Source organism: Carcharodon carcharias, chromosome 15 (genome assembly GCF_017639515.1).
Source record: "Carcharodon carcharias isolate sCarCar2 chromosome 15, sCarCar2.pri, whole genome shotgun sequence".
Lineage (NCBI taxonomy): Eukaryota > Metazoa > Chordata > Chondrichthyes > Lamniformes > Lamnidae > Carcharodon > Carcharodon carcharias.
In genome coordinates this window covers 110,097,059-110,229,186 of record NC_054481.1, presented here as the reverse complement: position 1 = coordinate 110,229,186, position 132,128 = coordinate 110,097,059, and the positions used below count along the sequence as shown (strand labels likewise).

At 43.4% G+C, this 132,128-nt stretch overlaps 1 protein-coding gene across 3 annotated transcripts; it reads right to left on the bottom strand.

The window, feature by feature from the left end:
- Window positions 1-11,826: 11,826 nt before the first annotated feature.
- LOC121288228 (matrix remodeling-associated protein 8-like) lies at window positions 11,827-66,283 on the bottom strand. Of its 3 annotated transcripts, none has more exons than XM_041206695.1 (10): window positions 65,893-66,283; window positions 55,841-55,867; window positions 51,393-51,698; window positions 40,770-40,871; window positions 33,980-34,411; window positions 22,591-22,749; window positions 21,601-21,631; window positions 20,320-20,414; window positions 18,092-18,187; window positions 11,827-16,081 (listed from the first exon to the last, which is right to left on the bottom strand). In XM_041206695.1, the coding sequence occupies exons 1-10, from the start codon at window positions 65,939-65,941 to the stop codon at window positions 16,056-16,058; spliced, it is 1,323 nt and encodes a 440-aa protein (XP_041062629.1). In that variant the 5' UTR covers window positions 65,942-66,283; the 3' UTR covers window positions 11,827-16,055. The 3 variants fall into 3 exon arrangements, with proteins under 3 accessions (XP_041062629.1, XP_041062630.1, XP_041062631.1); XM_041206696.1 differs by having other exon boundaries at window positions 20,335-20,414; XM_041206697.1 differs by having other exon boundaries at window positions 18,092-18,184; window positions 20,335-20,414.
- Window positions 66,284-132,128: the final 65,845 nt, after the last annotated feature.

The following is a 132,128-nucleotide window of genomic DNA, read 5'->3' as shown; positions in this document are numbered from 1 at the left end:
TCCTTCCTAATCACTTTCTGTACCTGCATACTAACTTTTTCTGATTCATTTAACAGGACACCCAGATCCTTCTGTACCTCAGAGTTCTGCCATCTATCTGCATTTAAATAATACGCTTCTTTCCTTCCTGCCAAAGTGGACAAGTTCACATTTTCCCACATTATGCTCCACCTGCAAAATTTTTGCCCACTTACTTAACCTATCTATGTCACTTGCAGAATCCTTATGTCCTCTTCACAATTTATTTTCCTAACTACCTTTATGTCATCAGCAAATTTAGCAACCATACATTCAGTACTTTCATCCAAGTAATTGAGATAAATAGTAAATAGTTGTGACCCCAGCACTGATCCCTATGGCACTCCACTCGTCATATCTTGCCAACCTGAAAAAGACTCATTTATTCCTTCTCTCTGCTTCCTGTTAGCTAACCAATCCTCTACCAATTCTAATATGTTACCCCTAAACCATGAGCTCTTATCTTGCATAGTAACCTTTGATGTTGCATCTTGTCAAATGCCTTCTGGGAATCCAAGTACACCAAATCCGCAGGTTCCTCTTTATCCATGTTACTTGTTAGTTCCCCAAAGTACTCCAATAAATTAATCAAACATGATTTTTCTTTCACAAAACCATATTGACTCTGCTTGATAATTGAGATTTTCTAGGTGCCCCACTAAAACCTCCTTCATAAAGATTCCAACACTGTCCCTATGACAGATGTTAAGCTAACTGGCCTGTACTTTTCTGCTTTCTGTTTCTTTCCTTTCTTGAATAGAAGAGTCACATTCACTATTTTCCAATCTACCATCCCAGAATCTAGGGGATTTTGGAAAATCAAAACCAATGTGTCTATTATTTCAGCAGCCACTTCTTTTAAGACCCTAGGGTGAAGTCCATTAGGACCTGGAGACTTGTCAGCTTTTATTTCTAGTAATTTTCTCAGGACCTTTTTTCTGGTTATTGTACTTGTTTTGAGTTCCTTCCTTCCTTTCACCTTCTGATTCACAATTACTTTTGGGATGTTATTTGTATCCTTTACAGTGAAGACAGATGCAAAATATCTGCTCAGTTCATCTGCCATTTCCTTATTTTCCATTATTAATTCCCCATTCTTATTCTCTAGGGGCAACACTCACTATACTTACACTTTTCCTTTATAAATACCTGTAGAAACTCTTACTATCTGTTTTTATATTTCTAGCTAGCTTTGTCTCGTAATCTTAATTTCTTCCTCCTTATTAATCTTTTAGTCATTCTTTGCTGTTCTTTATATTCTGTCCAATCTTCTGATCTGCCACTCATCTTTGCAAAATTGTACGCTTTTTCTTTCAGTTTGATACTATCTAACTTCTTTAGTTAGCCACGGATGGTGATCCTTCCCTTAGAGTCTTTTTTTCTCATTTGAATGTATCTTTTCTGAATATTCCGAAAAATCTCCTTAAATGTCTACCATTGTATCTCTACCGACCCATCATTTAACCTAATTTCTCATTTCAATTTAGCAAGCTTGGTCTTCATACCCTCATAATTGCCCTTTTTTAAGTTTAAAACACTGGTCTTAGATTCACTCCTCTCTCCCTGAAACTGAATGTGAAATTCAATCATATTATGATCACTGCTACCTAGGGGCACCTTCACTATAAGGTCCTGTCTCATTACATATTACCAGGTCTAGTATATCCTGTTCTCTGGTTGGTGCTAAAACTTGCTACTCTAAGAAACTGTCCTGAAAACACTCAATGAACTCATCAACTAGGCTACCTTTACCAATTTGATTTGTCCAATCTATATGTAGATACTCACCCATGAGTATCGCTGTACATTTCTTAGAAGCCCCCACTATTTCTTCCTGTATACGCTGTCCTACAGTGTGGTTATTGTTAGGGGGCCTAGTAATCACTCCCACAAGTGACTCCTTGCCTTTACTATTTCTCATCTCTACCCAAACTTATTCTACGTCTTGATCTCCAGAACTAAGGTCATCACTCTCTCTTGTACCAATGTCACCCTCAGTTAACAAGCTACCCTTCCACATTTTCCTAGCTTCCTGTCCCTCCTAAATGTTATGTACCCTTGAATATTCAAATCCCAGTCTTTGTCATCCTGCAGCCATGCCTCTGTATTGGCTGTCAGATCATACACATTTATTCCTATTTGTGTTATCAATTCATCTGTTTTGTTATTAATACGATGTGCATTCAGATACAGAGCCTATGGATCTGCCTTTTTACTTTTTTTTGTAACTTCTAGCCTTATCTGCTGGTGCAATTTCAGGTTTGTACACCCTGTCCCTACCTGCCATGCTCTGATCGTCATTTCCCTTATACCTACTATGATGTTTGAGTTTAATGTTTATGTTTTTTTGTAAAAGGACATTTTAGTTCAAAAGTAGTGTTATATAAAAAACCTGATAGTAGGGTCTGCTAAAGTCCCAAATGTATTGCCCGCTGGTGTGGAATAAAGGAACCTTCTGTTTCTTTACACAGGAAGCTAGGGGTTCAGAAGCAGATAGCTGTGTGTGTATGTATTCTTAATTGTTAAGAAGTGACAAAACACTTCACCTAACTTGCTCCTTTGCCTTGTCTTCTCTAATTTATCACATCCTCCCAAGCTTGATCCTTTGCCCCCATTATTTTGTTTAAAGTCTTCTCTACCACCCTAGTTATACAACTTGCTAGAACCATCATCCCAGCATTGTTCGAGTGAAGACTGTCCCAACAGTCCAGCTCCCACTTTCCCTAGTACCGGTGCCAGTGCCCCATGAATCGAAACCCATTTCTCCCACACCAATCTTTGAGCCCTGCATTTAACTCTCTAATCTGGTTTACCCTACGTCAATTTGGTTGTGGCTTAGGTAGTAATCCAGAGATCACTACCTTTGAGGTTCTGCCTTTAATTTAGTCCCTAGCTGCTCATACTCCCTCAGCAGAACCTCTTTCCTAATTCTACCTATTTTGGTACCTGCATGGACCATGACTACTGGTTCCTTCCCCTCCTACTGCAAGTTCCTCTTCAACACAGAGCAGATGTCCCAAACCCTGGCACCAGGCATAGAACACAGCCGCCTGGACTCCAGCTCTCAGCTGCAGAGAACTGTATCTATAGCTCTGACTAAACCAGCCCCAATTACCACTGCATTCCTATTAACTTCCCCCCACTTGAATGACTTCCTGTACCATGGTGCCAAGATCAGTTTGCTTCTCCACCCTGCGGCCACCACTTTCACCCATACAGACTGCAAGAACCGTGAACCTGTTGGCCAATTGCAAAGACTGAGGCCCCTCCACTTCTACCTTCTGGGTCCCCATGCTTGCCTCACTCACAGTCACACCCTTCTGTCCCTGACCAAATCAGAAGACCCTATTTTAAGAGGTGTGACTGCCTCCTGGTACAAAGTGTCCAGGTAAATTTCCCCTTCCCGATGCATCGCAGTGTCTGCAGCTTGGCCTCTAGCTCAATCAGTCTGAGCCAAAGCTCCTCAAGCCACAGACATTTACTGTTGACGTGTTTGCCCTGGATCACCCCAGTGTCCAGCAAGTCCCACATTCTGCAGTTGCAACACATCACCTCCCCTGCCATCTTTATTATGTGCTAATGAATTTATTCTTTATTAATTTATAATTAATAAACACTGCTACTCCTAATAACCTTTGCTACTGCTAGTAAACCTTACTAAACTAATTAAGTCCTTCAATTGCTAATAAATTACACAATTTTTGAAGATAAATAAGCAAAATATTCACCAACCTATCACTTATCTGTTTTCCTGTGATGTCACACTTCAATTTCCCTCAGAATTCTGCCGCTCCACTCTGGAGCCACAGGCTGGAATGGATTGGCTAGCTCTTCTAGGTGCTGCTGACTGCCTCTGGCCACTCTTCTCGGCAGTGTTTACTGCTTCTGGGTCCTCCTTTCGACCACTTTTCCTTGCTTCTGCACTCTATGCCTCCATTTATAAAGGCCATTTAAAGAATATTATGTTTTTCTGTTCTTCCCTAATATATCTTTGGAAATTAAGTACACTGCCTATGCTCAAACTCCACAATTCAAATTCAGTTCAAGGAGTCACAACTCTGGGAAAGGATATCAACTCCAAGGTCAAACTTTAGAAAGACGTTGAGACGCATGTGTTATTATTAGCTGCTTTCTCAATCTGTCCTGCCAACTTCAAAGATTTATGCACATATAACTTCAGGTCCTTCTGTTCCTGTACCCACTCTAAAATTGTACCCTTTATTTTAAATTGCCTCTCCTCATTCATCCTACCAAGATGTATCACTTCACACTACCATGCAATAAATTTTGTCCGCCACATGTTCGCTTATTTCAACTATGTGTCTATGTCCTCTTGAAATCTATCACTATCCTTTTCACAGTTCACAATACATCCAATTTTTGTGTCATCTGCAAATTTTGAAATCGTGCCTTGCACACCCAAGTCTCGGTCATTAATATAGATTAAAGAAAGCAGTGGTCCTGGGGAGCACCTTATATACCTTCCACCACAACTCTGTTTGCTGTTACTCAGCCAATTTCATATCTATGCTGCCACTGTCCCTTTTATTCTGTAGGCTTTAAATTTGCTGATAAACCTGTTATCTTGCACTTTATCAAATGCCTTTTGGAAGTTCATATCCACCACATCAACAAATTACCCTCATCAACCTTGTTACCTTGTTAAAAAACTCAATCAAGTTAGTTAACACAATTTGCCTTTCCTTAATTAATCCACATTTGCTCATCAGTGTGATGAATTTATTAGGCAAATCCCATAATGAATGATATATTATGGGCATTTATAATGGGAAATGTTGACTAAAGGATTTTACAAAAACATGACTTCTGGAAGTCAAGTACCATAGGGAAATCTTTTAATATAAGAGGTAGTTATAAAATCCATGTGCAACTTTAAAAACTTTGGATATACACATGTTAGAGGCAAACTGTGAATGGCATATGAAAGCATGATACATAGTTTTAACACAATAAATACAGTTCCAAATTTGTAAAAATAAATGTTTTGTTCAATCTGATTTTCCAACAGTTCACCTTTTTTTCTACTGTCACCATTTTCAATGCTTCCACATAATTAACACAGCATGAACAACCATAACATAAAAACCCATTATGAATTAAAATTTAATTTGCCATTTACAGTTTGCTTCTAACATTTGTCCACCCAGAGTTATTGAAGAACTTCATCAACATTCTGGCCAGAACATTACACTTGTCAGGCGGGCACACGTCCGACCTGAATGAGCGTAAAATGACGTGCGATGATGTCAGGCGAGCATCCTGATGTCATCGCGCGATATTTCAGTAAGCGGGGCACGTTTGGGAGTCGGCAGTGCACCCCCTGACAGTTAACAGGTCTATTAAGGCCATTAAAGTCCCAATTAAATGTTATTTTTCACTGCCGATCCAACCATGGGGTTGGCGGGCAGGCGAAAGGCCAAGCGGTCTTTGCACTTTTTAGGAAACCACGGGTGGGATGAGGTTTCCAACAGCTATTAAAAATTAAATAAAAATTTAAACATTCCATTAATAACGTCCCTACTCACGTAACAGGGTCACATGAGGAGATATGTTTTTTACCAATTTAAAATTGTTTATTTCTAATTCTTAAACTTTTCATCTCCCTGAGATGCAGCACTGCAGCACTGTGTCTCAGTGAGCTTTTCCAGCACACACTCACGTGTATGCACGAAGTCACGTGCTCACCCTCCTCTCCCCCCTCCCCCCACACAAGTAGCACTGTGTTTCACACTGGGTGGGCCTTAATTGGCCAACCAGCATGAAATTGCAGTCCAGCCCCGATTTTGGGTGGCTTCCCGACCGCCCCCACCTATTGAGCCCGCCCGATGAAGGCAAAATTCTGCCCTCTTTGTATTTAATTGCAGCTGGACCATTGGAATTAGGATGTATGTTTTCACACAAAGGATAATAGCGTTCTAGAAGTCTCAAAAGGCCAATGTTTCTATGTCAATTGAAGCATTCAAGACCGAAATAATATATTGTTGTTGGATCAGGATTGCAAGGTATATGGAGCAAAGGTGTGTAAATGGAGTTGAACAACAGATCAGCCCTGATTCACTTCATTGGTAGTACAGGCTGAAGGATAAGTCTTGTGGCGCAGTGGGTAGCATCCCTGCCACTGAACCAAAAGCTCTAATTCCACACCCACCCAGGGCTTGATGGTCAAGGAAGGTGCATGGCCAAGGAAGGTACGTTCATAATATAACATAAATTGTAGAATATAAAGAACAGCAAAGAATGAGAAAAATATTAATAAGGAAGGAAAAATTAGAGTATGAGAGAAAGCTAGCTGGTAATATAAAGACAAATAGTAAAAGTTTCTATAGATATTTAAATAAGAGTTAACAAAGTGAGCGTTGGTCCTATAGAGAGTGTGTCTGGGTAGGGAGATGGCGGAAGAAATAAAGAGGTAGTTTGTTTCGGTCTTCACTGTAGAGGACACAAGTAATATCCCGGAAATACCGGTATATCAGGAAATGGAAGGGAGGGAGGAACTTGGGAAAATTACAATCACCAAAAAGTGGTATTGAGCATATTAAAGCAAAATACTGTGGGTGCTGGAAATCTGAAACAAGAACAAAAAATTGTTGGATAAACTCAGCAGGTCTGACAGCATCTGTGGAGAGGAATCACGCTCCAAGTAGTTGGACTGTGCCATACTACCTGTACCTCGTGGAAAAATTTATGCAGAGAAACACCTTTGACCACAAGTCCATCAGGCAGTGGTCAGCACATGTCTTAGAGGCCCTGCGGGAAAAGGAGAGGGTGGATCCTGTGGGATGGTTCCCTGAGCAGACTGTCAAAGTCATTTGGCAGAATGCCTCATCGCCAGAACTTTCCAACAAGCACCAAGACGTAGCTTGGCTAGTGGTGAGAAAGGCCCTCCCCGTCAGATCCTTCCTACATGCCAGGAGTCTCACACCCTCTGTACGTTGCCCTCGAGATGGCTGTGGTGGGGACAATACCATTGTTCACCTCCTTGTGGATTGTGTCTTTGCACAAAAGGTCTGGGGAGAGATGCAGTGGTTTCTGTCGAGGTTCATCCCAAGCAATTCTGTGACACAGGGCTCTGTGCTCTACAGGCTGTTCCCAGGGACACACACCGAGACAACGTCAACTGCAGCTGGAGGATCATCAACTCGGTGAAAGACACTCTTTTGTCTACCTTAAACTTGTTGGTCTTCCAGCGCAAAGAGTTGTCCCCAACCGAATGTTGCAGACTGGCACATTCCAAAGTCCAGGACTACGTGCTGAGGGACTAAAGCTTGGGGCAGCTGCCGCAAAGGCGCAATGGGGAAGGGTCGCTGTCTAAACCTTTCTGCCACAGTGCACCTAGGGGCTGGGAACTGTTGAGAGCCCCTTGGGCAGTACAGCTCAAAATGAATGTCTGCATTGAATGCTAATTGTATTATAAATGTATTGAAGCACCTCAGAGTGCAACATGATTTATGTTGCCAACTCCAATACCATTGTCTGATTGTCTGCATTGACCATATTGAAATGATTGTAATATTCATTGATTATATTGATGCATCTCGTGATCCATGTGTAAAAGTTGAATCTGATTGTACTTTTGTGAGGGTGAGTTTGAAATGGTTTGGAATGTTCTTCCAGATATTTTATGAATAAAGTATATTTTTCAAAAAAAAATCTGTGGAGAGGAAGACAGAGTTAAAGTTTCGAGTCCGTATGACTCTTCATCAGAACTAAAGAGAAATAGAAATGTGGTGAAATATAAGCTGTTTAAGGGGGAGAGGGGGAGGTGGGACAGGAGGAGCTGGACAGAGGGCCAATGATAGGTGGAGGCAAAGGAGAGATTGCGAAAGATGTCATAAACAAAAGGTCAAAGGGGTGTTGACGGTGGTGATATTAACTAAAGGATGTGCTAATGGTGACATTAAGGGTAGAAAGCAGGATGAGCAAGTGACAGATGGCCCTAGTGGGGGTGGGGGGGAAGGGATCGAAACAGGCTAGAAGGTGGAGATGAAACAATGGATGGAAATAAATTTTAAAAATAATAACCCTTTTTTTCTAATAATTATATTTTTTATAAATTTTTTTCTTTTCCCACCTATTTCTATCATTATTTTTAAAATTTATTTCCATTCATTTTTTTATCTCCATCTTTTAGCCTATTTCGATCCTTTCTCCCCACTGCACCCCCACTAGGGCCATCTGTCACTTGCTCATCCTGCTTTCTACCCTTAATGTCACCATTAGCACATCCTTTGGCTAATATCACCACCATCAACACACCTTTGACCTTTTGTTTATGACATCTTGGCAATCTTTCCTTTGCCTCCACCAATCACTGGCCCTTTATCCAGCTCCACCTGTCCCACCCCCCTTAAACAGCTTATATTTCACCACATTTCTATTTCTCTTTAGTTCTGATGAAGAGTCATACAGGCTCAAAACGTTAACTCTGTCTTCCTCTCCACAGATGCTGTCAGACCTGCTGAGTTTTTCCAGCAATTTTTTGTTTTTGTATTGAGCAAATTGTTGGAGTTGTGGGCTGACAAATCCTCAGGTCCAGATGGACATCACCCTACAGTCTTGAAAGAAGTGGCTAGTGAGATAGTTGATGCACAGATTTTAATATTTCAAAATTCCCTAGATTCGGGGAAGATACCATTAGATTAGAAAATAGCAAATATAACTCTTTCATTCAAAAAGGGGAGGCAGAAAGCAGGAAACTATAGGCCAGTTAGCCTAACATCTATCATAGGGAAAGCATTAGAAGCTATTATGAAAGATGTTATAGCAGATGTTAGAAAAAATTAAGGCAATCAGGCAAAGTCAACATGGTTTTGTAAAAGGGAAATCATATTTAACCAATTTATTGGAGTTCTTTGAAGGAGTCACATGTGCTGTGGATACAGGACAACCAGTGGATATACTACACTTAGATTTCCAGAAGGCATTTGATAAAAAGCCACATCAAAGGTTATTGCAGAAAATAAAAGCTCATGGTGTAGGGTGTAACATATTGGCATGGATAGAAGATTGGTTAGCTAACAGAAAGCAGAGAGTTGGCATAAATGGGTCCTTTTCTGGCTGGCAGGATGTGACAAGTGGTGTGCCACAGGGATCAGTGCTGGGGCCTCAATTTTTTACAATTTATATAAATGACTTGGCTCAAGGGACTGAAGCAACCGTGGCTAAATTTGCTGATGACATAAAGATAGGTAGGAAAGTAAATTGTGAAGAGGATGTAAGGAGGCTACAAAGTGACACAAATAGCTTATGTAAGTGTCAAAGATCTGGCAAGTGGCGTATAATGTGGGCAAATGTGAAATCATTCATTTTGGCAGGAAGAATAAAAAGGAAGCTTATTATCTAAATAGTGAGAGATTGCAGAGCTCAGAGATTCAGAGGGATCTGCGTGTCCTGGTGCATGAATCACAAAAGGTTAGTAAGCAGGTACAGCAGGTAATTAGGCAAACTAATAGAACATTATTGTTTATTGTGAGGGGAATTGATTACAAAAGTAGGGAGATTATGCTTCAATTATACAGGGCACCGGTGAGACCACATCTGGAGTATTTTGTACGGTACTGGTCTCCTTATTTAAAGAAAGATGAAAATGAGTTAGAAGCAGTTCAGAGAAGGTTTACTAGACTAATACCAGGAATGGGTGGCTTGTCTCATGAGGAAAGGCTGGAAAGGTTGGGCTTGAATCCACTGGAATTTAGACGAGTAAGAGGAGACTTAATTGAAACCTTTAAGATCCTGAGGGGTCTTGACATCGTGGATGTGGAGAGGATGTTTCCCTATGTGGGAGAATCTAGAGCGACAGGTCACTGTTTAAAAATAAGGGGTTGCTCATTTAAGACAGAGATGAGGAGAAATTTTTTCTCCCAGAGAGTTGTGAGTCTTTGGAACTCTCTTCCTGAAAAGACAGTGGAAGCAGAATCTTTGAATATTTTTAAGGCAGAGCTAAATAGATTCTTGATTAGCAAAGGATGAAAGGTTATTGGGGTAGGTAAGAATGTGAGGCTGAGGTTACATTCAGATCAGCCATGATCTTATTGAATAACGGAGCAAACTTGAGGGGCTGAGTGGCCTACTCTTAATTTGTATGTAGATTATCAGCCCGCAAACCCTCAACACATACCTATGGTAGGCAGTAAGAGTGGGAAAGATTGCTGGTTAGCCATGTGATGGAAAGAACCTCTCCCATCAGTATCCATAGCTCCAGACCACAGTATGCGTGTAAAAGTGCATGTTGCCACAGCAACTCTGACTCCCTGAGTGAACTATAACACACCACAAGACTCTCAGGGCTGAATGGCCTCCTCCTGTTCCTAAATGTGTTGTGATTTCTGAACAGTTTAATATTGAGTGAAATGCAGGAACCACTTACTGTGCAGTAGACTTGACTGCTGTGGGAACGGTTGATTAATAAATGAGACAAACCAAGGCATGTGTTTTCTTTATTTAAATTCATGAACATTTGCTCATTTAACAGCATACTGTAGAACTGTATCAAGCCAGTATACACAGAGTGTATACTCTATAATACACTTGAGATAAGCATGTAATAACAATAATGTGATTTGATTGGCTAGTGAGCAGGCACTAATCTCCAACATTTTTAAAGTGGCACTACACACACTCTTAATGGGAAGTAACTCCCAATTATTTGCATGGGGCTATTATGTAGGAACACAAGAAATCCTATTGCAGTGACACTTTTTATGTTCATACAGCATAGCCCATGTCACACTAATAGCTGCACCAGTTAGACTGCAAAGCAGAGCTAATGTTTTAATGCGCAATAGGTAAAGTATTGATAACAGAAAGAGCAACACATGTCAGATACAGATATTTATATAAAATAATTTCCTGATGTGCCAAAAAAATAATTTTGGATGAAGTGAGAGAAAAAGGTCGAGGAGTAAGCAACAGCTTGAATCCTCTCCTAAAGACTAGGATCACAGGAACGTACAGGACTAGAACAAATTGCTGTATTCCAATCTGCCCTCAACTGCTTCTTTCTAAAAAAAAACTTTCAACACACTTTTGAGTTTTCCATATTTTCATTGCTTTAGTGGGGAGTAGTTAAATAAAGCCTGTCTGTTCCCCCTCCTCTCTGCAGGTCTCACATGTACATTATAGTTTTAATAATTATACTTTTTAATGCAAGGAAATTTGACCTCGATATTAACAGGCAGGGGAGGATTGTGATCGGGAGGACTGTGATCAGGAGGGCTGTGGCAGGCTGGCAATTGGGGTGGGAGGGGAAACTGCTGATTGGAGCTAGGCAAAGCAAAAGCTTCCTTGAGGGGCCTTGCTGGCCCACAAAGAATGCTTAAAAAGCTTAGTTACCTTGGAGAACATGCAGCTCCGGCTTTGGATCAGTTGTCAGGAATCCCATAGGTCAGGCCTCCCCTTATTATTAAAGTTGTGGGGCTGATGATGTCATCAGGCCATGACTTTGGTACGTTAATTACACCCCCACTTGCCATTTATGGTCCATGGCCCAATATCTGCAATGTAAAATTTAAAGAGGAGGGGATGGTTAGTTGCCCAATCCTGATATTTTAACACCCCACACCCTACCCACCCCCCAGCCCCCCCACCCCCTCACATGCTCATTTGGAGTGGGTGTGAGGTGCTTAGAAATTCAGGCCTTGGTATCTTGTGCCAGATTTTATGAGTGTTTTTGTCAATGTTCCTCCCTTTCCAGGCCAGGTTTGAGCAGTCTAACAAGAATTTTAAAAATTATATACTGGACACTAGAAATGTATTTTTTAAAATAAAAGTTCACTTTCTCATTTACTCCTATGTTTTGCAAAGTGGGGATGTCATTATTAGTAATGTTTTGAGTGAATTTTCATTAAACCCCAATCTCACACCTGCCCAACTCCAACCTCTGCACTGCTGTAATTTCAACTCTTGCTCTGTCCCAACACCTAGACTGTCTTCTTTCAGCCACGGTAACATTGTCCATCTTCACTCACCCATGCCTCAGTTTGTCTATTAATGAAACACTCATCCATGCCTTAGTTACCTCTGGACCCAACTATTCCAACATACTCCTGGCCAGCCACTCTCCTTGCTCCCTTGGTCAAATTCAGCTCATCCAAAAGTTTGCTGACCATATCCTAACTCACATAGCGTCCCAGCAGCACTTGAATTTTGAAATTCTCATCCTTGTTTTCAAATCCCTTCATAGCCTTGCCGCTCCCTATGTTTGTAACCACCTCCATCCACACAACCCTCTGAGGTCTCTTGCAAATCCCTCATTTTAATTGCTCTGCCATTGGTGACCTTCCCTTCGGTTACCTGGGTCCTAAGATTTGCAATTCCCTTCCTAAGCCTACCCCTCTTTCATTTTAAACACTCTTTCAAACCTACCTCTTTGACCAAGATTTTTGTCACCTATTTAATATCTCCTTATGTATCTTGGTGGCAAATTTTATTTTATATCAACTCTGTGAAGTACTTGGATGTTTTACTATGTTGAAAGGTGCTATATAAATGCAAGTTGTTGTTGCCCTGATTCCTGTCCTGCTCCAAACATTGAGTCAATACAAATCCTTGCACTGGGTCAATTTCCAACTATTGCAAGAGCTAATCCCAATCGCTGCACTAGGTCAATCTCAAACCATCCTGCCCCATCTCCTGCATTTGAGCAATTCCAATCTCTGGGTAAGGTCAATTCCAAAGCCTGACCTGTTCTCAACCCTCCCCTTCCCTACCCCCTGAATCTGTCCAATCCCATCCCCTGCACTGGCTTGATCCTACCCAGACAAATCCAAAATTCTGCTCTTCATCCTTAAATTATATGGGTTACTTTGTGCCAATCCCTACGCTACTCCAATGTCACCTTGCATTCTGTTGCTCCTACCTCCTGCACCCCTCCGATTCCACTTTCACCTGTCCCAGTCCCACCCTTCACTCTCCCCAAATCCTGCCTTTTTTTTGATTTTGGAATTGGTATTACAACATTCAACCTCTATAATTACAAATTTGTGGAGATTTGAAAGGGATTTCTGTCACTGAGGATTGAAATTTGCATGTGTGTTATTTAAGACTGTCTTTGTTGGCTCAGAGTAGGAGTTATTACTGGGAGGATTATGATAAATGAAGCTTTAATGTATTATTTCCAATAGTTAGAGTTTACAGAATAATAACACTATATCTTGAAAAGGAATTGGAAACTTGCTGGGTGTGTCTCTAGGTCAGAGATTGAAGAGAGCTCCACTATGGAATCAGGGGAAATGGTGGAGCAGTGGTAATGTCACTGGATTAGTAATTCCAAGTCCCTGACTAATGTTATGGGGACATGGGTTCAAATCCCACCATGGCAGTCTTAGTAATAGTGACCATGAAATTGTTGTTGATTGTTGTAAAAACCCATCTGCACTAAAAATCTGCTGGTTTAGCCTACATGTGACTCCAGACCTACAGTAATGTCATTGACTCTCAATTACCCCCTGAAATGGCCTAGCATGCCACTCAGTTCAAGGACAATTATGTAATAAATGCTGGCCTTGCCAGTGATGCCCACATCCCATGAAAGAATAAATTAAACAAAAAGTCTGTCTGGCAAGTTAGCAAAAGTTATATTTCCACAACATCATGTGTAGACAGTAACCACAGGCCTTTTTGGTGCCAACTCACTACAGATCTTTTCAGACAACACTTTCACATGTACTGGCCTATAAAATACCTGCAATTAATAGGGTCGGGGGGAATGGCACCAGTAGCAATGCTGAAATTTTCTGCTGAACAACAGTGATTTTCTGATTGTATGTTTTTGGAATTTTGGTTTAAATAGTCTAGTATCAAAATATCATCAGATAGAAGACAGTTTAGACAGAGTAATGGACAAGACATGGACAGATGGAGAGCCAATTTTACTCACTAATCCCCCTTCCCATCACTCTCACGATGTTGAAATCAAATCCCATCACACTACTATATCCTACTCAAACTCATTATCACCCAGGCCCTCAAACTGTATAACTCTTTCTTCATCTACCTCATTTTTTCTTCTTCCTACAAACCTCAGTCTATAAGAACCCAAACTTGGTGTCAGCTAAACTCTTCCTCATGTTGCTGATTTTGTCTCCAACTAATCTTGATCTTGGTGGTGTCCTGTCTTGACCTCAATTAAATAAAAGACAATCTGACAAATATGTTCAAAATAAGTTGTAATTGATTTTGGATGGCTACTTTTCTTTTATGAAGTAGTTAATATACAGGGAAGACCAACTCTACCCATTAAATTTACTTATACAAAAATCATTGGGCACTTACAATAAAAAAATGAAAGAGCAGTGTTTTATTTATATGGCACTGGCCGTGGTTATATCTGGACTGGGAATACTCACCCAGTCTCCTCCTTCTACTTTGTATCATTATCAGTTATGTTGCAGTTGAAGCTGCACACCATATATGAATATAGATCCACTGCTGATCCCAGGCCAGCAACAGTTTCCTCAGGCTGATCCCTGGCATCAGTGCTGAACCCCAATGATCCTAAGCAAGTGACAGCTATCCCAGGCTGAACCCTACTGATCACAGGCCAGTGATAAGTCATCTAGATGATATGACAGATATACTCCCATGCAAAGAAAATCAAGTGAGAAACGGAAATGTGGGATGAAACACCTAGATATTATGCTGCCTCGGTAACTGCGTGGACTGAGCAGGTTCAAGAGATACGGCAATGTGTTTTTTGAAATTGCAGCATTTTAAAAATAAGACAAATAAATTGAATAATTGTCATACACTGTTAATCTTGCATAATGTCATTCTTGCTTAGAATAATTAAAAATTGTCGCAGTTTCGGATTACCATGGGATGGTATCTGTTTTATGCAGCACATTTTAGAAATTATTCACAAAATATTTAGTGGAACTTTTCACATCCTGAGACTTATTACTTGAATTATAACCAGAAAAAAAAGAATCTTTAAAAGAAGAGAAAATTCACCTTTTGTAGTGACAAGTTGCTGGTCGGGAAGAAAGAAGCACTCAGAGACTGAAGATGGAGGAATAGGCTCATAGTAATATACTGAGAGGTTGAAAATGGAAGGAGAAACACCCTGAGGGATGGGATGAAAGATAAGCAGATTGCAGGATTGAAGACGTAGTGTTAAACAGATTGAGGGGCTGTACAGGACAGCAAAAGAGACTGGGGAATTAGAGATGCAGGAATAGACCCACCGAGAGAATGGAGATGTAGAGACAGACACACAGAGGGATTGGAAATGGAGGGATAGACACATTGAAGGAATGGAAATGGTGGGGAAACCACAGAGATTGGAGATGGTGGGAGTAGACAATGAATGGCTGGAGGTGGAGGGATACAGACTGAAGAATTGGAGATGGAAGGAGAGACATTGTGAAATTGGAGATGGTGGGAAGGGCAGTCTGATGAATTGCAGATGGGAGGATAGACAGGTTACAGGTCTAGTGATCCACACTGTTGTTAGTTTTAAGCTATTAAATTGCTTGGTCTTCCACTTGGTCATGGCTGGAAAGTAACTGTGTGAGTTGTGTGTTGTACTTACAGCCCCCAAGTTACATATTGTGTACCATTAAACTTTGGTGGTCATTCCTTCAAATAACACCACAGCCAAATACTTTGAAAGGAGCAACATTTACCCTTGCATTCTTATGCTCCCAGAATCTCTACCCTCCCTGCAACTAACATCACGTGGACAGTTAAAGCCAGCCATGAAATCCACCATTCTCCTTCTGATGAATGATGCTAACGTAGAATGCTACTGGTGCCTGTCTCCCTCATCAAGTAAAACCATTGCAGGTTTGGAACGGCAGACATGTCAGATAAATGAAAGGTTCCCAGTCAGGCAGTTTCAGGTCATGGTTCTGCAAAATTTGCTGCACAGTTTTGGGATATGTTCATGACAATACCATTGATATGTATACTTTTATTAAGCGCTGTATTATTGAAGGATATTGATAAAAGGCAACTGATTTCCTCATATAGACCCTTCACTGATCAGCTTCTGGATCCAGCCAGCAGCATCATTCTCTTTATTTCCAGTATTGCTTCTCAAAACCTGAGGAAATAAATCAGAAGAAATTAGTACTGATTCTCATTTAAATTAGTACATTGTTACTAACTGCCCAAGTTTAATAATCAGAGGAACGCTTCCCTCCTTCACCTGTGGGAATGAGCAGACTTGCTTTATGAATGCCTTGGCCTCCAGTCATTGACTGAACGATGTAGATGTTGAGGAGCTGAGATTCAGGGTTGTCCCCTTTCCTTCTCCTGCTCTCTAGCAGAAGGCACCGTATGTTATCAAGAGGCAGGGTTAGAATAGCTTCTGTTCCACATGTAAAACGAACCCATTAAAATGGAACCATTTAGTAGAGCTATAGGGGATGTAGTTTGCTCTTCCTATGGACAAATGCCCAGCCTCCACTTATAGAGTAACCACAGCAACATGACTGAAATCACCCTACAGAAAAAGCATCTCACTATGTGGAATCACAGACAAAGAACCATACCTCATCACTGTGTTGGAATCACAGACAGATGGACATCCCATCAGTGTGTGGAAATCAGATACAGACCCATATCCAATCACTTTGTAGGAGAATCAGACACAGACCATACCTCATCACTCTGGGAAAATCACAGATATAGATCCCCATCCCATCACTCTGGAGGAATCAGACATAAATTCATGTCCCATCACTGTTGCAGAATCACAGACACAGACCTCTGTCCCAACGCTGTGGGGGAAATCACACAGGGTTGGATTTTACGCTTCCCCACCAGTAGGTTTGAAGGTAGGTGGGGCGGCATGTAAAATCCAGGGGTCGCCATCACATTACCTACCTGCCTGCCGCCAACCTGTCTGAAATTTTTATGGAGAGTGGGGAAGGCATCAGGCAGCTCGCCCACCCTTAGGCCTACTAAGGTTATTAAATGGTCAATTAATGACCACTTAAGGGACTCATCCTGCCGCCGCTGGTATTTTACTCACGGTGGAGGAAGGCCGACGCCATGCAGGGAGCCCAGTAGCTTAAGCTGTGCAGGCTGGTGTCAGGCAAGACTGTTGACCTTCTTTGCGGGTCCCTTGGAGGCAGCCTCCCCTCTTTTAACTCTTCTCCTGGCCTCTTAAACCCAGTTCCCCCATCCCCCTCAACCCCTCGCTGAGACCCCGACAGTGAACTTACCTGGCTCCTCGGTGTGGTGGGACTGCCTGTAGCGCCAGCAATCGTCACTGCTCCAGCTGGTGCTGCTGGAACTGCAAAGCTGCTGTCCATCCAATTGGCCAGCAGTTCTCTAAGACGAGACTTCTTCCCAAGATAGTAGAGCAAGTCTTACATTAAAGCTATTAATGCTGCTCCCAGCATTTAAAGGGGAATGGTAAAAGGTAAACTCATTTGGAGACGGGTGTAGGCATGAGGTAATCACAGTCACAGACTTACATTCCATCACTGTGGAAAAACGACATAGATCCACATCCCATTAGCCTGTGGAGGAATCATAGACACAGGGCTATAGGAGTCTCTGTCGCCGGAAGGAAAGCTAGTGAGAGCCTGGTGTCACCTCTTTTAGGAAAGACCCACCGCATCTCGTTCCACTCAGGCACTTGACAGGCCAGTGGCATCTCCCAGGATCAAGAGCCTGTGGGTGGAAGTCCAACCCGAGTGCTGTCAACCGAGGCTGGCAGTTCTATTGAGCAGCAATGACCACTGGGGACGCAGTGGCTGCTGCCAGTACAACAATCCCCTGAGGCCTAGGCGAGAAGTGAGTGAGAGCCTTCCTACTACAGACTTAATTGGGGTGGAGGCAGGATGGTGGCGGGGTCCCCACCCGCATCCTCCCACCTGATTAAATACAATCCTTGCCATCAAACTCAACTTGGCAGAGGACACAAGATTCTGCCCACGGACACATCCCACCACTGAGCTCCTGGCTGATTATTACAGGGTAGCAATAGGATTGTTGATTGTGAGAGATGAAAAGATGGACTTCATAACAAGAATATTTAGAAAAATGTGAAAAACATAAATGAAGACACTGTAAGGATTACGGGGTATAAGCCTCAGCATACCTTTATCTAAGTTCTTTGGGGGGATCTCCCTGAGCAGCTCCACCTTCTCTCTGGACATTGCAGCCTTCTCCTTTAGTATGTTGTTCTTGTAGTCTGCTAAAAATGAGAACTGCAGTATTCTTACTCTGCAATAAGCACAAACGATCAGGCCAACTGCACTCTCCATCCCAAATGCCCTAACCCTCCCATGCACCTGCCCTTCCCATCTCCTGCTTCTCAACTGGTCACTGCTACAGAAAATCACCTACCCTTGCAGTCAGTGATATAACTCCACCCTTAGGCAAGTTACACACATACCTTCAGCGATACAGGATGAAATGGAGCTCCTGTCAGTATAATCTGATGATATAACTCCTGGTTGCTGTGTTAATCAGTGGGGATCTGAATACTGGGATTATGTCAGGGATATTCAAATGAACACCAGTCCAGTAAATGAGAATAATCATTTTACTTAAGGGTATCAGAGTGTCCACTTCCCCTGATGGCTCAGTCTGAAAATGCACCACCTGCTGGAGCACTGATTCATTCAAACTAAGAAGGTCCAATGTTCAATCCATGATCTGTGCTGTTAGCTGATCTAAGCCTGTGCCGGGCTGAGGTTAGGGGACTATCATTTGTTTGAATCATCTGAGCTTGAGTGGGAGAGGGGGAATTAATTACAGTTCCTAATAACAGTGTGGGGCTTGAAAGTAAGAATGTTTAGATGTTCAGTGAGGACAATTTGGGTTTGGTTATCATGGGCAGCATTTTCCCGTTGGCGAGCGGAGGGCAGGGCCCGCTCGCCGACGTATAAAATGACGCATGGTGACATCGGGCTGAACTCCTGATGTCACGGTGCTCCATTTAAATTTTCAGGTAGGCAGGAACGCAGCAAAATCAGCTGTGCGCCTGCCGACCTGCCAATGGCCAATTGAGGCCATTGACAGACTAATTAAACTAATTAATGGACCTGCCTGTCCAACCTTAAGGTTGGCGGACAGGCCAGGAGCCCTAGTGGGCTTTAGAGTAAGCATGAAACCTAATCCACGGGCAGGATGAGGTTTCATGTAGCATTTTTAAAAATTTAATTAAAGTTTAAAAAAAAATTATGGACATGTCCCAACTCCTGTGACAGTGTCACATGAGGGGACATGTCAGGGATTTTTTTTTTTCTATTTTTAATACTTTTGACAGTACAGCTGATCTCCCTGAGGCAGCACTTAGCCTCAGGGAGATGAGTGCGCTCTTTCATGCGCATGCGTGAAAGAGCGCACTCTCAGGTTTACAGACTCCACCCCCACACCCGCCCACACAGGGAGCGCTCAGCACTTCTGTGTGGCCTGCCCATGTAAAATAGCCCATGCCCCCAATCGGAGGTGTGCCTGTGCGCGTCCACACTTCAACTTTGCCCCCGACAGGAGGAAAATCCTGCCCCATGTCCCTTGCATCCAAATGTCATTAAGTTATATAAGTTAAGACAATAAGAGCCTATTTGACCCTTCATGTTTGTGTTGGTAATTAAATACAGTGCCCCATTTTCTTCCCCTTAGCCCCGTGAACCATAAATGCTTGTGGTACACTTTGGTTCATATCTGAAGCATGACCATTGAGTGAAGTACTTATGTCCATGGAACCTATTCCTCAGCATATGTCAAAGACTTCAGAACAGGGATGGGGAGAGAAAAAAACAGAAAAATTGCAGGTATCTGTGATCAGCACATTATAATTGATACATTCATGGTTCAGACTTGTATTCTCTCCTCCAAAGCGCAAGGGGTACACACAATATGACTGTTTTGCTCCTTCATTTGTTTGCCAGCTTGTGAAGTGAGTACTGATTCACCGCATATTTCAAAATGAGAGCTGGACCATTCCTGACTAGGGCAGAGAACACAGCATTCAAATGATGGGTAGATACTAGGCAATATAAATTATGATCATTATCAAGCGCTAGTTTTGATCACCACAGCAGGTTGAAAAGGAATTTTCCTTTTTCCGCCACCCCCCCCCCCCCCCCCCAACACCACCACCAAATTGGCCTTGGGTTGTGTTTCTGTCTCTCCCAAAAGATAACAGGGCTGCTGGGAGTGGGGGATTATTGAAAATCCTGATGATTAATGCATCATGACTCTAGCTGGTCTTTTCCTATCCAGCAATTCTGTATCTTCATAATGATAAGGAGGAGATTAGGACCTGTCTCAGGTGAGCAAAGACAATGAAGTTTGAGTGTACCGTTTAGCAAATCTTACCAATATCACACATACCCAGTTTTATTCCCTCATTTTTGTTCAGTCTCAGGTCAGTTGTGTCAATCACAAAATCGTTGAGGGGAACATCTGTTCTCCTGTTAATTTGAGGAGAAAGCACAGATTGAGAGAGTGACCATTAGCAGTCAATGAAGCTCCTGAGACAAGCGCTTATTTTTATTTATTTTTGGTTTCTTTAAAAATTGCATAATAATTTTGCCTTTGTTCAAGTGTAGACCTCTATATGAATAAAGGTAAAGCAAATATATTTTACTACCAATATACCTGAAATAAAGGGAACACAAATAAAACATCAAACCACCACATCCCCCCACCTCAGGAAAAAAAAAACTGAACAGCTCCTGGTTTGTACCCTTTACTGTATATTTGTAAATAGATCTAAGAGTCAATAAAGTCTTACAGTTAACCTATGTATGACTATGAAGACTTCTTCAAACCTACTGAACTATAATCAACACCCTACAACAGGGAGCAGGAACCTGGGAGCCTGAAAGAGGGGAGCAGGAGAGTGGAAGCCTGAGAGAAGGGAGCAGGAGCATGGGAGCATGAGAAAGGAGAACGGGAGATCTAAAGCCTGAGACAGAGGAGTAGGAAACTGGACGACTGGGAAAGGAGGGCAGGATAGTGAGAGGCTAAGAGAGGGCAGCAGGGGGGAACTGGAGCCTGAGAAAGAGGAGTAGGAGATCAAAAACCGGAGACAGAAAATTAGGAAATTGGGAGCCCAAGAGAGGGGTGCAGGTGACTGGATACCAGATTGATGTTTGGGAGTCCAGAATAAAAAGTGAATGTGACTGACACAGGAGATGAGTGCACTTCCCAAATTTAGCCACTGTGCCATCCAATACAATGCCTTGTAGGCAGAATAACCCCTCATAAAGGGCACCTAAGGATGGGCCTTTCTAGTGATATCAGTGAATATATATAAAACAATTTCCACCACATAGGTTCCTCATGTGGCAGGGTGCTACCTCTGCAGCCAGAACCCTTGAGCTTTTTGGGAGAGGAGCATGTTTGCAGCTCCAGCATTTGGTTTTCCCTCACCTTAGGATGCAAAGAGGAGCTTTAAGAACTGCAAGCCACAGGGTCAAGATCCTTGCATTACGTGGCTACAGACCTCTATCCAAAGGCCTTTGACCTTAATTCAGTGTTTATCTGGCTAGCTGCCCAGGTCATGTGGTAAGTGTATGGTTTGATCACAAGTCTTCCGAAGAGTTTGTTTATGCTGGCAGTGAGAGGTGGTTGAATGATGAAGTCAACACTTACGGCTGAGATGTCTTCACATTGTAATGGAGACCTGAAAAAGGAAAACCCAGTTGTGAGCTAAGGAATTCAAAGGGCAAGTATGCATCCCTCAGCTGCTCTTTGTTTAGTGGGTTGTGCAGGCTTGTGAGACAAAGCTGCATTTTGAACTTAACTATTGAGTTAGGAAAAAGAAACAGGAGGCCTTTCAGCCCTCGAGCCTGCTCTGCCATTCAATTAGATCATGATTGATCTGTACCTCAACTCCAAACCCTTATCTAACAAAAATAAATCAATCTTGAAAATTTGGAAAGCACCAATTGTCCCCCAGCATCTGTGGCCATTTGGGGTACAAAGTTCCAGATTTCTACTATCCTTTTGTGAAAAAGTGCTTTCTGATTTCACTTTTGAATGGTCTAGCTCTAATTTTAAGTCTGTGCCCTTTTGTTCTTGATGTTTTCAAGGGAAGGATTTAATTGTATATTAATTGCATTAAATTTTATGTAGGTGGTGGACATTAATTGAAGATTCACTGGAATCCCTTAAAATAGACACAAATGGAAGCTGTCATTGGTTTGTTAGGAGGTGTATGCTTGTAATGTGTAACTCTGGAAATAAATACCAAATTGTGCAAAGATTGGCTCCAGTCCTGTCCTTCACCAACTGGCTCTCTGCAATATAAGAGGGCAATGATGTGTATACACATGCATGCGCACATACATACACACATGAGGTGAATCTCTGATCTCTTCCACCTTTTTGGGGCAAGGTGGAAAGCACAAGCCAGCAGTTCCCACACAGGAACGGGAGACAGGAGAGAGCAGTAGGAACCTTTCCCACATAGCTCCTAGCAACTGACTAGAGAGCAGCCCAGAAAGTCCCTCCCCAACCCTACCCTTTTACCTGTAAACCATGTCCTCTGACAGAGGTCTTAAGGCGGGGGTAAGGGAAGGGAAAGAGGCAGGGAAATATAAAATACATAACCAGAAAAAATAAGGAAACTACAGACATCACCTCGCTTTCTCTGTCGGTGGGTAATCAGGGCAATGATGGTTATCAGAATGGCCAGCAATAGTAGTGTTGCCAGAATGTATCCGAATTGATGAAGGAAATGTGAAGAACGTTCCGGAATAAAAACATTGACGACTTTCGGGACTTCAACTGATGTAGATGCTAAAAACATAAACAAATAAATAAATTCCTCAAAAATAAAGTCACACATTCAAGATTTGGAATCCACACGTTGTCAATTTCTTTGGCCTCTTGTGGCATTGTTAGTAGCATTGGGCACTCTGGTGCTTGGTTGTGAAGTTCAGCTCCTAGTGTGGTCTTCACCTTTAAGGACTATGCTCTAGGCAGGATCTGGATTAGTTATACTGTAGCGCTGTTTCAACACTGGCTGAATCTCACAACTCCCCCGTTTCAGCAAACACCAGCCTGTCAGTATTTCCTGTACCTCAGATTCTCTACCAGTAAGCAAACAGAATTGAGGAAATAACCCACTCTATAACAACCAAATCCTGCAATTTAACTGAATGGATGGGATTTGAATAATGCAGTAATCCAGCAGATCTCCATTAAGGATATTCAGTTCCAGCAAGTTGGTTCTTTAAGGTGGATATTTCACTTTTCCTTGCACTGTTTGTCCGGTGTTTAGACATATTACTGCTGGCAATTAATGATTGGGTAAACTAATGTTCAGTAATTATAGCCTCACCTTTTATACAAACACACACAATGGTGCAAAAATAAATTCCTGCAGATGCTTGAAGTCTGAAACTAAATCAAAGTGCTGGAAATACTCAGCTGGTCTAGTAGCACCTGTGAAGAGAGAAACAGAGTTAATGTTTCAGGACAATAACCTTTCATCAGAACTTGAAAAAGTTAGAAGCATAATAGGTTTTCAGCAAACTGGTAAACTGCAGGAGGCCGAGGACAGAAAGGTCAGAGTGGGAGCTATGCTCTTGTATGTGAACTGAACAGCAGTGTTCGACAAAGCTGTCGACTAGTTTGTGTTTGGTCTCCCTAATATGGAGAAAAGGGGATCATGAGCAGTGAATACTGTAATTGAAAGTACAAGTAAATCACTGTTTCACCTAGAAGGAGAACTTGGGGCCTTGGATTTTGAGAAGAGAGATTGCAGCTGTCACTGAGAGTGAAAAAAGCACTCTGCTAGACTGCTTTGGGTTGATAAGCCATCTGCAGCAGGTTAGAAAAATAAACAGTAGCATCTGTTTATGCAGTTTCAATAGATTCTTTGTTGACATTTCCCCAAGGGCTAATGTTATGTCATTATGAATGTTTGGCTGATTTGCAAAAGCTAAAATTATCTTCAGGGGGTTCTGGGTTCACAATTTGACTGATACTTTAAAGAAGCTATTAAAGGATTAGCTGACTTTGATGTGGGAACTGAATAGAAATTTGTTTTTATAAAAGAATGGGTTTATGAATGGGAGGTTTTCACTCTCAAGTGTGTAGGGATGAGGGCTGTATTATATTGTTAGAAGTTTATTTTCATTGCCACAAAGCTCCTGAAGTTTGCCCATGGTGATACTGGGTGAGTGGCTAGGGACTTGGCGTGGACAGTATGATGGGCCGTGGTGGAGTGTGGGTGGAGGGCATGAGAGGCCATGGGGGTTGCTGTTTGGGCGTGTGAGAGGTAGGGTCTGGAGAGCCTAAAAGCTTCTGAAACAACTGGGACAAAGTTCCAGAGGACCAAAGCAGGCCTTCTAACTAGTTCGTCTTGGCACTTGTCCACCACCCCCAATGGCCATCTACACTCTGCCTCTGGGATCAGCAGGCCTGACTCCATCCTGCACTTGCTTCTAACCCCCAATCCCCCACAAACCCAGAGTAAAAATCTAATGATTTGGGGTATTTTACTGAGGCTTTCCGGCAAGTTGGAAAATTTTCCAAATCTAGCTTCCAGCCTCGGTGGCAACAATCTGGGCCTTAATCTTTCCATAGAACATGGCATTCCAACACAAAGCATTCCTAGGTGTTGGTGCCTGAGAAATGTGAGTTAGGCTGGACGGAAACTGTCTTACTTTTGGTTCAGACACTAAACTATGCACAGGGGCTGCCAAGCACGAGAGCCAGGATTAACTAAGTAGGATCACAACCCAGGGAACATTCAGGCACACAAGAGTCCCTGACTCATCCCTGCACCACAACATCCTGCCACGTTGTTACCTTCAGCTCCGGAGAAAGTGTATGTAGTGACAATTTCTACTTTAATTTTATAATTAGTCTAATACTTAAAAATATCAAATAGTGATAATGACAGATACAATCGGTGGTGCAGGAGTCATGTCACTGATCACATCACACTGTTCTCCAGGGCATTAACCTGAATGCTTTTATTGGTCAATCAGTATCTCATGGAAGGCCACAAGCACTGAACTGAGTAAGAACTCTGTCAAATACTTTAGCAAAATGTAGTTAGAGCTTAAAAGTTTAAAACATTTGTTACTGGCTGTTAATTGTATATTAATTGTGTTTAATTTTATGCAGGTAGTGGAAATTAACTGGGGATTCACTCTACCCCTAAAACTAGGCACAGGTTGATACTGTGATTAAGGCAAAATACTGCGGATGCTGGAAATTTGAAACAAAAACAAAAAATGCTGGAAAAACTTAGCAGGTCTGACAGCATCTGTGGAGAGAAAATCAGCGTTAACGTTTTGAGTCCGTATGACTCTTCTTCAGAGCTAAAGGGGAGTAGAAATGTGGTGAAGTATATACTGTTTAAGGGAGGTGGAACAGGTGAAGCTGGATAGAAGGCCAGCGATAGGTGGAGGCAAAGGAGAGATTGCGAAAGATACTGTGATTGTTTGATTTGGAAGTGTATGCTTGTAATGTGTAACTCTGCAAATAAATGCTTAGATAAGTGCATGAAGATTGGCTCCAGCACTTTCCTTTACCAACTGGCTTTCTGGAATATAACACTGTCTGTTGGACAAAATGATTATGTAACAGGCTATATTGGTCACATTGCTGCACAGTGATGTGTGTCAGCCATACTCCTATATAATGCAGTTTATTAGTCACACTGCTGTGCTTTGGGGTCCATGAGGCACATTGCTGTATAAGTCTTTCCCCTGTGTACAGTGCAATACTGCACTTTGTGCTGTTGAGGACTAGTCAGATGCGAGTTTGGCAGCCCCTTCCAGCATAACGACTTTCTAGCTTTTCAATTATGCACTGGTTTACACCCAAAAGGACAATATTATACTATGATTGATGGTATGACTCCTGCACCACCGACTGCATCTGTTCCAGTTGCTGGGTAGGATTGTATTCATTAGGTTCCATTCTTACCTAACCAGGCGTAGACAGAGAATCACCTGCAATAGCTTCTCTTTCTGTTCCTGGACCTTTACCTCTGGTGTCCTCCAAGGATCTATTCTTGACTGCCTCCTATTTCTCATCTGAATGCTGCCCCTCAGTGACATCATCTGAAAACACAACATCAGGTTCCACATGTATGCTGAAGACACCCAGCTCTACTTCATCACCGCCTCTCTCAACCCCTCCACTAAATTGTCAGACTGCTTGTCCAAAATCTAGTATTGGATAAGCAGAAATCTCCTCCAACTAAATATTAGGAAGACGAAAACCAATTTCATCTTCGTCTCTGCCACAAACTCCATTTGTTAGCCATTGACTCAATCCACCTCCCTGACAACTGTTTTAAGGCTAAACCAGGCTGTTAGGAAACTTAGAGTTGTATTTGATCAAGACATAAGGTACCGACCTATTTCTGCCTTTGTAACTTTGCCTGATTCCTCCCTGGCCTCAGCTTATCAGTAGTAGAATACCTCATGCATGATTTATTGATTCTAGGCTTGACCATTGTATCCCACTCTTGGAAGGCCTCCCATCTTCCATTAATCTAATTTATCCCAAACTCTATTGTCCATTCGCATTACTCGTACTAAGTCTTGTTCACCCATTATCCCTATGCTCACTGACCTACACTAGTTCCCAGTTAAGCAACGCCTCAATTTTAAAATTCAATTCTCAAAATTTCCAAATCCCTCATTGACCTTGCCCCTTCTTATCTCTGTACCCTTCCCCGACCCTACAAGCCTCTGTGTTCTTCCATTCTACCTCTTGTTGAACCCAGATTTTAATTGCTCCATCATTGGCTGCTGTGCCTCAGCTGCTGAGGCCTAAGCTGTGGAATTCCCTCCCGAAATCTCTCCACCTCTCTTTCCCCCTTTAAGACACTCCTTAAGTCTACCTTGTTGATCAAGCTCTTGGTCATCTGTCCTAATATCTCCTTACTTGGCTCTGTGTCAAATTCTGTTTGATAATCCTGAAAAGAAGCTTGAGATGTTTTACTATATTAAGGGCGCTATATGGATAAGCATTCAAACTTGGTTACAACAAAGCAGCTGCCAAAAGTCTGGCGCTGGAATTTTCAAGCCACTCATGCTGATGGGGTCTTCCGGTCCCGATGTAAACAGAGATTTCAGTGGTTCACTAGCCCCACCATGGGGCGGGCTGGGGGGCTGGAAAATTCCGGCCTGGGTTTTAAAATTAAATTCCATTGTTCCATTTGATTACTGTGAGTTATCCATTTATTCATGTGTTTGATGCATGTGTATTAGCAGTAAATACTTGGCTCAAATCCTGCTGCTCACACCCCCTCCTCCTCACCTCTGTCTTTCCAGTTTTGAACTTGATTAAAACAAGTAACTATTTCTTGGCAGGATACTGAGCAGGGTTGCTAGTCTCAAAAGAGGGACTAAACACCTGGGAGCCAAGTATCTAAGGGCCCTAGCATATCTCTCAGCAGGGCAGCAATCAGCAACTGGAGGAGACCTGAAATATTTTACCAAACACAACACAATGCATCTTCTAAATCAGCCCACAGTAAAGCCAAAACACATAAAACCTCTGTTGATCTCTTTGAATACTGGTTCATCCTAATTTGGACTAACTGTAACTAACATTTTTAGAAATGGATACAAAAATAGGAGTAGATTATGCAGCCCCTTGCATCTTATCTGCCATTCGGTTAGGTCAAGACCTCAACTCCATTACAAGTCAGTTTTTCTGTCACATAACAATGACATCAAGTGAAAGCAACATCTTCAGATTTTCAACGTGGCCACGTACACAGCTAATTTTCTACTCAAACATCAACTGTGCATATCATTATCAACAGTGCACACAACAGTCTGCAGTCAAACCATTAACTACAAAATTTTTGAATGTGTTAGGTTTCTAAACTACAGTTACCAAAACACCCTAGTTGCCTGGAATGTCCAGCTTTGAGTACTCCCAGACACCAGCACTGCATTATCAATGGTAATCATCGTCTTTCACTCCGGTTCAAGGAGAGTTCCTGAGTAAAGTAGTAATCTCCTAATCTCAAAGTCTTGCTTGACCTTTCTTTTCAGTGTGCCTCTGGAACAAAGGCCCCAATATCCTTCACTTGTGAATTAGAACCAAGATCCACATGGACGAAGGCGGACTGATGATTCGGTTCACAGCTGTATCAAATTCAGGAATCCTGGCCATCAAGCCACTTATATTCTGATATGTTTTTTAGGTTTAAAAAATAAACATTGAGATTTTACATCATTTAACACTCTCCTTTTACAAATTAATATGCTCAAATCATTATTTTCTTTGTTAAAATAAATGACCCTGATTGTTGTTTTTTCAGAGGATTGAAAAATCCTGAGCTGCTGGAATGCAGCCAGTTCCACATGGTTCCCATATGTATCAAATCAACTGAACAGGATGCAGCTCATGTCTCAGAACTTCTGGAAATTCTTAGAAGCAAACTTTCATAAAACAGTTGGGGATGTAAAACACCTTTTAAAGGAATAATAATGTCATGAGGTGTGGGTATTAGAAGAGTAGCGAGGAGGACAGGAGGAAGAAAAAACGCTCAAAAGGCAGAAGCAAAAAAAATAATAACAAGCTTTGAGAGGCTAGTTAGCACATTGCTCTCTCCTGCCAAGACTGTACCAATCTGATGTTGACTGGGATAAATTCTGTATTTTGCAGCAGAAGCAATCTCTTTAATTACGTGACAATTTTAATACTAATGTTTTTACTTTCTTGTATTTAATTAAAATCCTAAACATCCTCCTTCACATAAGATTTTTTTTTTTGAAGGAGTTCTTTAAGACTGGAGCTTTATGTTGGGGATCCTGAATGCATTAATGTCAAAAAGATGGGGATATGGGAAGATGTCCAACACTAGCAATAGCCAGCCCTTATTTACTTTGGATTTGACTGCTATTTCCTTACTTCTCCTTTCCCTTTTAATGGTAGTGTTCTGGATGGAGCTGAAAGAACTTATTTTCTTCATCCAGAGACTTCAGACATGTGTTGCGGCATCTGGATCTTGCCATAGCTTTGTAATTATTAAGTTGCAATATACTCCTTCCTAGGTCTTCAGTGCCCTAAATTAACATCATTCAAGGGTTGGGGGTCTTACAATTAAACCCTTTGATTTCTGATCTCTCTCTTTCCTGTATTTTTCTTTCCTGTATCAGTCTTGCTTTGAACATTCCATTTCAGGAAAAATCTATCGCAGATGACACAAGCTTTGTTACTTTCCAGTTCCCCTCATCTTTCTGCAGCACTCACTGAGCACAAAGCTATATTAGTAATCTCTGAAAATTCTCTGGGGGAACAAAGTGACTTTGTTTCACCCTTTTTGTGGGTGCAAAATGGGGCGAAAAGATCCAATTTTGTGGAGTTCAGTTGTGTACAAAGTTTGTTTGAAATATGTCCAATATCATATTGGCATTCCCTGCTGGAGATATAGGGAGCAGGAGTGTTCTCTTGGCTCCGTACCACTATTTGCAGGCAGCTGTGGCATGTGTGTCCTCCCACACACAGGATCTACCTGAGGACCGCTGATGGTCCAAAGGAAACAGGGGAGCTGCCTCAGGAAGCTCAATAGAGTGAGCACAGCTCAGCAGAATTATTTAGAATAGGTCTAATGTTCGATTTCAGAAAAGCCTCTGGCTTCCAGCTTCTAACACACACCTTGTGTGCAATGACCATTTCAGGGTCAAAAATGGGTCCAAATCTCCCCCTATCTGTCAAACCGCCATGAATAATATGAGGGCTGGTCCATCTTCTGGTTTCCGACAGACACAATATAGCTGCAATGCTGAAATTATAGCAGTTGACACCACACTCCCAATGAGGCCTAATTGCATTAGAAAAGGTCCTGCTATTCTCACTTTAAAATAAAGCTTAAGGTTTTACTAGACAGTGGAAATATTTTAAAATCTTTAATGCAGTGTGCTCTCAATTATTAAAAACCTTCAGTGATGAGATTCTGTCTATTATCTAAATGGATTTTATTAATGTGGCATTTGTATAACTGGGGATCCTTCTGTAATTTATTCATTCACAGGACATGGGCATTGCTGACTAGGCCAGCATTTATTCCCCATTCCAAATTGCACTTGAGAAGGTGGTGGTGAGTCGCTTTCTTGAACCGCTGCAGTCCATGTGTTGCAGGAATGCCCACAGTGTTGTGAGGAAGGGAATTCCAGGATTTTGAGGGAATGGCAATATAGGGCAGAATTTTTGGGTCGGCGAGCAGGGGCGGGGCCCACTCACCGACACGTAAAATGACGCGCAGTGATGTCGGGGTGCAAGCCCGCCGAACTGTCAAAGGCCTATTAAGGCAATTAAGAAAGTAATTAAAGTTGTTTAGAATGCTGCCTGTCCAGCCTTAAGGTTGGCAGGCAGGTGAAAAGCCCACAGGCGGGGTGAGGTTTCATGAAGGGTTTATTAATTAAATAAAAATTTTTGAAAAAATTAATTGTCATGTGACAGTTTCATATAAGGGGACATGTCCTTAAATTTTTTTCTCCTTTATTAAATTTTTCAGAACTTAAACTAATCTCTCTGAGGCACATTTCACGCGCGTACATGAAAGAGCGCAGGCCCCGACTCATGGAATCCCCCCCGCCTGCACAGGGAGTGCACAGTGCTTCTGGGTGTGCATCACGCTGGGCGGGCCTTAATTGGTTCACCCATGTAAAATGGCAGTGCGCACCCGATCGGGTGCACCGGTCAGGTTCGCGCTCACTACCGTCTGCCCCTGCACAACTCCCCCCCTCCCCCGACGGGGGGGAAAATTCAGCCCATTGTTCCAAGTCAGGATGGTGTATGACTTGGAGGGGAATTTTCAAGTGGTGGTGTTCCTGTACATTAGCTGCCCTTGTTCTTCTAGGTGGTAGAGGTTGCGGCTTCGGAAGGTGCTGTCGAAAGAGCCTTGGTGAGGTTCTGCAGTGCATCTTGTAGATGGTACATACTGCCAGCACTGTGTGTCGGCAGTGGAGGGAGTGAATGTTGAAGGTGGTGGATGGGGTGCCAATCAAGTGGGCTACTTTGTTCTGGATGGTATTGAGCTGCTTGAGTGTTGTTGGAGCTGCACTCATCCAGGCAAGTGGAGAGTATTCCATCACACTCCTGACTTGTACCTTGTAGATGGTGGACAGGCTTTGGGGAGTCAGGAGGTGAGTTACTCTTCGCGGAATTCCCAGCCTCTGGCCTGCTGTTGTAGTCACAGTATTTATATGGCTGGTCCAGTTCGGCTTCCGGTCAATGGTAACCCCCAAGATGTTAAAGACTTATACCAAAGTATGAGCTGTATTCCAAGCTATACAACAGGCCTCAAGAAACAACTATAGGTCAGCCTGACAGCAATGACAATACTATGTTGCACTTCCAGCCATAAGCTCAAGCCCTGTGTGTCATTAAAGTTAGTATTGTTTAAAATGACCTTAATCATGGAGTAGTGCAAAATAATTAGGTGTTTGAACATGACATAAGGAAATCTTTTTTATGCAGTGACTGGTTAGGATGTGGAATGCACTGCCTGAAAGTGAGGCAGAGGCAGATTCAATCGTGGCTTTCAAAAGGGAATTGGATAATTATCTGAAGAGAAAAACGTTCCAGGGTTACAGGGGAAAGGCAGGGGAATAGAACTAGCTGAATAGTTCTTACAGAGAGTTCATATGGACACAATGAGCCAAATGATCTCCATCTGCAGTTGTAACCATTCTATGACTCAAAAGAACAGAAATAGAAACAATGGCTGAAGTGTGTGAGTAACTGTTATGTACTGACTTCTCACCTTGGGACAAAGTACGTAAAAAAGGGCAGTTAGGTTTCAGCACTGATCAATTCAAATTGATACAGTTCTCAGAGCAGCCAAATTTTGCTCTTGTAATTGTCTAATTAGTTGCCGTCTGGACTCCCATCCCTTCAAAGGCTGGTCACCTGCCCCATCTGCTGGCCAATCAAGGGTCAACAGCTAATCAGTACCACTGGGAGCAGCGGTCACCTCTGGGACTACAACTACCAGAGAGGGCATCATAGGATCAGGCTGTCCTTGTAACTGGGAAGTGGGGTTTGGTGTCACTAGAGCCAGGGCCAGTCAGGCAGGCCCTTGCAAAAGGGGGGGGAAAAGATGGTAAGTGTTATCACAGGGGCAGCCATTGCCATCACGGGAATCCTCTCAGGGCCACAGCGTGCCTGGTTAGAAGGTCCTACACCCATGCTGCAGAGAGGCCACCAATGTTCACTGGGCAGACTCCCCATGTGGCGGAGTGCCCACCCGCCATCGCTGGTAAAATGCCAGTGGCGGTGGAAGGGGCCCTTAATTGGCCACTTAAGTGACTCAGTTGGCTTCAGAACAGGGGACCGTCTTCCACCTTACATGCCACTGGTAAAATGCCATGGCGGCAGGAAGGCAACAGGCACTCCACCACCACCCTCCCCATCTTCCCTCGCCATTTTATGGCATCCCCCCACCACCTGTCCCTAGAGGGCTGGTAAAATCTAGCCCGCATCTTAATTGTCATGGTTTATTTTTAAGATCAAATATCTCAAACAAAAAGGATCAATCTCTTCTTTATACAAAGAGTCTGAGTGGAAAATTGTACTTTTCCTTGAGTCTGAAGCAGTGACTGGAGCATATCGATTTGCCCACCTGTCTTTATCTAATGTGAAAAATTAAATAAAACCTTTCTGAAAGCAAAGGCATAGTGTGAGGGTAAAACTGCATGCAAATGAACCCATTCATCAATCACAGCTAGATCACAACCAAATCCTTTCACCAATCTTTTTTACACAGCGAGTGGTTACGAGCTGGAATGTACTGTCTGAAAGGGTGGCGGAGGCAGATTTAATCATGACTTTCAAAATGGAAATGAAGAAGCACCTGAGAGGAAATAATTGCAGGGCCAAGGGGAAAGGATACGGGAGTGGCATGAACAAAATTGCTTTTGCGTAGAGCTAGTATGGGCTGGATTGGCTGAATGGTCCATTTCTGTGCTGTAACCATTCTATGATTCAATTAAGACTGGCTCACAACTGAACCTCCTCAGTAATCAGAGTTAGCTCACAATATGAACCACAGCTAGATCACAATTTTCCATTTTTTGCTTTGATAGTCATTTGTTTGTAAATAAATGTTGATTTAAGTATAGATGAGAGATAGGTGCAAAGAGGGTCATAATGAAGGAAGTGAAGCGATGGGAAGGAGGCTGAGAAAGACAGGTAAACACAGTTAGAAGGAAGGCAAAAAGTGATAGAATAGGAAGAAAGAAGCAGCAAAGTAGAGAGAGCAAAGAGACAACACAATCAAAGTCTTTGACTTTTTGCAATTGCTTTTCGTACATCTCTGCATTCAGTCTAAAGGTTGTGCATCTAACATTGTCAACAAGTACAGCCAATAAGATATCATGGTCTGTTAAGTGACATGCTTAAGATCCACAGTGAGATCACCTCAGACTATCTCCTTAATTGGTTGAACATCACTGTTGCCCTCACATAACAACAGCTGAATGAAGAGAGGGTGCTGTAGACCTCTGCCACTGTGCAGTACGGAGACTGCAAGAAGCTTCCTTAGTATCCAAGTGTGTAAAAGGCACTGAGATGTAGTTCAAATCCCAGTCTATTCTGAGTTAGTTACTCTTGGCCATGGCAGCAGCAAGTGTGTTAAAGTGTCAACATCCCAGAGCTAGTGAAAATTTCCTCAGGGTTCCTACTCCTGGTTATTATTCAGTGACCCCTATTGAAAATATGCATATTGGATAAGAACAGGACCAGCTAAACTGATACCTCAACTGATAACATGCTGAAACTCTGAGTAGGTTAACACATAGAGAATGGAACTCTACCCTGCAAGGTTCCGTACCTTCAAGAGGGGAGGAACACAGGGACAGGAAGAGGCCATTCTGTCCCAAAGTCTGTTTGAAAGGGAGAAAAATAAAACCAAAAATAAAAAAATTAAGACTACCTTGCTCTTTTTTTGTTGCAGAATGTAACACCTAAAGTAACAGATGGGCTCCTATAAATTTAATGTGTACAATTATTATGGAAACATAATGCAAAAAACTCTTACATGTTTTATGTGTAAAGTTCATTCTGATTGGCTCTGTAATAAAGAGGTTGAAGATGCGTCGCTCATGAATCCCACAGTAATGGTGGTGCAAATCACACGAGTAGATTCCTTCATCACCAAAGCGAAGGTTAGAGATCGTCAGCGAAAAGTCACCATCAGCGAATGCTGTCTCTGATATATTCATCCTTTTCCTGACAAATTGAGGGCCATAAGATCGCTGCTCCCCAGAAGCGTAGAGATCAATCAGCCGGTCAGCCTGGTCATGCCAGATCCCAGGAGGTGATCTGTCCCAATGGACCACCTGTTGCTCTTCCTCACTGTGTCTCTCCGTCCAAATGTGGTTGTGATTTTCACAAGGCAGCACCACAGTTGTACCAACTAAGGCCACCATTACTGCTTTCTCTCCATCCCAAAATTTCCTCACCTTTTTTGCTGTAAACAGAAAGCACCTCAGTTAGGGGTTGCATAAGTAACAAATACTAGTCAATCTGTGATAATGCACATGGAATGTTTAAGTGCAAGTAGTGTTCTTGAATTAATTTTAACCAAGATATAGAGACATTATTCAGTCCTCATTTTAAAGTGATTCATGTGGCCTTAATTTTATACTTACCCATTTAAATTTCTATCACCCCTTTTCAAGTAGAAACTAAGGGCAGAATTTTTCGTTGAGCAGGTGGGCACGCGCCCGACCCGCTCGAGCATAAAATGACGTGTGATATTTCGGTCAGCAGGCGCACGAGGGAGTTGGCAGCACACCCGCTGACAATTATAAGGCCTATTAAGTTCATTGACAATCTAATTGATTTAAATTTTTCACTGCCCGTCGAACTTTACGGTTGGCAGGCAGGCAAGAAGGCCAAGTGGTCTTTGTATTTTTTGCGAACCCTCAACCACAGGCAGGATGAGGTTTCGATCTGTAATTTTTAAAAATGTTTTTAAATTTCATACTAATTTTTAACATGTCCCTGACAGAGTCACATGAGGGAACGTGTTTTCTAACATCTTAAAATGCTTTATTTTTAATTTTTCATATCTTAATCTCCCTGAGGCAGCTCTGTGCCTCAGGGAGCTTTTCCAGTGCACACCCACACACATACGTAAACTTGCATGCTCGCACCCACCCCCTGCACACAGGCAGCGCTGAACGCTGAAGCACGCATTTCATGCTGGACGGGCCTTAACTGTCCTGCCTGTGTGAAATTGCAGTCCGGCCCTGAGTGGGGGAGGTGGTCAGCTTCCTGACCACTCCCGCCCGACCCCAAGCCTGCCCGACGAGGGCAAAGTTCTGCCCTAAGTAAAGTTATCCCACTATAATTACATTTCCTTTCTAATGGTGCCACTGTTAATGCCTCCACTGGCAGGAAGGTGCAATTACAGTGTGACAAGTTTACATAGGCAGTTTCCATAACAAACGTAGACATGGAAATTCAAAATGGAAAAGGTTAACTGGAAGCTCATGTGGTTATAATATTTTTATATTTGTATCGCTAAAGGTTATAAAATAGGACAGGCCAAAAGACAAAACCATGGAGTCATGTATTTGTTTCAGAATGGTTAAAGGTTAAGCTGAGTTTGTAGGTGTGCAACATAGCAGAATGTGCTCAGAATGCCCGAGTTTGAATGCTATTTAATAATGGGGTTACACCAGGCTCAATAGGTCATTATAGCTTGTAAGAGGAAAGATTGAGGGAGGTAACAAGCATTTTAATAAGTAGTTGAAGTATTTATGCTTTCAGAAGCCAAGGCTCTTCATGCTGCTGTTAAATTTCTTCTGGGACCTATAGCAAGTCCTATAGATCTCAAAAGGGGCAAATAATTAAAGCAACTAAGCACTGCCAGATATGACAATTCCTGTCAGTGAAACTGGCTTTTGTATCAGAGAAAGATACTTTTTATGCATACTATTAATGTAAGGTTGAGGCAAAATTCACTCAGTACTTATGTGATTGCAAGTTACATAGTGTCCACAGCATAGAACAGGCTGTTCAGTCCAACAGGTCTATGCCGATGTTTCTGCTTCACATAAGCCGCTTCCTACATTATTTCATCTCATCCTATCAACATATTGTACTATTCCATCCTTCATTTTGTATTGATCAAGCTTCCCCTTAAATGCATCTATGCTATTCTCCTCCACTCCTCCATGCGGTAGTAAGTTCCACATCATAAGTTAAAAGCAAAATACTGCAGATGCTGGAAATATAATAAAAACAGAAAATGCTGAAAAACTTAGCAGGTCTGACAGCATCTGTGGAGAGAGAAATGGAGCTAATGAATGTTAACTCTGTTCCACATTTTAAGTGTTCTCTAAGTGATGAAGTTGCTCTAATTTCCTTAAATAAAAACAGAAAATGCTTGAAATACTCAGCAGGTCAGGCAGCACCTGTGGAGAGAGCACAGAGAAGGAATGTTTCAGGTTGATGACCTTTCATCAGAACCCCTAAATTCCTTATTGGATTTGTTGGTGACTAACTTATATTTATTGAACCTAGTAGTGGAAACATCAAAGGAGATAGGTTTTCCAAATTTGACTTTTTATGCCAAAAGATATCATTGTTCACTTTCTTGGCCTCCAGTCCCATAGCGAATATTTACTGTTTCTCACCATGCAGAGAGTCTCTGATAAAAACTCCAGAAACCTAGCAGCTGATTTTACTCTTACACCTTGGGCAATGGAATCATCCAGCTTGCATCTTGTATTCTGGTTTAAGGAATACAAATAATGTTTCCATTAGGGTTATCACAGCAGTCAGGCAACCTTGAAAAGTGAATCACCTCAAATTTTATGTTGAGAGTCACCTTTGCTCAGTAGAGCCTCTCTGTCCATCAGCACAACAGGGACCAACGCCGTTCACTAGGGACTTCCTCTTTCCTCTGTAGAGCCACCCTCCTAGGCATAATTTCCCCTACCACTCTGCAGTGGCACCCCAGGGGAGAGCTCCCTCCCAGCTAAAGGTGTTGCTTCAACTGATTCTTTCAAAATCACCCAGTCACAGAGCAATTGAGTTTCTCCCTATCCTTTCATTTTTCTCGATTTTATTTTTGCCTATTGAAAATCTTTCCAATCCACATTTCCCTATGACCCACCAGTGATCCACAACCAGAGTGGGCTCAAGAGTGAGTTCCTTCCACACTCATTTACTTTCCTTCTGAATTCAGTTGTTGGGAAGGGGGACATGCCAGTCAGCGGTAGCAACCAGCTCTGATCTGTCCTCCTTGGTGGCGATCAGCCTTTTGCAATATCCTGGCCAACAACACGTATCCTAAATCACACCCCACCCCATTATGGCTCTGACCCATTCATGTAGAGGGCTGGTCAATAGTCTGCTTTCATCAGAGCATGATATAAGAAAACATTAAATATTATAGGTTGACAACTTAACACAGAGCATCGAGGGATAGTTAGCGTAGGTGATTAAGCTTGCCAATTGCCTAGAAGATAAGGATTAATGTAATTTGGCAGTGTTAAGGTTAGAATAGATATATCATGGAAAAGCACTGAGACCAGATCATTTTGAAAGAACTGGAGCATGACAGCAGCTGGCTGTTTTGTATCAAAAGCAGGCTGCGTGATGTTCTGCAGAAATGGACAGAGCTGGTTTAACTCCAGTTTAGACAAAGGGATAGCACATGATACGAGAAATACATCATATCCTGAGACTAAGGATATGAATATGGGATGGAGTCAAGCACTTTTTGATGCTTAATGCTGAGAACAAATATTGATAGGAGCAGCTCTTAGTCCCTGATGGGTATGTTACTTATGAGTATATAGATGCAGTATTTGCTTGTAATAATCTCCTAATGTTCACTAAATTTCAGGGTTAATACATCCCAAATGTCCTATCCTGTTATTATTCAAGACCATCCTGAAAAATCTTAACACAAAAAAATTCAATTCCTAAACTCTGGATTGGCTGCAGTCCTTTCCAAATCAGTTAAAGACCGTCCCAAGTGGAACGCTCAAGAAAACACTGAAGGAGTGTTTACTGTTTCAGCAAAAGTAAAAATAGAAACGCTTCTGGTAAAACATTTTTGTGGGAAGCCTTTTTGTGTTCACTGTATTTACAGAAATCTCCCTGGAGTGCTAATGACTGACTGGTTTGTCTTCTGCCGGTTCACTGAAAGCTATGTGTCTGTGAAATAGTACAAGAAAAAACTGACACTGTCGTTGTATTCCACTGCTGTATATTTTATTAGTTTTTGAGTAATAGGAAGATCTTGTCGCAGAATGCTTATGGCATACTATTTCATTGCTAATAAACAATGGCATCATTATGAAGTTCTTTGTATTCTAATGGTTAAGAGTGGCTCTCAGTCTGAGTATTTCACCCAACAAAGGTCTGTCATTGACATGAAGTGATCAATCATATGCACAGATCCACACCTATCACTTTGTGGCATACAGCTCTGGCACGTTCTAGGTTTGACTACTGTTACGAAGAATGAAATAGCAGTACACTGCCTTGCTTGATGGCATCAGTACTCTGAGGCTTGTGAAATACAACTAACTCAATTCAAATCATTCTTTTTTATAATCTGTACAACAGAAAGCTTAAACAAATATATTCCTCTTTGTTGCCCCCACCCCCACCCCACTCCCCCCGCCTCCCACTCCGCTCCACCCAGAGGTAATCAGGTCGTTGAATGAGTTACCATGGATAGATGATGTAAATGAGGTCAAGACACATTTAAGAATACTTTTGGAGAGGGATTAAGGCACATTGGGAGATGGGGAATGGGTGGGATTAAGGGATACAGGGAGAAGGTGGGTCAAAAGATACGGGAGAAGATTGATTGAAAGAGACAGGGAGAAGGTGGGTATGGGGGGGTTGAGAAATAATGGGAAGAAGGTGGGAAGGTTTGGGTTATCAAAAATAGTTGGGATAGTTGGGCCTCCCTGCCTTTTCCTATTTTTCACCCCTGTGATTCCATTTGAATGATATATAGTTATGATCTCATGCTTTAATTGGAATCATGATGTGTCTAAAATTAATTATTGATACTATCAAGAAGAGTGAGAGGTGTGACAAGTTGGATTGTTCAGGGCAATTAATTCATGAGATAGAGAACATACTACAGTGCCCCACCTATTTGAAAAGAGGCCTCAACCCTTCTCAAAATCGATAGTACGATCAGGTGTAATGGGCATTACTTTTCAATAAAAAATGTACTCCAGAGTCTTAACCCAGACAAATAATCCAGCCAAAACAAAAGTTTTAAAAGATTGTTCATCATCTGGAAATAATGCAATGTACATCAGGTATGACAGTGAGTTCCAGACATCTCATGAGTACTCAGACGTGTGAGAGCTCTTGTCTTTTATAATCTTAACTACTTGTTACCACTGCCCAGATCTCTTCACCTACATTGTTTTGCAAGGATAGAATTCAGATCCATGCTTGGGATGGAGCATTGTTTTCTGTAGGACTATCAAATCAGGTGTTTTTTCCAGCTTTGGAGTATTATGCACTGCTGCTAATCTTGGTAGTGTTATTAAATGTCAGGATTTCCAAATTAAAACAGGACAGATGAGAGAGAGGTGTGAGTACAAACTACTGTTATAGGATTACATTTAAATTACAACATGGAAACAGAACATTCAACCAAATGAGTCCTTGCTGGTGTTTATCTACCAAATGAGCTGCAGTCCCATATGCAGGTCCCAGTCCCATAACCTTTTACTCACGTTTCCTCCAACCATCTATCAACCAACCATCTTATTCTTAAATATTGACATGGGGCAGGATTTTTCAGATGATGAGGTTTCCCGCTGGCTATCTAAAGAGTCCCTGCCAAATACAGCAGCCCTGCAGATATATGCCACTCCACGGGTGTTAATTGGCTGGAGATGGGACTTCTTCCCCTCACTTGGGTGAAAGTCCTACCTCAGGCCAGTCTGATTGGCCAGCAGCTCTGTAACCCCAGTGGTGCCAGTGGTAGCCATCACCAGGCCCAGATTCCAAGTTCCAGAGTCCAGGACCAGGTTAAGTGCAGGGGCGGGGGTTCACAGCAGGGACGGGAGGTTGGGCCCAAGGGAGATGGGGAGAGGGGTTGGGGTTCTTGATGGAGAGTCCAGGGGGCAGGGAGTACCTGTAGGAGGCAGACCTTGGGGGGAGGGGGAGCTGAAGTGGAATGAGGCCCTTGATGGAGGCACCGCCCACCTTTCTACCTGAGGCTTGAGCAGGGCCACCTGCTTGGCTTATCCGTTGTCCCAGAAATCCTCCCACCAGCCTCAAAATTGAGGCCGGGTGGGAAGCAACTCTTAAGTGGCCAATAATAAGCCACTTAAGGGCCTCAATTGGGGCAAGGCCGGGTGAACTGTGCTGTAGGCCTCGCACACCTCTTGTAAAATTGTGGTCAGGTTCAGAGGTCCGGGTGCGGGGTGGGGGGGTGGTGGTGGGAACGCCACCCTGTGAATTTTATAAGCAGCCCATCCCCGCCTGTTGGGGGACTGTAAAATTCTGCCCATGGTCTTTCCTTCAATCACTAACTCTGGAAGCATTTTTCACAAGCACAGAGCCCCCTCTTGTACAAATGTTCCTTATGCTTTCTGTTCTAAATTGCTTACATTTAATCTTAAATTTATATCCCTTATTCTAGACTACTCAATCTCTGGAAGCAGTCTGCTTCTATATACTCTGTCCCATCCCTTCATAGTTTTAATATCTTCATCTTCTTTGCTTGAACAAAAACTGCCCAGTCACCTCAGCAAGAACAGTTTAAAAATTTGGCTTCAGTTTGTGCCTGTTTTCCCCACCTTGTGTCAATCCTATCTTTCACTTACCTGATCTGGTAATATTGAGTTGAATTTTGACTGTTTCGTAAAGATGACAATAATGGTGGTGAAGATTGCATGAGTAAATCCCTCGATCATTTGTTCTAACATCTGCAAAAGGAGAAAAATAACAGGAGATTAGAATTCTTTATTTGAGGCACTGGATAAAGAAGGTACAACTAAAGACCTGAAGACATCAGTAATCAAATATTAGCTGCTTCCATTATCACTTCCACATCAAGGAATGAATGAACAATGAGAGGATTCACTCCTCAATAAAATCTCCAAACCAAACCATTTACATTATATGCTGATCATGATAGTGTGAATGACATAGCACTCATGAGTCTTGACCAGGAGTATCAAAGCTTTTGTCTTCCTGGATTGAATATTGTGCACTGTAGACCATGGCCAAGTATAAAGTTTAAATCTCTATTCCCATTAATTTCCAGATTTGAGGGGAGAACTGGCACAGATTGATTGGGTAAATAGACCAAAAGGTATGGTAGTAATTAAACATTGGAAAACATTTAAATAAACAATTCAAAATATTCAACAAAAACATATTCCATTAAAAAAAATAAAAACTCAGTGAGAAAGATTCAATCCCTGGCTGGCTAGAGAAGTTAAGGCTAGTATTAGGTTAAAAGAGGAAACTTATAATGTTGCAAAGAATAGTAAAAAGCCTGAGAACTGTGAGGGTTTTGGAAACCTGCAAAGGGTGACCAAAAAGTTAATAAAAGAGAAAAAAGTAGAATTTGAGAGTAAACTAGCCAGGAATATAAAAACAGATTGCAAGAGCTTTTACATGCAAAGAAAAAAGAAGAGTTGCTAAAGTTCCCTTGAGAGGCAGAGACACGAGAAATTATCATGGGAAATGAAGAAATGGCAGAGATGCTGAACAAATTTTTTGTGTGTCATCAGTGCAGACAAATTACCTGCCAGATTAGAGCCTAACCAAGGGTCTAATGAGAGTAGGGAACTTAGGGCAGAATTTTGCTCTTGGCAGGCAGCCTCGGCGGAGTTGGTTGGGAAGCCGACTGTCGCCTGCAATCGGGTCCAGAAGGTGATTTCAGACTGGTGGGCCAATTAAGACCCGCCCAGCGTGAAAAGCAGCTGGGGAAGCTCTGAGAAGGGGTGGGCGGGGGCATGATGTCTGTTGGCTTCAATGTCGACCCGGCGGCTGATTCAAAAGCGGCCCAGGCCCTGGAAGGCTGCCATGGAAGGATGTCTCCTGTACTCTTGCTATGGATTTGAGTGCAAAGTGACGCGGCAGGTGGGAGGGCAGGGTCGGCGGGGCAGTTGGCTCCGTGTTTCTCCGATGAGTGTCTCGCAGCCCTCCTGGAGGAAGTGGCTGCCACAAGGAACACCCTTGTCCCCAGAGACGGGAGAAGGAGGCCACTGCACCTCATCAAGAAGACATGGGAGGAAGTGGCACCTTGGGTGAGCAGCCACGACGTGGTGAGGCACACATGGGTGCAGTGCCAGAAGCACTTCAATGATCTGCTGCAATCAGGAAGGGTGAATACCATGTTGGCATGGGTCAGTGTGGAGAGGCTAGCCATCCCCCTGTGGACCTCAGGGGTGTTAGAGTGTGAGTGGCAACTGTCAATAACGCCAGAGCTGGCCAAGGGGGTGAGCCCTGGCTGCTTAAACTGAGTGCCATGTGGCTTGAGGGCCACGACTCGGATGTAGCATGCGAGGTGCTCCTCAGGTGGGGTTGGCCAGGCTGCAATGGCATTGCAGGTAGAGAGTGGACTAATCAATGCTCCTCTATCCTTTCAGGAGAAGACATCCCATAACAATATTCAGCAGGGGGCCCTGGAGCTTGAGAGGCAGCATACACCTCGATCAACCGGCCATGGTGAGGTTGGGGTGTCAGACGAAGGTAAGAGTACAGTGCACAGAGGTGAGAATTTTGAATAGTGCAACCATTCTAATGTAGTTTCTATATTGATGTAAACATTGAACCTAGAGTCCCCATTGATAATCGAAAGACAAGGGCACATGATGCAGATCTCTGTTGTCTCACCAAGGTGCCTGGCATGCTGAGTGACAGTGTGATGACTCTCACTAATAATATGTTCTTCTTCTCACTTTTAGGTTCACCAGTAGGCGTTCGCACTGAGGACCCTGAACGTCACCCCTGACCCTGGAGGAACACCATGCTCTCCAAGCACTTGCATCACACCCACTCTGTCAAGCAGGCACCAGCACAGATACCAGCACCTCGGTGGGCATTATATTACCACCTAGTATCTCAGTGCACATTGGTGAGGGCACTTCATGCTCACTTGAGGTGCAGGTGGAAGCAGCGAGTGGTCAGTGCGCCAGCAGTTGGAGAATTGCTGGAGACAGGACAATGCTCAGTCGCTGGTTGATGACGGGCCTCAGGCATCGTCGATTAGACAGCAGATGCTGGAAGTCCAGCGGAGTGTGTGGCAGGATCTGCCGGAGATACATGAGGGAATGCGTGCCATGGTCTCCGTTTGGGAGGAGTCCCTGCAGAGCATGGTCACAGTGCTGACCCTCATGGCGAGCGCAATGTCACCTCCATGGTGTTTATCATGCCATTAAAAAAGTCAGAGCAAAATAGGGGAACAAAATATCACCCTTGGTAAGCCCATCTTGTGCTTAAGGTGCTTTAAATTTACATTTGCAGGTATTGCATCTAGGTGGCGACTCTCATGGAGAGGCTACTCCAGGGACAGATTCGGGGGTCCCTGGGGATGCACTCGGACCTACAAGCCCACACACAGGCAATGACATCGGGTGGTCAGCGTCCACGTAGGAGATGGATTGGGCACCCACTATCCCAGCTAGGTGCCTGTCCATCGATGGTGAACAGTGATGTCTAGGGAGACCTCACGTTAGTGCACAAGCTGCCTGTTGTCTCTGCGGGGTCCTCTCAGGGTGCTCCGGATGATGTCAGCAGCTCCTCCGCCCCTCTGCCAGTGACTATGGCATTTAATGAGGCTGCAGCTACTGGGGATATGCCAGCCGTAACACTGGCTGCTTCCTCCCAGGTGGGCCCAGCACAGGCTCCAGGGGACAGAGGACGACTGCCAAGGTCATCAAGGCCAATAATACAGCAGATTCAGCAGGCTGTCTCCAATGCCGGTGCCAGCGAGAGGGGAACACCTAGGTGTAGCACCCGCAAACATAAATTTAAAGCACCTTAAGCACAAGACAGGCTTTTAACGGGTGATATTTTGTTCCCCTATTTTGCTCTGACTTTTTTAATGGTGTGATTAGCAACACCGGTTAATGTTTGGTTCAGCAATGTGTCACATGCAACATTAAATGAGATTTTATTTCGTGGTTTTGGCCTCAGTATAGTTCATTTGTTCTGTAGGTGCAGGGTAGGCCATTATGTAATGATGGATGTGTGTCTCCTGAAATTTTCTTGCACAGGCATAGAGTGCATGTTGGTGGCCAAGGAAATGTTGCTCTTTGGGATCGAGTATGGAGGCTGCAGCCCTGGTGTGTGATGATGGTTCTTATTTGTTAGACGAGCTGAAGGAGCATTGGATCAAAGCGTCCCCGGTGTCCCTGTCTCCCTGGAGGTTACCCAGTCTGTGTCCATGTCCTCAGCATTCTCCTCACTCTGCCCGTCCTTGGACTCACTACTGGATTCATCATCTGTTCCTTTGCAGCTGCATCAACATCCTCTTCCTCCAATGCGTCCCCCCTTGCCAATGCCAGATTGTGTCGAGCATAGCATGCCACCATTATTAGTGACACCCACTCTGGGGGGTATTACAGTGTGCCCCCTGAATGGTCCAGGCAATGGAAGCGCATCTTGAGAAGACCAATGTTCCTCTAACCCTGCCCTTGTGAAGGCATGGCTCCTGTTGTACCGCTGCTCAGCCTCTGTTCTTGAGTGGCAGAGAGGTGTCATGAGCCACCTTTTCAGGGAATAGCCCTCGTCACCCAGCAGCCATCCATCCAGTCAGGTTGGAGCATTGAAGAGCCTCGGCACCTGGGAGTATCTCAGGATGTAAGCATCATGGGAGCTGCCAGGGTACCTTGCACAGGCTTGCTGAATCTGCATCTTGTGATCACACACTATCTGCACGTTCATGGAGTGGAATCCCTTCCTGTTGACGAAGGTACCAGCTCACCCGCTGGTGCCTTGGTGGCCACATGTGTGCAGTCGATGGCACCCTGGACACGGCGAACCCAGCAAGCACTGCAAAGCCTCTGGCTTGCTCAGCCTGGCTGGCCTTGTCCATGCGAAAATGAATGAAAGTCAATGCATGCCTGAACAGAGCTTCTGTCACCAGCTTGACACAACTGTGGACAGCTGATTGGGAGACTCCACACAAATCCCCCACTGAACCCTGGAAAGAGCTGGGGGCATAGAAGTTGAGAGCCACTATGGCCTTCAGAGCCACTGGCATGGGGTGTGCACCCCGTAGTCAGAGCTGATCTCAGGCCTGATCCTTCGACAAATGGAGGTCACTGTCTTCCTTGAGAGACAGAGCCTCCTTTGGCACTGCACTTTGGACATATTCAGGTAACTGCATTGCCACCTGTAAACCCTGGCAGTGGGATAGTGCTGTCTTCTGTGGCCCCTTCCGTCTTGGACTGTCAGCTAGCCCTGCCTCCCCTGTGCCGGTGCCTCTCCTCCAACAGGTCGCTCCTCTGGAAACTGCATTGGGACACCCGGCTTCCTCTCCCTTCTGCCCCTCTGTTCCTCCTCAGAGGAGATGCCTCCAGCAGAGACCACAATCCCCGTTACCAGGGTTGTGGAAGGCTGTCTGATACCTGGAAGGATCCACACAGTCAGAATCTTTCGGGGACAGAAAGACAACAATAAGTCCTGAAATGAAGCCTTGAAATGATCAGAACGCAGCTGTGAAGCAAGATGAAGCTGCCCAGCTCACATAAGCAACCAGCAGCACACGATCTCCAAAATTCCTCATTACTCACATCGGCAATGCTGCTGCCCCTTCTTCTCCCGTCCGTGGATGAGCTTTTGCAAATTGTGGCTTGCTCGCCTGCCCGTTTTGCTGTGCGATGGCTGAAAAATCGCATGGGCTACATAAATTCGGAGGCAATTGGTGTGCCAAGGGCTTTAACAGGCCTTTTAATTAATGGCGGGTGCGCCTCCCTCTCCTGAGCGCGTCCGCCGAGCGAAATATCGCAAGAGTGTGCATTGACACCGGGACACTTGGCCGACCTCAATTCGCGTTATTTCACGCTTGAGCGAGTCAGGCATGCACCCGCCGGCCGAGCGAAAAATTCTGCCCTTAGAAAATTAATATCGGAGAAATTTAAGGGACTAAGACTTTAGCAGGAAGAATAGAAAAGCAGCATACTATTTAAGTGGAAAAAGATTGCAGAACTCGGTGGTACAGAGGGAACTAGGTGTCCAGGCACACGAATCACAAAGTTAGTATTCAGGTACATGTGATTAGGAAGGCAAATGGAATGTTGGCATTTATTACAATGGAGTCAAGAGTTATGGGGGGCAGACAAGAAAGTGGAGCTGAGACCACAACCAGGTCAACCATTTTTAAAATTCATTTATGGGATGTGGGCATCACCGGCTAGGCCAGCATTTATTGCTCATCCCTAATTGCCCTTGAGAAGGTGGTGGTGAGTTGCCTTCTTGAACCACTGCAGTCTGTGTGGTGTAGGTATACCCACAGTGCTGCTAGAGAGGGAGTTTCAGGATTTTGACCCAGCGGCAGTGAAGGAATGGCGATACATTTCCAAGTATGGATGGTGAGTGCCTTGGAGGGGAATTTCAAAGTGATGATGTTCCCATATATCTGCTGCCCTTGTCCTTCTAGATGGTAACAGTCATGGGTTTGGAAGCTGCTGTCTGAGGAGCCTTTGTGAGTTCCTGCAGTGCATCTTATAGATGGTACGCAAACTGCTGCCATGGTTCATTGGTGTGGAGGGAGTGAATGTTTGTGGATGTGATGCCAATCAAGCAGGCTACTTTGTCTTGGATGGTGTTAAGCTTCTTGAGTGTTGTTGGAGCTGCACTCATCCAGGCAAATGGAGAGTATACCATCACACTCCTGACTTGAGCCTTGTAGATGGTGGATCGGCTTTGGGGAGTCAGGAGGTGAGTTATTCACCACAGGATTCCTAGCTTCTGATCTGCTTTTGTAGCCACAGTATTTATGTGGCTAGTCCAATTCAGTTTCTGATCAATGGTAACCCCCGGGATGTTGATAGTAGGGGATTCAGTAATGGTAATGCCATGAGCTTATTGAGTGGCGGAGCAGACTCAAAGGGCCCAATGGCCAATTCCTGCTCCCATGTTCCTATGAATAAAAGCTGATAAATCCCAGGACCTGATGGCCGATATCCCAAGGTTCTAAAAAAGGTAGTTGCAGAGATCATGGATGCACTGGCTATGATTTTCCAAAATTCCCTAAATTCTAATTTGGTCGGAGCTGATTGGAAGTTGGCAAACCGCTATTCAGAAAAGGTGGGAGAGTGAAAACAGGGAACTACAGACCAGAAAGACTGACATCAGTTACTGGGAAAATACTGGAGTCTATTATTAAGAAAATATTAACAATGCATTTAGAAAATTATTGTATGATCAGAGTCAACATGATTTTACAAAAGTGAAATTGTATTTGACAACTTTATTAGAGTTTTTTGAGGATTTAACTTGTAAGGTAGATAAAGGAGAGCCAGTAGATTTAGCATACTTGCATTTCCAAAAGGCATTAAATAAGAAAGTTAATAGGCAAGATAAGGGTCATAGAATTCAAGGTAATAAATAGCATGAATCGTGGATTGATTAATAGATATGAAATGGGCGCACATTCTCAGGATAAGGGGTCAATCATTTAGGATTGAGATAGGAATTTCTTCACTCAAGAGGTTGAGAATCTTTGGAATTACCTTGCCCAAAGGGGTTGTGGATGCTCCATTGTTGCGTATATTTAAGGCTGAGATAGACAGATTTTTGGTCTCTTGGGGATTCAGGGGATATGAGGAGCAAGAAAAAACTGAATGGCAGACGGACTAGGGTCCAGGAGCCATATGATTTACTCCTGTTCCTATTTCTATTGTTTTGATCTCAAGTTACTGATCTCAGCACCCTGACTTAATATTTATTCAACAATCACATTGCAGAGCTCAGAAAAACCCTTTCCAAACCTGCAGGTCAGATTCACCAGACAAAAAAAAATACCAGTGCACAAGAGCTGAATTGCTTGGGCATATGTCCTTGGGTGGCACCTTCAGCGATACAAGAAAAGGGTGCCAAATTGACTTGTAACACCACCTAAAGGGACTTGGCTTGAAACAACAACAAGAACAACTTGTAATTAAACAGCACTCTTAAAGTAGAGAAACTCCCAAAGGTGCTTCACATGGGCATAATCAGACAAAAATGGATGCTGAGTCATAGAAGAGGTGTGACCAAATTCTTGATGTTAAATGTGGAGAGGAAGGTGGTAGACTATGTGTAGAAATTCCACAGCATGGGACATAAGCAGTTGAAAGAACTGTCAATGGTGGGTTGATGTGGAAGAAGCCAGAGCTGAAGAAATGGAGACTTCAGGGGAAGGAGGTGGTGTGGAACTGGAGGGAGTTATATAGATTTGGAGGGGGAAAAGCAATGAAGTGATTTAAACAAGAAGTGAGGATGTTAGATTGGGGACTTCGAAACATGGGAGCCAAAGTTGGCCAGCAAGAACAGGCTAGGCAAGCGAGTGGGACTTGGTGTTATAAAGCATACGGGCAGCAGAGTTTAGGGTGAGCTGAAATTTATGGAGTATGGAAGATACGAAGGGAGCCAGAAGGCCTTTGGAATAGTTAAGTGTGGAAGTGTCAAAAGCATGGGTGACAGTTTTAACAGAAGATGGGCAGATGCCAAGGTAGAGATGGGTTTGCTACAAAGGTGAAATTAGGTGATATTTGTGATCAAGGGGGCATAGGCGTTAGCTCAGCTCAGGATCAAAGAGGATATTGAGGTTGCATGTGCTCTGCTTGGGATAGTAACCAGGGAGAGGTTTCAATCATTGGTAGAGACACAGAGTTTGTGACAGGGGCTGAAGATAGTGGCTTCAGTCTTCACAATGTTAACTGGAGGAATTTGTGGTTCATTAAGCACTAGATGTCAGACACGCAATCCAACAACAGAGACTGTGGAAGAATCAAGAGAGTTGGTGGAGGGAAAGCATACATATCTTCGCTGGTTATCAGAGGTCAAGATGAAGAGGAGAGGGTCAAGAGTAGATACTTGATGGATGTCAGAAGTAACGGCGCAGGAGTGAGAGGGAAAGCCATTGTGGGAGAGCTTTGGCTACAATCAGATAGGAATCAATAGAATCAAGCAATGGCTGTTCCACTCAGCTGAACAACAGAAGAAAGGCATTGGAAGAGTTCGCTGTGGTTAATCATATCAAAAGCTGAAGTTGGGTTGACGAAGATGAGAAGGGATAGTAAATCACTGTCAAAAGTCACAGAGGATATCATTTGTGACTTTGATTTGGACTGCTTCAGTGCTCTTTTAGGGACAGAAACCTAATTGATGAGATTCAAACATGGAATTGCAAAAAAGAAAAGCATGAACTTGGGAGATGGAACACATTCAATGACTTTGGAAAGCGAGGGGATTTTGGTGATGGATGGTAGCTTGCAAGGCCAAAGGAATTGAGGGTGGGTTTTTTGAGGCGGGGGAGGGGTGGGGAGAGATGATGGACATTTTGAAATGGAGCGCAACACTATCCAGGCAAGGGAACTACTTACAATGTGAACTAAAATTGGACCAAGAAGGTGAGTTGAGTGATCAGCAGTTAAGTGGGAATAGGTTGAGCACAGGAGGTGGACATGATAAGCTAGGACAGTGCACGAGGGGAGGCAAGTGAGAAACAAGAGAAAGATGCAAGTTCATGGTAATAGGAGCCTGGACAGAAGCTTGGCTTTGTAGGCAAGGGAAAGGGAGATTACAGCAGAGGCAGCTGGATGGATGATCTCAATCGCGGTGACATAGAAGTCTTCAAGCTCCTTGCAATTGTTGTTGGAGGTGAGGGTGGAGGGAACAGAAGACAAGCGTTTAAAGGGATGGTTGGTAGTGGAGAAAAGAAGTCTAGGGTTATCTTTGGTTTCTAGGATAATCCAGAGTAACATGTGGTTTTGGCAGAGGTGGAGTGGGCCTGTTGGCACTTGGTAAACCAGTTCTGCAACAGATACCCACCCATTCAATTTGAAAGGATGGAGATGGAGATCCAAGTTAAGCCCAGACCTACTAGCTGTAAATATCTTGAGTGAAATGAAATTGGGGACTCTCACCATTCAGATTCTGGTGCATGAGATTGTACAATGTAACAATCCAATGTTATTTGGCAGTAAATTAAAAATCCTATTCAGAGTTGTCATGAAGCTGGTTGAACAGGAAATGGAAGAATTTACACTGGTGTAGTATAACTTGTTGGAGGCAAATTTTTGGGACAGTTTTGAGAATTTTAATCAAAATCTAACCCTTTCCATAAGTAACACAGAAATATGTGATTTTGGTACATGTGGGGAAATCTCCATTGAGTAAATAACCATCAGCTTGATGTGCATAAAATTCAAAACTATTCTTGAATTTTACAATAATTGTTCCAATTTATAAATACACCTGTTACTTTTTGCTAATTGATAACACGGATAACATTTAGGATTTGTCTTCCTTTCAGATCACTCGGAATTTAATCAATCCTGCTTTCTTACATACTTGGTGTCATTTGTAAGCTGTGATATTCTACTTTTAATACTTACACCAAAATTACTGATAAATGTAAGCAGAGCTCAAGTGACTGACCCCCTGCACTCCACTCATCACAACTGTCCATTAGAACCACTACTGTGGATCTCTGCTCATCAATTCCTATAATTTATCAACTGATTTACATTCTTCTTTTTTCAAGAAGCCTTCCTATAGTCACAAATCTCTTCAAAAGGACTTTATCAAATGCCTTCTTCATACCCACTACTTTACTCTCATCTACCCATTGGGTGGCATCTTTAGAGATTCCAATAAATGCATTAGATGAAGTCTTTTGCTTTTGATGAATCCATGTTGGCTTGGAATTATTGCCATCTTCTCATCCCTTGCTCTTGCCCTTTAATGATGCACATGTGCCACAGTGTTCATCTACAGTAGATTAAACAAACTTGATTTGCAATTTTCAAGATCCTGTGTCAGGCCTTAAACGAAAAAATGTTATTGTGTTAAATTGTAGAAATTTTAGTTACGAATCTTCTACTTCTATTCTTCATTTTCTTAAGCATTCTTTTCCCATTGAGAGGCCACCTTATTCTATAGACAGTACCTTTTACTCCACTTTATTCTATAGGTGGCACCACTGTACCTCACCATATTTTATATGCATTATCTGTGTACCCTTCCTTGTTCTATAGGCGGTGTCATCTGTATCCCACAGTACACTATAAACAGTGCGTCTTTACAACACCACTAGACTCCACCATATTTTATAGGCTGTCTCACTCTACCCAACTAATTCTTTGGGCTTTGCCACTGTACACCACCGTATTCTACGGACAATGTCACTCTCCTCAACTGTAATCCACCTTATTATACAGGCTGTGCCAATTGCAGCCAGCAAAAATGCCTGAAATAAAAACAGAAAAGTAGTTTGCTTTTACCTTTTATCACTAAAGAGAAGTTTCCACTGGAAAATGCAGAAGTCGACATCATTACCCTCCCCTGGTTGTAGCTGTTATAGACCCGCTGATCCCCTGCTGAGAACATATCGAGCACACGATCGACCTTGTATTCACCGCTGATTGAGAACCAGTCCCAATGGGCCACCCGTTGACGGTCATTCAAACGGTCCTGGGTCCAGACTATTCGCTGACTGTAGCACTGCAGCACCACCTCCGACCCAGCGGGGGCAGATATGTTTTGGTATGCCACCACAACACTATCTGGGTTCATTGCATTCGCAGGAACTAGAAAAAGAAGTAATATCATTTTAATTTCTCACCTGATTTGAACTCCATTTTCTCCACTCCAGTAATGCTCTTCCACTTGTCAGTTCCCTCTTTCCTGTCTCAAAGGCGCTGGCTTACTGGGTTGTGGGTTCCAACCTCTACTAAGTGGTAGCAGGGCACAGGACTACAGAATCGTTAAAGCACAGAAGGAGGCCATTCGGCCCATTGTAGAAAGTATCAAAAGCAAGCTAGATCCTGACTACCTCTGGTATTCATACACAAACACTATCTAGCTAGTGATCTGGTGCAGGAAACTTGGCTGAATTTTCCTTACAGTCCAGTGGCAGTGAGGTGATGTAGCATCCATCCAGCTGCCTTGGCTGAGAACAGTCATGGATGTCTTATGATCTGAGGCTAGCAGTATTTATTGAGGGTTTCTAACTACCGTGTAAAATCTTTATCCTAGCAACATACAAGTGACTTTTAGTTTCTAACTATTTGAATTTTCATGTGGATATTTTATTTTGGCAATTTAATTGGGAAGTTAAATCACATTTCAATACATACACGCTGCTAGGTAAGGTTGACCAAAGATACAAGGGCAGTTGGTTTTGGAGGAGTCAGCTTGTTTTAACTTGGTTCATCAGTTTGAAGTGCAGTAACCAAAACCTTCTGGATTCTGAGCTACTAAAATTATTGCCATTTCATTGGCCAATTGAAAACTTAATCAGAATTGTAACTTTCTACTGCAGCAAGCTTCAAATGTTGTAATTTCCTCAGCGTAGCACTAACTAGGGAGTGACTATAGTCATTTAGATGGGGAAAGATTTCTACTAGATACTATTCACAGTGAAGTCACAATTGGCAGGGTACAGCAAAGCAGCAATAGCAGCACCATTTTAGGAAAAAACAGTAAAAACTGGGAAATAAGAATACTGGTCCAAACTTACAAGACCAGTTTGGCCCATTATTCTTAGCTCTCAGGTTTTACTGTTTTTTCATTCTGGGAGAGCATTGAAGAAGGTGAACAACGGGTCTCTTCCTCACCACAGTCAGCTTGAGGCTAACATGTGGAGGCGGTGAGATCCCAGGCACGTGGGAAGGATCCAACGGGGAGGGCCTCTCTCATCACCAGCTGTGTCTTGGTGCTTGTTTGAAAGTTTTTGGTGATGAGGCATTCTCCCAAATGACTTTGACAGGCTGCTCAGGGAAACTTCCGACTACCATCTCCTTTTCCCGCAGGGCTTCAAGGATAGTACGTGCGGACCACTATCTAATTGACTTATGGTCAAAGTTGTTTTCTGCATAAACTTTTCCATCAGAGATAGGTGGTATGGCACAGTCCAACTGCTTGGAGTGTTCCACAGCAACATGGTTAGACCCATCCTTTGCAATGCTGGGGACAGGTAGAATCTCAGCACATAGTGACACTTGGTGTTTGGGTACCAAGGATCCGTACTTGCTTGTATATTTTTGGAAAAAAAGGTGTTTTTTTTATACATTCATGAGATGTGGGCATTGCTGGCTCGACTAGCTTTATTGCCAATTCCTAATTGCCCTTGAGAAGGTGGTGGTGAGCTGCCTTCTTGAACCGTTACAATCTCTGTGGTGGAGGTACACTCACAGTGCTGTTAGGTAAGGAGTTCTAGGATTTTGACCTAGCAACTGAAGGAATGGCGATAAATTTCCAAATCAGGATGGTGAGTGGCCTAGAAGAGAACTTCCAGATGGTGGTGTTCCCGTGTGACTGCTGCCCTTGTCCTTCTACATGATAGTGGTCATAGGTTTGGAAGGTGCTATCTAAGGAGCTTTAGTGAATTCCTGCAGTGCATCTTGTAGATGGTACACACTGCTGCCACTGTGTTTGGTGGTGGAGGGAGTGAATGTTTGTGGATGGGGTGCCACTCAAGTGGGCTGCTTTGTCCTGGATGGTGTCAAGCTTCTTGAGTGTTGTTGGAGCTGCATTCATCCAGGCAAGTGGAGGGTATTCCATCGCACTCCTGACTTGTGCCTTGTAGATGGTGGACAGACTTTGGGTTGTCAGGAGGGGAGTTACTTGCAATAGGATTCCTGGTCTCTGAGCTGCTCTTGTAGCTGCAGTATTTATAAGGCTAATCCAGTTCAGTTGCTGGTCAATGGTAACCCCCAGAATGTTGTTAGTGGGGGAATCAGTGATGGTAAAGCCATTGAATGTCAAGGGGCAATGGTTAGATCCTCTCTTGTTGGAGATGATCATTGCCTGGCACTTGTGGTGTGAATGTTACTTTCCACTTGTCAGCCCAAGCCTGGATATTGTTCAGGTCTTACTGTATTTGGACAAGGACTGCTTCAGTATCTGAGGAGTCGTGAATGGTGCTGAACATTGTTCAATCATTAGCAACCATCCCCACTTCTGACCTTGTGATGAAAGGAAGGTCATTGATGAAGCTGCTGAAGATGGTTGGGCCTAGGACACTACTCTGAGGAACTCCTGCAGTGATGTCCTGGAACTGAGAAGATTAACCTCCAACAACAGCAATCATATTCTTTTGTGCTAGGTATGATTGCAACCAGTGGAGAGTTTTCCCCCTGATTCCCTTTGACTCCAGTTTTGCTAGGGCTCCTTGATGCCACACTTGGTCAAATGCTGTCTTGATGTCAAGGGCAGTCACTCTCACCTCACCTCTGGAGTTCAGCTCTTTTGTCCATGTTTGTACCAAAGCTGTAATAAGTCCGGAGCTGAGTAGCCCTGACGGAACCCAAACTGAGCATCAGTAAGCAGGTTATTGTTATGCAAGTGCTGCTTGATGGCACTGTTGATGACCCCTTCCACCACTTTACTGATGATCGAGACTAGACTAATGGGGCAGTAATTGGCTAGGTTGGATTTGTCCTGCTTTTTGTGTATAGGATATACCTGAGCAATTTTCCACATTGCTGGGTAGGTGCCAGTGTTGCAGCTGTACTGGAACAGGTAGGTTACGGCCACAACAAGCTCTGGAGCGCAATTCTCGAAACGTCAACTCTTTTCTTCTCCGCCGACGCTGCCAGACCTGCTGAGTTTTTCCAGGTAATTCTGGTTTTGTTTTGCATTTCCAGCATCCACAGCTTTTTGTTTTTATCTTCAGTACAATTGCTGGAATACTGTCAGGACCCATTGCCTTTGCAGTATCCAATGCCTTCAGCTGTTTCTTGATATCATGTGAAGTGTATCGAATTGGCTGAAAACTAGCATCTGTGATGCTGGGGACCTCCAGAGGAGGCTGGGATAGATCATCAACTCAGCACTTCTGGGTGAAGATTGTTGCAAATGCTTCACCCTTATCTTTGGCACTGATGTGCTGGGCTCCCCCATTGTTGAGGATGAGGATACTTGTGGAGCTTCCTCCTCCAGTTTAATTGTATACCACCATTCACGGCTGAGTTTTCCCAGGGAAGCTCACTGTCTAAAGTCTTTCAGCTATTGTGCACCGAGGGGTTGAAAACTCTGTGGACCCACTCATGCCTGACTTGCTATGTATATTGCGAATATCAAGAATATTGAAATTATATTGAGGCACCTCAGAGTGGAACATTCTGTATGGAGAAAAGTTGAGTTTTAATCACACTTTCTGTAATATTCAATTTGAAAGATTTTTGTAAGTCTTACAAATTTTGAATAAAGTATAGTTTTGGAAAAAAAATTTACACATTAAACTCAATGCAAAATGAAAATTGAGCAGGATATAGAATGGGCTGCCAATTCCCTATCATCCATTTTGCGCTATTGTCTAGGATGAATTTCCTCCCCAACTTTTAAAAAATGACTTCACTATTTTGTATTCAGGTAATTGATCTAATACTGCCTATTTTGCACCATTTACCCTTTTATCCCTAAGTGTCTGAGTTGAGCATTCAGTCATATAGAGATTAGAACTTATCATAAGTACATGAGGCAAGAACATCTATATTGACTTCAACATTTGGACAAAGGCCACATCCAATATGCTGATTTGTTTTTCCTCTTCAGATGCTGGTGACACTGCTGTGTATTGCTAGTAATTTCAGTGGGTAAAAACTTGTTTTCCAATGCATTACTATGCAAGATTTCAGCAATGTTCTACATTCTCATCACGCAAAAAGTAATTATTCACTCCTTATATAATTACGTAAAAAGAATTAAGTAATAAGAAATTTCTTACCATTAGTGTAGGCAATGGCAAATTTCACTGTAAAGAAAGAATGAGAAAGATTATAAGTTTTTTAAACTTCTGAACACCACTATGGAGCTCAGGGCTCATTTTATGCAAGTGCTAAAATAGAGTTTAGATTCTTCTATTGTAACAGTTTACTTTAATCTCACCCTACTGCTAAACTGACATGATATTGGTCAAGAGAAGGCAGATGTTATTTTTGCCTTCCTGGATGATCTTTGAATAAAGGGCAGTTTTAGGTAATGGAAATCAGAACTCAATAATGGTCTAAGTGGTTTTGCCAGATCAGGCGATGAATGGTTAAACCAGATGTTCACTAAAAATGATCAAGTCTATGCCCCTGGGTGTAAGGAAGCCGACATGAGGTGTATACTGGGAGAATGAATAGGGTGGGAAAGAGTTATAGTTCTAGTGGGACAGGAGCATCAAAGGTAATGGAAAAGTGTGATTTAGGAAATCAATAGCTGTCAAGCATCATAATGGATTAACCATCAAAGACTAGATAGCTGAGAGTTTGAGATTGTAGAGGTAAGTGGCTTGGGGGGAAGATATTCCAGGGTTTGACAATGAAAGAAGTGGGTTTGAGAAGAAGGGAGGTGAATGTGGGTGGAAAGCAATGCAAGAAAATTATCAATGATTACCTTATCCATGATATTTGTGATAGGAGTAGGGAGGCCGCGTGAGAACATGGGATCGAGTGGTGTTATTTGTGGGTAGAAGTGATTTAAGGAAGAAAGAAGGGCAGTAGAATCAAAAATCAAAGATGAGAAAACAAGAAGTTTTGAGATGGAGCTTGAAATCACCAAGGATGAGAAGTCACTCAGTGCAGAAGAGAGAAGAAAGCAAATAAGATATTTAAGTAAGAAATTTGGAGTGATATTTGGGTGGGCAGTACAGATCAAGAATTTTAAATGAGAGTTGTGAAGGGTGGAACAAGGTGGGAGAAGTTGCCAGAGGAATAGGGGACAGACCAAGGTGTATTTTAACATTTGGAGGGCAGGGGATCAGCGAGTCTTTGAGTTTCAATGTGCAGTGACACCTGTGTTTTAGGAGGGTTCCAAAATGTGGGATTTGCCATCCATTATGCAGGTGTGTGCTGTTTAAATGTCACTGTGAACTTGTGGCTTCTGCTTGTTTGACAGGCTGGACGAGCTTGAAGCAGAGAAGCAGTAAGTTTGTCAACAGCTTCAAGATCTGCAAAAAGAGGTAAGTTTGTGTCTCTCAAGTGCCTGTAATAGTTGCATGTGTCTTATTATTTTTTGATTTGTCTTTTTAAATTGATAGCTCTGGATTGTTACATTTTTAATTGCGGATGACTGAAGTTTTTGGGGCACAAACTACAATTGGATACACAAACAGGTTCACAAGGATAAACAAAATCATGATGGAGGGGGGTACAAACGGCGGGAGTTGACTGTAGTATCTTCACACTCTTCCCATCCACAAGGCTACATGTGCTTTGGCAATATCATTGTATTTAGCAAGTTAAGTAGCATTATGAATCTCAGGTAGGACTCACCTTTAGAACAAGTGATTCATTTTTTGCAACTCATCACCAATGTGCATCACTGAGTTACTGTCACATTCCAACATCATTATCTTTGAACAACTATTATCAATGCATACAAGATTGAGGCATTGCCCAATTGGCCATGATTCAGAGTTAGGAGATGCTCACTGGTTTTGATATCCACACGATGTAACTTATTCTGTATATGTATTCTCTAGATGTTAATTCTCCACTGTTGTGGGTTAAAGCCCCTGTCCAGGACTTCAGTACAAAAGTCAAGGTTGGCATGACCAGAACAGTACTGAGGGAGTGCTGCATCATCATAAGAGCATAAGAAATAGGAGCAGGATTATACCCCTTGAGCCTGCTCCACCATTCATATGATCATGACTGATCTTCTGCTTCAGCTTTATTTTCCCACTCACTCCCCATATCTCTTGATTCCCAAAAATGTCTTTCTCAGCCTCTGGAGATACCATGTTTTGGATGAAACATTAAACTGAGACCCTGCCTGTTCTCTCAGGCAGGTGCAAAAGATCTCAGAGCACTGTTTTGATGAAGAACAGTGGAATTCTTCTTGGAGTCTTAGTCAGTATTAATCCTTCAATCAACATCACCAAAAACAGATTATCTGGTAAATATCACATTGCTGTTTTTGAGAGCTTGCTATGTGCAAATTGGCTGCTGTATTTCCTACATTACTGCGCTTCAAAAGTAGCTCAATGGCTGTAAAGTGCTTTAGGTCATCTTGTGATTGTGAAAGGTGCTATATAAATGCAAGTCTTTCTTTTCTGTTCTACATTGGAGTCGTGGTAAAAAATGCAGGAAACTATCTCAACTTCAGTTTATTTAAAAGGATGGTACCGGAACAATCCATGGTGAAGATCATTACATTGTCATGGCTACATCTGCTTCATATGTCTGAAGGTGCAACAGTTTTCAGCAGGGAAGGATTATCCACCTTGGTAGGTTTAAAACAGCCAGTAATGCAAAAGCAGCAGCAGGGAGAACAGAGTTCAATTTGTTTGGATTGGTAGAGTGTTCCCATAATCGCTAAACACTTTGACAGCAGAAAAACAAAGGGGTGAATTTTAATTGTCAAAAAACAGATGGGTTTAAGTTGGCTGGGATGTTACAAATTTCAAACCTGAATCCAACCCACCTCGAGCCTACCCACTTCTGGTTTTAATGGAGGTGGGGGGGAAGTAGGTAACCGACTTGCTCCTAGGAAGCGGGTCATTCATTTAAACTTTTTAATAACATTGCATGCATTTTACATTTTACCTCACATTTTACCTCTCTTTTAAATTTTACACCTGCTGGCCATATTTCCTGGTCCTTGAAAAACCCAGCAGCTGAAGAGAGGAGAGGAGTGTTGGGTCCAGCAGCTATGTGCCTTTCCAGCACTGTTTGTGGGCCAGGAGGAGCAGGAGCACTTCCCCTTAGCCCCTAAAATTAACTTGCCCCTGTCACACAATCAGACACCCCATAACATGACCCACCATCATTTGTCTACGATCACCCAGGCACCTGCCTTTGATCTCCCCCTAGAGCTACTTCCAATCTCCTCCTGTCTACTGAACTTTCTGATCCTTCCCTCCTCTCCTTGTTTCCTCACTGCAGCATGGTGCTGAAGGCCTCCTTACCCAGTATCCAGATAGCTTTTTGAACTGTTAAATTCGGCAAGACCCGCGGGAAACCCATTATTATAGATTTCCCAAATGCAAAACTGCTTCCCTCACGCCCCTGCTTCCTCCCTGCAAATATTGGGCTAGAGATTCAGAGCTGCAGGCTTCATAATATTTGGTCAGTGCCCAATTTAAGTTAGCCAGATTTCACAGAATATTATTCCAAGTTCCAACTTTCTCTTTATCGTCACTTAAAAAGGAACATAAGTATCAACTGCAGAGAGTGTCTATCAGTGAGTGTTCATGCATTTTTTGTACAGCTCTCTAGCTCCATCAAATGACCACAGAAATCATTCAAACAGTATATTCTTCAAGCTTCCTTTTGTATCCATTCCACAAAGTGATCACCATTTTAAGGCATTACAGCTATATCTTTAATGGCTGCATTCAGCTCTGATGAGAAACTTTTCAAATTTGCCAGCTTAAAATGAGATAACGAAACAAAATTGCCCTTTGTGGAGATTCAGAGCTAAAGTTGTGTACTTCGAAGAGGTTCCCAGTTCTCTTAAAGATGCAGCTCACCCAGATTCTGGTCTACTCTTCCTTTCCTGAAGGTGCTGATTCTCACTGGCGCTCAGGTTCCTTCTTCTCCTGAAGGTGCCTACTCTCATTGAGATTCAGATTTACAGGAGCTCATGATCCTTTAGTACCTAAGCAAAGTGCTGTTCTTCCTGCATGAGCCCAAACAGTATCGGGAAGATACTGGACTTTGGAGAACATTACAGAAACTCATCAGATCTCTGAGTCTCTAACCCCAATATATGCATGGAGGAAGCAGGGGCATGAGGGAAGCAGTTTTGCATTTGGGAAATCTATAATAATTGGTTTCCCTCAGGTCCTGCCGAATTTAACAGTTCAAAAAGCTGTGGTCATCAGAAGACATAGGTCCACACTCATCTTCTGGACGCAGTGAATCATGATTCGGAATTGGCTTATCTTTTCTCTGCCTTTGTTCAACATTTACATGCATCAGCTATGGATCAGTTGGTTGCATTCTCACCACTGAGTCAGAATGTTGTGGATTTGAGTACCATTCCAGAGATTTCGTTTCATAACACAGGCTGACGCTCCCAGTGCAGTAGTATTGTTGGAAGTGCTATCTATTAGGTGAGATGGTACACTGAGACACTGAGGCCCTATCTGCCCTTCCAAATAGATGCAAAAGACACCATGGGCAGAATTATCCCTTTGGTGAGCGGGAGCGGGACCTGGCCAATTGGGAACCCGCCCATTCGCACCCGCTCCCGCACAGCCCCCTCGACAGGGGGATAATGCTGCCCCACACCCACCCCCCCGGCACTATTTGAAGAAGACCAGGTGAGTTCTTCCCAGTGCCCCAGCCAATATTTATCCCTCAACTAACATTATTAAAAGCAGGTCATTTGGTCATTTATTAAAGTGCTGTTACTGGGCCTTACTGGGTGCAAATTAACTACATTACACTTCAAAAAATACTTAATTGCCTGTAAAGCGCTTTTGAACATCCTAGCTCTTGAAAGACACAATATAAAAGCAAGTCTTTTCTGTGCTTCCCATGGATCGCTGTAGGAAATACTGGCATGTTTGTTGAATATTTAACCAGTTTCTACAACCCCATTTTAGAATAAATCCTGAACAGCCTCTAATATTTAAATCAATGAAATGATTGGTAAAGTTAATATTTTAAGTCAAAATATAATTTCAATCTTAGAGATTCCTGCCCATGTCAGTTAAGAATGGGAGTTCCTCAGCCCACCTGAATTGGCTTATCATTTAAAACCATGTTCAGAGGCCTTTCACACGACTGGAATCTTCTTTCTGCCTGCTACTCAACCTTCTCTGAACTGTCCTCTCTTCGTCCAATTAACTGAAAACAGCCAAATATACTCTGTCTTCTGTCTCCCCATTTCATTGTTGAAAGGCTTATCAGACTGTCCCATACTCCAAAACATTATCTTCCAGACCTCCCTTACCTCTCCTCCTCCTAAAGGCTTTTAAAAATCCAAACTTTCTGGTGCCTTAATCACCACTTCCTAGTTCTTTGGTGTTGTCAACACTATGGACCCCAGACCCGGGTCAGCAGTTTTCTCCTGAATTCTGTAGATAATTTAATTGCATTTTGAGAAGAATTGTAGCCCAAAGACTCTCCGGACAGACCAATACCAAAGGAAGCAATTGCTGTAGCACTGAGTCAAATGGACTAGAAGACCCAGGCTTATCTCCTGGTCTTTGTTGAGTTTGCTGAACTCCATCAAGAAAGCAACTGGATTTCCACAGTTGATCTCACTTTACTTGAACTAGGGCAGGAAAACACAGCTTAGATTCCTTCTCTTGAATTACTATTGGTCAACATCCGCTGGACGCTATGGGAGGATTTTCCCCTCAGTGGGTGGGTGCAGCGGGTGGGCCGGGGAGCGGCCGCGAAACGGTCCAGTACCCGCAATCGGGCCCAACTATGATTTCATGCTGGCTGGCTAATTAACGGCCAGCCAGCGTGAAACGCGTGCTGGGAGTCTCAGCGTTGCCGGGGTGGGGGCAGGAGGAGCGTGAGCACTGAAGTTTGTACATATGCAGGAGTGCGCTCACTGAAAGCTCCCTGAAGACACAAAGCTGAAGAATTTTAAAATGAAAAACAAAGATTTTAAAAGGAAAACATGTCCCTACATGTGACTCTGTCACATGAGCAGGGACATGTGAAAAATGAGTTTAAAATTTTTAAATTTTTTTTTTAGTCATTGTTGGAAACCTCATCCCGCCTGTGGATGAGGTTTCGTAAAAAATGCAAAGGCCGCCCAGCCTATTTGTCCACCCCCCAACCATAAAGTTGGATGGGCAGCAAAAATTCAATTTAATTAATTGATTAATGGGCTAAATAGCTTTCTTAATTGTCAACAGGCACACTGCCGACTCTCGCAAGCGCCCGCTGATTGAAATATCTTGCGAGTGCATGATGATACCCACCCGACGTCATCGCGCGCTATTTCACGCTCCAGCGTTTCAGGTGCGTGTCTGCTCATCGAGCTGAAAATCCTGCCCTATATATATTGATGCTGTGTGAGAACAGGGTCAGGTTTGGCCTTGATACTCACCATGACACTGAAGGCTTCTTTTCCTGGTTCCATGGAGATGGGTGTGGAAGTGGGACTGGGAGGAAAATGACAAAATCTCATGTTGGGGCAGCTCCCCAACAAGATCCTGCCTTTGAGCATTTTGCCGGTGGCAGGTTCTGACCGCCACTGACTACCTAGCCCGGTAGCGGCAGATAGCTGATGAAGCTCCATTAAGTCCCCATTTGGGGTCATGTTGGCAGCTCCACAGTAACAGATGGGCCCCTGCTGAGGCCAAAGTCCAGCTATTGCTTGCAGATAGTCTCCTGGTGGCAGGCCGGGGGAACAAGCGAAGCCTCCTCTAAATTTTTCATCCACCCGCTAAGCCATGGCTGCCAGAGGGCCACAGCTGAGGCTGACCAGGGGGCTGGGCTCCGCAGCCTAGCAGATGTGGCCACACATTTTTTTCCACAATTACAGTTCTTCAGAGGAATATTCTATCTTTAGCTCCCCTCCTGTTCTCCTATCCACATTAGCAGCACTGCTGACTGGCTTTCGTTGTGGGCACTCCTATTGGGCCTGCCAGTTCCCTGGTCCACCCGCAGTCCTTAAATAGGTTGGGATCCTGGCTGCAGCTTCTTAATCGGCTGCCTCTGCGAAGATTGCCATGAACATTCTGCCATGGATCAAAGGCAGGTAAATGGAGGCACAGATCAGCCATGATCTACTTAAACGACGGAACAGATTCTTGGGGCTGAATTACCTATTCCATTCCTACAAAAATTCTTGTGACCCTTGGCAGATAAAACAGCGGGTTGGTAAAAGGGGGAGGATAATTACAGTCGAGGTTAGTAACAGCTGTTTTGAATTAGAAAGGAATTCTGAGCTGTGCAGAGTCAGGAACTTCAGGGTCACATGACCTTGCTCTTAAAGCGAGAGAAGAGAAAAACAGTTAAAAAAACATTTAAAATATCATCTGGGGAGCACCTGCCAGGAAGTAAGTAACTAACCAGGGCACCACATTAGTGAAGAGCATTGGAGTAAACTGGAGCAAGTGATGCAGCAGGGTCAGTGAGAATAACAAAATAAATAGATTGACATAAATTAGGCACAGACATAGGAGTAAAGACCGTTCAATGGCATGAAATATTATTGAACTTAAAAATCTTTCCAATGTTAAAACAGAACAACCAGCATAATGCACAACAAATCACAACACTGTAAACAGAATAATGCACAGGCAGGGGTGTGATACGTACAGGATAGCACCCAGCATAGGGTGTGTTATGTACAGGATTATTCACAGAGTGTACTAAATGCAGTGCAACACAACAGTTAATGTGATGCAGAAGCATAATACAAATATTACATCACTGCCAACAAGCTATTCTACATGAGGGATCATCACAAGTTAGCTTGATCTTGTCCCACCTCTCATCCACACAGTTTCCATCAGAAATCATTAGATAATGACCAGGAGCAGGGAATCTGGTGGATTTTCCCTCCCTGCCTCCCATTGCTAACCCCATTCTCCTTTTACTGTCTGATTCTGATGTCACTCTACTCTTCCTCTGGATCTATTGTCACTCTCTTTCTCTCTGATTCTAATCCCATTCCCCTTTTACAATCTCTAATTCTAATGCAAATTTACAAAAATCCATCTGGCCTAATCCTCTTTCCACAAGATAAATTATTTTAATAACAATATCATGATAGCAAAGGTCTCCATGTTCCTGGAACTGTCAGAATCAGGCTCTGATTTTTTTTGTTTACAGGCACAAGGAAGAATGGTAGGCCTAGAAGGTATGTGATAAGGACTCACTCAATTTTGTCTATTTCTGTGAGTTTTAGAGCATAAAGTGCCAGAACTAGCAGAGTGCATCCTGGGATGGAAAGAATAATTTTCAGACAGTTACAACTGCTGACAAGGAGATTTCAGTATGTCTGTTTCTCTCATCTCTGATGTAATAGTTACAAACAGTATAAACAATCGTTTTCACAAGCCCATCCTAATTTGTTATGTGGCAATTTTAACCCTGCCAACCTGGCAGAAACCAGATGGGCAGCTAAAATCATTTGCGGAATTGCCTACCCAGGACCCGCTCTTCCCCGCAGGTTCCAAGTTTAGCAGGCATTCTGCACATGTGAGAAAAACCCTCATGATTCTTCTTTAAATATGGGGTCACCTGGGCCTGACTGCTATGGTAATTAGCTCCCTTTGTTGGGAAGCATGAAGGGGCTGGAACAGGCTCACAAAGACAAGTATTGATACATTTTTTGGCTTCCTTGTGAGGCCAGGAAAAACAAAAGTGCTCTTCCCTTGTCCTGGATTCACCCTTTCCCTGGCCACAAGGCCCTCCCATCTATTTCACCGAGTATCAGGGCCCATTCCTTCAGCTACCAACCACTCACTGCAGCCCAGCCACGTGCAGCTTCTTGCCAGTTTTGAATGGAGATTGTGGGGTCTATGTGGATTAAATCTCCTGGGCCTCCATTTGTCAATGTTGGTATAGTTGGTGCCTCCAGCTGTGGGCCTCCAGTTAAAATCGGGGCTTTAGTCTGTCCAGTCTTCTTCCCATCTCTCTTGCAGGTGTTTACTTGTGATAGTGTACAGGTTCCACAGAGAATGCCCACTGTTCAGTATTTACTTCATCTGACCATCCTTCACATGCAAGTTCTTTTTTTTTGAAAAATATACTTTATTCATAAAATATCTGGGAGAACATTCCAAACCATTTCAAAATCACCATCACAAAAGTACAATCAGATTCAACTTTTACACATAGATCACAAGGTCCATCAATACAATCAATGAATATTACAATCATTTCAACAGGGTCAATGCAGATAACCATCCTTCACATGCAAGTCTTGTTAGTGAGTGTTAGAAGTACATTTGTGGGAGAATCACAGCAAAGCCCAATCCTCTCCTCCTCTGGTTATTTGCAGGCATCTTTCGGTGGAAATGACTGGGTAGTCATCAGGGGCAAGGGCCCTTGATTTGTTCCCCTTTCTAACCTGGGCACAGAGGTCAATTGTAATCATGACTGAGGTCAACTATGCATGGCAGGAAAGACTTCAGGTCTTTATTCAAATTTAATGCAATGTGCTTATATTTTGTTCCGTGTTACCTGATCTGGCTTTGGATAAAGAAATGTGAAATGAACTGTCACACTAGCCAGATCATTTTAAGAGTGAATTTCACTGTGATGTTTCTCTTTTATTCCCAAGGGCTGAATTTTGTGGTCATCAAAGTGATGGATGTTAATATGGAGAACACCTTCCACAACAGGTAAGCAGTCTGAACATCAAACACTGCCAGGGACCAGTGCAACACAAGTTAAATACAAAGTAAAACTCCCTCTATACTACTCATTGAACACTCCCAGGGCAGATACAGCATGGATTAGATACAAGGCCAACCTTCATCGTGCAAATAACTGAGCAGAGCAGCTCTAAATGTGCAAGAGAAATTGCATAGCATCATTATCACTGGCAGGAAGGATGTTTGCTTAAACTCTGCTGCTTTATTCCAAAGGCAAACGTGAAAGCCACTGCGTATGTTTGTCTAATCTCTGACTAAAGCACCAAGAATAATCACAAGTCAACAAGCTTCCATTAACATCCTGCCCATATATACTGTTCAACTCAGAACACCCTAACCAGTAAACTTTAAATTAGCGATTGCCTCTTTGTCTAGTTATCAAGTGACACAGAAGAACGTAAATTTCAAATCAGGATACAATTATGTGATTTATATCTCTGAATCTTTAACTTGTCTCTTTTTAAAGAAAATCAGTAGGCAAAACTTCTTACCTTTTAAAAGCAGGAGATGCCATAACAGGAGTTTTGCTAGCTGTTCCATTCTTTTTCTTTTGTCTTTAGTAAACTTTTCTCGGTTGTTTCAATCAAAAACAAATCATGACATCATCACAGTGCTTTGTTGCAGAAACTCCAAGCGTTTTTGGTCCAAAGGGACCTGCTTAAGCTTGGAGATTTTCTTTAATCGAGATGGTGGGGGTGGTGTGTTGACCTGTCCTGTCAGTGGAGATTTTTTGTTGAGGTGGGACCAGCCTCACAAGCAAATGAGCCCTTTTTGCCTGCAATTAATTCCAATCCTATGCTGTTCCTAGCTTTGGCAGAGGGTAATGTGACTCTCCCGCTAATCACACTGCTCTGCACGGCTCCAGATCCTAAGCTGTGTTTCTTCTTTCTGTGTGTGTTATTAATTTGCTCAGAATTGGAGCAGCTTTGAGTTGTCCCAGCCCCATTTGGCTCTGGGCCCTAAAACTTCTTCACTTTGGATTTTTCAGACTTATTTTGATTTTATTTTCCCCCTTTAATCTGAACTTTCCTTATAGAAATCTCACAGCCAAGATCTGTTAACCCTCTGTGTGCTGATGTAACTTGAAGTGCAATGTTCTATCAAAAATAATGGGCAGAATTTTACACTGATCTGGCAGGCGCACGCCCAACTTGATCGTGCATGAAATCATGCGATATGATGTCATCCCATGCTTACACGATATTTCTGTTGGCGGGTGCGTACAAAAGTTGGAAGTGCGTCTACCGACAATTAAGAGGCCAATTAAGGTCATTAATGGTGCAATTGTCTTCATTTTACATTGCCCATCCAACCTTATGGTTGGCAGATGGGCAAATCAGCCTTTACCTTTTTCATGAAACCTCATCCAAGGGCGCAGCGAGGTTTCTGTGATGAAATAAAATAAAAATAAAAATTGGTGATCAACAGCCTTATCATGTATATTTTCAGGTGTCTGATTAGGATGCTTGGACGTTTTTTTTCTGCTTTTCAAAACTTTATTTGAAGATTTTCGGGTCTGCAGCTCCCTGAGGCAGCTCTCAGCATTCAGGAAGCTTTCTCTCAGTGCTGGCCCGCACCTGCGTTGATGTCAGCACCCTCCCTCTTCCTGCCCCCACCCCAGCAGCGCTGAGCTTCTCAGCACGTATTTCACGCTGGCTGGCCGATCCTGGGCCCGCTGATCATGCCAGCCTGCTGACCTAAAAATTCTGCCCAACATACCAAGTCTGCCAAATATGGGCTTGAGCTATCTTTTGGCACATGCTTATTTGTGGGAGGCAGCCCAAGTGGCTGATTATGGTTATGCCAAGCCATACTTAATTTTAATTTTTCCGAATGAAATTCCTGTCCCTTATTTGAATAGGCCACCAGCTCATGATGGACCTGTTCAGGGAGCTTGGTCTGGCCTTGGGGCACACTTGGCTGGGACCAGAGATAAGTGACCAGTTAATCTAGTTTTTTTTAAGGCAGTTTTGGTTTTTGTAAAACAGATTAATATTGCCACATGTATCTGTTTCTTTTCTTTCATTCTCCTCCCCCCACCCCTCATTTTCGGTGCCTACTGTTCCTGGGTTCTGGTACTGCTCCCCATGGATCTTTTCCAGTGGTCTTTTCCAAGAACCCATTAGTCCTGTGTGAATCCAGGCAATGAGTGTTTGCACGCCGTTCAGTTTTAAATTGATTTGTTCTTGGGATATAAGCCAATGTTTTTGCCCATTAATAGTTGCCCTGAGAGCATTAAGAATCAACTATAATCTACAACAGGAGTCAAACATAGGCCAGACCAGGATAGAGGTGGCAAGTTCAATTTTTTGAACAACATTAGTGATCCAGTTGGGTTTGTAATGGCAATTCAAGCAGTCTGTATACTCATTTTTGTATTGTACACTGAACTTGGTTTTACAATTTACCAAGGTGTGATTTGAACTCACAGAGCTGAATCTTCTCACCTTAGTCTTTGTTCAGGGGTCAGGACCATTTCTGGTTTATGAACCCAATCGCTGCAGTAGTGGGCCTCCTGGTTGCTCTTTACCAGAGCAAACCAAGTAAGAGTCTGCCTCCGGGATCCTTCACCAAAAGGGAGGGCAGGTGGGATGATGTAGCCATTTAGTCAGAGGAAGGATTGCTAGTTAAAGGGACCACACTACGTGTCAGAGAAGCTCACTATGACTTGGACTTTTCAGGCCACAGCACCTACAGGAATAGTGAGGAGTTCTCAAAAGGCTGGCCCCCACGCCTCTCACTATTAGCTGGAGGTATAGCTGAGGGAGCTGAGGGGCTGCAGTTAGGTGAGCTTTAATGACAAGAGGAAGAGGGCAACTTGTTCAACCAAGCAGTGATGGATGCAAGTGGCTGAGCAAGTAAGCAGCAGTGTGGACCTCCTAACCTGGAGGAGTCAGGACCTCATAAAGGACAGGAGAGTGGTCATAATGCTGCCAGGTGCCAAGCCACACACTTCTGACTTGCACAGCAAGCTTCAGGTCAACATACCTTACAGTTCCACTCATTCCTCTCTATGCAGGCACCTCTAATCCCCATCTGAGCACTCTTGCTACAACATCTCTGTCACCATAGTCAAATGTTGTCCTTCACTCCCACTGAACATAAGCCATTCCTAACAATCCCACCTCCCTGCTTTCTCTCCTAGAATGAGAGGAGATGCAGACCTTGGCAACAGTCAGAGATGTGGTCTTCAAATAAAAGATGTTGCTATGAGTACCTACATGGATCCTAGCTTTACCTGCCATTTTGTAGGGTGTGTGGAACATTTCTTATTTCAGTCCTACTCAGGTCCCCTTCCTCAATTCTTTTTCCATTACATTGATGACCATACTGGTGCCGTTTCCTGCTCTCGTCTGGAACTGGAAAACTTTATCAACTTTGCTTCCAATTTCCGCCCTTCTCTCGCCTTCACATGATCCATCTCTAACTCTTCCCTATCTCGACTTCTCTGTCTCCACTTCTGGGGATAGGCTATCAATTAATATTTATAATAAGCCCACTGATTCCCATAGCTACCTTGACTAGACTTCCTCACAACCTGCTTCCTGGAAGGACTCCATTCCATTCTTCTAATTTCTCAATCTCCATCATGTCTGTTCTAATAGTGCAACCTTCCACAACAGCACTTATGATATGTCTTCCTTTGTCCTCAACCAAGGATTGCACCTCACCGTTGCTGATAGGACCATCAATTGTGTCAGTCTCATTTCCTGTACTTCTGCTCTCATGCCTTCTCCTCCCTCCCAGAACTGCTTGCCTTCACACCACCACCCCACATTCAACAGATCATACTTCACCATTTCAGTTGTGATGCTACCAAACACACCTCCTCCTCCCCTGTCAGCATTCCAAAGGGACTGCTCCCTCTGCGAAACCCTGGTCCTCTCCTCAAACACACCATCACCTCATCCCCTTTCCATGCATAAGCAGACATAACACTTGCTCTTTTACTTTCTTGCTCCTCAACATCCAATGCCCAAAACACTCCTTTCAGGTGAAGCAGCGGTTTACATGTACTTTTTCAGCTTAGTATACTGTACTTGCTGCTCACAATGCGGCCTTCTCTACTTTGGAGAGACCAAACACAGATTGGGTGACCACTTTGCAAACAACTCTGCTCAGTCCACATGCATGACACTGAGCTTCCTGTTGCCTGCCATTTTGATTCTCCATCTTGCTCTCATGCTGACATTTCTGTCCTCGGCCTGCTGCAGTGTTACTGAAGCTCAAGGAACCGCGAGGAACAGTAATTTATCTTTCGATTAGGCACTTTACACTTTCTGAGTTCAACAATTTCAGACCATAAACTCTGCCCACCGCCCCCCCCTCCATTTTGTTCACTTTTTTGCATGTAACAACCTTAATCGTTTTTCATGCTTTTACTTTTGAACACAGCTGCCATTCACACTCACTCTGGATAAATCTTTTGTTTCTCTACTGCAACCATAACCACTGTCTTTGCACTTTGTACCATTAATTCTTTGGTCATTTAATCTTTCTTGCCCTCTACCCTATCCTTTTGATCTTCCCTTATGTTCTTCATTTCCCCCCTCCTTTCACTTGCACAAAATCTATTACATTTCTTTCTTCCTTCCGTTCTAAAGAAAGGTCATTGACCTGAAATATTAACCCTGTTTATCTCTCTTCTCATTCTACCAGGCCTGCTGAGTATTTCCAGCACTTCCTGTTTTAATGTTAGAGAATGCAGGGTTGTGGGAGGCATGGGTTGGGCCTCCAGTGACAGCCACATTATCAGGCACTGGCAACGCGTGCTCACCTGGCCCACTGGGAAGACCATCTTGCACCATGAAGATTAAAATGTCAGCGATGGCCTACTGTGAGACCCTGAGCCTCATGAGGCACAGGGGCTTGCGCATGTCAGGATAGCCAGCCCATTGCCTACAGATCCTCTGTTTGGGGTGAGGAGAGTGGCGTCTCTTCCTTTCATTTGCATCTCATTTTCTCTGCCGTGTGGAGGGGCATGTGGCTATGGAGAAAGCAGCTGTGGTGTTGCTCCCACTGCAGCCTGTTGCTGTGGAAAGTCCCATGCTCTAAATCCTCAGCATGGGGTGGGGGTGGGGCGTGTACCTACATAAACTACTCTAATGTTGCTATGAAGGCTGTCAGCAGGGAAGTACAACTGAAGGTGCTGTTCAGGTTAAGTGCCTTCCAGGCAGTTGGCACTCACCTGTCAGGCAGTGACAGCACTCTCTGAATTAAGGAATGCTTTGCAAGGCAACCCCTCAGCTTGTCTATTTCTGCTGCTCTTTAGTGCAATTGATCAGCTTGTCAATTTCACCATAGCAGTCCTGCCCACTGTGCTCTTGCCTTCTAACGCTGCATAAAACTGCTCACCTGTCAGGAAAGAGGGATTTCACTGGGAAAATGTCTCTTAATTGCCTCCTTAATGAGTAAAATTACCTTCCCACCCCAGCTGCGTGAGTTCCTGATTTCTCCAACAGTTTGCACATAGAAAAGATGGAAGAAGGTGGGAACACGTGTTTGACAGCAGTTTTTCTAATTTTCCCAGTGCCCCACTTCTAAATCCACCCCAAGGAACCTGGGAAAATTCCCCCCACAATCTCAGATTGCTCCACCAGTACCACAACTACTAGGTTTTGTTCTGTTCAGCTGTAGGGCTGAATTAATTCATAGAATCAATCATAGAATGGTTACAGCACAGAAGGCCATTAGGCCTGTCATGTGCATTCCGGCTCTCTGAATGAGTAACTCAGCTAGTCCCACTCCCCAGCTCTTTTCCTGTAGCCCTGAAAGTTTTTTTGTCTCTTTCCAACTCCCCCTTGCAGCCAGGATTGAATCTTCTCCCACCAGACTCTCAGATAGTGCATTTCAGGTCCTAAAATTTACAGCATAAAAATGCTTTTCCTCATGGCACTATTGATTCTTTTGCCATTCACCTTTTATCAGTGCCGTCAAAGTTTCTGATCTCTTTGTCAATGGGAAGAGTTTCTCCCTATCTAATGTCCAGACCCTCATGCTGTTGATCTCTATCAAATCTCCTCTCAACCTCCTCTTCTGTAAGGAGAGAAACCCCAGCTTCTCCAATCTATCCATGAAACTGAAACCTCACATTCCTGGAACAATTCTTGTAAATCTTTTCTATACTTTCTCTGAAGTCTTCATATCGTACCTAAAATGAAGTGCTGAGAATTGGACACAATATTCCAGTTAAGGCTGAACCATGAGGTGTATATTTTACATAGGGTCACCACTTACATAAATTTTTGGAGTTCCATGCGGTTCATCAGATCTTCTTAGAGCTTCAGAAAAACATGCAGTGCTAATGGGGAGCAGAAAACCCCAATCAGTAATTGTGCTGACACAAGATCACAATCAGGAAACAAAGGGGAAATTTCATGACCTTCCTGATCTGTAAGGCCCTCTGAAACAACTCTAGAACATGTCTCCCCACCATAAATTACTCTCCATAAATACCCCTCTATTAAACACCCTTTAGAGACATACCTCAATACCCTCTTTGAACACACCCCAATAACATGCCCACTAATTCTCCTCAAGAACACAACGCTCTAGAACATGCTGCTCCATATTTCTATGAATACCCCTCCAGAAATACACTTCTTGTCCTCTATAAATGCCTTTCTACACATTACCCTCTATAACAACCCATCTCAGTGACAAACATTCATTTTCCCTTCTTACTCCTAGATCACTTGCCCTTGAATTCCATGGGGATTCTCCTGATCTCCATCTGTATTATCTGCAGATGTCAGCTGAATCCCCGAAGAAGTGCATACATGACCATTTTCAGCCGTTTACGCTGATACATCAGATAGTTCCACCAATCTCTCTCTAAAGCTGCAGCAGGAAACCAGGAGGAGCTTGATGGAAATTCATGGCCCTCAATTAATTTTTCCCCCAAAAATATACTTCAATCATAAAATTTGTAAAAGTACATTACAAAACATTTCAACTTGAAAATTACAGGAAGTACATAAAATTCGACTTGTGTGTTCTACTCTTAGGTGCCCCTATATAATCGTAATTCATTGATATTTTCAATATAGATTCCATGTCAGTCATGCAGCCAGGGGGCAGAAAATATCATATCCAAAAATTATAGAAAGTGCAATAGAATTCAATTTTCCTTTATACAGCATGTTCCTCTTTTAGGTGTCTCAACAGAATTTCCATGCTCTTGTATTCACAGAGTACATTCAATGTCAGGCATACAGCTCAAGGATCTCTATAAATTTTCCAGCCCCTTGGTGTACTATGGCTGAGAGGCCTTAGACAGTGACCTTTCCCCATTGTACCGCTGCGGTTGCTGCCAAAGCTTTAGTACATCCCTCAGCACACAGTCCTGGCTCTTGGAATGTGCCAGTCAGTCGAGCACAACTCAGCACTGGAAGACCAGCAAGTTTTGGACAGAACAAAGAGCACCTTTCAGCGAGTTGATAGTCCTCCAGCTGCAGTTGATGTTTATCTCGGTGTGTGTCCCTGGGAACAGCCTGTAGAGCACAGAGTCTTGGTTCACAGAGCTGCTCAGGATGAACCCTGACAAAAACCACTGCATCTCTTACCAGACTTTCTTTGCAAAGGCACATTCCGGAAGGAGGTGAATAACAGTCTCTTCCCCACCACAGCCACCTCGAGGCCAATATGCAGAGCCCTCAATTTTACTAATCTAATGCAATGTGACGCCTTTAACAAAGTAAACAATTTGCCATACATCACAATTCCCTGCATGACTAGTTTACTATTTTGGCCTTGGTGACTATGAAAGGCAAGATAAAAAGTATCCACCACTGTAAGGTACCAAAGACAGTTTGTATTGCTCTGAGAGAGGCAGTTAGGAAGAACCATTAGGGAGGGGCTGAAAAAATTAGTCCTCCACTGTCAGTCATAGGAGGTGCTACTGCCCACAACAAGTTTGCATTAATTGAATCCAGCACCAACAATTCTGCCCATTAGTAAGTTTGACACTGAGTGGGCTGCAATAGGGAGGCGGTTTCTGACAAGAATGGAAAGGGATTTTAAAAAAAAGATATCTAAATAAATGTTGGTGTACAGTGAATGAAGAACTGGCTAAATAGTGTTGCAATGATGAGAGGAACCCAGGTAAACCTTGTACGTGCAGCTGAATAGATATAAATGCTAAGGGACAAGGTGACAGGCAGAGGAAATGAGGCAAAATACAGCTGCAGAGTTGGCAGATAGCTGTCATCAGCTTGATGAACAGATCCATGGTGGGACCAGAGAAGTCACAGCTGCGTCTGAGTAGAGCAATCATTAAAATTATTCCAACTGCTCTGATCTGGAACACTGTGGTGTGAAATATATAATTATCATTTAAATATATAATTATCATTTAAAATTATTTGAAATATAGATACATAAATAGTCCATATGTCAACTTGTCTCAGTTGTGGCATTTTTGCTTTTGCACAGAAGGATGTGTGTGGAAGGCCAACACTTCAGTGCAGTCCTTGAGTATATGCAGCACTGTTGCAGATGTCTTCTTTCAAATGAGCAGTTAAACATGTTGACCTGCTCGGGTTTATGTAAAAAATCCCAGTTCTATTTCAGGAAACGCTGGGAGTTCTTACTTGTATCCTGGCCAAAATTATCCCTCAACCAACACCACTAAAGGAGTGGCCCAGAAATTGAATTTTACTGAAAAACTTGCGCTATGCAGACCACTTTCCAGGCCATTATCTGGTGATTTATCTCAATGCTGTTTAGGGAAGCTTGCTGTTGATAATTTGACTGCCAGACTTCCTACATAACAACAGCGACTACATTTCAAAAGTACTTCATTCGCTGTGAAGTTTTTTTGGACACTCTGAAGATGTGATTAGTTGCTATTATAAATGCAAGTTCTTTCATTATGAGTTAGATAGAATATTTCAATTTTCTGATGCTGTAAATAATTTGGAGACGAATGGGGTTTTTAGTTTTGGGACCAAGGAGCCATGTTAACTGGTGATTAACTCCAGACTAACCATTACAGACAGAGTCAATCCTACAGGTTCTACTCAACTCTGTATATTGCTGAAAAAAAGAGACATGCTGTCTAAGTTTTTCATCTTGCACTCATCAGGACAGATCGCAAGATTACCAACGGTAAAGGGAACAACAATTTATACTACATGAGAAGAGCGTGCAGATTGGTTGGCAAGTGAACTCAGATTGGTAGGGGCATTGCTATGGAGAATACAGCAAGGAACAAACAGTTAACTGCCAAGCTTTTGCTCAAATTCAAACCAGGCAGGTCTACTCTGATTGATCAAAGCATTGCCATGGGGAATGAGCCAGTGAATGACTGTCCCCAAACTTTTGTTTAGTTGAAGAAGGCGCAATGCACGGATATGCTCCTTCTATCTGCAAAGTACAGGGCCCTTTGTATGAATATATGTGGCTTCTGGCATGCATAAGTAAGCCATGCTGCAAGCCTGACTGATAATCTTAAATTGGGTTTCAGTGTAATTCTTAGCATATTCGGGATTATTTAGCAAGTGTTGTCCAATCACAGAGTCACATCTAATGTTGGACACTATTTTGAGTTTTATAAGCATGGGCTTGTTGGGTATGGTCAGTGCTTTGCCTGTTGCAAACAGCTGAAGGCACGTGTTGTTTGATATGATCCGCCAGTCTTGAGATTTTCGACCTACGTACTGGCATCACACCAGCACTGAAATTCATATACCATACATCTCATTTGCGTGATAGGCAGAACCTCTTTTTTGGCTGCATGGCAGCATCCTGTTAGCTGAGAATATTCCTCGTGTTGATACTGCATAGCAACAACATGCAATGGCTAGCTTCACCTGTTGTTCAAATTTTTGAGGCACCTTATCCTTCTAGGGCAATCTGAGGCAGACTGGGCATTTTTCAGCAACAGGCTGGTGAAACTAGCTGTATATATGAATTTCAGTAACAATTTCAGCAGATATATCAAACAGCACATATCTTTGGCTGTTTGCAACAGGCAAAGTACTGACCACACCCAACCAGCCTGTGCTTGCAAAGCACAAAACCTAGTGCCCAACATTAGATGTGATTCTGTGACTGGACAACACGTTAAACAATCCTGATTGTGCTCAGAATTACACTGAAAATCAATTTAAGGTTATCAGTCGGGCTCGCAGCATGGCTCACCTCCACATGCTAGAAGCCACATATATTCAAACAAGTCTTGTTCTTTGCAGACAGAAGGAGCATGTCCATGCATTGCACCTTCTACAACTAAACAAAATTTTGGGGGACAGCCATTTCCTGATTCATTCCCCATGGCAATGTCTTGACCAATCAGAGTCAACCTGCCTAGTATGAATTTAAACAAAAGCTTGGTAGTTAACTGTTTCCTGCTGCATTCTCCATGGCAATGCCTCTATCAATCAGAGTCCACTTGCCAAGCAATCAGCATCCTATTCTCGTGCACTATTAATTATTGTTCCCTTTACTGTTGGTAATCTTGCAATCTGTCCTGATGAGCACAAGACGAAAAACTTAGACAGCGTGGCTCTTTTTTCAGCAATACTCAAGTTCTGTACTATTGATTCTGTGTAGAGGAGGGACCTTGAGGCAGGTCTCTATCATCATTATAATCACTAAATATTTGCTTACTTGACATTCTTATTTTGAAGAAAATTTCTTACTTTAGAGGCATTGTATCCTACTTGCAGCCACCTACTCACATCCTCATTCATTAAAATCAAAAAGCATTGGCCTAGAAAATCAATCCACCCAAAAACTGACACACAAAGGGTGTAATTCATGATTCATGAGCCTGTTTCCACATCAAATTCACACTGGGACCTCAATGTAACAAGTGTACCATCAGTGCTATTTATTCGTTGTATATCAATTTGTGTTGTGGGAGATGGAAGGGACAGAAATTGGCTTCACCAATGCTGTTTAAGATCAGCCAGTATCTCTTAAAGGAGGGGTGCATTTTGTCTGCAGACGGGAAGGGACACTTCAGAAGAAACAAACGGCTGGAAAAAGCACTGACAGGGCACCCAAATTCCATGAAGTCACCTTGGAGGCCTTGGTCTATGTGATGGACAGTAGGAGAGAGATCCTCTTCCCTGCTGGGGCCAGAAAGTGTTTTAGGCAACATCTACACCATCAAAAAGGCGGTGGAGCCGGTGAATGTCAAGAACCTAGCTAGCTCTTATGAGATGGCTACAATGCAGGAAAAAATTAAATTACCTCTCTAGGGTTAACATGGTAACACCACTCTTACTGACTGCTCCCATCTCTAGCCTCACTACTCACAATACTCCCAACCCTGCTTTCCTCCACACAACTACAATTACCACATTAGATTTAACTCCATTCCCTGTCTCTGTCTGCATTTCATATACTTGCCACTATTCCAACCCTCAGTTTCCTACAACTCGCATCTGACAAGCTTTTCGAGCGTGCCAGGCAAGTTCTCTAAACACCTCACAAGGCTGTTGCTAACATTCTCTCTTACAGGAAGGCTGCAAACATTTAACCTTAGCAAGAACAATATAAGTATGGAGTTCGAGTTACAACCAGTCTCCAGGTCAGCACTCCCAACACTAAGTACTGTTTAGATCCACAGATTTCCTATTGCCAAATTTCAAACAATTTATGCTACAGGAGGAAAGGGTGCTGATTTGGAGTCGACTTACCAACCATTGGCTGAGGCGTTGCCATGGAGAAAGCAATGGAGAACTATAGGCTCCCAAAGCTTCTGGGTAATTCAAAAGGCGCAAGGCTTGAACATATTCTTTTTGTTTGTAGAGGACAGGTCTCTGCATATGAATATATATTGCTTCCATTATGCGTAAATGAGCCATGTGATGAACTCAACTGATTATCTTTTGGGTACAGATCAGACTCAACCAGCCCGTGCTTACAACACCCAAAAGAAAACATCTCCCTTTACAGTCCCCAACTGGACAGCACTTGCTGAACAAATTTGAGAGCATTAATAGCTACAATAACAACCAATTTAAGATAATAAGTCAAGCTCATAATGTGGCTCATTAACAGGCCCTGGTGAAATTTACCCACAAAACTAGGGACCCGCCTGCTCAACATCAACTGTTGAGCTGTACTATCTACTGCAAGGATACCAGCATCCGCATGCAACATAGGGCTGGCACATTCAGGAACAGCAGTGCAGTTTAGAGGACAATCCTTCTTCTGGCATCTCATGCAGTATCACCTCCACTTCAGCAGACATCAAACAAATGCTGCGTGCTAAGTGGTCCATCACTTGCCTCCATCTGTGGTTCCACTTCTTTTCATTGAGAAGCCTTTTGAAGCTCACTAATGGCTTTCAGAGTATATGTTCCCTTATTGTGACACTTGACATTAACTTCTTCCATCCATTTAAATTTGACTTGCATGCAATCTTGTTTTCCAATCCTGGATTATAGTCGGAGTCTATACCTGTTGCTGTGGATACTTATACAAATAAGTTTACATCGGTGAATGGAGTTTTATTATTGTCAATTCTAAATTACCTGGAGATAATGCAGAATAGAATTGGCCCATCTGCATCAGGGCTCATACACAATGAAGGCATTCCTGTGGAACTGACCACAGTGAGAGTCAACACCTGCAGAACTTAGCACAGTGAGTGCTGGCACCCATGGAACTGACCACAGAGAGAATCAGGAATTGTGGAACTGGCTGCAACGAGAAACTGCCAGCTGTGAAACCTGTATCCCAGTGAGAATCAGTACCTATGCAACCCATAACCCAATGAGACTCAGCACCTTCGGGAAAGAACTTGCACTTTGCCCTTTATGATCTCAGGCAGTCCCAAAGTACCTCACATATTCTTCCAAGGACGTTTTGAAGTGGTGGCACAGCACTTAAGGTAATGGCCAATTAATTTGTTTTAGTTGTTGGTTGAGAGATATATATTGTCCAGGATACCAAAGAGAACTCCTCTACTCTTTGAATAGTTCCATGGGATCCTTTACAGCCACCTCAGAGGATAGACTGGGCGTTAACATCTAATCTGAGATAATGGGAGTAAATTTAATCTAATTTACCAGGGCAGGTAACCCGAGGGCTCAAGCGGAACACCAATTCTTCCCCACCCCAATACAGACTTCAATGGAAGTTAAAATCAGGTAGGGTGTAAAAATAACTTTGCACCTGATTTCATCAGTTTCCCAACTGGAGGCACTGTTAAGTTCTAATTGCTTCCTATGTGCACAAACCTCTGGAATGCGGCTTGGACCCACAGACTTTTGACTAATGCTACCAATGAGCCAAGGCTGACAGCTAATGGGAGAAGAATAAACCAGAAGAACAGCTTACAATAAATCTTAATGAGGCAGGTTCAAACTTTGTGCAATAGTGTAAAACAGGTAATAGCAAATCAGTAATATATTCTACATTTCTCCCGATTTTTATTTCTATTCAATTTAGCATCAACAGGCTGCTGACTCATTATCACCCATTTTATACTATCTCACAAAGTCCAATTCTACCCCAAAGAATTGTTTGTTGAGGGCAGTGAAGATAGATTGTAATTAACGGGACCAGAGCTATAATTTACCATTGTGCCAACAGCACTGAAGACTATTCAAACTATGTTATGTGGGTAAAGTATTATTTCAAAGGTGGCATTTAGCTGTAAATGTTTGGGACTTTACCCATATTTCCAGACCAGTCATGTTGGCATCAGTGGGAGCAGACTGCTCCTTTTTTTAACTTTCTGTCATAAAGTGTGGGCTGATTTCCAATTTAGTAAACAGATTGTACTTCAATGAACAGATGGTAGAGTTGTTGAAATTTTTATGCTTCTCACTAAATTTATATGCACCTGTCTTCTCTCTGATATGCAATATACATCAGATAAAACATCTGGTGGAGTTTAATGGTGTCTGTGCAATGTATGTATTTAACGTAAACTGCAACACGCATGCTGAAAGCTGAGTAAGTTGTCTGCCAGTTTTTGAGTTCAGGCAAAACTGCTTCATTTTGTTCAGTGTATGACGTATGAAATGTAAATGCTTGGAATTTCTGCAGGACTCTCCCAATTTTCAGCCATAACTTTGGGGTAAAATAGCAGACCACCTGGAGAATGGAATTAATGGCTAAAACAGCCTTTTACATGATTTATTCAGGGGTTTTGTAAATCTTCCAAAGTTACAACAGTAGATTGGTTGTATCAAATAATTTTTTTCCTGATATTTTTTAGGTACAGGAAAATGCCAGTGAATCCAGCAAACACTTCTCTTTCCTACTGCTCAACCCCATCTACTTGCCATATCCCTCAACCCCACCTACTCAGCTTCTTATTGTATCCTTTAGCCTCACCAATGCACCTTCTCATCATATTCTTCAACCCCTCCTATCCATCTTCTCACCGTATCTTTCAATCCATTCTTTTATTGTGCCAAAGCTGCGTGTCACCCTTTGATTGAAGGTGAAGGTGGCATCTGAAGAACATCAAATACTGTGATGTTCATGCTGAGGTGTTCCTCCAATGTTATAGGGTCTCTCATCAGTGCCAGTGGCATTGATTGTGTAGGGCTCTAAATAGTTATCCACCCAGAGTTTTATTTCCTTCAAATAATGCAGGCACTGCGGAATGTTGCACACACGTGTCTCCGTCCTTTGGTACCATTCCTGCATCAAAGGGAACTATGCGGCCCATATGTCTCCATTGTGCTATCATCTACTTTTCTGTCATCAGTACAACTTCTTATTTTAATGGCAAACTGCAACCCTTTAACATCTGAAGCTTAAGGTGCACACATTCCCCCTGTTCAGCAAAAATTGAAATATGTTGCTCTTATACTTTCTGCTAACTCCATAGGACTGGCTATGTGAACGAAGCAACTAATATTCATCAACCAGAAAGATTTAATGGCTGCGACCTATGTCCAGTTCCATTTCCTTTGGTTTAATCTGTATGAGTGAGGGACACCCCCACAGTGAAGGGCCATACCCTTTGCTTTACAAAATGAGTCACCTTACTGATGTTAAAGCAGATTTGTAATGAAAGAAGAGCCTGAACATTGTTGCAGATCTCTAAGTGAGTAAGAGTACTAATAACCAAAACTATAAATGGTTCTTGCATCTCCTCAATATCAATAAATTTGCAGTTTCTAAATTAAGCTCCTTGACATTTTTGAAAAATTATTTCAAACAGGACAGTAAAAATCCCTACTTGTGAACTGCAGGTGAAGAGATTTTTTTGCCTGCTGAGTTGCTGAGAGGAGGCGGCTGGAAAAAAAATCAAATTTGGTGCAAATACATAGTGGAGTCATTGGGTCACTGTTTGTATGATCAGTCATTCACTAGAACTGGAAAACTTCGTAGGAATGAACAAAACAAAGATGGAAGAGCAGAGAATATCAAATAAAAGACTCTAGTTGTCAACTCATCGCAGAGGTAGAGTTAATGACGTCAATTAATGGCAGCAAGAAAATGGACAGGAAACTATTATAAGGAAAATCAATTCTAGAAAAATTGGAATGTCACAGTTGAACACTATTCCACAAAGTAAAGATAAATGGATTTTTTTTTAAAAAGTTGACCTTACTTATCTAATGAAAGAGAAATTTGGAAGAACATCACAACCAATACAGTTCACATTTTAAAAGTTATCCCATAGGATTCCCTACTTTGTTTCATTTATTTTTAGGACCTGGGCAGGATCACATTCATTGCCTATCTCTAGTTGCCTTAAAAAGATGGTGATTCCCTCCTTCTCGGCCTACTTCAGTACTTGCGGTGCTGGTGTTTCCATGCTGATGCTAGATGGGAAACTCCAAGGTATTGGCCCAGCGATAATGAGGGAATGATGTTATATACGCAACAGAAGGGCATGTGACTAGGAGGAGAACTGAGAGATGTTGAACACTTTGCCTCTAAGCGTGCCATCTACAAAGATAAAAACATAGAAAATAGGAGCAGGAGTAGGTCATTTGGCCCTTCAAGCCTGCTCTGCCATTCAATATGATCATGACTGATCCTCTATCTCAATGCCGTACTCCTGCACTTTCCCCATACCCCTTGACACCTTTAGAGTCTAGAAATCTATCTATTTCCTTCATAACTATATTCAGTGACTTGGCCTCCACAGCTCTCTGTGGTAGAGAATTCCACAAGTTCACCACCTTCTTAGTGAAGAAGTTCCTCCTCATCTCAGTCCCAAAGGCCTTACCCTGTATCCTGAGACTGTGGCCCCTCGTTCTGGACCCCCCACAGCCAGAGGAAACATCATCCCTGCAACCAGTCTCTCCATCCATGTCAGAATTTAAATGTTTCAATGAGATCTCTTATTCTTCTAAACTCCGGTGAGTACAGGCCTAGTCAGCCCAATCTCTCCTCATAAAACAATCCTGCCATCCCAGGAATTAGTTTAATGAACCTTCACTGCACTCCCTCCACAGCATGCATATCCTTTCTTGGGTAAGGAGACCAAAACTGCACACAATACTCTAGGTCTGGTCTCCCCAGGACCCTGTACAGCTGCAGTAAGACATCCTTGCTCCTGTATTCAAATCCTTTCGCAATGAAGGCCAACATATCATTTGTCTTCTTAACTGCTTGCTGCACCTGCATGCTTGCTTTCAGTGATTGGTGTACGAGGACACTCAGGATCCCTTATACATCAACATCTCCCGATTCATCATCATTTAAATAATACTCTGCCATTCTGTTTTCCTACCAAAGTGGATAACTTCATACCTATCCACCAAATACTGCATCTGCTGTGTATTTGCCCATTCACTCAACTTGTCTAAATTGCCTTGAAGCCTCTTAACATCCTTACCACTCACATTTCCATGTTTTGTGTCGTTAACAAACTTGGAAATATTCCATTTGGTTCCCTCATCCAAATCACTGATATATATTGTGAATAGCTGGGGCCCAAGCACTGATCCCTGAGGTACCCCACTTGTCACCTCATGCCACTTATTCCTACTCTCTGTTTCCTGTCTGCTAACTAATTCTCAATCCATGCCAATATATCACCCCCAATCCCATATGCTTTAATATTGCACACTAACCTCTTATGTGGGACTTTATCAAAGGTTTTCTAAAAACCCAGATACACCATATCCACTGGTTCTCCCTTATCTATTCTGCTAGTTATTTCCTCAAAAATCTCCAATAAGTTTGTCAAACATGATTTCTCTTTCATAAATCCATGGTGACTTTGTCTAATCTTGCTGATATTTTCTAAATGTCCTGTTATCACACCCTTTATAATAGACTCCAGCATTTTCCCTACTACTGATGCTAGGCTAACCGGTCTGTAATTCGCTGTTTTCTCCCTCCCTCCTTTTTTAAATAGTGGGGTTACCATTTGCCACCCTCCAATCTGGCAGGACAGACCAGAATCTACAGAATTTTGGAAGATGACAATCAACGCATCCACTATTTCCATAGCCATTTCCCTTAGTGCCCTCGGATGTACATTGTCAGGCCCTGGGGATTTATTGGCTTTTAGTCCCATTAATTTCTCCAGCACTTTTTTTTTTGTAATAATAATTTCCTTCAATTCCTCCTCCTCACTAGATCCTTTGTTCCCTAGCATTTCTGGAAAGTTATTTGTGTCTTTATCCGCAAAGACAGAACTAAAGTAGTTGTTTAATTGCCCTGCCATTTTCTTGTTCTCGATTATCAATTTTCCCATTTTGGACTGTAAGGGACCTATATTTGTCGTCACTAAACTTTCTCTTTTTACATATTTATAGAAGCTTTTAAAGTCCATTTTTATGTTCCTTGCAAGTTTACTTTCATACTCTATTTTTCCCCTCTTAATCAATCACTTGGTCCTCCTTCGCTGAATTTTAAATTTCTCCCAATCCTCAGGCTTGCTAATTTTTCTAGCAATTTTATATAACTCCTCTTTGGATCTAATACTATCCTTAATTTATTTTGTTAGCCGTGGTTGGGCTGCTTTTCTTGTTGTGTTTTTGAGCCAGAAAGGAATGTTTAACTGTCGCAATGCATACACCCTTTCCTTAAATATTAGCCATTCTCTATCCACTGTCATGCCTTTTAATGAATTTCCCCAATCTATCTTAGCCAACTCACGTCTCATACCTTCATAGTTTCCTTTGTTTAGATTTGGGACCCTAGTTTCGAATCGGACTACTTCACTTTCCGTCCTAATGAAGAGTTCTATCATGTTATGGTCGCTGTTCCCTAAAGGACCCCGCACAAGAAGATAACTAATTAACCCCTTCTCATTGCACAACACCAAATCTAGGATAGCCTGTTCCCCAGTTGGTTCCTCAAAGTACTGGTCTAAAAGGAACATCTTGTACACACTCCAGAAATTCATCCACCACATTATTATATCTAATTTGGTTTGCCCAGTCTACATGTAGATTAAAGTCACCCATGATTATGATAATACCCTTGTTACGTGCATCTCTAAAATCCTGTTTAATGCCATCCCCTACCTTACCATGACTGTTTGCAGGTTTATAGACAACTCCCATTAATATTTTCTGCCCTTTGTTGCTTCTTAGCTCCACTCAGACTGATTCTACATCTAGATATTAAGATCAGTATGAAGGAACAGAATAATTCCGGTCGAATTCCCAGTTTCTCAAAGGACACATTCTTCTTCTAATTTGAGGCTGATCCCTCACAACTAAAGGATTTGCTTAGAGGAAAGACTGCAGCTTCTTTGGTTTAGAGATTAGGAAAGTAAACAGGAACTTTCTGGAAGTACCGAACTATGAAAGGATTGGAGCACAACTTCAAGGTAAATCTTGAGAGAAGAGTCAGAGACTAAAAGCAGTGAGAGAACCACTGTTGACTGATGTCAGGGAGACCTAGTTTGCACAAAGGGGCAGGTCTTCCCAAGATCTTTGGAAAAATGGTAGAGCAGGACTTCCACATAGCCATGGGATCTCACCAGCAGCTAACAAAAATTTCCTTGGGGATGCTGATTTTGAACACAGGACAGGAATGGATAGGGATTCCCACGCCAATTAGGTCTCCACAGCTGGGAGGGAGCAAAACAAGGTAGGCTGCAGCAGTTAAAGGGCTACTGCAGGAATTGGTCAGAAGTACAAGAAGTAGATTAAAAAATGCATAGGGAGATGACAGACATAGAGAGTTAGCGAGAGAGAAAGACATTATGAATTAGATTGTTCCATAAATGAATTTTTGTAAAGAAAGGGTGCAGAACTAGGGTTAAAGGGCCCACTCCCACCCCCCAAGGTGGAGAGGTGGCCAACATCAGGCCCCTCAGTAGGCATGAGGAGGAAGCTTAGAAAATTCTGGACAGGCACAATGAGAAGGGAGTGGGGCATGAAGAAGCTGAATGAGAGCTGTCAGCATCAGGTTAGTAATTGATGGAACACTTAAACTTCTGTGAGATTTTGCTGGCTACAGTCATTCAGATGATACAGACATTTAGATGATCTGAAAAATCTCTTATTGTAGATTACATCTTCTAATTCACAATTCAGAGAAAATGAATGTCCTTTGTGTCCCTGAACCGTGCTGAGCAAAAGGAGTCTTTCTCATGAGCTATGGCAGAAATGTTAAATGAATACTTTGCATTAGTTCTCACACACTTAAGCGAGAGCTGGACCTGTTACTGCTGCTACAGGGATCGATCACCTGAGAAAAAAATAGGTACTACATATAATTATCAAGGCCAGAATGAGCTCCTGGATTAGATTTGACTGATGGAATAGGGGATGGGGGGACATGATGGGGCTGGGATCAGGGTGAACAACTTACACTAAGTAAATTAAGGAACACTGTGGCATGGGAGTCCATTAGAGTGATGATTTTGGTGGGGGGGTGGTGGATACACTATTGACAGTGGGGGTGGAGGGTGGGTGGGAGTGCTGCAAGGGGTGTGAGGAAGGGGTGTGGCCAAGGTTGTAAGAGCACAACAATAGGAGGAGAGTGGGCACTGCGCGTGCGCGAGATTTAAAGGACCCAATTATGGGGAGAAACAACATTCTGGCAGAATTCAACCTGGGACATTGACCTTGAATATGGGACAATCCCATAAAATAAGGGACGGTCGGTGACCCTGGGGAACAGAAGGGCATATCCCAGATTTTTCCATCAAATCGGCTCTTCCAGGAGATCACATAGTTTTGGGTAGAGGTACCATGCATATAATGTGATACACAAGATATCACAATTGTGTGTGATAGGCTGGATGGACCAAAGGACTATTCTGTCTAGCACTGTTCATGTTTGTATCTAAAGAGCAGCCTGGCACCTTCCTACTTCTTATTTGACCACCTAGTCAGGACACCTTACCTACTCAAGCATCTGCCAAAACAGTGTTGCAGAATCACAAACCTATATGATCTTTTACCTTCCCAATCTCCTCCCACCTCTGAGTCATCATACAGGCTTACCACTGTCACCTCTGCAGTGATGATAAATGGACAGAAACATAGAGAAATCTTGAGAGGCACTAGGCCACTCTCACTCCTGCATTTGTATGTATTCGGATGCATTGTCACAGGCAGATCAGAGTCACAGTGGGGACAAGATCACAGGAGGGAACTGCGCAGCCATTTTGTAAGGAAGAAGAATCTTTTTTGACACAATTTCAGCTGGACATTCAACCAAAATAGTGCTGATGGAAGAAAAGCTAATTTTTAAAATTAAAACCTGTTGGGCTGTTGCAAAGCAGCAAAATCAGATGGTGCTATCCAGAAGCAACAAGACATTGCGCAGTTAAAGGATACCTTGTTTAAAAAAGGCCTTAATGAGATTACACAGTACTCGATGGGCCTCTTCAATGAACAATCCTTATCAGAAAAGTTGCCAGCTAGATGGTTGGGATTTGCATATAATCAATCCAGCAATCAATTGTAATACTGCAGATGCTGGAAATCTGAAGTAAAAACAGTAAATGTTGGAAAAACTCAGCAGGTCTGGCTGCATCTGTGGAGAGAGAAGTAGAGTTAAAATTAAGCCCAATATGACTCTTCCTCAGAACTTTGGTTTATATTGGAGTCACATTGGACTAGAAGTGTTAACGCTGTTTTTCTCTTCACAGATGCTGCCAGACTTACTGCATTTAATTCACTGTTACTGTATTCTTCACATGATGAAATTTACTGAAAGGAAGTTTAAGTAAGGAAACTCAGGCTTTAATTTTAAGTTTTAAACAAAAATGAGACATATTATTGGTTAACATGATCTAAGTTCTGCTGAAGGGTCATGAGGACTCGAAACGTCAACTCTTTTCTTCTCCGCCGATGCTGCCAGACCTGCTGAGTTTTTCCAGGTAATTCTGTTTTTGTTTTTATCATGATCTAAGGCCTTGGCACTGTAACATCCAGTCCATCATTGAAAGGGAAAAGATAAAATAAGCTATTAAGATAACTTTATTACTGCAGACAAGGAAGGAACCCGATCTATCATGGAGGGAGAGCTGCAACCAAGGGAACCAATCCTTTGAAGAAGAATGGCAGTCAAAGAGGGAACTCGATTCAACTTGCGAAGAATATCAGTTCTGTTCTCAGAACAATATATTTAGAGAGAGCCCAACCCATCGTCAGATGCTTATTTAGGGAGCCCGACTCCAGGGTGACCAACTCTGGGTGAAAAGAATAAGGGGCACTTTGCCATGGAGGATGCTTGTGAGACCATGAGAATGGGTGAGGGGTTCTGGCAAGACCATGAGAGTGGGGGGGTGGGGGATGGCGAGACCTTGAGTTTGGGTGGGGGGGGGGGGGTGGGTGATAGGGGAGAGCAAGACCATGATAGGGGATGGGGTCAGTCCTTCACTTGTGCATGGCACTACTGCCACAGCCACACAACCTGTCCCAAGTCTGATAATGCATATTTAGACCCCATATCCTAGACAACCGCAAGACAGCGACAAACCCAAACCAACAACCTGCTGAGGTCAAGGCATGCAAATGACACAAAGCCTGCAGAGACAGAGACACAACGTATGATGGGTAGGTCTGATTGACGACAAAAGGCTAAATTACTGGACATTTCCAGAAAATCAGGGACAGTTGGTCACCCTGCCTAACTCATTGTCAGAAGGATATTTCAGGGAGCCTGACTCAATGTCAGAAGAATATTTAAGGGAGTCCATAATTTGTATCCAAACTGTATTGTAACCCATCATAGATAGAAGGATAACTCCTCCAATTTTACAGTTGGAATTTTGCTGGAGGGCTTCTTTGACATACTTCACATGTCAGACCACCTCTACATTGACTGAAAACAGGCAATGTTTTAAAGGAAAATCCAGACCAAAGAGTGGTCAACACTTTGAATGGTTCTTGGCTGGGGTAGGCTGGTGTAGAGTTACACTTAGGATACAGTAAATAACATATGCTGGAGATGAACTAAGAGGTGCTGAGTTCCCTGATGAATTTGTGGTTAGTTGCCAAATGTAGAAGGGAGCAAAATTTGGGCCAATGGGATGGTTCATGTTTTGCCGGGCCCTAGTCTTGCCTGTCTTTGTTTCAGCGAATTCACCTTTCAGGGCAAAAACATTTAGAAAAGGAGAAAATCTCACAGTTAAAGTGTAGCGATAACATACTGCAGGCTGGTCTCACATGGAAGTGCTCTAACTCCTTAATGTAAGACCTCCTCATTTTCTGTCCCATGGCTGGGGGGGTCAATTATCACTCTCCTCTAGGGTGTTTAGCAGTTCCTGTGTGAACCCATTACCTCTTATTTGAGATTGTGTGAACAATGAGATCCGAATCTCACAATGTAGCTGTTTGTTTCTCTGTTTCTTACAGGGGAATGCTGCAGACTCCTAGAATCAGCAGGATTCACAATGCACTGTAATAAAATAAGCTCCTTGGATTGTGCTGGAATGTCAAAACAGGCTGAAAATATGAAACGAACAAAGAGAAAGAGAGTCCAACAAGCTGAACATGGTGGGGTAGGACTGGAAACAGTGTTACCACAACAACCTATATTTACATAGCACCTTAAATCTTCCAAGTTATTATGGGAGGTAATTTATATTGCACTAATGCATTCTGAAATACCACACTCCCTCTCTGCAATACACTTGGATGGAACACCACCTTTCTGTGATACAATCTGATATATCACACCCTGTCTACTACACTCTAATATACCACACCTTGTCTCTCGTACACTGATACATCACAAGCTGTTGGGATATACTGATATACTACACTTTCTCTCTAATACGTACCATGCCTTCTCTCTATTTAACTCTGATGATTGTGGTTCTACTGTACTTTGGGCAGCCCAGTTTCAGAAGCATCCTAAAACAGGTGTTAATTTCTCATTAGTGCATGCAAGAGGCTTCACATCTGTTTAAAATAAAATCAGCTGACTCAATGTAGAGTCAGACTTAGTTCCGGAGGCCATGGATACCTGGTGTTTTGGCCCTTGTTGGTTCAGATTCTCTCCCTTCTACTTTAGTTAGCTTCAAGACTCAGTGAACACTCAGATGCTAATAGCAGAATATTGTGTCTAGATTTATTTGCACAATGATTCATGGTTCCAGGTGCAAACTCCACTGATTCTATACTGGTAAGAAATGAAAATTGCATTCATCTCAATAAAGGAATTAGGACAATTAAAGGGACTGTCATAAGGAGGGGAACAAAAATTTATAAAGATTTTGGAGAGCATTAAAAGAAAGCATCTCTACCATCAGCAGCCGTTGCTGAGGCTGGCAGTCAGGATTATGGAAAATGGACCTTTAGGCACAGCCATGAGTCTGTAGATGGGAGTCCCTTCAGTAAGTCCACACTTTAAGTCACCCCGCTTAAATTTGTTTTGTTTTAATGTTGTTTATTTTTTAGGGCCTGTTTTTCCAATTTGTGTTGCCAGTTTCGTTTTTACGTCTCTTACGCTCTGGCCCTGCCACCATTGTCACCCCACACTGTACTCTGAGGCAGCTGCTGCCATGTTCTGGTGCCGGAGCTACCGCCATCATCACCAGAGGGCGAGGCTGCAGGGAAGGACAGTGAGACCCAAGATTCAGGAGCAGGAATGCAGAGCAGGGAGCTTGGTCTAGAGGCTCGGCCAGGACAGTCACCACCACTCAGAGGTGCCATGGCGGCTCAGGACGGAAGGCAGCCAATCGAGTACTGAAGTGTGAGTAACCAGGGAGGGGGAGGAAGCACAGCTCCCAGCTCAATCCACAGTCCTCTTGGTTCAATCAGTGGCCCAGGACAGGGCCTGGCTCCCTGCAGACTGTCAGGAAGTGGTCCAGGCTCCGGACCCAGGTGCAGCCTCAGACTGGGAGTTGGCTAGAGAAGGGGAAAGGAGAAAGACAGACAGAGACAGAGTGGGAAAGGAGAGAGAGAGGGGGACACACAGAGTGAGGAAGGAGAGAGAGGGAGATGGAGTGGAAAAGGAGAGAGAGAGACACGGACAGGTTGGGAAAGGAGAAGGTGCGTGAGAAAGGAGAGAGAGTGGGAAAGGAAAGCAAGCAAAAACTTGAGCTAAGTTTCAGGAGTGCTGTGGGCGAGACACAGAAGCTGTGCTACTTAGGGCTTGTTTGGATGATTTCGTGTTATCTTACTTTGAATTTATACAGTACTTTTGTTCTATTCAGAGAATTATTTTAATTTGCAAGTTATTCCAGCTAGCAATGCAAATGCTGCACATGTACGGTACAGAATTTCAACTTGTACATTCGTTTTTCTGGGCAAGAAAAGTCCAAAGGAACCTAGCTCCAGCTTTAACACTGATTCCTATTGGAACCCATGATTGACAAAGTTGTTTCACTTAAAGTTGTGATTTTCAGCAACACAACCATAACTTTAAGTGAGAACTTACTGTACAGTTTAGCTTCCTCTTTGATGATTGCTGTAGTGGACACGACTGCTAGTGAGGGGAAGGAGGAATTGTTCAACTGAAGTGTTTTTCCAATGAGTTTCTGCTGAAGATCAGCTCCTGCTTCCTCACCATTCTCCATGTCAACAGTGTCCTCTCCCTTAACATGCTGAAGATCCTTGTCCACTGGTAGCTCCATGAAATATCCCTGTTGCAGAACACAGCACCATCACATGGGAGATTTTTCTTTTGCTGTATTAAGGGAAGTTGTTGACATGTTCAGGCAGCCAATAGTCTGCTCCATGAGAGCTCTAGTTGATCCATCCACCTGAATATAGCACAGTTCAGGAAGTATAGGTTCCCAATTGCAGTCATGAACCAAATGAGGATCCTTTGGGTGTCTGCTGTGGCTCAGTCAGTAGTACACATGACTTTATCAGTAGGTTGCTGCTTCAAATCTCACTCCAAAGACTTGGCTACATAATGCAGGTTGATACTTCCACCGCAGTATTGAGGGAGTGTTGCACTATCAGAGGTGCTGTCTTTCAGATGACGTAAAACAGGTCATGGGACTTTGGCAGCATGTTTCACATCTCTGCCAATTTTTATTTCAAGTGAGTTCAAGGGTCAGAAGAAATGTAAAATGGGCTGCCCACTTGCTGCCACCCGATTTACACTATCACACCAAACCAAGATCTACCCCAGTTTATATGGACTCATGTTCCTGCTGTACCACACACTTCCAAAACTCACACTCGTTATGCCTTTTCTAACTATCAGGATCTGTTTTATGACAGCAAATCTTTTCTAACCATTTTTTCTAACCTTTTTTTATTGAAAGGTTTTTAGAAGTTAAAACAAACAATAGTCCCTATTATACTTAAAAGCGTAATGTAATCATTTTGCGTTCCTTTAATAGCAGATAATTGCTCCCAGACTGAACTGCTGCTCCACTCCTCATTAATTTATTTCATATCAGACCCATAAACTCAACTGGAAACTGAATTAGTAAGGAGCTCCCAGCAGTAGAGCAAGTGACAGTTTCACACCGCTAATAACTCTCCTTTCATAGTTCCTGTAGGCCGCAGAGTGGCTATCCCGACATTCCCCACAGTCTCAATGTGCGCCTCGAACCTCCATCTCACTTTTCCCTCAATAAACAGGGGTATAAACCTGAACCCAAACTGCGAGGCAGCCCCACCCCCGTGTCCCAATCTGCAGCCGCGCTGCTCGGTGAGGTACACTCGGGCCGCCTAAGACAGCGATGTCAAACAGACGGGTTCGGTGCCTCCGAGGTCGACTGGCCGTGGGAAATCTTTCTGAGTGCCTCCCGAAACCCTGACAGTGGAATTGCAAAGCCGGCCTGTACCGGGACTCCCCGACTCCGCTGGTGCTTCTGCCATTGGCTTTTCATCGCCCAGCCACTCCGTTCCCCGCGTGCTCGCTGCTCCTCCAATCACAGCCTCACCTTTTCCCGCTCTCCGGCCCGTCGCGCGGTGACGGTTGGAGTTTGAGCTTGTCTTTCAACTGGCTTCACTAGCTCTACTGCGGCAGCGACGGACTGAAGTTAGGTACCATTTATAATCAAATATGTCTGATAAAATCATTTCCATGGTTTCTGACGGCTCGCCTGCAATATAAAGGGCAAAACAGGAAGGCTGAAAAAAAAATCAAAAGCTGACAATGGGAACGCAGGCGTGACAAGAGAGTTTTTTTTTGAGACCAAACCGAAGTCCATCTGAGTCTAGATCCAGAGGTCAATTACGTCGAGAGACCAAATCCTGGGACCACCTATACCGAGACTATAACTTGGAAATCAGCATGCCTCAGAATGGGCAATGGTGTCGATGGCGAAACGAGGTCCAGTGAAGAGGAAAGGCGACAAATGGGTGAGGATATGACTGGGGAATCAGATGACGACGGGTGGTGTCTGGTGACAGATTGGCAGAAGCTCTTTACAAGCAGACCGGTGGCTAAATGTTATCAATGCAACTCCTGGACCTGTCTGTTATGCTAAAATCCCAAAACCTAATGGCCTTGAAGTATTTTTCTGAGAAACTTAGAAACAGGGAAGAAATTGTGTTCAGGCCAGAAAGGAGGTTCCTTGAATGAACAATTCACGACCGTGTTCTGTGACTCGTCTGCACGAAGTAAAAACGTAAAATGAAAAATATTGTGCCTAGTGACAGTTAAGTTGTCAATAGCGATTTCTAACCCTGAGTCTACCGACCTAACACTAAAATCACTAACCCCAATCCTAACGAATAATCCCTAGCCCTAAATGATGCCTGATTCAGGGTTGTGTTGTCCATAGTGACTCTCAGGGTGGGAGATCATCCAAAGAAAGCTAGAACAGAGATAATTTAATTGATCAGTAAAAGTTACAGAGTAAAGCATTCTGATTACAATAGGAAGGACTCCTCTTTTCCTCCCTTCTTGAAGTTATTCTCCCCACTGCTTAGACCCAAAGATAATGTTGACAAGCTGTGTGCAGCAGAATGTTATGTGCTTGTGGGCTATAGCTAATGATCACTAAAGCAGCATTATGTATACCACATCAAGAGTATAGGGAATCTAACATTACAGGTGAATACTAACCAGAAAGGTAGGCGGCTCAGACCTATTTTGACTTTGTGCTATTTGTGTTAGGATTTGCTCTTCTCCTATTCAACAAATGTTCCAGGGCAATATGATAAAAATGTCCTAAAGATTTCTGGATAACAACAGGACAGAGAAGTGAAAACCAGCACGAAAGATTGAACAAACTCTTTTCTCTAGAAAAGAAAGGCTGAGGGGTGACCTGAAAGAGGTCTTTAAAACGCTGAAGGGGGTTGATGGGGTAGATATGGAGAAGATGTTTACATTTGATGGAGATTCAAAAACTAAGGGCCTTAAATATAAAAGAATCACTAATAAATTTAATAGGGAATTCAGGAGAAATTGCTTTGCCCAAAGAATATGGAATACCACAAGGACTAGTTGAGACAAATAATATGGATGCATTTAAGGGAAGCTAGATAAGCTCATGAAGAAAAGTAGACTGTGCTAATAGGATTCGGATGAAGCCGGGTGGGAGGAGGCTCATGTGGAATATAAATGACAGCATAGTTATGTTGGGTTGAACAGCCTGTTTCTATGCTGTAGACTCAAAATAAGATGAGATGGGGGAGATAGATACATCAGTTGAAGGGTCAGGATGAGCAGCCATATATACAAGGTTAAATTAAAGAGATTTGGAATAGTGATCGAGAGAAACTTCTTCAAGCAGAGAACTATGAGGCTGTGGAATTCACTTGTAGACTTTTTGGATGAGGCACAAAGTTCTGTAGTGAGAAGGAGGAGATGTTTCAGACACAGGCTAGATACATTCCAACAAGGGCAAAAGGTAAGGGAGCCAAATCCAGGGTCCTTCTAATGATGAGGAAGATTGAGAATATAATACAACAAAAAAAATGTTGCTTGTTGTATGTCAGGTGAATTCTTCAAGCAAGAACCAAGCTAAATGCAATAAGTTGAGAAGGCAAGAAAACAGGAAAATTAGACTAGCAAAGAGAGAATATGAGAATAGAATGCAGTTAACATAAAAGGCAACCTAAAAATTTTCTACTGACATGTCAATAGTAAGTGGGTAATAAGATCTGAGGTTGGAGAATATCAGGGACAAAGAGGGTGGTTTTGCTTAGATGTGCTAAGGCTAGAATACTTAATGAATACTTTATCGGTATTTACTAAGGAAAAGGATACTGACAAAATATCAGTAGAAGCGCACATGGGAGGGATAATGGATGGGGTGAAAATTGATAGTAAAGATGCATTTGAAAGGCTGGCTATGCTTAGAGTGGATGAATTGCTTGGTCCAGTTGGTTTGCATCTCGAGTTCTTAAAGGAGGTGGAGTGGAGACGGTGGAAGCACATGCCATAATCTTCTAATCCTCTTTAGATACAGGGGAGGTGCCAAAGGATTGGAAAGTGGCAAATATGAACCCCTTAATCAGAATGTGTGTAAGGATGTTCCTAGCAACTGCAGGCCAGTGAGTTTAACATCAGTGGTGGATAAGCTTTTAGAAACCATAATCAAGGAAAAGAAATCAATCGATTCTTGGAGAGGCTTGAGTTAATTACAGAAAGCCAACATGATTTGTAAAAGGCAGATTGTGCTTGACTCATCTAATTGACTTTTTGGATGAAGTAACAGAGAAGCTTGATGAAGGGAAAGCAAAGGATGTTCTCCAGTTGGATTTTAAGAAAATGTTTGACAAAGTACCTCATAAAAGGCTGAGACTTATTGAGACTTACAGGGCAAAATTTTACGCCTTGCAGGCAGTCATGCGCCCAACCCAATTGGGTGTAAAATAGCGTGAGAGGATGTTGGGTGAGCGTTCTGATGTCATCCTGCACATGAGCAGTCTTCAGGTTGGCGGACGTGCGTGTGTGTCAGAGCCGCACCCGTCATCAATTAAGAGGCCACTTAAGGCCATTAAAAACCCAACTGAATCCAATTTTATATTGCCCCCCCCCCCCCCCCCCCCCCCCCCCCCCCCCCCCCCCCGCATCCAAGGTGCAATCGACTGCACACACGTGGTCATCAAGGAGTCAGCAGGTCAGCCAGGTGTCTTCGTCAACAGGAAGGCATTCCACTCCATGAACGTCTAGATATTATGGGACCACAGTATGCAGATTGTGCAAGTCTGTGCACGGTATCCTGGCTGCTCCCATGATGCTTATATTATTAGATACTCCCCAGTACTCCAGCCCAACTGGATATTTGGCTGCTGGGTGACGGGCTATCCATTGAAAAGGTGGCTAATGACTCCTCTCCACCACCCAAGAGCAGAGGCAGAGCAGCATAATAATAGGAGTCATGCCTCCACAAGGGCGGTGATAGAGAGGACCATTGGTCTTCTGAAGATGCGCTTCCAATGCCCGGATCGTTCAGGGGGAACACTACAATACCCCCCAGAGTGGATGTCACTGATCGTGGTTGCATGCTGCACTCTCCACAATTTGGCACTGACAAGGGGGAACCTACTGGAGGAAGAGGATCTTGATGCAGCTCCACAGACCACAGAGGATGAATCCTGGAGTGAGCCAGAAGAGGAGTGGTGAGGAGAACGCTGAGGGCGTGGAGACAGATCTCTGTATTCTTCAGGGAGGCAGGGATGCCTTGATCCAATGCTCCTTCAGCTAGGCTGCCAAAGATCTGCTTCCACCTCTTATCAGGGCTGCTGCCTGCTTCCCAGATGCCTGAAATTACCCTTTTATTTGAACCCAAAATCCACTCAGTGCCTGTGCAATAAGGTTTAGAGCCACACACATCCAGCATTACACACTGGGGTACCCTGCACCAAAAAAATACAAAGGTGAAGCATACTCAGGCCATTACAACAAAATTGATTTCATTTTGGCAACCCAAAAAAGTTAACCTCATCTTCTCTGGTCTTCATTCCCAGACCAGTAAACATAAGCAAAATGTTACACCACTGAAGATCACCCATGACCTGTCCCTCTTGTGCTCATGGTGCCTTAAACTTATGTTTGTGAGTGCTACGTGTTGGTGCTCCACCCTCCCCCTCCGCCCACCCTTCACTGGCAGCAGCATTGGAGCCAGCCTGCTGACTCTGGTGTCTTGTTGGCCTTGATGACCTTGGCAGCTGTCATCCTCTGGCCAGTGGAGCAGCCAGTGCCAGGGCTGGCATCTTCTCAGTCATTGCAGCCTCATCAGATGCCACAGTCACTGGCAGAGGGGCAGAGGAGCTGTCATCCAGGGCACCCTGAGAGGAGCCCACAGAAAGACGACAAACAGCTCGCACATCAATGTAGGCCACTCTGAACCTCCTTGCTCACCATTGATGGATGGGCACCTAGCTGGGATACTGGGTGCATCATCTATCACCCACATTGGCATTGACCACCTCAGGTCATTGCCTGTGTGAGGGCTTGCACGTCCGAGTGCAACCCCAGGAACCCCTGATTCTGTTACTAGAGCTGCCTCTCCATGAGAGTTGCCACTCTCTTAATGGAGGAGGCAGTCAGCTCGGCCTTGAGGGTCAACAGAGTGCTCGTGCTCCGCATATACTTCTCCACAACAGAGACCATGGCACACATGCCCTCATGGATCTCTGTCAGATCCTTCTGCTGGACATCCAGCATCTGCTGCCTATTGGAGGACCCCAGAGGCTCATCATCTGCCTTCGACTGAGCATAGTGCCATCATCTTTCAGTGATCAATGGGGAATCCAGTTTTGAGGCTCCCATCAATGATGAGACTACACAAGAATATTTGCACCATCCAAAACTCTCACCTCTGTACTTCATTCTTACCTTCATCTGACACCCCAGCCTCCCCGCAGCTGGTTGATTGAGGTGCATGATGCCTCTCCAACTCCAAGGCTTCCTACTCAAATCCAGATAGGATTAGGAAGTTTGGGGGTCTCCACCTGTTCATGACCTTTCAATGTTGTAATGGGTCATCTTCCCCTGAAAGGACAGAGGAGCATGGATTAGTCCACTCTCTACCTGCAGCGCCATTACAGCCTGGCTATCCTACCTGAGGAACACCTTGCAGGGCACATCCGAGTTGTGGCCCTCGAGCTGCAAGGCACTCAGTCCAGGCAGCCAGGGCTCACCCCCCTGGCCAGCTCCGGCATCATTGACACTTGGCTCTCAGACTCTAACACCCCTGAGCTTCACGGGGGAACACACTGATCCATGCCAACACAGTATTCACCCTTCCCGAGCGCAACAGGTCATTAAACCTTTTGCAGCACTGCACTCTTGTGTGCCGCACAACGTCTTAGCTGCTGGCCTATGCTGCCACCCCTCTTTTTGTTAGGTGCAGTGGGTTCCTGCATCCATCTCTGAGAACAAGGGTGTCCCTCCTGGCAGCCACCTCCCCCAGGAGGACTGCGAGTCACTCATTTGAAAAGCGGGGGACCAAGTACCCACCCGACCTGCCCTTCCACCTGGCCTCCAGCTGCACTTGATTCCATAACTTTACTGTTGAAAATGCAGAAGATATGTTCTTCCGTAGCAGCCTTCAAGGAGCTGCCTCTGCCATTTTTAAAACAGCCACTGGGTCCCCATTGGACCCAACAGCCCCCCACCTGCCCCTTTCCGACCATTGAGAAGACACGTTTCACACTGGGCGGACCTTAATTGGCCAGCCAGCGTGAAATCGCGGTTGGGGGCTGATCGTGGGTGGAGGCCTATTTCCCGAGTGGTTGCGGGCCCGCCAATTGCGCCTGCCTGTCAAGGGTAAAATTCAGGCCATATAATTGGAAGGTCAATGTTAGTTTGGATAAAAAATTGGCTTTAGGACAGAGAACAAGAATTTGTGGTGAATGATTGTTTTCCAGACTGGAGGATGGTGGGCAGCATGTTCTCAGGGTTCAATGCTGTGACCACTGCTTTTTGATGACTTGATTTTGGAATACAGAGGAAAATATCAACTGAAAATATCGAACTTGAAGGTGTGGCTGTTAGTAAGGATAATATTAATAAACTGCAAGAGGATATAGATAGGCTAACAGAATGGGCAGACAATTGGTAGATGGAAGTTAATATGGAGAAGTGTGAAGTGATGCATTTTGGCAGAAGAAATACTGAGAGGCAATATAGACTCGATGTCACAGTTCTAAAATGTGTACAGCAGCAGTGGGCAACCTGTGGCCCACGGGATACATACAGCCCATCAAGGTTCTGAGTGTGAGACATGTTGTTGACCATTGCCCACGCACAGGCTTGCCAGGTTCCAATGGTTTCCATCTGCATAGTTTTTTTTCTACTGGTATTACTAAAGTGATGCGCATGCAAAGCAAGGGCATGTGAAGTAAGATGCGTGCTGATTGCACACAGCATTGGCTGTGAGAGCTATCCGCTCCCTCTGCGCCCAATCAAAGTACTGTTATGATTCAATTGGCACGCTCCACAAAATGCAGTTAGCAAAATTACCCTATCCAGGGAGACCCATCTTAGCTACAACACCGGTGGGGCATGGGAGGTTGGGGTTTTTTATGTTCCTTTTGCCGGTAACTTAATTTGCCCCTAATTATATAATGAATCACTTTGTGTTGAAGTGGCGTGATAAAGAAGGAGAATCAAGTATAAAATCAAAAAGTATAGAGGAAGGAGAAGTAACCAAAAAGAGGAAAATCGGTGACTAGGGTAGAATGGTAAAAGGGAGTTGAGAGCTGGATTATTTAGTTATTGAACAGAAAGGGAGGCCATTTTGCTGAATTTGCAACGAGGTGATATCAGTACCAAAAATATACTCGCACTGAGTATGATGTAAGAGAAGCGTAAATATTTCTTTTGTCTTTACCATTTGAAATTGATGATGGTTCTGTTAATATATGAATGATTAAGCATTTGTTATAACTCATTATGAAATATTCATCGCGTATTAAATGTATTTAATCATATTCATGGCGTCATGGTTAATGCACATGCCTGATTTCAATCTTGTGGACCACTGAGATGAAGGAGGGCCACCCATGCAGCCCACTCACTAGACTAGGTTGCCCATCGCTGGTGTTTGGAACAGAAGGGCCTGGGGGTTCTTGTGCATGGATCTTTGAAAGTGGCATGATTTTGGAGAGTAGTTAGCAAATAATACAAAATCTTGGGCTTCATAAATAGGGATATTGAACAAAACTAGGGAAGACATGCTGAAACTTTATACAGCTCTGGTTAGGCCACACCTAGAGTATTGCATCCAATTCTGGTCACCATACTTTAGGAAGGGTGTGAGGGTCCTTGAGAGGGTGCAGAGAAGATTTGCCAGAATGGTTCCAGGGATGAGGGATTTTAGCTACAAGTTTAGGCTGGAGAAGCAAGGGTGGTTCTCCTTGGAGCATAGGATATTGAGGGGGGATTTGATGGAGGTTGTTATGACACAGCAGTTGGTAAAGACTGAGCTGTTTAAACCCCAGAGGGAAACTTGAACAACTGACATAACCTATATTTTCAATTGGTATGTTTGAGATACAGCTTTGAATTCAGGAATAAGAGAACCGAGCCTTGAGATTTTTTTATAAAACTAAGTTAAACATTTATTAATTTAACAACAAATGAAACATGCACATGTCTACAAATTACTACCATAATAACTTTTAAACAAATCCCCAAATTAATCACTCTCAGGTAAATCTCCACCAAGGCAACAGTAACCCATGGACTTTAAACAGACACCAGACAAAGCACATTTGACTTTACTAATTCAAAATGAGGTTCCTTGCAATTTGCAGACACAGTTGTAGGCTTACAGGCTGGTTAGATCTTAAATGCCTCTGACTTACACAAATTCCTTTCTGTTTATACATAACTTTTCCTTTGAATGTAAATTTTCCAATGTATCGCTAGACTTTTAGCATCACATATTCTAACAATAACATTTTCATCCCACTAATTTTATTCATAATATAAACACATTGCTTGGCATCTCCCAGCTAGGTGCAAGATTTTACTCCTACTCTTGAATGCTTTATTCAACAAATGCAAATCTGCACTTTACCTTCTATCCTCCTTACGTTTATCTAATTAACATCTCAAAGCTACTATACATCAAAACACCCAGACTAGCTGGCTTTAACCCAGTTAAGACACACACAGTCAAACACATAGACATAGACCCCACTACAATTCCATTTTTAAAATGATTTCCAATAACATTATTGACATTAATATCTCTTCATGACAGAGGTGTACAAGATTATATCAGGTTTACATAAGGTATACAAGGAAAAGCTGCTCCCATTAGTCGGGGGTACAAGAACTAGGGAATACGGATTTAAGGCTTTCGGCAAGAGATGCAGGGAGATGTGATGATGAACTATTTTATGCAACAAGTGGTAATGACCTGGAACTCGCTGTCAACAATGGTGGTGGAAGCAGAGGTAATAAATGATTTCAAAAGGATTTGGAAGGGCACTTGAGGGAAATTAACTTGCAGGACTATGGGGATAGAGCAGGGGAATGGGAGTAATTGGATTGTTTCACAGAGGACTGGCGTGGACTTGATGAGCTGAATGGCCTCCCCCTGTGCCATTATGCCCACAGTACTCTATATCTACACGGATGGAAGGATCCACCAAGGTGAAAGTATCTGCAGTGTTAAACAGCACCCTCATAAGGTGGGATGGTGCTGTTGCTTCTTTGCTGTGCTGCTGGGGGCCTGTAGAGGCAGAAGGTTCTGTGGGTTGGACACTGTGGGAGACACGAGAAGAGATGATGAGAGCTAGCCAAAGAGAGTAGAAACCTCTGCAGTGCTGAGGCTGCCTAATGTTAAATCGTGCACAGCATGCTATTGGACAGGGTGGAGCACACTGCACCCCTTTAATGACATCCTGTAATCAAGCCCAACAGGACTCCCACTTTCCCAGACCTGACTGTCTCCTCTTCCCCTATCTTGGTTAACTTCATTGCTGCCTGTTCCATGGGGATAATTCGATAAAAGAAGGCCACCTCTCCTCCTATCTCAGCCCTTTGCCTCATATTGTGTGCACATTTCTCTTACAAGGACAGAAAAGAGTGAAATAGGGCACTGCTATCCTCTGTGACCAATGTTGTCTGCCCCTATGCATTAAGATCTGCAAGTCCCAGTGGTGACAGTTTCTCAGCAGTTCTTTGTGAGTCATCCTGAGGGGTTAGTACATGCCCTGGGCACACATATCTCCATGTTAAGGAGCAGCTTATTTCCTGAGGCTCCTCTAGCGGTATGCTGGAGGGTGAAAGCCCCGAGACCTTTCCAGAGTATTGGGAGTTGCACTCACCTTGCCAGAACATATGAGGTTGTTGAAGTTTTTAGGGTACTGTTTCTAGGTCCTTCTCAGCTCACTTTTGCCACAGGCAGTGCAGCAATCTGGACCCAGACCTGCCACACTCCAGGTATATGATCTCCCTCCTCTCCTTCATGGCTTCCAACATTAGATTTAAGTTCATATCAGTAACTGAGGAGCTGCTCTGCCATAGGTGCCAGGCCTTTGACTCTGTTGATTCTTCTCCCTTTGGTACAGTGGAAGGCTTTGACACAAGCTGCAGATCTCTCTCTGAGGACAAGCAGCAACCTAAGTGAGGGTGCCGTGGGAGTTTAAATCAGTCCAACACTTCATCTGCCCTGTCTCTGTACCTGCCCTCACTAGCTCTAATTGGCTCTAAGGGCTCACCCACGTGATAATCATGACGTAATCAGTTTCCCACCAGAGGCTGATTTCTGACCTGGGAACAAACCCAGCTCTTGTTTTGGATGGGGAGTTGAGCTGCAGTGAAAGCATCTTCAAGGAGAGAGGTGGAGTTTTGAACCCTGGTGAGCGTCAGTGCCTTCAGGGGAGATGGGGATCTGAACTTGAGAGAGTCAGTACCTTCAGGAGAGGAAGCCATCTGAACCTGGTGAGAGTCAGTGCCTTCACCTATGATGCACAGAGCCTATTATACTTAGTAGAGAATGGGTCAGTTGAGCACCTAGTTGAATTGGCACTGGGCCTTAATTGACTTGGATGCTTTCTTGAACTCTTTGTAACTCTAGGTAACTAAATTGGGTTTTCATATTTTGTCACATAAGGGAGAGAGCTTCTGCTCGTCCATTGCAAGGCCAGTTACATAGAAGAAGTGGGGCCAGAGGCTGGACCACCTTCGTTTGGAGGTACTGTTCTCTTGGGCCCTATGGGATATAGCATATAAATGGAGTATGCCTCGTGTGATGTGGTTTATGTACTTAGGATATTGTAAGCCTTAGGAAGGGAGCCAGACCTCATATAATGAGAATTATGTTATATAAAAACTTTACTATCAGCCCCCTATATACAGAACCCATGAATCATGCCTTGGGAGACGGGAGGGTGTTGGTGCTGGTGGGGAACCACTCGAGGGGGGGTCAGCCCTGGAGGACACAGTGGATAGGTTACTAACATAACTACTGGAATCATGTCACATGTATTTTTGGACTCAGCTCTACACTTCCCTTAATATAGCAATGATTCCAGAAACACTAAGGCCAGATACATCCTAATAAATAGAAAAATCTCTTGATCAAATTATGTTGTTTTATAAGAAAATTAATTAATTATAATCAGGAATATTTTGATTTTTAAAAATTCATTCATGGGATGTGAGCATTGCTGGCTAGGCCAGCATTTATTGCCCATCCCTAATTGCTCTTGAGAAGGTGGTGATAAGCTGCCTTCTTGAACTGTTGCAATCCATGTGGTGTAAGTACATCCACAGTGCTGTTAGGGAGGGAGTTCCAGGATTTTGTGGATGAATTTCTCCATCTAAACACTGACATTTAAGGGAAACATGCCACTTCTTATTTTGAGAAAAATAAATCGGAATACACAGCAGGTATTTGGAAGCAGAAAGGACATCTCAACCTGAAATGTCTCAGATTCCACGTTCACAGTTGTAAAAAAACTCAACTGGTTTACTAATGTCCTTTAGGGAAGGAATTCTGACTCCAGTCTCGCACCATGTTAGCTTTGTGAAGTGGCCTAATAAGCTATTAAGTTATATCAAACTGCTGCAGCAGTTCAAGAAGGCAACTCACCTTCTCAGGGCAACTAAAAGAGCAATAAAAGTTCCCCTTGCCAGTGATGCCCTCACCCCGAGTATGAATTATAAAAAAAAATGAGTTTTTCAAAGTAAATGTCACTATTGTAACTGTTGATCTGAGAGGTTTTATCTTAGTATCTAATCTAGTCTTTCTTTGCTGAATGAAATTTAGTTGCTGAGGTTTTACAAGGTTTGTACTTGAATGTGTATCAAGAGAGCACATTCTGCAAGGGTAGTACAGAAGGGTTCTCACGCTCAGACTGCTGTGTAAATTCTTTGAAAGATTTTGGAAGGTGAGTTTGACATATGTGTAGTTTTTTGTAGGGTCGTTAGTGTAATAACTTCCAGATCAACACAGCTCCCTCAAACAGCCCGCTTTTCAGCAGCTGTTTCCCTCCTACCAGAAACTGGCCTGCAGGCTTGATGTGGGCTACCGAGCAAGCATGTTCCACTTCAAAAGGGCACTCAGCGGGTCTCCCTGCTCCTCAGATGTGTTGTGCTGCTGCAGCAGAAATAACACAAAAAAGGTGAGTTCTTCTTGTCTCCCCATGGTACAAGTACAAGAAATGCTGTTGCCTTTGTTTTTCGAAGAAACTTTCCAATTACTATGAAGAGATGAGACATGATCTGTGACAATTTACACAATTGGTGCATAAGCCACTATTTAATCCCACATATAGGATGATTTACAAATTGATGGAAAAAAATCGACCAAACCACTAGCCATGAGTTCTAATTCCTCACAATTTTCAAGCCAGTGATATAACTAACATAGAATTACTCTTCCCTTCAGTTCATGTGCTAGGGATTCCAGTCATCAGGCTCAGCATACTTGATCAAAGTGTCCTGAGGCCTGGCCAAGATTTTAACACTAATGAGGAATAATAGAGACCTCTGAAAGCTGTATGAGATATGCAGGGCATATGTGACACCTCACTACTGTGTGTGACATCAGTGGACTGTGTGTGTGATCACCATTGGGTTGCGGGATCATTAGAAGGTGTGCAAGATAACTGGACTCTCTATGAGATCGCTAGAGGGTGTGCAGAATAATATGATGTGTGTGAGAGACTCGTCTTAGTCCATTAATTGTGCCGCAATTATTTCAACTGTGGTTTCTAATCAATTTGGTGTAACTTTTCTCTCACTGGGACAAATGTTTAGATAGTCCTTAAACATAATTCATCATCAGCGTCTACTGTGAAGGGACAAAGGTATATTCCTGACAATGCTTCCCTTCACCTACGACCATGGTTTTAGATAGGTTGCAAACAAGGGGTAGAGCCAGGCTGGTAGGTGGGCACTTAGGTCATCTTCCTTGTGTTGTAGCCTGGGTAGGACAGTACTGGCCAGTTCTTTATGGAAAGAAAGCAAGATTTACGGCACAGAAGGAGGCCATTCGGTTCAACATGTTCATGCCAACCAAAAAAGAGCTCTCAAGTCTATTCCCATCTTCCAGCTCTTGATCTGTGGCCTTGTAGATTACATCACCTCAAGTGCATGCTCGGTGCTTTTTAAATGCAACAATGGCTTCAGCCTCTATTACCCTTTCAGGCAATGAGTTCCAGATTTCCACCACCCTGTGGGTGAAAGAATTACTTCTCAATTTTCCTCTAATCCTTCCAATTATGTCTCCTTCCTATTGACCTCAGAAATAGGTTCTTCCTATCTATTCTATTTTGGCCCTTCCTGTAATCCGAACTGTATGCAGTACTGCACTTGTACCGTAAGCTTGCTGCTCTTATCTTGGCCAATAAAGGAAAGTATCCCTTCTTGACTGTGTAGCTGGAATGTCTTCAAATCCTTCTGATGAAAGTCACTTTCAGATGTTTATTGTCCTTTTTTCATCTCAAACCTTTCTAGTGACAAAGTGCTTTTTTAAAATTTGCGCATGGGTCACAAGTGCTGCTGACAAGGTCGGCATTTATTGCCCATACTAATTTCCCTTGACAAAATGGTGGTGGGCCGCCTTCTTGAACCTATGTAGTCCATGTGGTGTAGGTACACCAACAGACCTTGCACATCCTTCGTTCCTTGTGCTTAGGCACAATGTGACATTATAGAACTTGTGCCAAAATAAACCACTCCATCTTTAACTCTGACAACAAATAATAAATGCCCTCCATCCCAAAGAAAGAACTGATTATAAATAATTTCTCAACTATACATTAAGATTAATTGCAGATGACTTGTCATCTGCCTGAGTTCTAACCCAAAATATGAAAGAACAATGTTTAAACTGATTCCATCAGAGAGCAATCACCCAATAACCCTCATCTAGCACAGAAGTACAAGACCATCATCAACTACATGGGAAATAAATTTAGAAGGAAATAAATGTGAAAATTGTTGGTGACACATTTCAAAGTGACAGTGGTGTCAGCAGACCAGTGAGAGGCTCTAAGAATGGGAAGACTAGAGTTAGATCTCTTAGACTGACACACAGGGGAAAGTATTTGATGGCACAGTGAGGTGGGAGCTTTACTCTGTGTCTAACCCATGCTGTACCTGTCCTGAAAATCTTTGATGGATCAGTGAAAGGGAGCTTTACTTTGTGCTTACTAAATGCTACACCAAGAAGTGTTTGAACTTAGCCACAATGAGGGGATTAAAGTTTCCTCTCTGTGCTTGTAATAAGGAATCTATGCGACATGACCTCAACCCATCTCCACAAGATCAAAGTACAATAGGTTCACCAGACAATGGAAATTATAATTGGAAATGTCTCGAAAGATAAGCTCCTAAACTCTACCACAATCGGCCTCTTCCATGTCATCTGTTCCAAACTGCACTCCCAGGTTTCACCTGAGGTTTGCTGCCAGTAAAGCATGTGGCCTGAAAATGAAGTCTTCCGTCGGGTGAACTGGTTGGGGAGACATGACCAGTTCATCCCGCATTTGCACATCAAGGCAGAGGATCAATTTCAATCGATCCTCAGGAATGCCCTGTCTTCACAGTGATCTCACACACATTCCTGGCTACGTTCTACCAGAAAATTTTAAATTGGAAGTATTGGGGGAGTTTTTTAATTCTCTCTTGAGGTGTAGGCTTCGCTGTCTGGGCCTGCATTTATTGCCCATCCGTAATTGGCCTTGAAGAGGTAGTGGTGAGCCACTTTCTTGAGCTGCTGCAGTCATTGTGGTATAGCACCCACAGTGCTGTTAAGAAGGAAGTTCCAGGATTTTGACCCAGCAGTGTGGCTAAATAGTTGAGCAAGGACAGGCAGGCAGTTACAGAGTAGAAGTAGATGATCTTCATGATGGAAAGGCATTGGGGTCAGTATTTCAGGGTCAATTGGAACACTTCAAACGGTCTGGTTCAGACAGTCAAAGTGGCTAGGTGAGGTACAGAACTTGTGGTGGGGTTTCGAATGAGGGTTTCAGTCTTCCCAGCGCTTAGTTGGGCTCTAGCACAAGCAGTGACAGCGCATTCCATGTAGGGATTTCTCCCAGAATATGTGCATATCTGCAGTGAATCTGTTCCAGGAACTCTCACTCTTGAGTTAAAGAAAAAAGTGAAGGTGACATGACCAATATAAAGTATCCTTTATTAAAAACACTTTAATGTAATGTAAGAAATATTAGTACATAATAAATTCTTTAATCATTTCCATGTTAGTTAATAAATATTTGAAAATGTCGTAATATTTTGAACTGGAGCCATTTTTCCTACTGTTTGATCCCATTGGGAGGGAGTACTCTTTGTACAAGTCAATTGAATGAGAAAATACCTGTCAGACTGCCCAGGGCACACTGCCATCCAGGTGCCTTCTTGCATCCTGGTCTGATCATTACTTAATTCTGTTCCTACCTTAATACTCGCTGTACCTGCCCAAACATCCCCGCTGAGTCAAGTAACAGTCCAGTTCTTCTTTGAATCCAACCTGTGTATTTACTATGACAGGTTATTCTGTAACATAATGACGCCAAGACTTGATCCTTCAAGTTTTGTTGAATTTGTGGTATTTTTCTGTTCCATTTGTATCTTCTCCCTCAGACCTCCTTACCTGCCACAAGTCATATTTCCTGCTTTCTCCAGCCTGGAATTACACAATCATGCCATCCTTACTTGGCATGAGATAGTTTACCCAGCGATCTGCTGTTCTTTCCACAAAACTACACCCTGTAATGATTTAGAGAAAATCATCTTCATTTTTTATATTTATGTAATTGGTGATAGCCTGGACGGGAAGGTTAAGGACATCAATATAGCACACTTATTATAGTTCAGAATTACCCCATTTTTCCCTGCAGTTTGAAGGAGGAACATCAGATTTAGCATTCAATAAAACATTTTAGCTTAGATTGAGGATTGGTTAGTGGAGAGAGAACAGAGTAGGAATAAACAAGTCATTTTCAGGTTGGCAAATTGTGAAATGGATGCTAAAAGGATCAGTGCTTCGGCCTCAGCAACTTATCGTCTATATCATTGACTTAGATGAGGGGACAGAGTGTAATGTACCCGGGTTTGCTGATAATGCAAAGCTAGGTGGGAAGGTAAACTGTGAGGAGGATGCAAAGAGGCTGCAAAGAGATAAGTGAATAGAAAATGAGGTGGATTAAAATGTGGAGAAATATGGAATTATTCATTTTGGCAGGAAGAACGTTAAGCTGAATATTTTATAAAAGGTGAGATTCTAATAAATATTGGTACACTGAGAAATTTAGGGGCAGAATTTTGCCCTCGTTGGGCGGGCTCGGCAGGGGCAGTTGGGAGCGGTTGGGGAGCCAACCGCCATTTGCGATCGGGGCCGGACTGCGATTTCACGCTGGCGAGCCAATTAAGGCCCGCCCAACGTGAACACCGGCTGGAGAAACCGCAAGAAGGGGAGATCGGAGGCAGGGGCCTGTTTTCCGCTGGGTCCATTGGCTATTCAAAAATGGCACAGGCAGCCCCAGGAAGGCTACCCACGTTGGAGTTGCAGCAGCGACATGGCTGCAAACGAGGATGCAGAGACCAGGCAGGAGTTGAGGTCAGCTGGGCCCCCCTATTTTTCCGTCAAGTGCCTCGCCGCCCTCCTGGAGAAGGTGGCTGCCAGAAGGAACACCCTTGTCCCCAGAGATGGGAGGAGGAGGCCACCACACTTCACATGAGCAGCCATCATGTGGTGTGGTGCACCTGGGTGAATTGCCAGAAGCGCTTCAATGACCTGCTGCACTCAGGAAGGGTGAGTACTGTGTTGGCATGGATCAGTGTGTTGAATTGTTTTGGGCTGGCCATCCCCCCAAGGAGCTCAGGGGTGTTAGAGTCTGAGTGCCAAGTGTCAATCGTGCCAGAGCTGACCAAGGGGCTGAGCTCTGGCTGCTTTGACTGAGTGCCTTGCGCCTCAGGGCCACAACTCAGATGTGCCCTGCAAGGTGTTCCTCAGGTGGGGTGGCCAGGCTGCAATGGCGCTGCAGGTAGAGAGTGGACTAATTCATGCTCCTTTGCCCTTTCAGGAAAAGATAACCCATAACAACATTGAAAGGTCACAGAGAGGTGGAAGCCTCTCCAAACCTTCTAATCCTATCTGGATTCAAGTAGGAAGCCTTGGAGCTAGAGAGGCGCCAAGCACCTCAGTCATCCAGCCGTGGAGAGGCTGGGGTGTCAGACGAAGGTAAGCACGGAGGTGAGAGTTTTGAATGGTGCAAATATTTGTGTATAGTCTCATCATTGATGGGACCCTCAAAATTGGATTCCCCATTGATCATTGAAAGATGATGGCACCATGATGCAGATCTCCATTGTCTCACCAGGGTGCCTGGCATGCACAGTGACAGTGTGATGACTTAAACTAATGATATGTTGTTTTCCCTTAGATTCGCCAGGATACACTCAATCACAGGATGCCAGAGGACCGCCAGGCTTCACATGCACCTGCATCACACCAGCTCTCTGAACCAGGTACCAGCGCAGATACCAGCATCTCGGTGGGCATTATATCCTCGGCTGGAATGTTGGAGCACAGCAGTGAGGGCACTTCACAGTCGCTTGAGGAGCACTCGGAGGCAGAGCGTGCCCAGGGCGCTGACAGTCGGAGGACTGCTGGAGACCAGGACGATGCTCAGTCAAAGGCAGATGATGATCCTTTCGAGTCCTCCGTTAGGCAGCAGATGCTGGATGTCCAGTGGAAGGATATGGCGTAGATCCATGAGGGCATGTGTGCCATGGCCTCTATTGTGGAGGAGTATATGCAGAGCACGAGCACTGTGTTGACCTTTATGGCCGAGCTCACTGCCTCCTCCATTGAGAGAGTGGCGACTTTCATGGAGAGGCAGCTCAAGGAACAGAATCAGGGGTTCCTGGGTTTGCACTCGGACATGCAAGCCCTCACACAGGCAATGACCAGAGATGGTCAGTGCCAATGTGGGAGATGGATGAGGCACCCAGTATCCCAGCTAGACGCCTGTCCATCAATATCGAGCAAGGATGTTCAGAGCGACCTCACATTGGCACATGAGCCGCTTGTTGTCTCTGCAGGCTCCTCTCGGGGTGCTCCAGATGACGGCAGCAGCTCTTCCGAACCTCTGCTAGTGACTGTGGCCATCTGGTGAGGGTGAGATGCCAGCTGTGGCAGTGGCCACTCCCTCCCAGGCAAGGCCAGCAGAGGCTCCACTGGAGATGCCCACCAAGATCATCAAGGCCAACAAGACAGCAGAGTGAGCAGGCTGTTTCCAATGCCGGTGCCAGGGAGGGGGGAGCGCCTAGGTGGAGCAATGTGTAAATGAAAACTTAAAGCAGCTTAAGCACAACATAGCCTAATCACAAGTGATATTTGTTTCCCCCATTTTTCTGTGTTTTTTAATGATGTGATGTAAAACACCAGTGAATGTTATTTTCTGTTATGTTTGTCACTCAGAGGTAAACTAGATCTTTTTTTTTGAAACTGGCCTCTGGATGCTTTATTTGCTCTGTAGGTACGGGGTAAGCCATGATGTTATGATGGATGTGTGACTCCTTACACTATGTGCCACTGCTATAAAGTTTATGTTGTTGATCAAGGAACAGGTCCTGTCAGGGATTGAATAAGAAGCCTGCAGCCTTGGCATGTGGTGGTGGTTCTTACTTGCTAGGCTAGCTGAAGGAGCATTGGATCAAACCTTCCTGGGTGTCCCTGCCTCCCTGGAGGTTACCCAGGTCTGCGTCTATGCCCTCAGCGTTCTGCTCACTGTGTTCCTCTTCTGACTCACTACTGGACTCATCATCTGGGGCCTGTGCAGCTGCATCAAGATCCTCTTCCTATAGTGGCTCACCCCTTGCCTGTGCCAGATTTTGGAGTGCACAGCATGCAACCACTATCAGTGACACCCGCTCTGAGGGGTATTGCAGTGCGCCCCTGAACGGTCCAGGCATCGGATGTGCATCTTGAGAAGACCTATAGTTCTCTCTACCACTGCCCTTGTGGAGGCATTGCTCCTGTTGTACCAGGCAGCTGCCCCTTGGGTGGCAAAGTGGCGTCATGAGCCATCTTTTCAGGGTATAACCCTTGTCTTCCAGCAGCTATCCATCCAGTCTGGCTGGAGTACTCAAGAGCCTCGGCATCTGGGAGTGTCTCAGGATATACGCATCATGGGAGCTGCTAGGGTATCTTGCACAGACTTTCAGAATCTGTACCCGGTGGTCACACACTATCTACACGTTCATAGAGTGGAATCTCTTCCTGTTAAAGAAAACAGCCGGCTGACCCGCTGGCGCCTTGATGGCCACATGTGTGCAGTCGACTGCACCCGAAACACTGAGGGAACTCAGCAATCGCTGCAAAGCCTCTGTCTCGCTCAGCCTGGCTGGCATCGTCCGTACAGAAATGAATGAAAGTCAATACCCGCCTGAACAGAGCTTCTGTTACCAGCTTGATGAAACTGTGGACCGTTGATTGGGAGACTCCACACAGATCCCCCATTGAGACCTGGCAAGAGCCGGAGGCATAGAAGTTGAGGGCCCCTGTGACCATCAGAGGCACTGGCATGGGGTGTCCACGCACACAGGTGGAGCTTAACTCAGGCCTGATCATCTGACAAATGGAGGTCACAGTCTACCTGGAGAAATGGGGCATTCTTTGGTATTGCACATCGGACATATTTAGGTAGCTGCATCGCCCCCTGCAAACCCTGGCAGCAGGATAGTGGCATCTTCTGTGGCCCCTTTCGCCTTGGACTTCCTGCTGGCCTTGCGCCCCTTGTGCCTGTGCCTCTCCTCTCACAGGTCCCTCCCCTGGAAGCTGCTTTGGGACACCAGGCCTCTTCTCCCTTCTGCCCCTTTCTTCCTTCTCAGAGGAGGTGTCTCCAGCAGAGACCAGAATCCCCATTACAAGGGCAAGGGAAGGCTGTCTGATATCTGGAAGGGTCCACATGGTCTGAATCCTCAGGGGGCCTGGAAGACACCAATGAATCCTGAAATGACACGTGGAAATGCTAAGAGTGAAGTCCCGATCAGAGATTAAGCTGCTAAGTACTAATAAGTTACCAGCTGCAAGTTATCTCCAAAACTCCTCGCTACTCACATTAGCATTGCTGCTAATCTTTCTTATCCCACCCGTGGATGAGGCTTTGCAAATTGTGGACTGCCCGCCTTCCCATTGAGCAAAAAATTGCACGGGCAATGTTAAATCACTGTCAATTGGGTTGTCAAGGGCCTTAACTGGCCTCTTAATTAATGGTGGGTGCGGCTCCAATTCCCGCATACGTCCACCGACTGAACTATCGCACGAGTGCGTGGTGATGTCGGGACGCTTGCCCGACGTCATCATGCATCGTTTTATACTCATTCGGGTCAGGTGCGCGCTTGCTCGACAATCGAAAAATTCTGCTCTAGGTGTTTTTGTACATGGATTCACAGCAAGTTGACATTTAGGGACAGCATGCAACTAGGAAGGCAAATGGAATGTTGGCCTTTCTTGCAAGGGAATTGGAATACAGGAATAAGGATGCCTTGCTACAGGGCTTTGGTGAGACTAGCTTGCGTGTGCAGTTTTGCTGTCCATACTTAAGGAATTATATACTTGACTAGGAGGCACTGCAGCAAAGGTTCACTCGATTGTTTTCTGGGATGAGCGGGCTGATCTATGAGGAGAGATTGATTGGAATGAGCTTAGAGTCTCGAGTTTAGAATGAAAGCTGATCACATTGAAATGTCTTAAGATGTTGAAGGAGCTTGACAGGGTAGATGTGAGGCTGTTTGTCTTGCCTGGAGAGTTCAGAACTAGGGGCCATACTCAAGATAGGAGGCTGATTATTTCTGACTGGGATGAGGAGGAATTTCTTCATTCATAGGATTGTGAATCTTTGGAAATCTTTATTGCAGAGCACTGTGGATGCTCTGATGTCAAGTATATTCAAAGCTGAGTTTTGGACCTAAGGGGATATAGAGATCAGCCATGATCTTAGTGAACGTCAGAGCAGGCTTAAAGTAGTGTTTGGCCTACTCTGCTATTATTTCTTATGTTCTAAAGTAATCATTAATTACTCCTAGGGCAGGTATAGTACAGATTAAATACAGAATAAAGTTCCTTCTATGCTCTTTGAATCTGTAGCACAGTATAATAATTTTGCATTTTTCCCCAAGTGTTCCTATGGGCTCTCTGACTGAGATTCCCAATTTAATCACAGTGTCTGGAGAACATGAGGCACTGTGGTGCTTTGAAATTAAGATTGCTCACGCTCATGTTACATAGCATCCTTACACAAGCAGAGAGGAGACTTTCATTCCTTCATTCTGCGTTGAACGTACTATCCAGTGAAGTAAGGCACATTTTAAATCTATGTATGTTATTACTATCATATTGTAAAATGATACAACACAGGAGACCATATGACCCAACATGCCTGTGCCAGTTCTTTGAAAGATCTATCCAATTAGTACCATTCCCCTGCTTTTTTTCTATAACTCTAATTTTTTCCTTTTCAAATACTTACTGTCATGACTCATTGGGGATACTGCACTGTAATATCAAGCCCCACTGTTCCCCGAACCTTGACAAATGTGAAAAGTTTGACCAAACCACCAGATTGCCCCAATTCTACCTAACTGTTTAATTTAGGTTAACAGAATTTGAGCACTAGGTTTGTAAACTTAATAAGTAAATAACTGTTTATTGAACAAACTATCGTTAACCAGTGGCGAAAGAAAGAAATATGAACTGCTAATTTCTAACTCTATAACCTAAACTCTACCTCTTCTTAAGCCCCCAATAGTACCAATTCCAGAGTACAGGATTCGATGTGTTGATTTTGATTGATGTCTTCCAAATTCCTTTCAGTTCTTGTTGATGACACATGGTGGTCTCCCAGCACTTTTAGTATTTAATTTGCTGGTTGAGCACTTGCCTTTCAATGTCTCTAACAGTGATTTTCCCCTTTGCCTTTTGACAGGGATTTTCAGAGAAAGGGCAGGTTATAGAGATATGAAGAGAAAAGGCCAGCTAGCTGTTGTGGAATTAATGGAACCTTCCACACACAGGAGCAAGAGGTTTTAGATCTTATTCCTTTCAGGCTAGGAGCTACTCTGCTGCACTGCTCTCACACAAAACCTGGTGACCTGGTCAGGAACCAATTAAAACGTTGTTGTCAGTCAGCTGCCTTGGTTCAGGACTCCTTTCCAGCACCATTCTGTCTTTCATGGCACACTCTGTTCCAGGACTGCAACTTTGTACATATCTCTCATCCTGTTCCAGTGGACATGTCTTTCAAACTGCAGCCAATGTAATTTTAATCCACAGTCCAACAGAAGATGAAAAGATACGTTCCTAATATGCCTGCACCCTTAAAAGAGATGAAACGCCATTTCAAAATGCATTTCATCATAAAGTATGTGACACATGCACAACAAAACGTGCGACTTACTTCCCTTCATTCTTCTTCCCCCTTATACAATCTTATACAATCCTCACCATTTCTTACCCCATTAACTTACTTTAGTACTTTACACCCCAGACAATGCATCCGCGATCACATTACCTTTACCAGCAACATGAAGAACCTTTACACTGAATGGTGGAATCAATAGACGCTATCTAAACAGTCTCATATTTCGAGTTTTAAACTTTTCAATGAACGCCAGTGAATTAAGGTCAGTGTAGATTAGTGTTTCTTTCTTATCATGTCAGACATAAACTTCAAAGTGTTGAAGAGACAAAAACAATGCTAGAATTTCTTTTTCAGAGGAGTACTTCCTCTGATATTGATTTAGTTTTTTGGAAAAGTGCCCCACTGGCTTCTCTATTTCTATCTACAAATTCCCTTATATCTCCTAAGTAACCTTATTAGATCTCCCCATGGTCCCCCTTCTAAATATGAGAACACAGTGTCTAAATGTCCCAATATTTTCGCATTGACTACTTGAATTATATGAGGTTCACTCTGAGCACTGTCTGCTTCTCCCTCTACCTTATTCTTACTGTCTCTGTCATCCTACATTACTCCTACCGCCTGGCATACTTGCTCTTTCCCATCATCTTCCCAGCGATGATATTGCTTCAGCATATTTATTTGACATAACTGTTTCTTCTTCCTATGCTCAGGAGTATCTATCAGATAAGTCACTTTACTAACTCTCCTAACTATCCTACTTGTAGGGGCCATTGAATTTTGCTTTCAGGGGTTCACTCTGCAAAAGCAACAATACCAATATTTTGTCTCCTGCTTGGAACATTCTAGTTGTAGCATGTTTGTCTGCCCATTCTTTCATTTTGGCTTGGGAACTTTTTAAGTGCTCTCGTGCTACTTTGCATGCTCCTGTGAGCCTTTCTAGAAACATGGACATGTTATCCAACAGGGAGGATTTGACTTTCTGCTTTAGGAACTTTTCCTTAATCACTTTTAATAGACCTCTTATTTGATAACCATAGACCTATTTGAATGGACTAAATCCAAAAGATTCATTTGGAGAATCTCTGGTAGCAAATAGTAAGAAATCTAATCCTTTCTCCCAACCCTTTGGCTATTCATGGCAATAGGTCTTAATCATGGTTTTGAGAGGCTAATGGTATCTCTCTAAAGCTCCCTGTGTCTGTGGGTGATAGGTGATAAACTTTAGTTTTTTGATATCCAAATTGCTAATTATGTCCTGGAAATTTTTAGACATGAAGTTAGAGCCTTGGTCAGATTGTATTTCAATTGGTAGGCCATAATGAGTGAAAAACTGAGTTAACTTTTGCACCACCACCTTAGCTGTAACTTCCTTAAAGGAATAGCTTCTGGAAATCGGGTTGTCTTATCCATGATTGTAAGGATATACTGATGTCCTGCTTTCGTTTTGGGTAATGGTCCTACACAACCTACTTATACCCGACTGAATGGTTCTTCAAAAACTGGTATGGGTATTAAAGTTGCTTGTTTGATTACATGTTGAGTTTACATGTATGACATATTTTATAAAATTGCACTATGTCCTTATGAAGCCTTGGCCAGGCAAAATGCCTGTTTATTGATGCTTGGGTTTTCCATATTCCCACATGTCTGCCATAGGGATTTCATGTGCTACTCGCAATATCTCCTTACAATATTCGGGCGGTACCACTATCTGATGAACAACTGTCCATCCCTCATCCGCAGGCCTGTGAGGGTGTCTCCACTTCCTCATCAGAATTCCGTTTTTAATGTAATAGCAGTACAGAACTCCTTCCACCTCAGCTTCATTGTGAGCTGACCGTGCTAACTTGTTTAACTCTGGATCTGCTTTCTGAGCCTCAATTAATAAAGACCTGCCAAACACTTCCTTTGAATTACGCTCATCCTTAAAGAAAGTTTTGGCTACTCTAACATCTGCTCGTGGTATTACTTTGACCACTGGTGATGGACTTTGTTTAGACATTGTTCTGGTCACCAAACACGATGGAAAAATACCAGGAACTTGTTCTTGTAACTGCTCCGTCTCTTTAGCCTTTCTCGGACTTTCCATAATTATGGGTGAAGCTATTACATTCACTCCTGCTAAATCATTCCCCAGGAATAAATCAACTCCATCCACAGGTAATTTCTTAACTACTCCTACAACCACTGAACCAGACAACAAATCACACCCCAATTGCACTTTGTACAATGGAACCGGGATATACTCTTCACTTATCCCATTTACTAATACTTTAGCTTTCATTGAACTCTCTGGAGGGAAAACTAGGTTCTTCTCTAGCAAAGGAGTTTGAATAGCTCCTGTATCCCTCAATATAATTATGGGTTTAGCTGCATCATTTGATAAAAAAGGGGTTATCTTTCCTTTAGACAAAAACCCTTTATATCCCTCACCTACCTTATTCACTTCACCTACATTCACAACAGTGCTTACCTCCAGACCCTTATTTGTAGTTAAAGCTACAATTTGATCTGTGGCATTTTCTTTTTGAGTTGCCTTTTTGGACTCACTATTATGAACTCCAATAAGTCCCATGGGCTTCCCTCATAACTTCTAGCATTCTGAACGAATGCGTCCCATTTTATTACAATGGAAACACTTAGACCTTCGAGTTTCACTTCCAGCCTCAATACCTTTCTTCCTGATCTGGGGGAAGAGATCTCAAGATATTCCCAGTTATCGATTCTTTACCCTGGCTACTTGCCTTCCTTTCACTCTCCCACTTGTGATGGAGAAAAGGTTTAGTTTTATGGATCAGATTATAATCATCAGCCATTACTACTGCCTGTCTAGCAGTTGCAACCCTTTGGTTTTCAACCTGGGTTCTTATTACAGAAGGTAGGGAGTTTTTAAATTCTTCCAAGAGAATGGTCTCTCTGAGAACTTCATAGGTAGTTTCAACTCCTAATGCTCATATCCACCTGTCAAAACTACTTTGCTTAATCCTTTCAAATTCAATGTAAGTTTGCCCAGGCTATTTCCTTAAATTTCTAAACTTTTGTCTGTGTGCTGCAGGGACCGACTCATATGCTCTCAAAATGGCCTGTTTCACCATGTCATAATCCCTAGAAACCTCCTCTGACAGTGAAGCATAAATTTCCTGTGCTCTACCTGTCAATTTGCTCTGCATGGGTAATGCCCAGTTTTCCTTTGACCAGTTCATCTGTTTAGCTATCTTCGCAAATGAAATAAAGAATGCTTCAACATCCCTTTCCTCAAATTTTGGAAGAGCTTGTACAAATTTAAATATCTCCCCACCGGATTCTGATCTGGAAATAAGTCCTGCCTCACCTACTGGTGTCTCTTTTTCAACTGTCAGCAGTTTAAGCTAGAGTTCTTTCTCTTTTTCTCTTTCCTCCTTTTCTAACTTCACCATTTCTAACTCCCTTTGAAATGTCCTTTCTTTTTCCTTTTCTGCTGCCTCTAGTTCCAATTGTTTTATTTGCAACTGAATTTGAGCCCATTTCAATGAACCACCCCTTGGAGAACTTGGTCTCTCAGGTATTCCTTCCAATTTCAAATGCTGTGCCATCTCCTCGATTATCTCTACCTTCCTAGCTTTGGCAGGCAATCCTACTCTTAATTTATTTGCCAGTTCGATTAACCTGGCTTTTGGGATCCCTTGTAAAATCGTCAGGGACATCTCTTCCACTTGCAGGAAAGCTTTAGCAGTTTCCAGTGCCACCTTATTTTTGGCAGTGCAAACCTGGTGTTTCCTTTTAACTTTTATTACTTACTAAATCTACACCCGAATCATCGTTGTCTTTTGTTCCCAAAATATCCTGGACCCGAGCCCCCAAACTTTATCATGACTCACAGCGATTAGAGCGCTGTAATATCAAGCCCCATTATTCCCCGAGCCGTGACAAATGTGAAAAGTTTGACCAAACCACCAGATTGCCTCAATTCTACCTAACTGTTTAATTTAGGTTAACAGAATACAATCACCAAGTTTGTAAGTTTAAAAGTAAATAACAGTTTATTGAACAAACTCTTAACTAGTGGCAAAAGAAAATATGAACTGCTAATTTTTAACTCTACAATCTAAACTCTACCCCTTCCTAAGTCCCTATACACACACATACTAAACATATAAAACATACTAGGCTCAAAAACATGTTTTTTATGGGTGGGATAAAACAGTTCAATAGCATCAATTCCAAAGTACAGGTTTTGATGGGGTGATTTTGATTGATGTCTTCCAAATTTCTTTCAGTTCTTATTGATGACATGAGGTGGTCTTCCAGCATTTTCAGCATTTAGTTCACTGGTTGAGCACTTACCATTCAATGTCTCTAACAGTGATTTTCCCCTTTGCCTCTTGACAGGGATTTTCAGAGAGAGAACAGGTTATAGAGATATGAGGAGAAAAAGCTAACTAGCTATTATTGTGGAATTACTGGAAACTTCCACACACAGGAGCAAGAGGCTTTAGGTCTTGTTCCTATCAGGCTAGGAGTTATTCTGCTACGCTGCCCTCACATAAAACGTGGTGACATAGTCAGGAACCAATTAAAACGTTGTTGCCAGACAGCTCCCTTGGTTCAGGACTCCTTTCTGGCACCATCCTGTCTTTCATGACACATTCTGTTCCAGGACTGCAACATTGTATATATCTCTCATCCTGTTCCAGTAGACATGTCTTTCAAACTGCAGCCAATGTAATTTTAATCCATAGTCCAACAGAAAATAAAAAAGATATGTTCCTTACAATACCTAAATATCTTTGAAAGTTAGTTGAATCTAGTTCCACCACCATTTCAGGCACTGCATTCCAGATCCTAACTTGTGCATAGATTTATTTTTCCACGTGTCGCCTCCAATTCTTTTGCCAATAACCTTAAATCTGTGTCTCCTGGTTACTGACATATCTAACATTGGAAACAGTTTCACTGTATTTACTCTATCAAAATCATTTGTGATTTTGAACACCTCTGCAAACTTCCTCCTACCATTCTCTGCCAAAGACCAACCCCAGCTTACCCAGCCTATCCACATACCTGAAATCTTTCATCTCTTATACAATTCTAGTAAATTTCCTCTGCACTCTCTAAGACCTTGACATGCTTTCTAAAACATGGTGTTGTTTTTATATAGGGTGAGCACTTCCTGTCCACAAATGTTCCTGTTGTCTGGATGTTTGGTCACACTTTTCTATCAATATTTCTCATTATAAGGTGCTATGATAACATTTCTGTTATGCCAACTGTCATGGTAGAATTGCAAGCCGTAGTCATTAGGAAGCTCTTTGAACCAAGCTTTTAAAGACTCTCCAACTCCATCATCATCTTGTACATAAAAATGTTCTATTTGTCAAATAACTGTGGGTAGTGCAATAGGTTTATTTACTTATAATATATTCTAAACTCTAACGTATCATGCGTGTTTCCTATGTGTGTCACATTTACTTCCTGTAGCAATTTTCCCCATTATACTTTACTGACTTGAAAGAACTGAATTCCTGTTCAGTAACTATATATCTGTGCCTCTGAAGTTAATACTTGTGCAGTATCTAGCATAAAACTTCATATTATTAAACAAATCTGCCCAAATTTCAGATTCAGAAGGGAGAATTAGTAAAATACAGAACCAAAGAAATACTTATTGTGTGTACATTTCTGTTTATTTTTCAGTTTCTCTCTTGCTGTCCACCACTAGGTAATTGAAATTAACTATCCACACAGGAGGGAGGAGGAATATAAAATACAGTACTCCAATTAACCCCAACCAAACAGACAGGAGAGGCAAATGGTCACAGATATTCACACTCACAGACTGAAACATGCACACAGGCACTTCCACAATTACAGACAGTACTCCCAGTCACAGGAACACACACACACCCACAGTCATGGAGAGACATGCACCCTAAGCACAAACAGACACACACACACAGACAAACAAACATTCACACAATTACAGAGAGACACGCCCAGAAATATACAGACAGACACACACTCACACACCAGCATTTTAGAGCTCCTATTCTTTGCTGGCTTCCTGTTGCTTTCCCTCCTGACTGTTTGTATCGCTTGTGAACCCTTGTCCTCATTTCTTTTCCTGGTTTGGTCAGTCTGTGTTTTTCTGCAGTTTTTTTCTTCTGCTGCCCTTTCATCCTTCTCTCATTGAATGCTGCCTTTTGCCTCTATTTTATCCATGTTCCCCAGTTGTGGTTCTGATCTTCTCTCATTGCCAGCTGATGTGAGGAGGATTTAATGCTTTTATGATTTGTATTTCCCTTCACTGTAAGCACAGGTTGATTAGAAGTAACCTCTTTGCACAGGAGCACCACCAAGCTGCAAACAAAGAGAGAGACAGATAGATTACAGGAATGCTTGAGAACTGGTGCGTGTAAGAGTGTCTGTATGGTGACTGTGAGTCAATTGACTATTTCCATTTTTGGTTTCTAAGTTTATGCCTGTAATAATTGGGGTTTCTTTTAATTCAGTTTCAGAATGTGGGTGTGTCTGGCATGTATTGCTTATCCTTAGCTGCCCTCTAAGGCAACTGTGGTTTGCTATGCCACCTCAGAAGGTAGTCAAAAATCAACTATGTTAGTGTGGACTGGAATGACATATGGGTTAGTCTTGATAAGGATAACAGGCTCCATCCCTAAAGGACATTTGTGAACCAATTGTTTTTTAAGACCATACAATAACCACTTTGATTGATACTAGCTCTTTTTCATAACTGAATTCATATTCTCAAACTTGAGGTCTGCATTTGTTATTGTTTTCTTCCTGAAAATTCTCATCACAAAAGCACACAAATGCTGAGGAGAGGAACCATTCAAAGGAGGTAAAAAAGACTTACATTTATATTGTGCCTATTATGCCCACAGGACTTCCCAAAGCATTTTTCAGTCAATGAAACATTTTTGAAGTGGAATCATCATTGTAATGTAGGAAATGCAGCAACCAATTTGAAGCAATCTCCCATAAACAGCAATGTGATAATGACCAGTTGATTTGTTTTTGATATGTTGATTGAGGAATAAATCCAGGACACCAGGATAACACCTCTGCTCTTCTTTTAATAGTGCCATAGGATCTTTTACATCACCTGAAAGGCAGATGGTTTAACTCTGTCTGAACTACATTAGGAGTTTCAGCCTGGATTATATGTCCAAGTCTCTGAAGCAAGATTTTAACCCACAACCTTTTGTTTAAGAGATGAGACAATGCGGTACTCCCTCCATGCTGCACTGAAGTATAAGCTTTGAATTTTGCGTTCAAGTCCTGGAGCCACAACCAATTTTCCCTCAAATTTCTCTTTGCTGTTTGCAGCCTGTTTGTTGTATTGTACTGTACCTTTAAGATTGTTGCACCTGCTGGAGCTGGATGGAGATATAAGTTGGGGGGGTGGGTTTGGTGGGCCCAGGCTAGAAGGCCCCAATGAGGGGCATGGGAGTAGAAAGGCCCGAGAAATGGCCAATTTCCAGTTAATCAATACAAAATGGATTGAACAACTCAAAACCAAATAGCATGGTCATCTGACATTCTGACCTGTACTGCATGATCGTCAGGTGGGAACCAGACTGGCACTGCAGTAACAAGTAGGGGGATAACCAACAAGCGCACACTGCAGAAACCATCTTCACCCAAAGCTCAGGAATAGGCAATACTGAGCCAGTGGCAAATGACAGGGACAGTAGCATGCTGGTAATGTTACTCAACTAGTAACCTAGAACCCTGGCCAGACTGATGCTCCGGAGATACGAGTTCAAATCTCACCATGACAAGTACAGAATTTAAATTTAATTAATTAATAAATCTAGAATAACATGCTAGTCTCATTAATAAAGACAACAAAACTACCAGATTGTTGTGAAAACCCATCTGATTCACTAATGCCATTCCAGGGAAGAAATCTGCGTACATTGGCCAGGATTTTACTTATAGTGGGCAGGCTGGGTGGTAACAGGTGCGGAGCCAATCACTGCCCACGATCGACTCCGTGCCGCCATTTTATGCGGGCAGGCCCAGCATGAATCGTAGCTTCCGAGAACAGCAGAAAGAGGTCTGCAGAGGGGGGAGGCCAATGCCGGGTTCAATGACGACCCAGCGACCTATTCAAAAATGGCGCAGGCAGCCTTCCAAAGGCTGCCAGCAGTGTCGCACAGGAGAATGTCAGACAGCACTTTCAGAGAGCAGGCCCGGCAGGAAGGCAGGTTGGTGGGGCAGTATGCCTGAGATTTTCTGAAGAGTGCCTCTCTGCCCTCCTTGAGGAGGTGGCAGGACGCTGCGACATCCTTGTGTCAAAGGAGGGAGGAGGAGGTTCCCCCGACATAACAAAATGTGCCTGGGAGGAGGTGGCAGAAAGGATCAGCTCCCACGATGTGGTGAGATGCATCTTGGTGCAGTGCCGCAAATGGTTTAAGGATCCCTTGTGATTGGGAAGGGTGAGTACTGTGTTGGCATGGGTCACTTATCACAGTGGAGAGGTAGGCACCCCCCCACCGCCACCAACTCAGAATTTTATTTTGCATTCATTCATTCATGGGATGTGGCCTTCGTTGGGTGGGCCAGCATTTATTGCCCATCCCTGGTTGCCCCTGAGAGGGTGGTGCTGAGCTGCCTTCTGTATCCGCTGCATGTGGTACAGGTACACCCACAGTAGTGTTTGGGGCGAGCTCCAGGATTTTGACCTAACCACAATGGTGGATTGCCGAAACATTTCAAAGTCAGGATGCTGAGTGACTTGGAGGGGAACTTCCAGGTGGCAGTGCACCCATCTACCTGCTGCCCATGTCCTTTTAGGTGGTAGTGCTTGTGAGTTTGGAATGTCTTAGAGTGTGAATAGCAAATGTGATGGAGTCAGCATCCGGGCAAGGGGGTCAGCCCTGGCTGCTTGGAGTGAGTGTATGGCAGCTCCAGGGTCACGAATTGGATGAGCCCTGCAATGTTTCACTCAGGTGGGGGTGGCAAGGCTGCAATGGCAATGCAGGTACGGAGTGGACTAATCAATGTTCCTCTCTCCTTTCAGGAGAAGACCACACACAATAATGCTGAGTGGCTGCAGACTGGCGGAGGGCAGCCCCATCTTCTCATCGTGACCAGATATGAGCAGGAGGCACCATGTGCCCAGGTCAACCGCCGCGGTGAGGTTGGGGCGCCACTGGGAGGGAAGAGTGCCGTGCACTGAGGTCACAATGTCTGTCAGTGCAAACATTCCACTGTTGACTGTATATTGACTTCAGTTGCCCATTGAAAATGGAAGGAGGAGCGCATCCTGATCCGGGTGCCAGGCATGCACATTAATAGTGTTTTGATTTCTACTAATCAAATGTCCTTGTTCTTCCTTTCAGCTTCACCGGAACACGCCTGCACTCAGGAGGCAGAGGGACTGCCGATGACCCTGAGGGCCCAGAAGACATAAATGCACCAGCGTCACATCCTCTCAGCCAGGCAGGCATGAGCACAGATACCAACACTTTGGTGGGGATAAGATCATTGGCTAGTGTCTTGGTGCATAGCGGTGAGGGCGCTTCACACTTGCTTGAGGTGCAGGCAGAGACAGAGAATGCCCAGGGTGCCGGCAGAGGACTGCTGGGAACCAGGAACATGCTCATTTGGTGGCTGATGATGTGTCTCTGGAGTCATCCCTGAGGCAGCAGATGCTGAAAATCCAACAGGGTGTGTGGGAGGATCTGGTGGAGATACATGAGGAAATGCGTGCCATGGTCTCTGTGATGGAGGAGTCCATGTGGAGCATGAGCAAAGCAATGACCCTCATAGATGAGCACAATGCTTCCTCCATGGAGAGAGTGGTGACTCTCATGGAGAGCCTCCTCCAGAAGAACAATCAGGGCTTCCGGGGGATGCGTTCGGACCTGCAAGCCCTCAGGTGGTCAGTGTCAGTGTGGGAGATGGATTGGGCACCCGGTATCCCACCAACATGCCCATTGATCACTGGTGAGCAGGGAGATCCAAAGCGACCTCAAGTTGGCATACAAGCTGCCAGTTGTCTCTGCGGGCTCCTCTCAGGGCACTCTGGATGACAGCAGCAGCTCCTTTGCCTCTCTGCCAGTGACCATGGCATCTGATGAGGCTGCAGCAACTTGGGAGATGCCAGCCATGCCACTGGCCGCTCCCTCCCAGTTGGGGCCTGCACAGGCTCCACGGGCTAGGGGACGCCCGCCGAGGTCATCAAGGCCAACAGGACAGCAGAGTGAGCACACTGTCTCAATTGCAGCTGCCAGCGAGAGGGGAGTGCCTAGACATAGCACCTGCAAACGTAAACATAAATCACTTTAGGCACACCACGGGCTTGTCACTGGTGATTTTCTTTTGACCCCCATTTCAGTTGTTCTTAAGTAGGTGTGCTGTTCAACACCTTTTAATGGACTTTCATTTCTGTATGCAATCATTATATGTTTTGGTTCTCAACAAGCTTCTGGGTGCTTCATTAGTTCTGCAGGTGAAGGGGAACCCATAATGTTATGAATGACTTGTTTGTCATTGAGCTTTATTGACAAGGCACACGGTTAATGTTCCTAGCCAGGCAAATGTTGCTCTCAGGTGTTGAGTATGGAGCTTGCAGCCCTGGCATGTGTTGGAGGTTCATCTTTGGTAGGATCCTGCAGCCCTGGCACATGTTGGAGGTTAACCTTTGGTAGGCTAGCTGAAGGAACGTTGGATCAAGGCCTCCTGGGTGTCCGTGCTTCCCTGGAGGTTGCCCGGGTCAACATCTAACCCTCAGCGTTCTCCTGAGCTTGCTTGTCCTCGGACTCACTACTGGATTCATCGTCTGCAGCCAGAATATCTGCGTCCACACCTTCTTCCTCCATTGTGTCCCCCCTTTCCAGTGCCAAATTGTGGAGAGCGCAGCATGCAACCACTATCAGTCACACATGATCTGGGGGGTATTGGAGTGCATGGTCCAGGCATTGGAAGCGCATCTTGAGAAGACCAATGATGCTCTCTACCACTGCCCTTGTGGAGGCATGGCTCCTGTTGGTATCACTGCTCAGCCTCTGTTCTTGGATGGCGGAGGGGTGTCATGAGCCACCTTATGAGGGGATAGCCCTTGTCACCCACCAGTCATCCATCTAGAAGGGCTGGAGCATTGAAGGGCCTCGGCACCTGGGAGTGTCTCAGGATGTAGGCGTCACAGGAGCTGCCTGGGTATCTTGCACAGACTTGCAGAATCTGCACACTCTGTCTGCACGTTCATGGAGTGGAATCCCTTCCTGTTGACGAAGGCTCCCAGCTCACCCGCTGGCGCCTTGATGGCCACATGTGTGCAGTCAATTGCACCCTGGACACAGGTGAACCCAGCAATCACTGCAAAGCCCCTGGCTCATTCTGTCTGGCTGGCTTCGTCCAAGCGATAGTGAATGAAAGTCAATGCACACCTGAACACAGCTTGACACAACTGTGGACAGTTGACTGGGAGACTCCACAAAGATCTACCACCGACCCCTGGAAAGAGCCAGAGGCATAGAAGTTGAAGGCAACCGTAACATTCAGCGCCACTGGCATAGGGTGTGCACCCACACAGTTGGAGCTGATCTCAGGGCTGATCATCTGACAGATGGAGGTCACTGTCTCCTTTGAGAGACAGAGCCTCCTTTGGCACTGCACCTCAGAGATATTGAGGGAGTTGCATTGCCGCCTGTAAACCCTGGCAGCAGGATAGTGGCATCTTGCACTTCCTTTTGGCCCTGCGCCCCTTGTGCCTGTGCCTGTCCTCCCAAAGATGGCTCCCCTGGAGGCTGAATATGGACTCCTGACCTCCTCCCCCTTCTGGCCCTCTCATCCTCCTCAGAGGATCTGTCTCCAGGGTAAGGGAAAGCTGTCTGAAACTTGCAAGGTCCCCAAGTATTATGATTCCTCCAGAGTCATAAACTGAAGCTTGTTCTTTCTGTCAAAGCAACTCTGAAGAGAATTGGCGTTGTCCTGTTCACACAAGCAAGTAGCAGTAAGTTTAAAAAGTAAAGTACTAACAACACACATCAGTGAGCCCAATTACACCCTTATCCCACCCGTAGATGAAGTTTTTAAAAACGTAGCCGACCCGTCTGCCCGTTGCACCCATGCGATGCACTAAAAATCACAGGGGCTGCGAAAAATCGCTATCAATTACTGCCTCAAGGGCCTTAACTGGCCCATTAATTAATGGCAGGTGCACCGCAGAACTCATAGCGTGCCCGTCCTCCAAAATATCGCGATGGTGTGCAGTGATGTCATAACACATCATTTCACGCATCAGCGTGTCGGGTCTGCCCCCGCATGCCGACAGCGAAATTCTGCCCATAGACTCTGGACCCACAGCAATATGATTGACTCGTAAATGTCTGTTGAAATGGCCAGGCAAGCCATTCGGTTGTATCAAACCATAATAGAAAAGTCAAATAAGAATAAAACTACATATCATTCTGCATTGATCAAGGCATGGGAAGTGACAAAGGCACACCCTGTCCGGTCGACCCTGCAAAGTTCTCCTTAATAACATTTGGGGAATTATGCCAAAATTGGGGGCGCTGTCTCACAGACTAGTCAAGCAACAGCCTGATATTGTCATACTCACCAAATCATAACTTACAGCCAATGTCTCAGTCTCCATCACCATTTCTGGGTATGTCCTATCCCACTGGCAGGACAAACCTACCAGAGGTGGCAGCATAGTGCTATACCATCAAGAGTTAGTGGCCCTGGGAGTCCAGAACATCGATTCCAGAACCCATGAAGTCTCATGGCATCAGACCAAACATGGGCAAGGAAACCCTCTGCTGATTACCACCTATCATTGCCCCACAGCTGATGAATCAGTGCTCCTCCACGTTGAACAACAATTGGAAGAAGCACTGAAGGTAGCAAGGGCAGAGAATGTATTCTGAGCAGGTGACTTCAAGTCTATCACCAAGAGTGGTTCATAGCACCACTACTGACCAAGCTTGTCAAGAGTGCTAAAGGATATATCTGCCAGACTGGACCTGCAGAGAGAACAGGTATATCCTGTCCACAAAAAGAAGAACAAATCCAATCCAGCCAATTATCAACCCATCAATCTACTTTCAATTAGCAAAGTGATAAAAGGTGCCATGACAGTGCTATCTGCGGTACTTACTCAGCAACAACCTGCTCACCGATGCTCAATTTGGGTTCAGTCAGGGCCACTCAGCTCCAGCCCTCATCACGGCCTTGCTGCACAGATGGACAAAAGAGCTGAATTCCAGAGGTGACAGCGATTGCCCTTGCTATCAGGGCAGCATTTGACCAAGTGTGACATCAAGGAGTCCTAGCAAAATTGAGGTCAGTGGGAATCAGGGGGAAAACTCCCCACCTAGCACAAAGGAAAATGGTTGTGGTTGTTGGAGGCTAATCATCTCAACCCCAGGACATCATTGCAGGAGTTCCTCAGAATAGTCTTCTAGGCCCAATCATATTCAACTGCTCCATCAATGACCTTCCTTTCATCAGAAGTTAGGATACTCACTGATGATACAAAGTTTTTAGTACCGTTCATAACTCCCTGAAGCAGCCAGATCTGGACAACATTCATGCTTGGTCTGATATGTTGCAAGTGACATTCGCACCACCCAAGTGCCAGGCAATGACCATCTCTAACAAGATAAAATCTAACCATCTCTTGACATTCAACAGCGTTACTATTGCTGAATCCCACATCATAAACATCTTGAGGCTTACCATTGAACAGAAACTTAACAGGACCAACAGTAAAAACACTGACTACAAAAGCAGGTCAAAGGTTAGAAATTCTGCAGTAAGTAACTCACCTCCTGACTCCCCAGAGCTTGTCCACTATCTACAAGGCATAAATCAGGAGTGTAGTGGTATACTCTCTACTTGCCTGGATGAGTGCACCCCACTTGATCAGCACCCTAACCACCACCTTAAACATTCACACTCTCCACCACGAGATGTACTGCAGCAACCAATTCTCCTTCGACAGCTTCCAAATCTGCAACCTCTCCCACCTATCAAGAGTGGCAGACATAAGGGAACACCAACACCTGCAAGTTCCCCTCCAAGTCACTCACCATCTTGACTTAGAACTATAATGCCTTTCTTTCATCTCTAGATCAAACTCTGGAACTCCCTCTCTAACAGCACTTCATGTGTACCTACACCACATGGACTGCAGAGGTTCAAGAAGGTAGCTCACCACCGCGTTCTCAAGGGCAACTTGCGAGGGACAATAAATGCTGGTTTTGCCAGCGATGCTCAAATCCCAAGAATGAATAAAAATGTACTTTTAGCATAATGCTTTCATAGACACAGAGACTATCACAGATAGAGACACTCACAGATGGACTGACACAGATGGAGAGTGTGACACTGATTCTGATAGAAAATAAGACATGGATAAAGACGTAGGCAGAGAGACTGACCCAAATAGAGATTCACATAGAGCTTAATATGGATAGAAAAACCTAGATATACTAGCACTGATAGGTACTGACTACAATGCATTCACTGACACAGAGACACACAAAGACAAACATGGACAGAAACTGACACAGACGTACACACACCGATATTGTCAAGGGCTCTCTCTCTCTCTCTCTTCAGGTACCATTCCCTAGGAAGGCATTGGCGACCTTGGACCTCCATGCCCTCACCATTGATCAAAAACTCAACAGGACCAACCTCTGGAGGCATGGATCATCTTCATTGGTGGTATCCAGTTTGCGAGGCTCTTTAGAGAGATCATTCTTTGTCTATCTCAACATCTTTTATCATCAATCGTTCTCATTAGCATTGGGTTTTCTAAATCACGATTCCTTATTACGTGCCCAAGAAATTCCAACCATCTCTTCCTGAACTTGGTCAGCAGAATTCTTTTAGTCTTGGATTTTACTATCATCTCTTCATTGATAGTATGACTTGTCTAAGATATCTTCGTTATTCGCTTCAAAAACCACAACTCTGCAGCCTCAATTTTTCTCAGCATTGCTTCACTGATCATCCAGCACTCGCTTCCATATGTCAGAATTGGTGTGATGTAGCATTCCAGGATTCTCAGTTTTGTTTTCATGGCTAACTTTGAGTTGAGCATAATCATTTTCATTTTTTGAAATGCATCTTTGGCCATTCCAATCCTTTGCCTTATTTCTTGGTCACACTTTCCATCCAGTCAGCATACTCAGAGGATCATGAGTCTTTGGAACTCTCTTCCTTAAAAGATGGTGGAAGCAGAGTCCTTGAATACTCTTAAGGCAGAAGTACATAAATTCTTGATAAGCAAGGGGGTGAAAGGTTATCGGGGTAGGCAGGAATGTGGAGTTGAGGTTACAATTAGATCAGCCATGTTCTTATTGAATGGTGGAGCAGGCTTGAGGGGCCCAGTGGCCTACTATCACTCCTAATTCATATGTATGTGCTTCCTAGGTTAACTGATGAGCATGTTAGCATCTCTTGACCTTGATGGCAAGGATCTTAGAATGATAAGAAATCTTTATTGGAAACAAACTGCAGCCATAAGAATTGAGAACATCTGTGTAATTTTGTGAAGATTAAAAGAGGGGTCAGACAGGTGTGTTTTCTCCCCAGATTCATTCAATTTGTATGTAAAATTATTCTTAGAGAGATTGATGACTTTCCTGGATTATTAGTTGGAAGTTAGAACTTTAATAATTTAAGTTACGTCGATGATACCCTTCTTATTGCCAACTGAAGAGAAACTGCAAAAGATTTTGGATAAAGTAATAACTGAAAGTGAGAAGAAAGGGCTGAGCATACACTGTAAGAAAAATGTCCAGTGGTGTCCAAGAAGAAAGTCATACCAGAATGTAAGATCACATTGAAGAATGACAAGGTCATACAGTTGGACAAATTTTGTTACCTTAATGTTTCACCTTATCAAATGTCAATAAAATACATGAATCTTTCAATCTTGCTATCATCCAAGTTTATGCACCAACAATGAAGAAGAGGATATTGGTCACTTCTGTGAAGACCTGGTTAAAGCCAACATCAATATAAAACAAATGAGGTGTTTTTTTTGTAATGGGAGATCTAAATGCAAAAGTTGGTTCTATCAGGAAAGGCGACATAATTGGACCTCATGGCCTGGTTGTTCCCAATGAAAGAGAGAAAATATGGATCAATTGTGTAGAAACACACTCTTAGTCAAACAAAAGAAACTTTATTTACGCGAGAGCTTCCGTGGCTGTTTGTATCCAGCCAGCCCCTGATACAGCCACTTTTTTCCCTAGGAAACCCCTCCATGGATTTCCCGCGCTAACCACACATTAGTTCAACAAATGACATGACCCCTACTCCCATTGAACTAATCTTAAAGTGACAGCCATCACAGACTGATATACAGCAAATGATCAGATTATTCTAAATACATGGCTTAAGGAGCATGCAAGAAGGAAAGACACCTGGAAAAGTCCTGGTGTCATTACCAGAAACAAAATTGACTGTGACAACAGCAGATCAAACCAGAAATCAAACTGACTATGTGATAATAAACAGCAGCTTCTGAAACACAGTTCAACAAGCAAAGACCTACCCAGGTGCCGACTGCAGAAACGATCATGTACCTGTAGTTTGCACCATCAAAATAAAGCTGTGGAAGTTGAAAAAAACAGTGACATTAAAGAGATTAGATTATGGACTGCTCAATAAAAGAGATAAAGAAAATTTTAAAACGGAAATTCAAAACCATTTCGAACAGCTTGAAAACCAAGAAACCATCCAACATGGGAAATGTTCAAAGCATCAGTGTTAGAATCATCAAAAAGAACCATTTCAATTTAAAAAAAGAGAAAAAAACAAAAATGGATGACAGATAGAATGTTGGACTGATGAAGCACAGAAGGAAGGTAAAGCAAATAGATCAATGGAAGTATCAGGAATTGGATAAAAGGATCAAACAAAAATGTGTTGAAGAGGAGGAAAAATGGTTGAACAAAAAATACGAAAGAATAGAAAAATGTAAACAGATACTCAAGACCAGTGCATAAAAACATTAGGGAAATCGGAGGAAAAGTACATCTGGCTGATGCATCAAAGGGAAACATGGGGAAGAATTTTCTCCCCATTGGGAGGGCTGAGCGAGAGCGGCTGTGCGCCACAATTTTAAGTGGGTGGGCCAATTAAGACTGAGCGCTCCCTGTGCAGGTGGGGGGGTTAGGCTGAGTCAGGGCCTGTGGATGAGGCTTCACGATAAATGGGAAGGCTGCCTGGGCTCTTTGCCTGCCAGCCAACCTTAAGGTTGGACGGGTAGCTCTATTAAGTATTTTAATTAGTTTTTAAATGGCCTTAATAGGCCTTTGACAGTTCGGTGGGTGCACAGCTGACTTTGGTGCGCACTCACCAAACTGAAAATCAGAATGTTGCGCAGTGACATTGGGACACATGCCCGACGCCATCGCACGTCATTTTACGTGTCGGTGAGTGGGGCCCGCCCCTACAAGCTGACCTGAAGATTCTGGCCATGAGGAAGTTATTATAGAAAGGGACCAAAGCTTGCAAGATGGACTGAATACCTACAAGACTTGTTTAAGGCCAACAGACAAGAAGAAAAGCCAAAAATTAAGAAAAACGTGGATGGTCCAAAGATCATGAAAGAGGAAGTAAGGACAGCAATAAATAAGATGAAAAACAATAAAGCCAAGGCCCAAATGAAATAATCACAGAACAAATTAAAAATTATGAAGACTTTGGAATAGATAAACTGACTCATCTTTAGTGAAGTACAACACAGGAGAAATCCCAAGAGACTTAAGTAAATCAATATTTATCGCGCTGCCTAAAAAACCCGGCGCAACTGAATGTAAACTCCATCACATTATCAGTCTGATGAGTCACATTACTAAGATCCTTCTTTGTGTACTGATGAATAGGGCCAGGAGCAAAATAAAGCCGGAAATTTCAGCTCTTCAGTGCGATTTTGTTGAAGATAGAGGATCAAGACATGCTATCCTAATAGTATGCATGCTATCAGAAGCAGCCATAGAGAAGAAAAATGGATGTCAAGGAGTAAGTACACACATAAATAGACACTTGGGCATAGATACCCACACAGGCAATTGCTGAGTTGTATAAAATACCTTCTGAACCTCCGTGCAATGAGTAGTATATGCCACTGGAGGGTGCTGTACAACATTTGATAAGATTTTATCGCTAGAAAGCAGGAATGTTCATGCTTCCCAGTCACTGACGAATCAGACCTCCAAAGTTCATTTAATTTTTTTGTTTTGTTACTTTTTTTCTACTTGAGATTACCCTACCCCCACCCATCCCTGCCTACAGATAGCTGGAGCCAGTTACAGTACAGCCTCCTTGTGCCAAACCCAGCCAAGTCAAGGGCTGGCAGAAATGGGAGTGACGTGGTTTGCAAATGGTGTTCCAGCAGAGGAGCTAAAACGTGGTTTAGGATGAGAACAGAACACAGGTGCTGAGATGGAGGATGAGGTGAGGAGGTTGTGACAGAGTCTGCAACAGGGATGGGTGCATAATAGAGTCCTGTTTTTAAAGTGGACCTTATTGGGATAGTTTCTGAGACTTGTTGTTATGAAGCCACATTAACAGCAAGTCAAAACTGGGTTAGAATCACCATCTCTGAGTGACCAATTCACATTTTGGAGATTTCCAGATACCTCACTGAAACATGAGTGTTGGGGTTGAAATGGTTACAGTAGGAACCTTGC

Coding starts and splice junctions, on each gene's coding strand:
- LOC121288228 (XM_041206695.1), bottom strand. CDS start 65,941: ATGGAACAGCTAGCAAAACTCCTGTTATGGCATCTCCTGCTTTTAAAA. Junction 34,412..40,769: donor ACTCAATATTACCAGATCAG/GTAAGTGAAAGA, acceptor TTCTGTTTACAG/CAAAAAAGGTGAGGAAATTT. Junction 22,750..33,979: donor GAACTTTACACATAAAACAT/GTAAGAGTTTTT, acceptor TTATGTTTTTAG/CATCTACATCAGTTGAAGTC.